Source organism: Tauraco erythrolophus, chromosome 3 (genome assembly GCF_009769465.1).
Source record: "Tauraco erythrolophus isolate bTauEry1 chromosome 3, bTauEry1.pri, whole genome shotgun sequence".
Taxonomy (NCBI): Eukaryota; Metazoa; Chordata; class Aves; order Musophagiformes; family Musophagidae; genus Tauraco; species Tauraco erythrolophus.
Genome location: NC_141467.1, coordinates 72154154 through 72298332, shown reverse-complemented (window position 1 = coordinate 72298332; position 144179 = coordinate 72154154). Strand labels below are relative to the sequence as shown.

General features: G+C 39.8%; 2 protein-coding genes across 4 annotated transcripts; one reads left to right on the top strand and one right to left on the bottom strand.

Annotated features, from left to right (window-relative positions):
- The first annotated feature begins 77909 nt into the window (after window positions 1-77909).
- Window positions 77910-89035, top strand: IL7 (interleukin 7). Its single transcript, XM_086609414.1, has 5 exons — window positions 77910-77965; window positions 81624-81766; window positions 85550-85636; window positions 86433-86585; window positions 88052-89035. The coding sequence occupies exons 1-5, from the start codon at window positions 77956-77958 to the stop codon at window positions 88202-88204; spliced, it is 546 nt and encodes a 181-aa protein (XP_086465540.1). The 5' UTR covers window positions 77910-77955; the 3' UTR covers window positions 88205-89035.
- A 5130-nt stretch (window positions 89036-94165) lies between these two features.
- ZC2HC1A (zinc finger C2HC-type containing 1A) lies at window positions 94166-130306 on the bottom strand. Of its 3 annotated transcripts, XM_086608705.1 has the most exons (11): window positions 130243-130306; window positions 117742-117815; window positions 116892-117008; window positions 116545-116680; window positions 112487-112635; window positions 111579-111581; window positions 111388-111487; window positions 110394-110502; window positions 103895-104014; window positions 98322-98429; window positions 94166-97600 (listed from the first exon to the last, which is right to left on the bottom strand). In XM_086608705.1, exons 1-11 carry the CDS (start codon window positions 130256-130258, stop codon window positions 97429-97431), a joined length of 1104 nt encoding a protein of 367 aa, XP_086464831.1. In that variant the 5' UTR covers window positions 130259-130306; the 3' UTR covers window positions 94166-97428. The 3 variants fall into 3 exon arrangements, with proteins under 3 accessions (XP_086464831.1, XP_086464830.1, XP_086464832.1); XM_086608704.1 differs by lacking the exon at window positions 111579-111581 and having other exon boundaries at window positions 103895-104017; XM_086608706.1 differs by lacking the exons at window positions 103895-104014; window positions 111579-111581.
- Window positions 130307-144179: the final 13873 nt, after the last annotated feature.

The following is a 144179-nucleotide window of genomic DNA, read 5'->3' as shown; positions in this document are numbered from 1 at the left end:
CTTGTTTATTCCCCATGCTACTTGTGTTTGCATAGAGGCATTTAAGTTGAGTTCCCAGTGAAGCTGACTTACCGGCTGGAGAGGATGGAATTCCTTTCTGCTTCTCTTCAGGTGCTCTCAGCTTGCCTTATCAAGCCTAATATTGTTCCCCTCCCCCTTCAAATCTAGTTTAAAGTCCTGTCAATGAGCCCTGCTAGTTGACAAGCAAAGACCCTCTTTCCCCTTTGAGAAAGGTGAATCCCATCTGGTGCCAGCAAGCCTGAAGCCGTGTAGGCCATCCCATTATTGAAAAATTCAAAATTGTGGTGGTGACACCAGCCACGGAGCCACGTGTTAATAGACTGGGCACATCTGTTCCTTCCAATGTTGCTAACTGCAACTGGAAGAAGAAAGGAAAAAATAACCTGTGCTCCAGACTCCCTTACCAACCATTCCAGAGACCTTAAGTCTCTTTTGACCGCCCGTGGACTTCGTGTTGTGGCTTCATCACCACCTACATGGAAGAGCAGTAATGGGTAATAGTCCAAGGGTGTACCAGGCTAGGAAGTTTCCTAGCAACGTCCTTAACCCGGGCACCAGGAAGGCAGCAGATGTCCCCAAGAGGAGGGTCTGTCCAGCATATAGGACCTTCTGTTCCCCGCGATGGGAGTCGCCTACAACTATTACTTGTCTTTTCTTCTCCAAGGAGGTGGTTGTGAAACAGGCAACACCTCTGGTGTAGATGGACTGTCATCCACATCATCCACCAACAGACCTTCCACATCTAGAGCCTCATAACTGTTGAACAGAGGCACATGGGAATGTGAGGTGGGCAAGGAGGGTCAACTAAATTCACCTCTTGAGCTGGCAGGGTGACCGCGCACCCTTCTGCACAATCTGCCGCTCAAACTGCCGCGCCACGTCCCCACTGCCACCCCACATCCCGACTGCTGCGCCACACCCTGTGTGCTCGCTCTGTTGGCAGCGCTCCTGGATGCTCGCGCTCCCCGGGATGATTTTTGTAGGTGTGGGGGTGGCCGCTGTTGGTCTGGCAACGTCCAGGCCTTGTCAGTGTCTCACGCGAGAGCTGCTGCCTCCTGGGGAGTCTCTTCTCTTTCCTGGCGTTTCCTTGCTTCAGGAAAATGCCCTGTGCACCAAGATCCGCTGCTCCACAGTGGGTTGAGCAAGCTCCAGAGCAGCTTCCTTTGGCGACTCAATCAAAATACACATTTTGATTCATAAACGCATAGCAAATTTCACAGCTTCCCACTTATTCCACATTACACCTGTGCTGGCTTGCATTTCTTTCCTTTCCAGGACAACTGTAATGTGCTCCACCCACCAACTCTCCTTCTTTGTCCATTCACATAGGGAAGAAGAACCAGAAGCCCTTTGGATCTGTATAACTGAAGCCAAACAACTCATATTTCCCCAATAACTGGAAATCAAGATGTTTTCATCTTCACAGCCATGAGGAGATCATCCAGAGACACTCTTTCACAGAGCTGCCAGCTCCTAGAGCCATAGGGCCTCAACCATGAAAAGTTCTCCCAGGACACACCATAGCTTCAGCAAAACTCTGCTCACTACAAGATACTGTCATTGAATGATTCTCTGCTGAATGAATAAGCCTTCTCCAATGAATCATTTTTATCACAACTTGCACAACAACTGTAAGTGCAGAGCCCGGGTCACTGAACTATCAAGAACCACACAATTAAGTCCAGAAGGTTACAGTATTTTAAACTTTTAATGCCAAGCTTTGGAACCTACATTTGAATTTCTCTCTCTTGTGTGATCTCTACAGGGCAGAAGTTATCTAATGATGTACTTCCACACTTCTAAATGTTTTCGTGCTGACAATGACATTTACTCTGATCTGTAGAAACATATCATATCAATTCCATTTTAACCTTTGTGCTGTCTGGGAATTTCTTTCTCTTTCCTATTAAAATTTGGCAATATTAATAATAAAATTTTTTAGTAAACTAAGGACAACATTGCCACATTGTTTTAATTTTGGTTTTGATTTGCACGATTCATAATCACTTAGGAGTAGTTAAATGCAACCAGAGCAGTCTAGCAAGCAATACCAGGATTCTCCAAGCAGCTACGTCATGCATCACTTTTATCTTTTGCAACAAGGATTGCCCTGTATACATTCTCTTTCTTTGCCTTCCTCTTACACACTCACTATTGCCAACAGGTATATTTGTTTAAACATGCATGTAAATTATACCTGCACAACTGGAAAATAAATATCTAAGGGGAACAGTCACTTTTATTGCTGTTTTCAAAGCAGCTACTTGACAGCAAAAGCTCACACCCCTTGAGGTGATGACCTATCTAGTGTGAAGGCACTGGATGGCAGCAGCAACTGTCTTTGATGAGGGAAACTTCTGGCTTCATTTACACCAAAGGCAATGTGAGGTAGAAGCTATTTTTATACAGAGAAAAAGTCCTCACAGAATTTTCTTGGACTTTGTCCAGAGATGATGCTTGGTCTCCTGAAGAATATTTATTAGTGTCCTTCAATTCTTTCAGATCCTTCCAAAGCACCCTGCCCATAAGGTAAGGCAGTCACCCAGGGGCAAATCATGGTTTAATTGCACTGCCTGTGAACAAGCATTTGCATTGACTTCAGATGAGCCAGCTTGTACTAGAAAGAAATGCAATCATCTTGCAGGTCAGTACTCGTAGCTATCAAAGCTAACATTAGCTCTTTTTTTTATTTTTTTATTTTCTCTATGACAACCTCATTGATGGAACATATATCTTCGTTTAAACACAGTCTGTGTTTAGTCACGCAAGTCTTTCCACATGTTATTTCAGCTAATTGAGACTTGACTATATATGTGGTTCTGGAATACCTAAATACATTCTGTCACCTAGGGTTACATTTCTCATATGTTCAATTGTTAATTGAAGCTAGAAGCCAAGATTGCTGCTTGTTCATTTTCTTTAAGCTTTAGAAATAATAAGAAACAAAGCAGGTTTTTTTCAGGAGATGATTCCTGGATAGGGAAAGGTTAGATAAACCAAAATAACAGTTCAAAGTAGCCAGCGTTAACCACAGTTTACCTATTCCTTTTTTCCTATATATCTCATGGAGAAATATTTACAATAATAGTGCCCCATTTTTATTCATATTAACATTGAAGACTGCTTTTAATGTCTTGATATCTCTGGATTTTAACTCTACTAACCAGAGAAGCACTGTAAGTTTTGTTGGGAGTAACAGCAAAAGGATTTTGGTGTTTTCACTCCTACAGATTATGCTTTAATATATCTAGAATGCAATTAGCCAGTCATCTTTTAAATTAACTCTAAAAATTGAGATAGAATAGCAACAGCAAAGTGAATCATGCTGGTATAGCAACAGATTTCCTCCTTAAGATTTCCTCTTGATTCCTTCTTTATGAGTACACCCAATTCAGTTTATCTCTAGCTGTGGTCTAAAAGAGAGGAATTTTTTAACATAGATTTTGCTTTCAGAATGTGCCATGTCTCAAAAGAGTGAGAACAGGGTATTATCACAAACCTAAAAACATCTGACAGTACATTTCTCCTCTTTCACTTTAAATATATAATTTGGAGGCTAATTTTCAAAGGACCTGAATGATGCAGCTCCTGAGAAAATCAAGCCTTTGTGAAAGCAGCTCCTGACACATCGGGAGACACATTTTGTTCTTTGCTAAACAAATAAAACTTTTAGTAGCACTTCTTTTATTATCTGTTCTAAATTGTTTTAGAAACAAATCCAATGTTTTCTCTGTAAACAAATATGACATCTCAACATCTGCTATGCTATTATGTCACTTAGTCCTGCACTGACTTGTTTAAAACAGCACACTCTTGGTTTATACAGTTGTCCTTTGTTGTAATGCTGCCTTTAATAACAGCGCATATACTGAGTCTCTCCTGGCTACATCTTACTCTCAAAGCCATCCTAGGACCTTCATATTAACAATTTACTTTGGGCGATAGTTCTGGTTGTTGTCTGAAATAGAGCTTAGCTGGGAATATATGCCCTGTCTTCTGGATGCTTTCAGAGTCAGAGTGTTTTCCTTGGAAATACAAGTCTTTCTTTGTCAAAAGTGGGTGTTTTTTTTTTCCAAATAACCATTCCCAACTTATATGCTTTAAAAAATAACATCTGATGGCTCTTTCTCAGATTGAAATTATATTCATTTTTACAAATAACAAATGTTATCATTATTCCTTCTCTCACAAGCACTCGAATTCCTCTGACTTGCATGCAGACTCTTGGATGAACATTCTGATACTTGTTTCTGTTGCACCTAGTCCATTGCCAGCAGAAGTTTTGGGGTAGGGGGAAAAGGTCGAGCTCCTTCAGGAAATCTATACTTTTCTGGTACTGCTTTTGTAGAAGCTTACAAATAGAAATTAGGAAAGACACTTGACAATTCCATGCAATTTGTATTTCAGCCTGGACCCACAATGGCCATTTTTCTATACAAATCTGTACGGCAAAACTCCAGTTAGAATCAATCTGTCCTACAGAGTAAGTAGCCTAAGCTTCCTCCAGACAAACTAGACATAGGGATAATATTCAGTGTTTGCAATTTCTCATATAAAAAAAGAAAAAAAAAATTCAAAAATGTGATGAACACTCGTAATGGAGCAATATCAAGGGCAGAAACATCAGCTACCTGACCATCTCTCTTACAAGGAATAATGAGTGACTGCAAACAACAGAAGGCAAAGATTATAATCATAAATGAAGAATAATTTTCTCAATATCAAACTGAGAGTGAAGAAAAGATTCTCACTGGGGAGCTTGTTGGCAGCTGCTACTGCATCTTATTATTTCTTCAGAATTTTGGAGGGCTTTTTTCAGAAGAGAAAACCCCAGGGAAGAAAATAATATCAAATAACGAGGCTGGCAAGAATTAGTTTTTTAATACAGATTTGACCAAATAACCCTCAGCTGCCCTTCTGTTCTTCCTTTGGCTTTATTTCCGGGTTATGGTTTGCCTAGGTAAAATTTGAAAAAGTAAATCTTCAAGAAGAGAGAGGCATGGGTTTGATGGATGGACCACTCGGTGGATAAGGAATTGGCTCAATGGCCGTACTCAGAGAGTAGTGGTCAACGGCTCGATGTCCATGTGGAGACCGGTCACGAGTGGCGTCCCTCAGGGGTCCGTGTTGGGCCCGGCCCTCTTCAACATCTTTGTCGGTGACGTGGACAGTGGCATGGAGTGCACCCTCAGCAAGTTCGCCGATGACACCAAGCTGTGTGGTGCCATCGACACGCTGGAAGGGAGGGATGCCATCCAGAGGGACCTCGACAGGCTGGAGAGGTGGGCCCGTACCAACCTCATGAAGTTTAACCAGGCCAAGTGCAAGGTCCTACATCTGGGTCATGGCAATCCCAGGCACAAATACAGACTGGGCGGAGAATGGATCGTGAGCAGCCCTGAGGAGAAGGACTTGGGAGTACTGGTGGACGAGAAGCTCAATATGAGCCGGCAATGTGCTCTTGCGGCCCAGAAGGCCAACCGCGTCCTGGGCTGCATCAAGAGGAGCGTGGCCAGAAGGTCAAGGGAGGTGATTCTCCCCCTCTACTCTGCCCTTGTGAGACCTCACTTGGAGTATTGCGTCCAGTTCTGGAGTCCCCAACATAAGAAGGACATGGACCAGTTGGAGAGGGTCCAGAGGAGGGCCACGAAGATGATAAGAGGGCTGGAGCACCTTTCCTATGAGGACAGGCTGAAAGAGTTGGGGCTGTTCAGCCTGGAGAAGAGGAGGCTCCGGGGTGACCTTATAGCGGTCTTCCAGTACCTCAAGGGGGCCTACAAGAAAGATGGGGAGAGGCTGTTCAAGAGGGCCAGTTGTGATAGGACAAGGGGTAATGGTTTTAAAATAGAGGGAGGTAGATTCAGGTTGGATATTAGGAAAAAATTTTTTACCATGAGAGTTGTAGAACACTGGAACAGGTTGCCCAGAGAGGTGGTGGATGCTCCATCCCTGGAGACGTTCAAGGCCCGGTTGGATGAGGCCCTGAGCAGCCTGATCTAGTTGGAGATATCCCTGTTCCTTGCAGGGGGGTTGGACTAGATGACCTTTGAAGGTCCCTTCCAGCCCTAACGATTCTATGATTCTATGATTCTAAGAATGCATTCCCTTTATATGCACATTTATGCCTGTTTCTCAGAGGCAAGACAGAATTTTCTAGCCTAGTCCAACTTTGTGTATACTTCCACACTTCCTGAATGATGGCAGAATTTCTCTCTGGAGATTTTTGAATGTCTCATTAAAAAACCCCAAACGTATCAGAACAATGGTCATTGAACATATGGCTATATAGTTGCACAAACATCTGCTCTCAGCATAACTAGTTGGACTGGTGCTGACTGCTTATTAGAAGGTTTCCCACACCCCTTTTTGGAAGTGGAAGTGGATATTGTCAGGACATAGCCCATCCTAGATCTTACAGAGGGCAAAATTTCTGGACACAGGGTTATCTTTTTTTCCGCATGGGTGGTCAGTCCTCTTCACAACAGTCTGCTGCCTAGATACTGTGAAGCATGGTTACAGCTTAGGCTGCAGAATCACATGTTCCTGCTATGTACAAATGGATTCAACCTGGATCCCATGCTAGAAGCCCGCCATGAATTTCACTTGGCAGAGCCTTCTGGCAAGCCATCCTGGTCCTTGGCATCTTTGCAAAGTAAGCCATCAAGACCAGACACGACAATAGTAGTATGGAAGGTTGTTTTTGTAATAATTTTCTGTCTTCATTTTAGAAATCAAGAAAAAAAAGCCTGAAGGTTTTTCAATCGGAAACTTTGTTTTTCACCTCACTGTTTAATCAGTTTAGTGTTTAACCAATTCCCACAATGATATATTACTCTCCTGTAACCGTGCTCCCACATTTTTAATAACAAGGGCAAACAACTGTTGTCTATCACTCCCTCCTCCTCCTTTTTTGCTAGTAATATGACTGGAGACGAAATATAGAGAAAACAAATATAAAACACAGCATAAATAAAGGATAAAGATGTCATTGCTAGTTTTTTGTTAAACTAACATGTTTTTTGCTAGTAATATGACTGGAGAGGAAATATAGAGAAAACAAACATAAAACACAGCATAAATAAAGGATAAAGATGTCATTGCAGAAGGAAAAGATGATTTATTAATTACTCTGTGTCGTGGTTTAGGCCGATCAGGCAACTAAACTCCACACAGCCGCTCACTCACCCTCCCCCACCCTCCCGGGGATGAGGAAGGAAATTAAAGGAGAAAAGGAAAAGCGACTCGTGAGTTAAGAACAATTAATATTACTACTACTACTAATATATGAATATATACATATATGTACAATGATAAATATACACAAACGAGTGATGTACGGTGCAATTGCTCACCACCCCTTGACCGAGGCCCTTCTCGTCCCGAACTAACGATCCCGAAACAGATAAGTCCCGACACCGCAATCCCGGATGAGTGAGATGCCCCAAAATAGAGCAAGAGAGACAGAGAGAGCACTCTGAGAGTCCGAAAGTGAGAGTTACAGAACAGCAAAGGCCCTTCTTTCCGGCTGTCTCTCATTTTTGTACTGGCATGACGCTGCATGATATGGAATACTAATTGGCCAATTTGGCCCTCAATCCTAAGTCTAAGCACAAATCATAAGGAGGGTCATGGACCCTCTGTCCCAGTTATGCTCCCCCCTATCCTGTCACGCTCCTGCACACTGGCAAGAACATGGGAAGCTGAAAAGTCCTTGAGGTCTCAGTGCCAACTACAAACAACAGTGCGCTGTCAGCATTCTTCTCATAACGAGTTCCAGAATAAAACCAAAACACGGAGCTCTTCTAGCTGTTAAAAAGAAGAGCTAACTCTGTCCCAGCTGAAGCTAGGACACTCTGACAGTAACAGTAAACATGTAGCTTGAGTAGAACTTTGATCTGTTTTGGAAGGCTTAATTCAAGTCCTTACTAGTAGAGAATATTGTTAAACTTACTAATGCTTATATATACGTGTGGAAGCATTATCTCTCTCACAAAGGACGAATGCCTTGGGTACATATTGTAGGTCATTTTCCCATGAAAAGACAATGCAAACACGTGTTCTAGCAGTTTTAAAGAAGAGCACAAACAATAGGAGAGGAGATCAAATGGTTTAGATTAGTGATTGCGAAACAGGATCTGTAAAATCTCTTTTGTGTCTCTAATCCTCAGAATTTATCCATGCAGCACAATCTGACACACATATGAGATATTGCAGATTGGCACTCAGTGTCAGATATTTAATGCAGCACCTTTTCCTTACTGAGAATTAAAAGATGAAACAATAGAGCCATTTATCATATAGGAATACCACTCTACATATTTTTTACTACAGTCAGGTTCCAGTATAATTATATCATCCATGTCAGCATTTAGAACTTGAAATGTAAAATGGTGAAATAACTTAAACTTTTAAAAGTTTAGTCACACACGACCTGTAAAGAAAATAAAATTGAAACCAAAATAAAACAACTTTATTTGTTTCCTCCAATTAGAAAGAATTGAAAAGACTGGGGGACAGAAGTGAGATTGCTAAATCCCGATGTTTAGATGTCAAGTTCCAAAATAAGTTAGAAATGATAATTGTTTGAAACATGACTCATGAGATGTGCAACAGCATGCTTCCTTTTGCGCTAGTTAGATTCGTTAAAGTTACATGGATCCTGCATCAACAAGATACTATATAAGAAATGTAACTTCATTTAGGTTATTTATAGTTCTATACAGATTAAAAAGGAAATATTTTTATTTGGCTTGAATAACATCATTGGTTTCTCTAGATTACCTAACATAATGCTATAGTACAAAACCTTAGATGGTAATCTATGTGTTCAGACCAGAAGTCACATGAGAGTCCTGCTTACATGATCCACATCACCTGAAGCTAATGGGATGCAGTAGAGGTTTTGATTTGCATGGAACTGAATACAGAAGCAAGCTCTTCATGTTGAATATTTTCACTTCTTGTACAAAACCAGAAGATATTCCAGACTTCTTTGCATTTTCACAACAAAATGTGCTGAGCTAGACCATGCCACTGCTGCAAAAGTGAGTACAGTGGTAGAAGTTTGCTCTCCCAGGACAGTTATTTTTACTGATGATTCTTGTTCTTCATGCAGGAATCACAAAGCAGGTGTAGGCTCAGCTTCACGATGCCAGCCCTGCCTTCTCACATCATTCATGGCTTTCTCTGCGACAGAGGAAGAACAAGGTGCCTATGGGTCCTGTTCTTCACAGCAATTTCATTAGAGTCAAAATCCATCTAAGCATTTCCCATTCTTTTAACCATTTATTCTTTCATACAGAGAGTGACATACGCATAACTGAAGAGGACTGCAGAATGAATGAGTAAAGTGAAGAAGAATGACTAGCTGGAAGTAAGCAAAGATGACAATTTTTTTTTTTTTAACTGGCATTACCACTTGGAAAATGTTAATGTTAAACTGGAGCATAAGCATGGGATCTACAAAGGTTAGCACACAGTGCATGGACACTCCTTGTAGAAGATGAAGGATTTGGAGAACCTTGCTTTTCTCCGGACTTTGAATGCCAGGCTCTGTACAGCAAGGAGACACCTTCTCCTGCTGAGGATTTGAAGGCATGGACGTCCTCACTGAGATAATCGCTTCCTTCTTTTTGCCCAATGCTCGAAAGAAAGGTGCCAGTCTTTATACCAACAGTTCAGCAGCTCAAATGTTCACTCACAAGTAGAGAAATCCAACTTTTCTCCTGCATTTGCTAAGATAACAGCAAACTAAGCCAAAATCTCCTACTTGTCCAAACAGGGCATTAGGCTCTGGGGTACAGGGATGTCGTGTTCTGGACCACCCTCAGTTGCTCGTGTTAAACCTCATCTATTTACTGCAAATTTTCCACTGGGACAAGGAATGGATCATGAGTCATATATACAACTGGCTAGCTATCAGGCCGCAAAATTCTTGGCCTTCCATATTTTTGGCTCAATATTTTTGACACATGATACTGCTGTAAAACATAAAAACTTAAGGATACAGCTTCCCACAGCTCCATAATGCAGCATCCCATTACTTTCTACAATGCTTACCACTATTATTACAATCTTGGAAAAAAAAAAAAAAAGAAGAACCAAACAAAGAACTATTTTTCCCTACAGTTTCCACCTGACATAATAAAAATGATGCATCAGTCTTAAAAAGCAGAGTCCTAAGAGGACTAAGAGGAATTTTATTTGTACCTGTAGTTCAGAGTTTGACTCACAGTGCACCGTTTTAAAGCCTTCTATGCTGCATCAGATATTTCCTAGAAGATCCAGAGAAGTGCCCGGTGGCTTCTAACATGGTTTCTCTTCTCAAGGTCTACTACACAGGTGCTTGTGACTGTTGGGAACTGAACACAAAGATTCTGATGGCACCTTGCAGTGCTATAGTCCTGGAGGCTCCACGTTTTTTAAAAACATTTTATTGGAATATTTTCACAGCCTGTTGGAAAGTGAGAATCACCTTCACTCAGAAAGGCAGCAAAAAAATATCTGGCAGCACTAACAGATTTTATGCTGCTTGATCAAAATTTCATCTTACTGCTTGTATTTCTGGCTCTGCAAAGGGTTTGTACTAATAGTCTGAATTTCAGTGTCACTAACATGGTAAACAACAAATGAGGCACAGTTGTAAAATTATCACTCAGAATGTAATAATGCTCCCAAAAAAGGCAAAGAGGCACAGGCTTTATCATTGCATTTTCACTGCAGGTACCCTGTTGGTTTTAACTATCTTTATAATCTCTCAGCATTAAATCAAACATCATCATAAGACCCATTTCAAAAGACATAAAAGATCCTTATGGTTAAAAAGTAGATTTGGGGAAGTTAAAAGAAATAGATTTTGGTTTTAATTTACTTCAGTTTCCAGTGCAACAGAAATCTAAGGAACAGCAAATAATAAATGACTGTGGAACTAGGAATTATTGGCATTGATTATGGAATGCAAAGTAAATTACCTTGTCTTGATCTTTTTTAGATGCATTGACTTTAATTTGTATTTAATTTTTCCCTAGAATAGTTATTTTTTGTATTTTCTTTTTTGTTAAATATGTTCTATTTACTGTTACTATCGCAGAAGTCTATGTGTTTGTAGCTGTATATCAGTGACAATATATAACAAAAAATACCAGTGATACTTTTTGGGGGTAGGGAGGGGGATATATGGTGCTTTATCCATGCAAATAAGACACAAGATTTCTCGAAGGAGGTAATTTCTTGCCATTTGGTTTTGGCATCTTTCATATTCTTCCTCTAAGTCGTAACATGGTTTAATATCAGCAAACACCATTTCTGCCTATAAGTACTTAGTGCTATGCCCATGATTCCCCGACATCCTCCAAGAGCAAAGCTCCTTCTGCAACTCTGTTGAAGCCATGGCTCCATGCCAGCATTCCCTAGCGGAGAATTTCTCCTGGTCATTCCCATATCATGTCACAGATGATGTACTCATCAGAGCGTGCCTAGACAATATCCTTCTGCTACTGGAAGGGTTTGCCTCTCTGTCCATCTTTTTTTTTTGCTTTGTTCTGGCTAATGTACTATGTTAACAAGTGCTTTATTTTGCATTCATCCCCAACACCCCTATTTCTAAAGGAAAAAAGATATCTCCATACAAAGATATGAACATACTGTCACCACTGCTAATATACGGTGCACTAGGATGAAAAATTAATCCCCAGTTATGACAACTACTGTGGTTAAACAACTCTTAGAGCCATTTTAGTGTCAATTAACAACATGCCAGTTTTTGATCGACTTAGCATCTGAATAGATTTAAGCTATATCTCTTTTGGATCTTGCAGCAATTTAAATTCAAGGCAAAAGAGATACGAATAACAGAAGCAACCTGAACAAATGGCTGAAGTTCTGATCAGTTAATGTTGAAACGTTACTTCTTGATGACTATCCCCACTTGATTACCAACTAGGTGGTGAACTGAAGCCACTTTTACCTGTTTGCACCTAACATCATGTAATCACAACTGTAAGTTCCACAGTTTTAGATAACAGGAAGGGAGAAAAATCAAAGGCTCTACATCCACAGATAACCATTTTCTAAAGTTCTACATATTGACAACTCTTATTAGCTACTCTGGCATTAAAATATCAAGCATCACAGGCAACAGTCCACATGAGTTATTTTTAAGTTTTGTTCTAACTCTTCCTCTCAAAATAATATGAAAATTCCACTGTGAAGTTCTGAAGGAAAGATGCACGTCCTAAAATTTAGTTTTCATCCACTTGAAAAGATTTTTTACATCTTTTCTATCCATTTGCTCAAGATACACTGTAGGATAATTTTAATCATGAACACTTGCTTTTGATCACTTGGAGGAGAAAAGCTTCACAGGCAAACGAATGAGGAATATAGATTATCAGGGTTAGAAGCAAACCCTATGAGTTCTACAAAGTTCACCTCCTGTTTTGGGGAGGGTTTTTTTCTTTTGTTTTCTTTCCTAAATCTCTCTATAAAAGAAGGAAAAGGAAACAGCAAAGCTGCCAAAGGAAAGCAGAATCTCAGCCAAGTAGGTTTTTTAAATATAATTTAATTTTTAACATAGAACAAGCAATATTGGGGCAGATCAAGAAAAGCGTGATTTTTACAGTAGCTTAGTTTCAAATTTCTAGGGTCTTCACAAGTTTTCTAGAGTTATCACAAGTTTTCTAGTGCTACATATAGGTATTCATTTCTTGATTCTTCAGTATTTCATTATTGTTTTGAGTTAATTATTACTTTTAGAAAAGGATTAGGTTTCACATAGCCCAAAGGAGACAAACGTTTCCACCAAATCTCATGTCACACTGCTGGTATGTGCCTACCTAGAAAGCTAGTTAGAAGTAATGCATAAAGCAGATGCAACATGAGAACTGCTGAATACTGTGTGAAATGAAATACACACTAGGACTTTTTTTTAATAAAAAACATATTTTTTAAAATAAAAAATAACTTTTTAAATATATATATATAAAAAAGCAGCAAATGTTTTCTGAAGGCAAAACAGGTGAATGTGCATACAGGAGAAAAGAGCACACTGTTTAGAAACATGCCAGAATAACAGCCAATGAATGAATTTCTGAAAAACACAGCAATGTACTGCCACAGTTCTTTTTGTATTTATTTGAAATCAGGAAGCAAAAGAGAAAACAAACTGAATACAACTGTAAGAAGCACTCTGCCATGCAAAAAGATGGATCTACCAAGGGGACAAGTAAGGTAGCAGAATAGACCTACAGATATGAATTAAGAAATGGGTTCAAAGCAAACAGAAAACTGGATTAGGGGGTAGTTCTTCAGGGTTCTAGAAATCCTTACCTTGTTATCAGGTGTATAAATGATATTCAAGAGGCTGTATTTTCTAGACAAGTAAAATGTGCTGATGGAAACTCACTGTAGCCAAGTATGAAGTAACACATTTATGAATCAAACATGATAAAAATTGCAGAAACTTACGTTTAAAAAGTGGCCATACACCAGCTCATAAAAGATTGAGCGAGTCTGAACTATATTTCCCTGTAAACCCAGTTAGAAAGCTTTTTGTCTTATTAAAGGATATTGCTTCTGAAAATGTTAGAAGGCTTTCATCAAAAGAAAAATGCATGAAGTAAATTCCTATGGGTACATGGTGGTCACACATTGAAATAGACCATCTTTATGCCAACAGAGCAGAAAAATCCGAATCAATAGCAATGAAAATAACGGAATAAAGTTAACATATTATAATTTTTACTGCCGCAACCATTCAGGTGTCAAATTTTAATAGTATCATAAATCATCACAGGCTAGAGAGCAAGATCTGACACAAAGGGAATTTTTAACAGAGGTAACTCCAGATGAAACCGTGACCAGGAGCTAATGGCAGTAAAGGAAAATTTCTTAAAGTCTTATTCTTGATCTTTCCTACTTCTTTTTAGACAATGATTTGCAATTACAGAGCACAGAGTCTTACCTTAAGCATTTTTTTCCTTATATTTTTAATCAAGGTATCATTACAATCATTTAAGCATTTGTAGGCAATACTGAAAGTTTTAAAACTACAAGGCACTGTAACCTCTTGTTCTTAAGGGCTACTTTCAGTTTATCAGGAAGTTAACAATGACAAACTGATGTGGAGTAGGTATGTGGAAAGGTCATGACATTTCATCAGGAGGAAGATGTTCTTCTATGGCAATGGAGCCTGTAAATACACACCATTGTGGGAATTTCTGCTACTCCAGTAGCTGCTAGTTTGTGAAATGTTCTTAAATGTTGTTAATCCCTATTCTAGTAAACCTGTATCTATAAAAACAAGATTCTTACCAAAATATAATTTCATATAAATTGATCAACTTAGATTAGGAACACTAGCCCAGAAATCTTGCGTTACTGTCAAAACTGTATTTATTTTTTTTATTCAGTTCCATGTTATTTCTGGAATGCGAGTTTACCTGACTACAATTCATGTGTATTTTAGTCCAGATAGAGCCTGAGAACAAATAAACACTTATGATAAAACACTCATAGGGTTGAAAAGCCATATACCTTGTAATATAAGGAATGCGCTAAGATGGCATATTTTAACGTATTTTATGCTGATCCTTAGAAGCTTTCATTTCTTCCTTTCTCACTCTTCAGAAACATGGGAATGTGTAAAGAGTTAAGAAGGGAAAATTTAGTAGAGATCAAGTGGGCTGCAGACAGGTTAGCCAATGACATGAAATTTTGCAAGGCAGTGAAGATCACTTGTCATGAACATTGAGAAGCGTTGCACTGTGGGATGATCTGCCCAAGAACTCATTAAAACCCCTCTAGATGTTTCTTTCCATACAGAGAAAAAAAACAAAACAAAACAAAACAAAACAAGAAAAAAGAGAAAGCTCAGGTTAAAAAATAATTCTTTATCCCTGTTGATGAATAGGATTCCACATCGCTGCCCCTCTGGTTTTAATTTCTGTGGTTCCATGGATCAGTAAACATAGCTCTTCGGGCAAGACCTGTGGTTAGCTCTTCAAAGTAAAATTTATGTTTCATTAGGGCTCAGGGAGAAATGCGGTCACCTTTAACAGAGGAAAAAGTGAACATACATACAAAAGAAAGACACATGTGCCCTGTTAATTGTGGTCTTAGGGCATCAGGAGTCCTCCATTGCATTGGGGATTGGTAATGGGGAAGGAGAAGGAGGTAGTGTGCAGTGCTAAACTCAGCCAAGCCTTGGGAGCCACTGCCTTGCACCACAGGACATCTCTGATGGTCTTATCTGGACAAAGTAGCGGCTCTGGGCTCCAGGTGAGTTCCTGGCGGCATCATGGCACAACCCTTCTCATCCTGTTGAAGGTGACCACCAAGCAGGCATGGAGCAATGCCCTGGTCCTGCCCCTGCCTGAGGTGTCAGGTCATGCCAGTCTCCTCCACAACACTCGCAGTAACTCAGCAGAGGCTGGAGCCCCGTTTTCTCTAGAGAGACCATCTCTGGCTCCATGAGCAGCAGCCATTCCCACTGATTTCCTACAGGCAATCAGAAAACAAACTATTGCCCCCTCCCCCCAAAGTGGCAGTGTGGTGATATTCAAAATATATCACAAATTAGCTCTAGTATTATGAATCAGCATGTGATATGAAGGAGTTTATGGGGATAAAAACGTACATATAGATCTGTCATACGAATTCACTCATAGGTTAACCAGGCAGGAGAAAATCGTGGATATAAATGACACTTTTTAGAGAAAAATATATCATGTCACATCCAACAGTTCAAGAGAGGCAAAGTCACTGCAGCTCCATGTTCCCAGGTCCAACCAGCAGTGAGGCTGAAAATCCGCTCCTGGCAGGTGCCTGCACACAGAGTGCACCTACACACCACGTATATACACGATTGGCCCCACAGATCACAGACTGACACTCAGAACACCCACACAAACACAGACAGCACCAACAGTCTCATCCTGCTCCCCTCTCTGGCTCACCAGGATGGAGGTCTCTAGGATGGATGGAGAATATATATGCACATATGTAAAAGGTGGATCCCTGCAGCAACTGGCCTCACTCAGTCTACCCAGTAGCTGGAAGAAGCTACTCATACACATGCTGTCACCCTCAGAGCTGGCCTTACAGACGCACTCACACCCTTGGCTCTCAAGGCCACTTCACTCACTCACTGGCTTCATCTTCGCTGGTGATCGCTCGCTCACTTGTGCACCTGTGCTCACCACAGTTGCTGCCCACGAACATGCAGGTCTTCCAACTAATGGTCTGGTTCCAGTTGCTGCACTCAGGCCCTCATACACATACATGCGCACAGAATAGAAATGTCCAGGAAAGAGTTAGAAAGGAATTTAACAAGAAGATGTGTCATGGTTTAGCCTAGCCAGCATCTAAACCCAACACGGCCACTCGCACACCCTCTCCCATCCCCAGGAAATGAGGAAGAGAATTAAAGGAGAAAAAGGGAAGGAGACTCGTGGGTTGAAATAAGAACAATTTATTATTATTATTAATAATAATAACAACAACAACAATAACAACAATAACAACAACAATAATAATAGAAGAATATATATATATGTATAATGATAGTAATATATACAAACAAGTGATGCACGGTGTAATTGCTCACCACTCAGTAACCAACACTTGTCCCATCCTGGCAAACAATTCTGAAACAGTAAGTCCTGACACTGCAATTCTGGATGAGCGAGAGGCCAAAAAAGAGGAATGAGAGAGAGAGAGCACTCTGAGAGTCCGAGAGTGAGAACCCCCAGAAGAGCAAAGGCCATACTTTCTGGTCAACTCTCATCTATATACGTGGCATGACGTTGCATGATATGGAATACTTCCCTGGCCAATTTGGCCCTCAATCTTAAGTCTAAGTTCAACTCATAAGGAGAGTTGTGGACCCTTTGTCCCAGTCATGCTCCCCCCCCAGCCTGTTGTTCTCCTGCACACTGGCAAAAACATGGGAAGCTGAAAAGTCCTTGATGTCTCAGCACCAGCTATAAACATCAGTGCGCTATCATCATTCTTCTCATAGCAAATCCCAGACAATATCAAAACACAGAGCTCTTCTAGCTGCTAAAAAGAAAAACTAACTCTGTCTCAGCCAAAAGCAGGACAAAATGGAACAGACTGCATTGATCAGGCATGGGGCGCAGGCAGACAAGAAACAATATTAACTTTTTTAATTGTCAGGACGTGTAATAGCAAGAATTCCACTGACACACTACTGCAGTTATTAGCAGTCCCAGTGATGGGCACAGTAACCCATACATTTAATGTATCTTTCCTTAAGTAATTGGCCTTGCATGACTGATTTACTGAGTGAGGCCAATGCTATTGATTAACATGGCTGCCTACTGACCTAGAATGGTAATCTCTGCCATATAGCACATCACTTTTGCAAAAAAAATGCCTACTGTTATCAGCTGAACTGAAGCACAGCTCTACCAGTTCAAAGTAGCTTTCCTGAAGGGAGAAAAACTAGTTTAGTAGAGGCAGGTGGAAATTTCGGAGAAAAGAATCAGGTTCTGCCAGCTTCCTATCAACAGCACTGTGCTCTGTAATTACTTTTATTGATCAATGGGACTATTCATGGAGTAATGTTCTTTGTGTAATGGAACAAAACTGGTTCCATGTAAATTCAAACTCAACATGGTTAAGGTGTACAATCTGGCTCATTTGTTTTGTAGCTACAACCCACTGGCTTTCTAAATGATTATGGAAGTATCAACAGCTGTTCTCTCTACCTGGCTTTTCCACCTCAAGCTGGAATGCACACTAATCCATCAGTGATGAGAATCAACTCCTTCATAGAATATGAATACGTAAAGAAAATCTTATTGGAAAAAATGGATATGTAAAAAGATACTTATAGATCAAAGTATCCTATCAGCGTCCTAGAGAAAATAATATATAGATGATTCACATAAACAATCACCCTTGTGAAGAGGGAAAAAGAAAGTATGTTCTGTTTCTCTGCTTGGTGTTTGAAAACCTTTGCCAAATCTGTGAAGACAGATTCATCCAGTCCCCTTAGGTAGAAAGGTATTAGCATTTACACACACAAAAAAGACAGCTACTAATATCTGAAACTCATTATTTCCTTCTGATCCTTAGTTGTCAGGGGACTGTACAGATAGTCCAAGACAGAAGGACATTACAAGTGCGATGAAGAATCTTGCGCTGCACATTTCACAGCAAAGACCGAGCTCTCACAGAAATATCTTTACAGTATTTAAAGGTGTGAAATAAAAGAAAAACTGGAACCTCTGATGTTCAGCAGAAGGACTGTTCAAGTCCAGGTTCAGAAAAGTATTCAAGAATAATTTCTTTTTGAAAGGAAAAGGTTCTCTCAATTTCAGTTTTCAATAGGTGTGCTATTCAGGTTGGAAAAGAGGGCAAAGAGCACTTAAAAACTGCCAGCAACCATTATCATGCGCATTGTTTGTTCTTGTCAAGACTTCTCTCGAGTCCATTTTTCTTTATGAAATTATATCATAGAATCATAGAATCATAGAATGGCATAGGCTGGAAGGGACCTTAGAGATCATCTAATCCAACCTCCCTGTCATGGGCAGGGACGTCGCTCAACTAGATCAGGCTACTCAAGGCTCTGTCCAACTTGACCTTGAACACCTCCAGGGAGAGGGCATCCACAACTTCTCTGGGCAATTTATTCCAAAGTCTTACCACCCTCATACTGAAGAATTTCTTCCTAAAATCTAATCTATATCTGTTCTCCTTCAACTTAAACCCATTTCCCCTTGTCCTATCAGTAGATACTCTTGTAAAAAGTCCCTTCCCAGCCTTCCTGTAGGTTCCCTTCAGGTATTGGAAGGCAGCTATTAGGTCCCCCCAAAGTCTTCTCTTTTCAAGGCTGAACATTCCCAGCTCCCGCAACCTGTCCTTGTAGCAGAGGTGCTCCAGCCCCTGGATCATCTTTGTTGCCCTCCTCTGAACACGCTTGAAATTACAGGATTTAGAACTGAGCTGGGGGCTCATCTGACAATAATTGTAAGTATTGGTGGATTTTGTGGCAGAATGCATAAATGAGCCTCAGTGACTTAGGACTGTGACAAATAGGCTTGAAGAGCCTTTGTTACAGCAACTCGAGATGTTACCACCCTCAGCTGTCTACTCCATGTGTCTCCCAATGTTATCACCTCCATAGGACAAGGATCAGCATGCACACAACCTATTTCCCCTAATCCATCCTCTGGACTTAACCCATTTCAGTTATTCACACTCCAAGCTGTGACAGTTGGGATGCAGGCACATAGTTGGAGAGGGGAAAAAAGCAAGAAAGGAAGGTCCTGTAACAGATTAAATTACTGTAGCTTTTCAGCTTGGAGTTCATGAGAGATGATTCTTAGACACCAAACCCAGAGACTTTGACAGGCTAAAAAGGCCCTTGTCTCTTGACAGAAACATCAGCCCCATGCTGAGTGCCCAGGCACCATGGAATTACAGAGAGATTTATGTATCAATGAACAGCTTATACAATAGGAAATACTGCAGAGAACAGGCCAAATACACTGATCTGACTAACTTCCCCACCAACACCATCACATTTGTCTCTTATCAGTCATGGACTTTAGACATATTTAGCTTGGACATGAAGGGCCTTTAAGCACATGAAGGACTGAACAAAAGCTGTATGGTGTTTAAGGATGCTAATAGTGCCTAAAAAATTACCTTGCACAACTGAAGTGGTTATTAGATAAACAAATGAGTTCTATAGATTTCAGCTGTGTGATCATATTTCTAAACATTGCTTAAAGGTGCAGTAAATGCCTGACAGTGTTTAGGAAAAGTGCCTAGGTTAAGTCATGTGTCTGATTTGCTTTGACTTTCTATGGAAATTCCATTGGAAATCAATGGTAAATGCCTGCTTTACTCCAGCCACTTCAGCAGTAAAAACAACAGTAGGATGAGAACAGGAAAATAGCAAACCTAATTAGCGAGGCAGGGGCTTCTAACAAACTATACTCTGTTCCTAGGAAAGGCGAGAGCTTCACAAGTCCTTAGATACCCACTGTCATCACCTGAGCATTACTAATGCTCTCAGAAACTGCCTTTCTGTGGTCAGCAGTGTCAAACTGAGAGAGGTGCTCACAAGCTGCCTCACAGCTCACTGCCTGCTCTGAGTTCTCAGCCTAGAGGAGAATGAGTTAAAACTTCTCCACACAGAGGAAAGCCCAACATTGCAAAACATGGTCTTGTGGTGATGTGGAATGAAAGGAAATATCTTCAGCTTTCCCTCTGAAATGAACATCCGAAAAATTTGGGGGAAGAAGAGATTTATTATACAGCTCCGGACATTCATCTTGACTTTTCATATTATTTTTCCATTATTTGACAGTACGCCTCTCTTACGCTTATTAAGCACCTAATGCTATTGCAGGTTTTTACGAGTTAAAACAGTTAAAATATTCTATGCTTTTGGTTTTATTGTCTAAAAAACCCCTTATTAGAATCCTTAAGACAGTTGCTACCTAACAGTGATTGAAACATCTTCTTTTCTAGATCAAAGTGTCTTGATGTCAATAGTGAAATAATTTGCACAAGCAGGAAACACTACAGTGGTAAAAGAGCAATGACTAAACTCATTTTCAAGGCATAGATACTGCAACAAAAACCAAAGTGATGCACAAATTCTTTGAAGATCTGAGCCCAAATTCTTAGGTAATGAATAGCTCAACCAAGAGTAGTTTCTCTTAGAAGTCCAAGTGTTTCTTTTCATCTTCTGTTTACAAAAGAAAAACAAAGAAAAATATTTGGCTGTCAAAACTTTCCCTTCTATATGTCTAGAAGTCAAATAGCAGTTACATGATTTATAACTGCCATGAGATAGATTAGTAGTCTGGATTAATGTGAAGTCTGTTGTTCCTCCCTTTATTCACTCTGATGTGTTGAATTGTCATGACTTACATTATGAACTAGTGATGGACATTAGGGTTTATTAAGGAGGAACTCTGAAGATATCCTGCATTTCTGTACTTCATGGAAAGAAGAGCTGCTGTAATACCATGGAATTTGATACACTAAGACTGTTAGAAACCAAATGTCAGAGAAAAGGAGAAAACACAGCAGAAAATACTACACGTTCATAAAATATTTGGTCCTTAATCCACTCACAACCTGTTTGTTTACTTCTTTGCGTGGTAGAAAATGTTGCAGCTTTTATGTTTCTCTCTCTCTGCATGCACACAAACACCCAACCACAGCCACACCCATGCATGGCTTATAAAACTCTTCTATCGATCTTCAGTTTAGTGCTCTTTAATTTAATATATTACTGAGTTTCATTAAAATATGCCAAAGAAAAAGAAAAAAAAATTCTGAGCCCTTTATCGCTTGCAGAGTCTCAGTCAAGTGCTCCCTAATTCTTCTGTGCTTCAGGCTGAATAATACGAGCGATCTATTTTCAGTTTCTCATTGTAATGTAATGATATTTTCCCCTAAAGAGACCTATAATTCCTCTGTTGTTCATCTAGGCTATTATCCACAGGAGGCTTCTTTTTAACCTGAGAAGAAGGAACTATTTTTTAGATAACTGATATTTAGTATTTGTGATTAGCTGTAAAACAGATGTGGTGGGTTGACCCTGGCTGGATGCCAGGTGCCCACCAAAGCTGCTCTATCAGCCCCCTCCTCAGCTGAATAGGGGAGAGAAAATACAATGAAAGGCTCATGGGTTGGGATGAGGATAGGGAGATCACTCACCAATTATGGTCATGGGCAAAACAGACTCAGCTTGGGGAAAAATCAATTTAATTAGCTAGCAATCAAATCAGAGAAGGATAATCCAAAACAAGGCCAGATCCTAAAACATGTTCCCCCACCTCTTCCTTCTTTCCAGGATCAGCTGTGCTCTCCCAGTGGCCCCAGGGCACAGGGAATGGGGGTTGTGGCCAGTTCATCACATGTCATTTCTTCCACTCCTTCCTCCTCATGGAGAGGACTCTTCACATGCTTCCCCTGCTCCAGCATGGGTCCCTCCCAACAGGGTGCAGTCCTTCAGGAACAGACTGCTCCAGTGTAGGTCTCCCACAGGGTCACGAGTTCTAGCAGAAAACCTGCTCCAGCATGAGGTCTTCTCTCCATGGTCCACAGGTCCTGCCAGGAGCCTGCTCCAGCACAGCCTCCTTCGGGCATTGACTTGCTCCGGCGTGGGGTCCTCCATAGGCTGCAGGTGGATCTCTGCTCCACTGTGAACCTCCATGCGCTCCAGGGGGACAGCCTGCCTCACCATGGTCTTCACCACAGCGTGCAGGGGAATCTCTGCTCCGGTGCCTGGAGCACCTCCTGCCCCTCCTTCTTCACTGATCTTGGTGTCTGCAGAGCTGTTTCTCTCACATATTCTCACTGCTGCCTCTGGCTGCAGTTTTCTTCTCTTGCACAGTTTTCCCCTAGCTTTCTTAACTATGTTATCCCAGAGGTGCTACCACTGTTGCTGACGGGCTCAGCCTCTGGTGACGGGTCCGTCTTGGAGCCAGCTGGCATTGGCTCTGTCACACGTAAGGGAAACTTCTAGCAGCTTCTCAAAGAAACCACTTCTATAGCCCTCCCCCGCTACCAAAACCTTGCTATGCAAAATGAACACAACAGGTCAATGCAGAGATCATTAATGGTTACAAAGACACATTTTGAATCACAACAAAATTTTACTAGAAAAACATGGAAAAAATTAATAAATTCCTTATTTATTTCTTGGAATTTTTGTTTGTCTTACTTTGATAATATGAAAAAAGTCACAGGAACCTAGAGCCTTGAGGATGAAATAAAGTCCAGACCTGCTTGTGTTTTGATGGTGCTTTCATCACTGCCTGTCTTGCTGATTTCGACCAAGTGACAATTGTATGCACTTGCATATCAATCCTCCAGACTTTCTAATCTAGATTAAACAGTACTACTTCCTTATGACAATCCTTTGACTTTGTTTATTCAATATTTGTAAGCTTTTTGTAGACAATTGCAACATGTAACCATACTTGCCTGGTTTGACTAACAGATATGTCATGATCAACACTGAGTAGCCAAATGAAGCAAGTCATCTGCACAGGATGCGAATGCCTTTTTCCACTGCGCACTTTGAGAAGATGACAGATGCAAGGCTGTCAAATTTTCAAGGCTTATCGAGCTGAGAAGGAATCCCTTCAGAAAATGTCATCTTCTCAAGCAGAAAACTGATATATTCAAGGTGGCCAGAAGAGGGGCTGGAGACTGGTAACTCTATATTTAGAGATTTTTACTGTGCTGAGAACTAGAAAAATTATCTACTTCTGTGACAATGGAACAAATCCTTTCATAGGAAGAGATTGTGGAATAGGTTGAAACACACCACATGAAGGAAATATATGGCTCATAGCTGTGATACAATATTCTATGTGTTTCAAGGAGATGTCCGAGTCATAACTGGAAACTGTGATGAACAACAAAGCAACAGCTAGAAAAGGTCATGAGAAAGCGAAAGAAATACATGCTCGACTCTGGCAAAGTAGGAATTCTCTCTCCCACTACAGACAGCCTCTACCTGCCTGTTCCTGAGGATCTTTCACCCCAGTGCAAACCTGTGTAGTGCAACTCGACACTTACATCCGGGTATATACTGAGAAGGTGGGGTGGACTGCTCGTGACACCCAAACTGCTATTTCTTTCTGCAGTAAGGTCAAGCACCACTACAGATGCTTTCCCTGGATATAAATGCTGATGAAGGGTACCTTGCAGCACGATTTACAAAAACACTCTCATGGACAAGATTCTGGCTTGTTTGCTTGTTCTGTCCCATGAACCAGTATAGCAAAGAGGGATGGAGAGGAAAAAGAACACGAGAGGGAAAAAATGCTCTTATATCATTTAAAAAAAAAAAAAAAAAAAGTGTGAGATTGTTGCTCGGTAAATCAGACAGAAAAAGCAAAGTGGTCACTGCCAAAACACATGAACCATGTTCCTTGCAGAGCAGCAGGGCAATGATAACTTCATTCATTGTGTGCCTGGGGAGATCACCGCCAACAGCATGTTCCAGACTGATGAATTGTCCACATACAAGATAAGTGCTTCTGTTAACACAAGGAAAACTGTTTTATTATGTGTTCATCAAATTATCACAGGATTTTTTGAAAAAAAAAAAAAAATCACAGAGGTGACTGGGAAATCATAATTTACTCTTCTTAAAAGTGTTACATAATTTTTTTTTTTTAAGAAAAAGAAAGGTTATTTTCTTGCTTGGTCTCATAGTAATATCTCTAAACCAGGGCCAGAGCAGAGACTGATTTATTCATGGATCAATAAAAATCAGATGTTCTTATGAATCATTTCTCTTGCTGGAGAAAAATCGTCATAAGATTTTTAACATCTTCTGAGACAATATCGTTTCTTTGCAAAAGCAGAATACAAGTGCAGACATTCACAGTTTAACATCTTACCAACTTCCTGAGGTCTGCTTTCTTCTACCTACTGCTTATTTATAGAGAGGTCCAAGAGTGCAGATAGGGTATTTGTATGAAAACTGCAACAATTTAGTCCCAGATTATGATGCAGCTCAGAGATGATGCCCCCTGAATCAGTTTGTTCACAATATCTGTTTTGCTTCTTTGTGCAAAATCCTTCTGACAAAATCACCAGTGGTGACCTACTACCCCATTTTCTGGCTCAGCAACTCTTGCCAGGAACTTTTTAGGGTTATTTATTAGGGATGCATATGTCCTTCGTCAACTCCAAAATAGGAATGGAGGAATGGCAGGCTGGGGGAGATGGTTTTGCCAACCTAGACAAGCTTATAGGAGACCACAGGGACTTTTAAAGCTGTTCATACTCCCGTTTAAGGTGACTGAAAGTCCAGTCTGATGATTTTCAAGCATAGCCACCTGCAGCCATGAAGAATTTCAGGTGTTTTACAGACTCACTGAACAGACGCTATTCAAATTTCTAGAGCCCATTCACTGCAGATTCTAGATTATGAACTTGATTTTCTTGCCTGTAAGCAAGCAGAGCCTTTTATCTTCCTCTGCCTCTATCACTCATTCCTGCCCTCCTTGCACGCTTCGGTTAAGCATTGTTCTACTGATACTTCCTTGTCAGTTCTCCTCATTGCTCTCTCACCTCCTTCTGTTAACCTTCTGAGTATTTCATCAAATGAAGCACAGTGTCTCAACACATCTGGGAGACCCAGGGCCACCTACTACAATGACAACTAATATTTTGTAGCACCTTTCATGCTTCACAAACAAATTAAGATGCAAACTGTATATGAGTAGATATACATATAAATAGGAATGTGTATATCTATATATGGGTAAATGACACATAACAATAATGCATGATATTTTGGGATGGAACACAGGGAATGTGGTAGATAATTGATGTATCACACAGAAATAAGGCAAAATCATGTTACTGCATGATTTTAGTATTTGACAATCACTAGTGCTCAGTATATCTGCCCCAGTAAAACATACTCTATAGCTGTGATAACTGACCCTAGAACATACTCTGTGCCTGTGATAGTTTTCCCCAAACTCTCTGGTCCTCAGGCAACAAAAACAAGTAAGTAAAGCACTACTTTGCTTTCCTTACAGACCTGGGGAAGAAGATGCATCTGCAGAAAGCAAAATACCAGTTTCAGAAGCTGCAGGTTGGGGCTCTCTGGTTTATGATATTGGCGATGAGCACATGTGGCTCTGTTTTACCTCTCATTTTGCAAAGAATCTCCAGAAGCAACATTCCCCTTAACATTGTGCTGAACTACATATCTACACTAACTTTAATTCTGATACTGAAATGTTGGTGAATGGCTCTGCTTGCCAGTTACTTACAATCATTACAAGTATCTAGGAGTCAGAAAGAACAAGACCATGCAGAGATGACTACTGCTTTCCACTGCAGGAACTACTTAAGTAAGCTTTGAAGATATTCTATTCAATATGCTGGTCCACCCCAAGCTTGCTTCATTTGGAGGATTTGACAAATGCTGTTTCAAATCTCTGTTGATTCTATTTCTTTCAGGAACTCTGATCCTATCAGAGCAAGACCGTGCCCAACATGACAAATCATGAGCCAGCACAGCAGATGTTCTTCATTGGATTCAAACACTACCTTTGATCAAGCAGCGTGAATATTGTCAGAAAGACAGTAAGCCTTCCAAGAGGATGAAGTTCACATGTAACATCAGAGCCACAAGCCAAAAGAACAATTTTGTTCTTGCCACCACTCCTCAGCAAACTGATTTCCCTTAATAGTTATCAATATTGTGCTGGATCTTATCTACAGGGTAAGTAGATTGTGACACCACTAAAGGAACACATATGGCTGATTGATTTCTCCATATTAAAGTAAATAGACTACTCATTGCCCAAATTATTTTAGGGTAGCTGAATATATAAATTCAAACATTTCAGGAACGATGTTGTGGTTTAGCCCATCTGGCAACTAACCCCCCCCAGCTGCTTGCTCGCCCTGCCCCACCCCCTGGCAATGGGGAAGAGAATTAAAGGGAAAAAGGGAAGGAAACTCATCAGTTGAAATAAGAACAACTTAATAGTAGTAATAATATAAAATCAAAAGTAATAATGATAAAATAATACTATATGAATATATATATTGATAATAACATATACAAACAACTGATGCACAGTACAATCGCTCACCACCTGATGAACAACGCCCGTCTCGTCCCGGCAAACAATCCTGAAACAGATAAGTCCTGACACCGCAATCCCAGATGAGTGAGAGACCCAAAAAGAGAGTGAGACACAGATAGCACTCCTAGAGATTGAGAGTCCAAGAAAGCCCTAGGAAGAGCAAGAGAGTTTCTTTCCGGTCCACCCTCATCTATATACTGGGCACGATGTTGCGTGATCTGGAATACTCCATCGGCCAACTTAGCCCTCAATCCTAAATCTAAGTTCAAATCACAAGGAGAGTTGTAGACCTTTTGTCCCAGTCATGCTCCCCCCCAGCCTGTTGTGCTCCTACACACTGGCAAAAACATGGGAAGCTGAAAAGTCCTTGATGTCTCAGTGTCAACTATAAACATCAGTATGCTATGAACATTCTTCTCATAACAAATCCCAGGCTAAATCCAAACCACAGAACTCTTCTAGCTGTTAAAAAGAAAAACTAACTCTGTCCCAGCTGAAACCAGGACAAACAAGGGCCTGGCTACTACCCATGGGATGATTTTGACTTGCAGTCATTGTGACAACAGCTATTTGCGGGACAGTTTGTGAATCCTCAGCAATTTCAGACAGCCTGTATGAATGCTCTTAAGTCTTAACTACAAACAGGTCTCTGTTGTTATGTCCAAACCCCAGGAACTGCTGATAGCAGAGTATTTGCAGCCGTGGGGCTCAGGCGGCTGCCTTCCCTCTTGCCAGCACTGCCACAGCCAGGGGAGCAAAAGAAAACCCAGACTAAAATGCCAAATGGGAGAGCAAGAAAGGGACTGAGATACTCATATGCCTGTGTATCTATCAGTGAACAAACACATTGGATTTATTTGCCTCTAAAAAAAATCTTTGATGGCTTAGTACTTCCAAGTTATATACGCTTCTCCTGGACTTGCATCACTGAGATCGACTACTGTCAGAGGGACAGAATCAGGCCGGCATGAAAGCGTATTCATAGTACTTTTATTCTCATTGACACAAGCAGTGTGTTCTCCACTGTCTACCATTGTTCCCATGGCTCCTTGGGACTTGTTTTGTATTAGAATGCAAGTTGCTATGGGCAAAGTGTGTGTGTACTTGGCCGTACCTACAGCACCCTGATCCTGGCTTGGGGCTTAATTGTTTTTACTGTGAGTAATGCATGACAAAATTAGTCACAAAACCCAAGAGAACAAATATCGCTAGGCAGTTTCTAAACAATCTGCAGGTGGGAATTATTCATGCAAATTATTCAGCAAGCATTCAGTATGAAATATTTCACAAAAGTAAAAACGCCTTATGTGTCACTAACCATAGGCAAAGCTGTCATGGCAAACTCAAATGGAACTCTGTTTTGCTTGAAAAGGCTTTATTTCCAATTGCTTAGAACTTTTCTGAATGTTAACAGTTTTAAATGAAAGTATTCTTTTCTACTTATTAACTGAATTGTACCTTTCCCCCCCTCTAATGTTTCTGTCTGAATATCTCAACCATTTCTGAGAATGAGGTTGGGAGAAAAAAAAAACCCTGCTGTTCGGTCTCATATGGAAATATTTTAATACTATTCGGGATTTTTCAGTTTGAAAGGGAACATCATGCTCTTTATCATGATCAAAAATACAAATTAAAGACAGTTCTGCTAAGAAATATTTTAAAATATTTTGATGAAACCTATGTGCATCATGAATATTCTTTGAATGTGTTTGTTCAATACATATTATCACTGTTAGAGAATTTAACCAAGGAAAATAAGTAATGTATCTTCTGATTATTGATGAAATACATACACCTTGCTAATTGTCAAAAATTAGGAGGATGCATGTTGTTAGAGCTGGTATGTTAGTGATTTGTATGTTAGTGACTACTGTGAATGTTAACAAGATCAAGCTAACCCACAGTCTTGTAAAATAAAATGAAAAAACTTTCTTATTGTCTTTTCCACAGAAGCAATTCCATATTCCCAAACTTACTGGAAAATGTGGGCAAATCAATTTGTCTAAAGAAAAAGGTAGTCAAGCTCTATCCTGGTGGAGCTAGCATAGTTGTTTACCTAAAAGTATAGTACAATTATGAAAAAAGATCAATGTATTTGTCCTCTGGTCTCGTGTTCAAAACTGAAGGCATTTCCATTCCCCAGGAGGGCGTTTTTCCTTATGTGTTTCCTTAGTGCAACTAGCAGTAATTAATGGATTTTACTTGCTTCTGAAAAAAAAAGAAGGCCCTGATTCTGATCTCACTGAACATGCAGGCTCATGCATTGCAATGACATAAAATATCAAGATTATAATTTCTAAAGTTTATGTAAAATAATTTCCAGAAATGTTAAAGAAAATGGTAAGAGAATTGGAAAACTTAAATTATAATCTCAAGAACTGCAGAATATACACAAAGAAATCTGAATTCTATAGTATATTCTTAATGTGAATGATGAATGACAAAGATGAGCAGAGTTCCAGATAATAGGTTTCTAGATACAATTTACTTCATGCAAAATATCATGAATAATCCAATTTATATCCTCTGTCATTCTGGAGAGATGAGACAGTGGAGTTGGTTTGATTTTATCTGTGTTCATTTGCTGTACAATTTACTGTTGAAAGTTTGAGAGAGACATGGCGAGTCTGTGTTCAAGGCACGACAGAGATGGATCAAGATCTAACAGTACCTTAAAGTCAAACTGTATCGTAGAAGGTCATCAAGGGTTGCATAGCCCTAAAAGAGACTTTAGGTGAAATCTCAGTGCCTGGCATCCTCTGTAAATCTAGCCCCATAAACAATTCTATCAATCTTCTAAAATCTGCATTTTTTTTCTGGGCATGAGACATCACTTCTTGGTGTTTGGAGGACTCAGTAGAAGTGATATAGTTGGACTAAAGGCTGGCAAAACAGATACAAAACACAATTGACACAACTGATAGAAAAGCAGTTCTTCAGAACAGACAGACCACAGCAAAAGCAGAATATACTCTTTAGTTCTTAACCTAGCAATTCCTGATCAAGAGGATGTATCACAGAAAACACTTAGAAAGCCAGTGAGGCTCTACAAATTTTATTACATTTACTTTTAGCAAAGACAGATTCCTTCCTTTTCAAGTTACCAAACCACTGTAGACTATGAAGTTCAAATATTATCTGCCAAACATTCAGAATACACAGGCTCAGATACATATCTACATAAAACTAACTTTCTATTTTATGCACTGATATTCACAGGGGAAAAAAAAATCAGGACATTTTCAAAAACTTCTATTTCTGCTATGGGGACCAACCACAGAAAAGCTGAGAAACTCAACAGTGATTCCCTTGGACACTGTTTGCTCTTTGCAAAGGTGAGCACTCAAAAAGATAGCTCGTGAATGCGCCCAAATTTGTTATGTATTCAGCAAGACTTTCTGGGTCTTTCTAGGGCTTTTTTGCCTGGATCTTCTTGTGCTTCTAAGAAGTTATGAAGACAAGAAAAAATAATAACAAGTCTGTACACAACAGATGGGTGTCTGGGTTTAAAAAAATACTAGGGAATTTAAAATATTTTATGCTGTTAATATTAACATTGAAAAATAATATTATGATCTTCCCACACACTATTCAGTGCTATGATAGAAAAGACACTGTGTCATTGGAGAGGTCTAGTAATATAAAAAAAGCACATGCAATGATACGCAGCAGTTCTGAACACCACAATTTATTGGCCTTGATTCAGAATAAGACTGAAGCACATATTCACAAGGACAAAGCTTGAATGCTTTGCTGATTGGCACTTCATTAAATCTGAGGCAAAGTGTAGCCTGCTTTTTTTAAAAAAATATTCAAGAACTGTGCTATGAAAATAATTTTCTTTTCCTTCAGCTGAATGGAGGAAAAAACAGGTAGAAGCTTGGAATTTCCTAGTTCATAAAAACCATACATGAAAACACAAGCTTAATCTACATGACATAATCTATTCTAAATCACAAAAACTAAAACATCTCCAAGTACCTTGTGCTCCCTCGCTTTCCTCTCCTTTTTGCTTCCAAATACATTGTGTCAGTTAGGAGTTCTCTAAAAACTACCAGAAAAAATCCTTTGGGTTTGGTGATGATTTGGCAATGACCTTAGTTCCCCATCTTGTTCAGCCTTTTTTCCTATCTCAGAGCAGAATTACTAAGGTAACTTTCAATGCCAGACTAACGCTCCCTGAGAGCACTCTTGACAGTGTGGATGTGACTAAATGACACGTCTTACACTTTGCAAATTTCAAACTGTTAGAACTAAAGGGATTTAATAGCTTTTATCGCCTATTTAGAGTACTTCTCTTCTGTTTGTTCCCTCTCTTTAACGTTCCTTTCAATCCATAAACCTATGCAGAAGTGATGGATTGCACAATTTTGCTCAGGAGTATATCCATTGTTTGAGGAAAGGAAGAGTTATTTTTCAAAGCACTCATCCAGAAACTTGGCTGAGAGAGGCCTGATCACAATGGTACGCTAGGTCCCTTAGGACACTTGCCTTTTGTTCTAGAAAATAAAAGATGCTAGAGAATATTTAATTAAAAAAAAAGAAACCAAACCATGAAAAAAAAAAAAATCCAAATCCTACATATGGCAAAGATAAGCAAACAGACACTGGAATGTTTTGCTTTTATGAATAATTTTGTTCCTGAATTGGGTATGACAAGCATGCTGAAGAGAGCAATTGGATGCTTGACTAGCTCTAGGTGTCCTGAATTAATGTCTTATTTCAGTTTGGGAGTGTAGTTCTGAGACGAATCTTCTCATCATCCGCCCCTTACCAGTTAGATTCACACAGGGAGCAGGCTCAAAGTGCTCAGCCTCAATTCCTTTCAGATGAAACCAAACCAGAATATGCGCTCCCAAAGCATGTTCCTCCGAACCCTAAAATGTTTAGTCCACAGCCTGTAGTTGTAAAGTAAAGGAAACTTCTCCTAAAATGCATATGGTATGAATGTCAGATCCTTAGCATGCATTCATTTACTCTCCAAGTGCTTCTGTAGTGCTGTACTGATTGCCACTGCGAACCTTGCCACTATGGCCACGTCAAGATACAATTTGTGCACACAGTCATGAAATCTGTTTGTGCGAATAAGAAAGACTTTTGCCTACAACCATTCTGGGAAATCAGGTTCAGTGAGCACTCTTTCTCTAAAACAGCTACTCTCCAAATGCTGCAGATCAGTATTTTAAAGCATACGACAGAGAGACTATAGCTGAAATCAATAAAGACAGAAACTTTGGGATTTTTTAATTTCTTAAAAAGAAAATTTTAAGACTGTTTTTTAATTTATATATGAGGATATGTCTACTGGAAATTACTGTGCTGAGATTTTCAAAAGATGTCATCTTCATCACAGTTTTCATTGTTGTTATAATCGGCATGAGTAGCTTCACACATAACAATCTACAATTGCTAATGGATGAACCAACAGTCTATTTGATTAAAAAGATTTGCAGAGCCATGTTCATAGTGCTTCCATATGCCTATAAAGAGAAAATCACAGCAAATTACTGCAAAACCTGATTGAAATCTCCAGAAGTAGTAAAATTCTTGTTGCCAACACGTGTGAACCCAGAGGTGAGATGACTCAAGAACAGCATTTGGGAAAAGTATATGTTTGTGAACACATGAGAATGATCAGAGAAAGCTGGATGAATTAGTCTATGAAAGCAGCAGTGTCTTGTTATGTAAAGAAAGCAGAGTTTGGCATAAAAAAGCATTTCTGCGTACAAAAGAAATGGAAGATGTATGCTTGAGTTGTTTCAAAAGTTGAGGTCCTGATAGTTGTATGTTATATTCCCGACATTTTTGTGAATACGGAAGTATTGTTATGCTGGTCTTAAAAAAAGAAAAAGTAAGTAGGTAAAAAAATCGAGTCCACATTTCCACTATCTTTGGGAAGCACACTGGTAAGAGCTAAAAATAGTTACTAATGAGAAAAGTTTTGTAAGAAGACTATTCTTCGTTAAGAAGAACAGAGATGGAAGACAGAACAGTATGACAGCGTATCAATGGGCACAGCTAATTAGGAAGAATTTTTAAGTCAGGAAAATGTCTAAAGAGTGGGAGGAAAAAGTGTTGCTCTTGCTGCAGAGTTTTCTCAGGGATGTAAAGCCCTAGATTTTTATGCAACAAATTATTGAGCGAGCAATTAGTATACTGTAGAAACGAACTTGGATTTGTAGGAGGTTGAACAACGAAGAATGTCATAGGTCTTTTTCAATCCAAACATGGTGCACTTTTCCTTGCAGAAATTAATTTTGTAAAATAGATCTATAAATAGGTCTCTACCATGCTAGTATAGTGAAGTGTTGATCTCACTGCTCCAGAAACAGAGCTGCAAAACTCAGCAAAGGGTGTGGTGTCAAGTATAACCAGGGAGCTAGTTTACAATAGAAGAAATATGGTTTAATGTGGCTGGCTCCTCAGCTCTTTTTCAGAAGGGTATGCTGAAATTATTTCAGACAAACTATAAAATATGAAGAAAGATGAGAACACTGAAGTACACTTTTAAGGATTCTTGTTTCAGATATTTCAAAATTCTGACAAAGACTACTCTGAGAACAGAAAATTCCCACATTAATGTATTTTTCTGACAAGTATTGTAGGCTGAAGTGAGAGATTAAATTAAACTAACCTATGTTAGCATCTTTGGAATATTATTGTCTTTTTCCTTAGTGATGCTGTTGTGTAGAAGCTGATCAGAATAAAGAATAAACAGAGTGATTACTCTAAACTCTTCTGGTTTCAGTGTTAGATTGGAATACAGATTCAGTGGCAAATACTATACAAGAAACACTGTTGCATACAAAAAGTGATTTTATCAAGATGGAGAAGATGACTCCAAAGCAGTCCCCAAAGGTCTTCAAAGAAGAAAAAATCTTCATATTTGAAGTGACTTATATTTGAATATCATATATTCATATATGATAGAGAGAGTGTAACTTTATTGAAGTTATATTTAATAGATTAAAATTATTAAATGGTGTTTTGGTGAAGACGGCTTGGACAGGAATTCACATATGGTGACTGATTAGGATCAAGGTTTGGGAATAGAACTGGTGAAACAGCATGATTAAAAAATGCTCCAAGGTGACTGGAATTATTAATCAAGGACTCACATTAAATTCAGCTTTCCCTGATACTGAAAGGCACCAGTCTTTATGGAGCATTTTTGTTTGGTGAGCTTGCAGCTTTTTTCTTGCAACACTTTGTTGCTTTTAGGTTAAATACTTGCACTACATTATCTTGAGTTTATAGTGGCATACTAGAAGGAGAGCTGTCAGAAAAGCTAGGGCCACTTACTAGTTCAATGACAATATGTTTCATTGAAAAGCTCTTTAGAAGTCTGTGGAAAACAACATCACTTGTGTCTGTTCTGCTAAGACCATCATTGCCTGTGTCCCACAACATAGTACTTGTCCTTCAGGGATCCAGCATGGTAAATCCTGGTGATGCATTTCCTCTTAAAACATGACAATAGTCCACCAGAGGAGAAAAAACCCCACCACTTTATCAAAGACATACTTAGAAATAAATATGACTTTTCAGAAATACCGCAGAAGACTTAAGAGTAAAAATCAATTTAGTGATAATCATAAAAAACATATTTTTATACTACACATTAATGATTAGCCAGACAAAAAAAAAAATTACCCTTGTTTGATCCAAATAAAAAGTATAGATTACGTAATATTTTGGCAATGCTTTTTTAGTACCATTTTTCACTGTGCGAAAATACTTTCACATCAACAAAACATTTATCATAGATTCACCAGTGCTCATTCCATATTAATGATTTATACTTTTACATGAGACTAATTGTCGTAATCTCACTTTTCATATGTATATGTAGAGTTAACACTTCATGAGATAATTTTTCAGACGATGTTTCAATTGGTCATGCAATGATATGATTAACCCTGGAGGTATTTAAAAGACGTGCAGACATGGTGCTTAAGGATATGGTTTAGTGGTTCACTGGGCAGCATTAGGTTAATGGTTGGACTCGATCTTAAGGGTCTTTTCCAACCTAAATGATTCTACGCATCCATTGCCATAATGGCTTTGCAAATGCAATCGTTCTAAATGCTCCTTTCTGGAATTTCACTCTGATCAGAGTCCACAGTTGGTATTATTTGCAGCCCAGAAAGCCAATCATATCCTGGGCTGCATCCAAAGAAGCATGGCCAGCAGGTCGAGGGAGGTGATTCTGCCCCTCTACTCTGCTCTTGTGAAACTCCACTTGGAGTACTGCATCCAGCTCTGGGGTCTCCATCATAAGAAGGACATGGAGCTGTTGGAGCAAGTCCAGAGGAGGGCCACGAACATGATCCGAGGGCTGGAGCACCTCTGCTATGAAGACAGGCTGAGAGAGTTGGGGTTGTTCAGCCTGGAGAAGAGAAGGCTCCGGGTTGATCTTATTGCAGCTTTCCAGTACCTAAAGGGGGCCTACAGGAAAGCTGGAGAGGGACTTTTTACAAGGGTGTGTAGTGACAGGACAAGGGGCAATGGCTTGAAACTGAAAGACAGTAGATTTCAATTAGATTTAAGGAAGAAATTCTTCACTCTGAGGGTGGTGAGGCACTGAACAGGTTGCCAGAGAAGTTGTGCATGCCCCATCCCTGGAAGTGTTCAAGGCCAGGCTGGATGAGGCTTTGAGAAACCTGATCTAGTGGCAGGTATCCCTGCCCATGGCAAGGGGGTTGGAATTAGATGGTCTTCAAGGTCCCTTCAAACCAAATCATTCTATGATTATTTCTTTGAGGTGAAAAAAACTCTCAAACTTTCTCTTTGTATTTGTTACATGTAGAACAATTTTTGCTCACGAGTTCAAAGCAGAAGAACAACTGTGGATCACAGGAGGATCACTCTGTGCACTGTGACACAGCAGCTCTGCTGATGGGATGCATAAGCAGGTTGGAGACCCCTGCTAAAATGGTGCACAGCTGAAGAGGCAGCATCAAAGGCTTTGCAGATGGAGTATTAGAGATCATTACATTGGCCAGAGGAGTAATGCAGGAGCTGATTGTAATGCAGCTCCTCTATAGTGACGTCCAAAAGGCTATTTTACCCTACTTGGAAAAAAAAAATAAATCACTCTTCATTCATATTGAATAAGATGAAGCCTTTTCTTTTCTCATTCTCTAGATTTTCTATGTTCATTGTTTAAATTTGGCCACCCAGCATCAGCATATTTATACAAACTGATTCATCACATCAATCTAGCAGTTGGTTTGTTTATGAGGTTTGTCTGTTATTTATAAGATAGGAAATTAAACTTGGCATAGTGAGTAAAATTTGATTGTTACTATTCCAATCATTAATTGTACGTCAGTTGTAATTTTCATACTGTCAAAAATATATTCCAGTTTGTAATTAGTTTAATAGCTTTTGTTTATTTCATCATATCAAGTTTCCTCTTAATTTTAAAGAATGTTTAGGTTTCCTAATCTGAAGACTATAATTCCATGATAGAATTACGATTACAATGCTGATAATCCTATCCAAGGAAGTGTTTAATTATTTGGGTTGTATTGAACCAAGTGTTCTGGAAGAGAAACTGAGGACAGAGAATACAGTATCACTTACTTGATATTTTGGCATCGATATAGACTTCAGTTATTTATTCTGATCTGGATTGTCAAACTATCCTACAGATGCAAAACATGTCTGCTCACATACAGCCTGGATATTCCATATGCAGGTAGAGAAATATAAATGTATAACCAGTTCCATAGAGAAGTACACTTCCTATGTACATCTGCACTTATCTCTAATCATGTCGGTCTAAATCTACTTAGAAAATTACTTAACTTCTTGAATTGCCTATGCAAGCACAGGAAAATGCAGCTATAAATGTCCTTTAAGCCAGCAGTTTTGATACATGATATGCACTTCCCATCTATTTTCCCACATTTCTTTCCCACCTCAATATGAAGTACAACTCTGTTACTTTAAGAGATAATATATTTTTCACACAAATATGATGCAAAAGCAAAATATTAAGGATATTTTATGAAGCCTCATCTTTAAAACATAAGTGAAATTGGACAGATTACAAAAACATAAGTGAAAATATTGACAAATATTTCAGTCTGTATGATATTAAAATTAATCGAGTGGAATAGAATAAATTAGGATAGGAGCTTGATTATTATTGTCTGATAATTGTTTCTGAATGTTACATAATCTATTATGTATAGGTGCCCTTAATACTTTTTAAGTATTCATCCACCACCTCTAGCAGCTGGTATGTTTTATAAGGAAGGGAAATCCCAAAGATTAATCATAGAATCATAGAATACCAGGTTGGAAGAGACCTCAAGGATCATCTGGTCCAAACTTGCTCGGCAAAAGCACAATCTGCACAACATGACCCAGCACCCTGTCCAGCTGAATCTTAAAAGAGTCCAATGTTGGGGAATCCACCACTTCTCTGGGGAGATTATTCCAATGCCTGATTGTTCTTATGCCGAAAAATTTTCGTCTTGTGTCCAATCGGAATCTCCCTAGGAGTAACTTGTACCCATTGCCCCTCATCTTTGCCATGTGACTCCTTGTAAAAAAGGAGTCTTCATTTTCTTTGTAGCCACCCTTTAAATACTGGAACATGGTGATAAGGTCTCCTCTAAGCCTGCTTTTCTCAAGGCTCTTGAGAAAACCCAGCTCTTTCAGCCCTTCCTTATAGGCCAGGCTTCCCAGTCCTTTGATCATCTTTGTGGCCCTTCCCTGGACCCTCTCCAGCCTGTATACATATTTTTTGCATAGTGGGAACCAAAACTGAACACAGTTTTCCAGATGTGGCCTGACAAGCGCTGAGTAGAGTGGGATAATGACTTCTTTATCTCTGCTGGTGATGCCCTTGTTGATGCAACCCAGTGTCCTGTTGGCTTTCTTTGCCGCAGCAGCACACTGTTCACTCATACTGAACGTGTTGTCCACCAGGATCCCCAGGTCTCTTTCCATGTTGCTGCTTCCCAGCCAGGTAGATATCAATCTGTGCTGTGCTCCTGGATTATGTTGGGACAGTAAGAGGAGGTGGGATCTGTGCAGATATCCCTGAAACAAGTGTTCATTATCAAAGAGGCTGACAAGTAATTGGAATGGGAAGGAAAATCAAAGCTAACTACTTCCATATGATGAGACATAGAACTGACTTTTTAAGGAATGACTTTAATTGCTTAAATCTGCCCTACTGGGCCTCTCAGCTTGAGTCTGTTTAGCTACAGGTTAAATATTGCTTTCTTCCGTTGTGAGTGTTGTTGAAAACTGTCTTGGTCTTTCTGCATATCCTAGAAGTTTTACACTGTTTCGCTATGCCCTGCACGGACTCATTCAACTCATGAACAAAATGTGAGTGTTTCCGGCAGCACAAACCAATGAGAAGGACTAGTTATGGGTTTTTACACAGTGTTTGGGATATTGAGAAGCTGGGAAAACCTATTCAGGTAGTTGCTATTGCTCATTGTATGTAACTACCTAGAAACTTAACACAAAGTATTAAATATAACTTTTGAAGTTACCATCCAGAACTATTAGCAAACACTTGATTTTACAGGAAAGAAACATTGCAAAGAGAGCAAATAAGACATTTTAGCAGCTATTCCTTGTTTTGATGTGACTGCACAAAGTTGCTAATAGCAGCCATCAAAGCAAAATTGCTGAAAGCATTATACTTTGTAAATGTTTTCCTATAGGCTTGTTCAAAGTCTCAATAAAAGCTGAGCATTGTAACTGTATTGAGATAGGGCATCACAGAATGAACTTGTACAAGTAATTTAAAACAACTGGGTGTCTATAACTACCCATCCGAGGCTGTAGCAGTAGCCACTGGAGAAACACTGGCCAGACTCTCCAAAGTCTTTCAGTCTTGCTTCTGTTACTGACTTCCCACACAACATTGGTCAAGTTACTTCGTTCTTCTCTGCTTTGAGTCCTCCCGCTGCAAAGCAGAGCTAATCATACCTGTAACATGGTGTAAAGCATGCGAGTAAGTGACGGAACTGCTCACATTCATCATGCCAGATGTGGACAAACTGGCTTTCCTGGGAGAGAAATGCTACAGAGATGCAACCTGGAATTCCTGCAGTAAGCACATGGTAAGTCACTTCCACGCTCACAGCTTGCAACAGAACACTTTGTTAAGCCCAAATGGCTTAATTTCCTTAAAGTTTCATGTAAGTATGTGGATGTCGTGGGTTAGGCCGATCTGGCAACTAAACTCCATGCAGCTCTCCCACCCCAGTAAAATGGAGAGGAGAAAAATGTAATAAAAGAGCTGAGGATCGAGACAGGAACAGAGGAGCACCCACCAACCATGGTCCCGGGCAAAAGAGGCTGTTTTCTTAAAGCAAAACTATTTATTAACAGCTACCTAGAAAGAGAAAAGCAAACAAAAACGGTTACTTGAGAGGATAACAAGAAAACAAGGCCAGGTCTTAAAAACAACACCACTCCCCCCCTTTGCCTCTTCTTCCCGGCTCTACCTCCTCCCCCCAGTGGCGCAGGGGGCAGGGAATGGGGAGTGCAGGTCAGTTCATTCCAAGTTGTTACTGCCGCTTCTCTTAAAGGAAAAGGAGTCCTTACACCATTGTCCCTTGCTCCAGTGGATCCCCTACTCACGGCGAAAGCGTGAATACTACCTGCTGGGGGGCAAATCCTTACCCCATCGGATTTGCCCAAGTGCGGGCTTTACCAGTCCTGGACTTTTAAGGAGCTGTAGCCACTCGCTCTGGCGTGGGTCATCAACAAACTTTAAATGCGTTCCAGCGTGGGTCGTCATACCGACCTTCAATGCGCCTCTGTACAGACTTAGATGCGTAAATGCAAAATGCGTAAATGCGCCTCAACCTGTGCCCATGATTCACAACAGTCTCAGGCTCAGGCATCTCCTTTAACGAAACACCTCCCCATCGGCGGGGGTCATCCCACGGACTCTAGATGCGTACCGTACTCAGGCTCTGGCATCTCTTCTCGACGTGGGTCCTCCACGGGCTGCGAGTGGGTCTCTGTTTGCTCCACCGAGGACTTGTTACAAGGGGCCGCTTGCAAGGGGGACTCAGCCGCGGCACACGTTGTTCCGTCCCATCTTCATTGATCTCTTATCTGTGTGGCCGTTTCTCTTAGATCTCAGTCCTTTCTGGGTGAACTCGGCCCGGTGGGCACCCCGGGAGCGGGGCTGTCCCTGAGTTCCCCAAGCGGCTCCGCCGCTGCCATCCTCGACGGGGCGGGCACCGGCCCGGCCGGGATCGGGGCCGTGCTCCCCTCCCGTCTCCTTGCTCCTGGGCAAAGGCACACACCTTTCCGGTTCCTTTGTCCGATGTAAATAGGGCAATTCGCAGAGGCGCGGATTGGCTCAAGCCCCGAGGGGGATGGGAGTCCGGTCTGATGGGCAGCTTCTGCCACCCGGACCTCCCCCCCCCACTTCAAACCATGACAGTGGATTTATTACTTTTGTGCAATTTTTCAGTCAAAACCCAGCATATTAAAGATGTCCTTCAGTTCTATGCTAGCCTTGGAGAAGTTGTATTCTTGAACTATTGAAGTTCTGGTCTCATTTTGCAAAGAGGGCTTAAATCACATCAGTGTTCTTGGTGGTTGTAGAGGTGGTTTGTGTATCTTTCTAGTTTTGGCTGGTACATAGTTATTGGCTCCTGAAGCAGAATGAATACAAGTATCTGAAGAAGTGGTTTCTTCTAGTCCTGTCAGGACATGAGTAAAAATATCTAATTCCTGTATGAAAGGTAGAGCTGTCTTCCTAAAACTGACATATGAAATTAAATGGAGATGTTTCTATAGATCTTAAGCCTGACTTGGAGGAGAAACTTTAAGACATTTCAAAAGCTAATTAGAACATCAGAAAATGCTAAAATATTCCTAACATCCACAGAATTAATGTTATCATCAATTAACCTTTGCTGTATACACTGATAAATTATTCAGTCACTTAATGGCATTTAAATTTAAGTGCAATTGTATAGGTCCCTAGATTGTAATTAGAGTTGGTTTAAAATGCAGGGTCTGAAATGCACTTAAGTGGAGCACTGAACAGCAATGAAATCTGAAAGGCTAAAACCATGGAAGGGGGCCTGCAGGTAGGCTGGGAGCAAGCGAGCAAAAGGGATGCTCTGCTTTCATACTCCTAGGGATGACGTAAGCTGTTTACAGAACAGCTTCCCAGCTCCTTTCAACTTTAGGAAGAGTAATGAACTCTTCTACAAGTAGATACAGAGCTATAGAGGGACTATGCTATTTTGGCTACCTCCAAAAGACATGAGTGCCTCAACAGTACAAAGAAAAGAAGCGGTGTGACCCAAAGATACAAAACATACAATATATGTATATTGTAAAAATGAGTTGAAATAATTTAATCCATCTGAATGAACACACTGCCTTGGAATTTAGTGTCCTGATCATGCTTTCCCTCCCACCTGGGAAGTGCAGGGGCACAACATAACAGAGTAGAGCTCAATCAACCTTTTGCCTGTATTTTTTCCTCTCTGATACAAACACTCTGCAAATTGAAGTCCTTATTTGCATTGCAGTTTAATGCTAGAATAACAGATTCTGACTGCGACTCCTATGTTTGTATACTATAATTATATTTTATTCAGCCACTTTTGTCTGTTTTACAAATAATTTGCAAAATCTAGTGTTAGTCACGCAACTGAAAATTGAATAGTTCAGATACATAATTCGGAAAACTAAGCTATGAGACTTCTGAATGGAAATGGAGAGCTAGTCACTTAAGAATGTGTTTGTTTGTCATTTGGCTAAATCAGACCCAGGCAACGCAAGTACTACCAGCTGGAAAGTATTACTATAATAAAAATAAATTAAAAAAAAAAGAACTCCAGAGAAGTATATTTGAGTATGCACTGACCTATATCACTACTTAAATACTCAGACGAAACCTGTGGAGCCAAATATCCATATAAGCTCATCCTGAAATTTGCAAGAGCATGGAGAAGCCTTCACTGAAGGAATTAAATTTCTTTTGAAAGACAGTGTGGAAAACTCTAGCCAAGTTTTGTAATGGCTGGGTGAAACAGTCACAGCAATTGAATCTCTCTCCAGCATAAAAACTAGATGGCTTGTAATCCAGTATTACTGCATCGGTCCATATGTGCTGGATCATTAAAGCCAGTTAAATTACACAGATAAGCGGGAAATCCAGACTGGCTTTACAAATCTAAAGTGCAATCAGCTACTTCCACACAGCTAGTATAAGTGGCCCAGAGCTCAGTAATCTGAACTATCAAAAATGGTTTTGGATTTTACTCATAAATTGTCCTTCGCAGAATGCTTGGGACATGCAATAATATGTTTTGCTTGTAGGTTTATGACTTTGGAAAAAACAAGTATTCTTACTCCATAATAAATGTGTATTAAAAAGCTAAATACATTAAGAAGGAAATAAGGGCCATTACTGAAACAAATAGAGCAGTATGGACATGCAATGCTAGAAACAATGGCAAAAGTACTGACCAAGTGAGGTGAAAACTGAATTCTCACTCATCTGGATCTAAAATTCTTGTAAGGGGAACATGTAAAACCTGAGCGTGTCAATTCTGAAAATCCAGTCATGCCTCCACTACAAGAGAGGAAGGAGGTCTTCCCCTCATCCAGGTCCTCAGACAGTCAGAAGCCCTCTAAGGCTTCAAATGCTGGTCCTGCATGCGAAGGTTTCTTAGGAGAGCTGATGTACACAACAGCCTTTACAGGCTGACCCTGGGAATCAGCCACAGAGATCAACCTGAAAAGTTGAAGTTAGAGCTCAGTGAAAAAAATGAAAAGTTTACCGAAAAAAAAAAAAAAAATTGCATCAACTTAAAATTTTGAAGCTGCTTCTTGGTGGAAAAAACTTCCCTCAACTTCATTTTGGGCCCCATTCTCTTTCTCATCCAACTCTGGAAGGAATGTCTTGGTTTTTTTTCTCTGCAGCCATCAAAAAAGTCCTCAGAACCTGGAATAGTTATTCTTATTTCAGGTCACATCTGCAGTGACAGCCCATAAAGATTTTTTCCCAAATGGCTAAGTAGAGGCTTATATTCTCTTACAGCATAGGATATTCATGGAAATCAAGAAATATCAGTACTCTATATTTCAGTGAGCTTTTTTAAAGGAAATTAATGGAAGAAAAACATTAATTAGAAGAAGTACTATTTTTACTTAATTTAAGGTACATTCAGCCAGCTAGCATATCTAGGTGATAGTTATCCAAAACGCACGGTCTTGCTCAAATGGTCTGCTGAAAGCAAAACAAAACCTCTGAATCTGAGCCAAAAAATACACATTCTGAGGAAGAAACAGAAACCGAACTGATTATTTAAAAGGCAGATGTTCTATATTGGTATTTTTAACTGATTGTTATTTATTTTGCCTGGAAGCAAGCCTGCCATTTTCATACGGTTTGTCGGGGGTTTTTTAACAGTTTTATGCCACTGGGTAGTTATCTGCTGATGAAATGCAGTCGGAAGAGCTGCTTGTGTAATTGCACTTTCAGTGAAGCAGTTAAATCCTCTCCTTCAGCACTTGCTTGCTCTCACACCCACATACTCTTATTCGTATGCAGTGTCTTATCTCTCGCTGTCTGGCCTGTGAATTATGTGTCTGCTTTTACGTTTTCTGCCAGTGTTTGCTCATCACTGGTTGGTCATTTTTCACCTCCTGAGATACACAGTCGTCACAGTTACCGGTTGTACTTCCACGATAGAAAATGAAAAGTATGTCCCTTCACTTCAATATTTAACCCTGTTTGTGCTAAAAGAGGCTGAGCACGGCTCTAGTCATAACGTGCTTTTTTTCCCTAATTGAGATCAACCCGAAGCTGAAAAATTAGGTGATGTTTGCTTAGGATTTTGTTACTAGAGTCAGCAGCGGTCTCGGCCTCTGTCCACAAAATACTGGGTCATAATGGATCACTGTGGGGCTAAGTCTGCTCTTCCATGCTACGGTACGTAGCAGGCTGAGTGCGGGGAGAGACAAATTAAATGGAGATGCACACAAGTGTGTGTGAATCAGAGGACACTGCAGGGCAGTAAATGGTTTCTTAAAAAGGAGCAAGAGGCACTTAATCAGAGGGAGCATGTGAGTGGCAGGAATTACTTGCTCTCTAAGCCGGGAGACACGAGAATCTGGCTCCAACACTCTCATTAAGCTACCATAACTCCCCCCGCAAGCAGTGCAAAGAATCAGATATCGGTGGAACGACTGTCTTCCTGGTATTGTTGCCAAAAAGACTTCAAGGGCATGTGTGAATGGAGGAGAAAAACCCAACAGGTCGCTTTTCAGACTGAATTCCTCGTACAAAGACACATGCGTTTTAAAGAAAATTCTGTTCACAGAACAGTGTTCCTATACCTACCGGATTTCTGATAGCATATCTTAAGGGAATTCCTCTATTTCTTGTGGCTTTTATTAAGAAATTATTTGCTAACAAATTTATCACACATTGTGCGCACAGATCTTCAATCATCTTTGACTGTGTGTTTCTTTACAGAGCTTTGTTCCTGATAATATCAGAAAAGTCTCCAGGGGTGCCAATAATAGTAATGCTCATGCAAATTCCTTGGCCTCAACTGGATATCAACAGAAAAAAGACAAGTTAACACTTTGCTAGTAAAATACCAGCATTGCTTATGAAGTTAAAACCAGACTTAAATAATTATCCATTTATGAAATGCTGAATCATGGACCCAGATATGACAGAAACCTTGCCAGGATATGATTCCCATCTTTTTTTTTTTTTCTTTTTCAGTAGAGTTTAAGGGATCGATAGACATGAATACCTGCTCCAAACCACTGACTTTTTGGCAGCAGTTATTAGAAAAAGATTTATTACATGATAACAAACCCGTCTCCACTTAGGAAATGACAGTTTGCCAGCCCTCTCTCCACAGCAACATCCTCGTATCTCTGCGGTCTGACACAGGTAGGACTCCAGCTTCAGAACTTGGACTTTAGGACTCCAGCTTGTCCAACCTGAACCATCTCCAGCCCAAACTAAGAGCGTTGGGTATGTGAGCGGAAGGGAGGTGCTCTCTGACACCAATAGTACTGGTCATGGCTTCACCGCAACACCAGCAATGCTGCAGCCCAGCAAGACCCCAGGGGCACCAACCCTGCCAGGGAAAAACCCCTTTGGGGAAAAACTCCTCCCTGCCCAGCCAGGGCACTAGCTGCCAGCTAACACAGGTGAAGCTGAGCTGATCAGAGGCACAATTACGTGGCCAAGTACCACAATGAAGCTGTCCACTCCTCAGAGGGAGCTACTGGGGTTTAGCAGGGAATGTGCTGGAAATCTTTGCGCCTCATTTCTTGGCAGGCACTCAAGGAAGAACAATACCTGCAGCAAGGTTGGGGGAATGCTAGAGAGGACAACACTACTGAAACGCCTCTGGTTAACATTTACTTTTATGGCACAAAAGAAAAGAAGTAAAAAGTTGCTTTTCTGTAGACTTGAGCTAAATCACAAGTCATTTGGCAGATCATTTCCCAGGAAGGCTCCGGAAACAATCAGTACATTTGCTGCTGGAAAGTATAAAAGGCAATGTATTCCCAGAATATGGTTACAATTTCTGAAATGGCTGTGCTGCCAGCAGTGCTCTATAACCTCTGTATATTCACTTTTCTTTCACAAGAATTAAAATTAATGTGAGAATTTTAAGGCAAAGGCTGTCTGGTATGAATTAAGGATATGAGCAAACAATGTTGTAGAAATGAATATGCAAAAATTCATGTCCTTGTCTTCTTCTGCAGTGTGAAGCAGTGTATGTATAAATCTCTGACCTTGTGAGCCTGAAAACATACTGGAAGCCTACTTGAATAAAACAACTGTTGTAGAGCACGGGACAGTATCCTGTACTGCTTCAAAATATAGTTGTGTAGCTAAATAGTGCTGCTGGTGGAAGCCTGTTTTATAGAATCAAAACAAAAGGCTGGGATCAACCTGTGGACAAGACAGGTTTTGCCCAACTGACCTCTACTGCCAACACTCTCCTGATCAGAGACTCACTTTGACCTGCACAGAGAGGAGAGTGTGCTGAACGAGGCATGCCCCTGGCAAGCAGACCTACCTTAAAACTTAGGAATCTCAGTGTTTATAAATCAGAAGTTTAGACAAAGCTGGGAATTTTAATGTGGTTCGAAAGGTTCAGAGGGGACATATATGCTTTCTCTCCCATTCAGGACCTAAGAGCATTTCTGATAGTGACAGTCAAAGGCCTTATTTTTCCACCTTCTATACTTTCTGTAGTACAGATAGGGCACTTTTTAAAACAATTTGTACTTTTATTTTGTGACACACTGATAAAACAGGATGTTCCACTCTGGTCATCTTTGTCAAATACTTGAGAACAACATCCTAAAATTTGCAAAGTTCTCCTCATATGACATGAATTTTCCTGAGGGCTGAAAGATTTTTAGGATGTGTCTTTTAAACAAGTACTCCATTGCCTACTGTTATCTTCTGCCATCTGCAATTTTGGAGAATGTGATTGAGTTCCAGTGCCCTTGAAGAGAAGAAAAACCGCTGTTTTTCTCTAGCTCCGGAGACTGAAACCCATGAAACTACATGGTTCTCTAATGCAAGAGCCAATTTCTATAATGAACATCTGGAAAAAAAAAAACAAACAAAAACAACAAAAAAACCAACAAACCTTTCATCACTTTGAATATATTCTAGGATAAGCAAACCTATTTTATTTCACATCTTGTTATTTTGACTTCACAAACATCATGGGTTCAAATAGTGGAGCAGCTGGGAAAATGAAAAAATAAAAGAAAAATGAAAAAAGAAACCACAGAATATCAGGGTGATGGAATGTTCAATTGCGCAAAAATCTGGCGAAAAGTGAAAACAACCTCTTCCCTACTCCAAAGGCTGATTCCTGCTGCCTAGGTTTCTGTATCAATGGTGACTGTTCCAGCCTTGAAAGGGATGGTAACGCAGTGAGCCCTTGCCTTGCCCTCTGCTCCGCAGCAGGGATGACAGTCATGGTTGGAGCTTGGGAGGCAGTAGGACAGCTTTAGTCATGGGAAAGCCCTCGTCTCTCCCCCAGGGATGCCTCTCCCAGCTGGGACTCCTCTGAAGGGTCCCACCGGGCCTCCACATCAGTTCCCCCCAGTGATGGAAGACTCTCAAATACTCTGCTGGGGGCATCTAGCAGGGTACCACCTCCTGGAGGTGAGCAAGGGGCAAAAGCTATTCCACGTGAACAAGGTAGAATTTCAGGTAAAGCTCCCTGTGTGCTGCTGAGTAAACAGCCCGGCTCACGCTGTGCGATTGCTTCCTGTCTCCCTGCGTGGTGAGGGCTGTGACAGTCCGCTGGGACGCTGACCCAAGGTCTTTTCCAATGCACAACAGATAAGGCAAACAAGAAACTGAAAGAGATTACATTTCGTTTCCTAGCTACTGACAGAAAGTGTGATCCAAGGTAAAAGACTATGTATGTGTACAGAGATACACACATACCGTGTGTATATATGTCTCTATACACACACACACACTCCATGCTATAGGGAGCAGTCAGTACGTACTGTCGCCAGCAATCACCATTTCTGTTGCCTCTCAAGACAAAAGCACCAGAAAGGAGAAGGCACTGAAGCATAATTTTGGTCTGAGGGCTGTAATTACATACTTCCACACTTTTTTTTCAAGTCAGTAGCTTTCTAGCAAGTTTTAGAGGTGCTGCAAGTTATGCCAAATCAACAGCATGCAGTTGTGGACGCGCTCCTCTGACAAATGAAAGAAGCCCTTATTCCTGATCCACTGAATGTGACCAACATGCAAAAAGTAATTGTGAAAAAAGAATGGTGCAAACTCTGCTAAACCAGACTTGTTGCCATAGAGAACCTTTGAATGGTCTATTACTTTTCATTACTCAAAATTATAAGGTTAAAATCACCTGTTGTTTTTTAGTAATTAGGCAAATGCTTTCTAATCCTTTCTGACAACCACAGAAGGTTTTGAAGAAATTATTACTCCAAATGTTATGTGTATATTACTTTGCATTTCTATTTCAATCTTTTTTTATATAAATTGACTTTCATAGTTTCCTTTTTTAAGAAATACATCAGGAGTCATGAATACTCTGAAATAACATGAAACTGTGTTTCATGTTTCAACTTTCATCTTTCAACTACTCTTAAAAAGAGTAGAAAAAATCTATTGCACAACATTTAATTAAAATGTGACATTAATATTTAAAAATGCAAACATGAATATACCCGTATCAGATGAAAATCACATGGGCTATTATAAGTTTCTGTGATTCAACAGATATGAAATAATGTAGTATAAAATTAATTTCATACTGCCAGATAAATCAGCATGTGTCATACTCATGTTACTACATATTCTATTACTACAGTTAAGCAAATGTTTGCTTGAAATAAAATATATGACACATTAAATAATCTGTATGTACAAATGCCTGTATATAAATTATGGTGGCATTAGTCATAGCACTATAATTAAAACTGATCTGAATTTTGCATGAAAAGCAGGAATTCACTCAACTTTCAATATTCTGCAACAGTAATTTCAGCCTGCAAACGTCAGCCTCACAATCAAGAACTCAGGAAAATTTTGGTACTCAGTTGGCCTGTCATTTATTTTCACTTTATTAGAATATTTTTCTTAATTTGCAGTAAACATCAAACAAAGAGATACCTATTTCCAGACAAACAGATGAAATAATTTTATACATCTTTACCAGCTATCTTCTTTTGTTGTAAACTTTCTAATTTAAGATTGTTTTCACTAATCATTAACAAAAGTTATCCTACCTAAGATGTTATTCACTAAATATGTACTTCAGAGTTTTCTAAGGAATGTTTATTGGGAAATTTATTTAAAACAATGCTCTTCAATAACACTTATTAATAGGTACACCAATGAATTCAAGACTAACAAAGAATATTCAGCTTCAGTTTTTATTATCTTTTTAAACTTTTGCTTATTAGTCATCTTCTATTCGTGAATATATTAAAGCAATCATTGTTTATACGTTCCAGAACAGCTTGTATTCCTTACCTTTTTAATATTCAGTGGAGATGTTTTTTAATTTTAAGTTTACCTTAATTGTTCATTTTAAATTTTCAGATGACTTTTATTCAGTGTTATTACCTGTGTCCAGATTTTATATACTTTTATGCCACACAGTCAAACTCTAATAAACTTGGAAAGTTTGCGATCATATCAACACCATTGGCAGGTATTGAAGTCCCCTTTGTAATCACAATGATTACTATTAGTTTGTACTATTCCTGTGAGAATTCCTGGAAGGAGCCTAGATTATTTTCTTTTCTTCCTATTCACAGAGGAAAGAGAGGGGCTTTTCTGGTGTAGATCAAAGGTAGTTTTTGAAGAGTTCACCAGCTTCAGCGTACAGACAAGATATTCTCTTCAACTCCCTTTCAGCCTTACTTTCTGGCGTTCTGTGAGTTGGCTGATTTTATGTAGGTATGTATATACATGTTCATAAATAATATATACAGACATTTCTTGATATTTGGTTATTACTGTCATATGAAGAAGATAGATTACTTTACTTAAAATCCTTAATTTCTCTTATTTCATATAACCAGTCTCTGTACTGCAACACAACTGTTTGTTAGCAGGTTTGTCTCCCTGGAAGGTAAACTAAGACAAATACTTTGCCATAATTCATCTATTTTTATACAGTAATGATGTTTTCCCTGTCAAACAATTTTCTTGTGATAAGCTAACCATACGGACTCTGAACAGTCAGTTCCTAAATTCTAATTGCTAAAGGCATTGAATTTACACCATTCCTGGGCACTACCATGAAATCTATTTGCAACAGTACATATTCATTTTCTTTAGGAAACATAAAGTTTCAGCTACGTATGCTCTTTGCAAATCCATGTCACCACAGGATTATGTACAGAAACACATCTTATTCCAGCAATGGGATACAGTGGTGGTTATGATGTAAGGCTTCATACACTAATACCAAGAAGAGTTTGTTCAAAATTTACATTGCAGTTACACTGACCTTCCACTAGATGCCAATACGTTACAGCAGATATTATAATGGAGGTCAAATGAAGATTAAGGAGAATAATATTTTTTTTTTTCATACATGCTCTTGGCCGGATCTAGATTAAAACTTTTACAGTTAACACTCCATCAGATTTGTATTAGCTGCAAGTTCTTGCCACAGTCTTAACTGGAGTCCATTATGACCAAGTGTAATTTAAAGATTCTCTCAATTAAGTCTAGTTCTGTAAATTCAGCAGACAACTAACCAGACGATGCTCTGGAGCCTTCTGAACGACCATCAACCTGCTCAGCGAGTCTGGGCAGAGCTGGCACAGGCAATCATGTTTCCATTCAGCCCAAACTTTAGGTACCATTTGATCTGGTGTGATCGCCGGTGTGCTGTGCAAATCACGATGAACATTATTATACAGATAACCAGCGAATTGATGTTTGTCCAACACTAGTTACATGCAGCACCACTGAGGGAACCTAAGACATTTTATACTCAGCATGAAATATATTGCGGCAGTGATTACAGGCCTTGGTTCCACAATATTTCCTTGTATCGGAAACTCCTGATCTAAGTATAACTCATAACGTATCCTGAGGAGCCTACACACCTGAAAGAAAGACTTATGATACCCCTTAGCAACTTGAAGCCTCCTATTTGTCTTAAAAAAACATGGAGCAGTCCCATTCTACAAACTGGATTTCAGTTCTGTGACACGACTGGCTATAAAAAAGTTGGGAATTACGCTTTCGTTACGTATCAGCCTCTGAAAGCTACGATGCAACCTTTACATTGACTATGTCTGAAGACTTTAAAGAGCATAGTGCATGGCAAAGGCTCTGAAGGACTTGCCTGCTGATTGCCATTGCTTGAGGAAGTTATGTTGATACCATCTGACCACCAGGACATTAGCACTTCACAGCATTCTGCAATATTCAGCTGCCACATTCTCAACCTCTGACTCCGCTTTGATTTCTGCCTAATTTGTTTTCTCTGGCTGTGACACTGGCTGTGACACCGGCTCCAGCAGCAGCTCCCCAGTTGCTGGTGACCAGGAGCAGCACAGGGTGGATAAGGAGAATCGCACACTGCAGGGCCTCGTTGCAGGGGAAGGGACAGTGCGTCCCACCTACCCCATCCCCAACCAGATGGCAATGGATCTGTCATTGAACTAGAGGGGGGTCCCAGTTACCAGACGTGTGACACATGGGATGCTCTACAGAATGATCTGTACCAACACACTTTTAACTTAAATGGCTTAACTGGAGTGATTTTTAACTCTACACTTTAGTTGCACAGAAGAATGCACTGTTTATTTAGATGTCAAAGTCAGCGTGGGAGAGCTAGGCTACCTTGCCTCTTTGTATTCTGCTCACTATCCACCGTGCTGGGTATTTAGGCACTGCAATTTCATTTTTATATTGATTCAGCTGTTTTATCGGGAGTTTGTATCTTCTTACGTAGCAATGTTCTTCTTCCTCCTTCAGTTTTACATGAATTTCATGTGAATTCCTTTGAATGAGAGCAGTGCATAGGTCAAACAAAGCCATAGTCTCACCAGTACTTTTTTAAATAACTTTTTGCAGCTATGGTGTTTGGGTTGGCTTTATAAGAGAAGTTTTAACAAACAAAAGAGAAAATCTGTTAGTCATGCAATCTATTATAAGGAAAAGCAAGGAAGAGAGACAAGCTGCTAATAGATACTTCTACTCTGGAAGTTTTGTCTCTCATTGTATGAAGTCAGGATGCCTTTTTTATACAATACGTATTTTCTTTTTCTTTATATAAAATATACGCCATGCTGAGTTTGGGGTTCCTAAATTTCATAGGTTAATCACCTATGATACATCACAAATCACTTGCATTAGTGAGTTGCTATAGTACTATTATCTGTGTTGTGATTACATCTATATCTATCAGAGATTCCTAATTTTCACTCTTTGGTTTAGCAAATAATGATTATCTGTAACTATTTTTGATATCCAGACATGCGCTGGGAACCAGAAGAACTTTTTACATAAGCAGACAAAAAGCTTACTTAAGATTTTTGAGATGTAATACAATGATTAACAGAGAGCCCTGCAATATAAAGCAGTCATGGAGATTTAAGTAGTACAATGATGAGAATACGACATTTGGGATTATGTGCACAGTGAGAAAAATAAATATTGAAAGAAAAACAATAAATATTTTAAACTAAAAGACTACTTTGAAACACTAACAGATAGCCAGCTCATTGGATTAAACTAATCACAGTAGAGTATTTTATAGTTTCTGTAAATGAGATGTTCTGTGTAAGTACGCATTTAGCCTCAGAGAAACAACAATCTTGAGGCTGCATTTCACTCTCTGGGATAAGAGATGTATTAAACATCCTCCTTCACTACCCTTAACCGTTGAGCAGGATACCTTCCTGTCTGGCATGAAAAAACCTTCTTTCCCCATGGATCTGTTCTTTCATAAAGGTCAGCACAGCCTCCACTTTGCCTCTACCACTTAAAACACAAGTCAGTAAGCCTACCAGTATATTTCCTAACCCTTGAGTTCCTAGGGGTTTTTTTTCCCCTTCTTATTTTGAAGACCTATGCTGAATATATTTCATTTTTTAAAAAAGAACAAATGAAAATTAAAAATGTTTGCTTTATGATTTTGTAATATTTATATAAAAGGAATATTAAAAAACCTCCATATTGGTATTTGGCAAGTATTTCTTCCCTTGCCAGACAGAAAGTTATTTTTACTTAACAGTTAATGCCCTTGCTAAGATGCTTCCTCAAAGATATTTCTTCCCACACAACTGTTCTGTCATATGACTGTTAACATCAAAAAGAAGATAATTGTACTGCATTGATTCTTTAAGGGATGTTTCCAATAAAACAAGCTGGCTGAAGAAAAATCTGAGTGGAGTTACAATGGTTGAGCACTAGAAATTTTAAATGCATTTTGGTGCTATATGACGTTTCTGTTGTTCGCAATAGCTGTTAACATCAGCCTTGATTTTAAGTTCTAGCTACACATTACTTTGTGTCTGATCTCTCCAGTGATGCACTTTTAAGAATCAGTCACTTTATACAGCATGCAGAGCTCCCAACGAAGCCTGAATTACAACCTTGCTCAGTGTCATTGGAAGTGGCACTGTGAGCCACACGGAAATGTCAATATTATTCTCTATATGCAAATATTCCCTTTGTTTGCATAATCTCAAAGGGGTGGAGTGACCAGAAGTAACCTATATTATGAGAAGCTTTTGAACACAAAAAGCTTTTTGGCCTTGGCAAAACCAAAGTTACCAAATTAAGTCTGTAGTTACGAGCAGTTTTATGTATGTCAAGTGAAGTTTTCAGGAGTCAAACAAATGAGATACTACCTAGTGCTTCACTCTCCTCCCGCAGCTCCCGTTGCTCTCAACAAAGTAAGAGGAAGACACACTAAAAATGACATCCTAGGGCATGATACAGCAAGTGTTTGTACATCCACGCACATACACATACCCCCAAATGAATAAAAATAATACTTTACAATATAGAACACATCCCCTGCCTTAAGCAAAAATCTTTCTTTCATTCTTTTCACCAGCCTTTATTCCCCCTCAACGCTGGCCATCGAGTACATCAGGCACCAAGCTCAGGCCAAAAAGACTAACTTGGAGTGAGTTCAGAGGAGGGCCACAAACATGATCCGAGGGCTGGAGCACCTCTGCTATGAAGACAGGCTGAGAGAGTTGAGGTTGTTCAGCCTGGAGAAGAGAAGGCTCCCGTGAGATCTTCTAGCAGCTTTCCAGTCCCTAAAGGGAGTCTACAAGAAAGCTGGAGAGGGGCTTTTTACAAAGGTATGTAGTGATAGGACAAGGGGTGATGGCTTTAAACTGAAAGAGGGTAGATTTAGATTAAATCTAAGGAAGAAATTTTTTACAATGAGAGTGGTGAAACACTGGAACAGGTTGCCCAGAGGAGTTATGGCTGCCTCACCCCTGAAAACGTTCAAGGCCAGGTTGGATGAGGCTTTGAGCAACCTGATCTAGTGGCAGGTGTCCCTGCCCATGGCAGGGAGGTTGGAACTACATGATCTTTAAGGTCCCTTCCAACCTCAACCATTCTATGATTCTGTGGTAACTTCACACACAGGCAAACCCACCCTGAATCCTAGTGCCGAGATAGCTTTCTTCACACCCTAGTCTAAATGGCCACCAACCAGTTACAGTGTGCAGTAATGGAAGCATTTTGCCTCTGCAATGAACTGTAAGTGTTGCACTTTCTCTCTCTCTCTTTCACAGATGCACACATGCCAAATCCTGAAATCTTTCCACCTCATGCCCGAAGACAAGTGGTTTTTTGTTTGTAACAGCCAACGTGACAATAACCAATAGTGTTGACTGCAAAAATGAGACTGTTGTTGCTAAATGTTGTTGACTTGAAAACAATAATATTTCTATACTTTGCCTATTTCAAAGTTTTCCATAATTTCTCATTTTCTTTATGTACCTATAGGGCTTCATGCTCACAGCCCTCTGCCTTTGATGTTGGACACTTCTCCGACCCAGGAATCTCCCTGGGAAGGCTTATTCACAGGCCTCCCTCAGCATCCACCCTTGCTCAGTTAGCTCCGTGTTTCCAGAGCAGGATTCAGCTTGAGCTTCATCTCTTCAACCAGCAGTTCCAGCTGACCTTCTTAAGAGACACTTAACTTGCCAGACAAACTTTTTTTAGTGGTAGTACGTTTTAGGATCCCTGGCTCTTCCTTCAAACCAGTTATTTTTTATTGCAGTCAATTTCAAAACTTCGAGTCATTCTGAAATCCATTATCATCCACTAACTGGTTTTATAAGTCTGAGTTTTTTTCCCTGTAGTGCACATATTCCTAGAAGAAGTTTCCAATTAGTGGCTTTGTTGTTTTGTTTAAGTCAGTAGGAAGTACGGCTTTACAGATCCAGCTCAATGATCCAAAATCTATTCTTACTTTTTATTGCACGAGCGAGGCGCTGCGTATTTTATTTCCCGTTTCACCCCTCAGTTTACCTCCTGCATCTATGCCCCAGATAAGCAGCACAATAAAATACATGTGCAGACAAGGAACTGCGGTTTTTTGCTAATTAGCCAAACAGGGCTAATAGCAGTGAGACACTCAAGTCTTTGCACTGCCACAGCAGGATTTCTTCGCGCTGCTAACAATTCCTTGGCACAGTACGTATCAGGTATACGGGGGAAAAAGGCGGTGGTGGTTGGAGAGGATGAGAGCCGTTCCCTTGCCCGGGGAGTCTCGGCTGCTCTGACGCGAGGGTGGGCAAAGCCCGTACAGGAGCAGCTGGCTGCGTGCGACGTTCGAGCTAAAAGACTGGCTTTCTCGGAAGACAAGGAAAGCGCTTCAGGCCGAGTTTAGGCTGCATTCTTTGACAGGCTTTGTTGCTGACGTTTTAAAGACAGTTCGAGCTCCCTCTCGTGGAGGATTAGCCACCGGCAACGTTTTCCCCATGAACAGGACATTCTGGTTACACGTGTATATATATTCCTGGCCCGAAATTTATATGCTAATAAGATAAACTTTTCGTTAAACTGATTAAAAGGACTTCATGCTCTAATTCCTAAAAAAATAGTTACTTTATCTGCATTAGCGTCCTACGCTAAACCATCCTATTTGTCAGCACGATACTCCGTTTCTTCGTCAGACTTCAGCAAAGCTTCAACAAGGCTCCTTTCTCTCCTCAGCATGTCTCCGGCTCTGTTTGCGTGATATCCACCTCACCGGCTGATCTCTAGCTCCTGCTGGCGCCGTACCTGAAGATGGAAGATGCTTTTCTTGCCAGAGCTCTCCCTCGGCATTCAGCATCACACCAAATGATGACTGCCTCTAGGATAAACTGAACCAACTGAGCTCTTTTTGAAGATAATATTTATACTTTGTTCTTGTGGTTGTTTCCTGAGCTGCTTCAATTTTTTTTTTACAGTATCTCTTTTCTAGCAGTGATATAAAAAGTGACACTGAAATCCAGTAAGAGAACAGCTGATGCCACATACAGAAGTAATACCTGTTTCCCTGTTCTTCCTTCATATTTCCATTCAGCTCTCCATGGACGCATAAAATACGAAGATGACATCATCTTACTAAGTGCTCATGTTTATTTGATGGTCCTTCATGATCTGAAGTCCTTTCTTTCCTTCATTAAACAGAAGAAAAAGCAAAGTGAAAGAAGAATGAGGGGGAAAAAAAAGCATCATCTAGACTTAAATCCTTACAAGATGCTCCCACGTTGTGTCTGACTGGTGAGAAAGGATCTTGCTGTTTCATTTTTATGTGAAGTTTTCTATGTGCTATTTATCTAAAGTATTAATTGATATGGCATATCAAAGTAAGCAATATTTTGTTAAGGTCAGAATTCTACCATGCGTCGTGTTCATCACTGCACTTAAATTACAGACCACATGCAAGAAGTAAATTTTTTGCATGAAAACTATTTTTTAAAAAGGAAGTTGTACAGCCTTATAGATACAAAAAGGAAAGTGATTGCATAACAGTAGTGTTCTGTAGCACTTAAAATGCCATTCACTACTCCTGCTGTTAATTAATAAACTAAACCAAGTAATTTTTATATGATGTGCTTTGTTTTTCTCTATATAGTGGCAATAGATATTGCAACTGATAATTAAAAAAAAAAAAACACGCACAAGACTGTGATGAGAGAGGTGGGCGATTTTACACAGAAGCATCCCTTAGAAAAGGGTTCCTTGTGTTTTCCTCAGCCTCCGCTGAAGCAGTGAAATGGCTCCAGCACAACAAAATGTTGAATTTCACCTCCATAGCTGCAAAGAGAACAAATACAACAGCTACTTCCTAGGAAAATGCAGCCAAAATAAGTAATATGAGTGCTCCTGGAGAAACAGTGGACACCTTCTACACCTCCCACATGTTCTCTAGGCTTGAAAACATCTATATAGTCCCAATCCAATCCACAACAGGATACTTGATTATCCCAGGTTCAGTTGTTTGGATAACATAATCTTTGTTACTGTGTGAATACTTGAGCCAGCAATAAAGTAGATAATAATAATGCTGAGTACAGTCTCCCTTGAGAGAATTTAATAATTTTGATTCGCAACTTCTGTATTAGTGAAATCTGACAGAATCAATAAACATCTTTTGAAAATTTGTGCTCCTCATAAATCGAGGATGATACGGTGGTAATATATCTTCTCTTACATTTGTTATGAGTCTTATTTTCACTTTAATTTTCACAAAAACAATTACCCCTTGTAAAGAATATAATTTGCAATAACATGAATCTGTGGAATCACAAATGAAGCTCAGTAAATGAGAACATACTTTCATTACAGTTCTTGTGACTGGTCTTTGCAATGTCTTATTTCAGTATTTTGAGGCAACTCACAATCGGTGAATTCACATCCACCGGGAATTTACCCTCCTACTCAGACAAACTGGAAGAAATAAGTGGTAAACACTGATTCTGCTGGTGTCAGTGGTGCTCAGTCAGCCAGAGCTCCCAGCAAAGAACATTTGCACAGAATATGTTTTTTTTTCTGGCAAAAAAAAAAAATAATATGATATTACAGGATAAAAAAAACCAAACAAACAACAACAACACAACAAGAAAAACCCAAGTGTGCCTCCTTATTCTACCCTTGAACAAAACCACAAAGTACATCATGCAAATTGTTTCACACGTTAACTGAAATTTGCAAGAAGCTCACAGAATGCCAAAAGCGATGTACATGTCTTGTTAAAACCTCCATAAACTCTGATAAAAGCGTAACTTTAGGCTTGTTACCATCATTACAGGCCGAGACTATTTTATTTGTACACAAGTAATCAAATTATATCTTAATTGCTTGTCACTAGGCAACCATTGATTTTAAGATGAGTGATCAATTCTTGGGGACAAAGCACAAGCTAAATATAATCAGGAGTTACCAGTTAGCCCTTTAAATAATCATTAAAACCAAAGAATCACTTTTCCCTCTCCCCAGAAACCTACTCTTTTTAACTCACAGTGTCAAATAATCACAGCAAGTACATTTGTGCAGTTTTGCTAAATCAATCCCTGCTTTTAACCATGTAGGGGATACAAAAATGTTTGTATCAAGAAAGAAAATGAAAGTGAGAGAGACAGACTTTAGTGTATCGTAAATCTTTTCTAAAGCTCAGGACTGAAAGGTACTATTGGGCCATTTTACCGTGTTTCCTACAATCTCCTAGCAAAAGCATCTTTATATTGTTACGACACTTTTCTTTTTTTGGTGTCTCTCTTTTTATCTCTGCCACAACATAACCTACACACTTCTTCTAGAGGAAACTGCTCCAGAAATGCATTTTCTCCTTTGGTTAGCAGTCATCTTCCAGTGTCTAGCCTGAAGTTATTTGTAACCTAATTACATGCATTTGTTCTGGCATCAATCACCCACTAGTTTCTCTAGCTCCTTCCCATTGTGCTCAGTCTCTGGATTTACCTGTGAGTCACAATTCCATTCTCTGTCTTTGGTAGGTAAAAGAGATCAGCCTGATATAGCTTCCTTTTGCACTAGAGGAGCTCTGCTCCCTTAATATCAAGAGTCTGCATCAGTTCTTATCAACTTTTATTTTTCTTGAACATGCTCCCGTCCTCTTCTTCCAGGTCTCTAATTCAACAGCACCTTACCACTAATATTTACTCTCTTCACGGGAAATGTCTTTCCTAACAACCTGCCAATTATATCTGCCTAGAAGTGGGAAAGAGATCTGGCATGATTATTCCTTAAAGTAAGTCTTACAAGGTGGCAAGGAAACAAAAACAAACAGTCCTTCTACAGAACACCTCAGACATCTGTACCAGTGAAAGAAATGTAGGAAACCCAACAGAAGAGCCCGAACATGTTAAATATTGTCATTACCAAAGCCAATTAGCATAACTGAGAATGGATGGGGTGATTCGTGCAGGCTGTGCGCAGCAGAGTGAGCCTGTTCATGAAGACCGCTGGGGTGGAGGAAGAGACCTGCTGTTACTTTGCACCAGCGGAGCACCCTCTTGCCTCTAAGGCGGCGGAAGATGTTAAGCTGGAGGTGACCAGATAAAGGTGAGGAGACTTAGCACTCTGACTCATGTAGTTGTCCAAAAATCTGTCTCGTAGTGCTGGGAAAGGAAAGTAAATTCTATTAATAATTTTGAGGGGGGCAATTTGACAGAGAAGGTGAAGAAAGGAGTGAGAGAAGATGACTTCAAATGGTCAGCAGCGCTTCTACAAGAATCAGCTGTGCATACATAGGCAGGTCAAGTAGCAGAATCATTACATGCTAGTTTAGCATTTTTAGGAAAAAAAAGAGGAAGAACAACAACAGTGGACACCGAGATAGCAGACATCAGTTTCAAGGAACTGGTTACATTTCACTGGCAGAAAAGTAGCACACATCTTCAGAGAAAAATTAAAGCAATTGCATCATCTAAAAAAAAGAACGAGGAAACTTAAAAAGAGATCAGCTTGATGAAGTCGTGGGTCCTCAAGAATCTGAACTCAAGAAGAAAGCATACAACAGGTAATGAATGAGGAGCAAACAGTTTTTTGAAGCATGAGGGCGAGAATGAGGCTGTCCAAGGCACAAAGGCAGATCCAACAGGCAAAGGTCATAAAGGACAGAAGAAAACAATCTGTCCGCACATATCCACACATATTGTGAGGGGAAAAGCACAGAAAGAGATGGTACAGAAAAAGGTGATATTTATTCATTGTCTGCTTTAGAGTCATATTCACAAGTTTCTGTTTTGCTTTTGTACGGGCTTACTTCTACCAGCTGCAGACCTTTCACATCTTCTTATTGAATTGCTCAGTTCTCTTCTCCTGCCCCTAAAACTACCCTAGCTCATCAAGTTTAATTTCAATATTTATCCTGTCCTCCTGCGTGCATTATACACCTCACAGTTCCATGGTATCTGAGAACTCGATAGCACACTCTCCATCACCTAAGCAAAACATGGGTTAGTACGGACACAAACCAGAGCCTTGCAAGATCCCACCCAAGACGTATTCAACTTCTTTGATGGTATTCTCAGCGGCAAGCTTGTTTGAAATCTGAATTCTAAGTCTTGCACCCAGCTAGTTATACATTGCCTTGACTGTTTTTCTCTGGCTTATTTACTGCATGAGCACATCATAAATAACAGTATCAAAAGCCCTAATAATGCCAAGATAGATTAAATTTACTGCTTCCTCTCTGTCCAAAAGACATGTTATCCTATCAAAGAAAGAAATAATATTGGCTCCACACAACTTATCAATTATAATTAATCTCATTTTGATCTTTCAAGTACTCAGATGTATCTGGAATTCTTATTCCAGAACTTATCTGGAAATTGGAGTTGGTTGGCTGGTCTACAGCTGCACATCCACTCCTTCTCTTCCTCCTTCCCTTCCCCCTCTTCCCTACTGAAAATAAGTACCACATCTGTTTTCTCAATACTTTCCTTGTCTTCCAAGTTTGCAGACAGCGCAAGCAGCTCTGATTTTCAATCAATTTCAAACAATTTTAATTTGGGGGTACATAAAATGTTGGCTGATGCAACATCCTGCCTCTTCATTGCTGCTATGAATTGTATTAATGGAGAAGGACAATAGCTCTTAATAATATAAATTACAGACATGCCTCCCTACAAAGATTATTTCCAAATAGCTCAGAATCAGAGGGAAACAATCAAGGCCCTGTTGAAATTAAGACTGTTGATATAAAGTCTAGAAGTTTGTACTTCACCTACAGTAAAAAATTAACAGGAATATTTTAATCAGTAAAAATTCTATTTACCTTTTATGTAAGGGTGTATCAGATACTCTAGTTTAAAAAAATGGAAAGAAAGAAGACTAGGAACAGAAAGTGAAAAAGATTAATACATTACAATATCATTTTTATGCTAATGAAAGTCATAAAAAAAGACATGGATACGATATAATTTATTTTGTGGTATATTTTTATTTTCTCTCATTTCTGAATGAAAGTACTTGAATAGGCAGATACTTCTAAGCACTACATTCCCAAAAGTAGACCTCAGAGTAGCCTGAGAAAGGACAGTCTTGGCTGAAATAGAAGACAAGAAAGAAACCCATATCTCATAACAGTTGTCTAGTCTTTGACATTTTAAATATTCTTTCTTCATGTTTGCGGATTCATTTCTTGACTCTCTCTTTCCTGGAAGTCTTAGCTACTCTGTGTCACACCCTTCACTCGTATATCCTTTGAACAAGAACATAACTTCTATCCAGTGCTGACAGCTTGTCATCTTTCTCCCAAGTATTCATACCAAGAGATGCTGATCTTGTGGTATATCCAAGACTGAAAGAATCTGCTTTTCATTTTTGCTTAATAAGCCAAAATCTAGAAACAACTCTGGTACACGAGGTTGCACTGAAGTACTGAAATCCATTTTTGTTTACGCCTCTTCCTTCTCAGTGTAATTCTCTATTTTTTAATCCTTTATTTAAAGGAAGCTTGTCAGAGAAATCCTTTCCTGTTTGAGCAGAACATACAGAATTAGAGGTCAAGGTCAGAAGGACGAGGACCCTTCCTCCCCCAGCCCAAGCATCCCCACCTGGAACCCCATTTTGCAAAACTGGTGCAATACACAGAACTTGAACAGGGTAGTACTTCTTTTAGTAACAGCAGTGTTTCAACTCCTCTTGGGAGAAAGTCCCCTGGAGTCATTTTGCTGTTCCCCCTTCCTCATTCTTTCTCCAATGACGTATTCAGAAGTAAAGTGCTAGCACACAGAAACTCTGGGTTTATATTGTCACCAGTTTTCAAGCCTGAAATGTTGCTAAAAAATTTCATATTGTTTGGACATGGCTATACCCAAAATCATGACAATAGAGGCAAAGACTCAGCATCTTCAAGTTTTACTCACGTAAGATAATCCTCACTAATTAGGCTGGGAAAAAATGTAATTAAAATATATCCCATATATTAGACCACCATGATGCCATGTCATACCTCTGAAGAAGATGAAATCTGACAAATTAAAAAACAACAACAGAGAATAAAATGGATATGCAAAAGAGCAAATAAAATCATATAAAATTAATGGTTTGTTCAAGTTTGTTTAGTTGCTTTTTTTATTGAGAAGGAAGCCTTGGGTGGCTGTAAATTTATTGTAGGGGCCATTACCCTTATTTAATATAAGAATGGAAGTTCTCAAACGCTTTTATCACTGGGCTGCATCTCAACAGATATACAGAGCTCTCTACTTCCATTTGCAGGCACACAAGATCCATATCTACCCTGCAGAGCCATATGATACATCATCCTGTAAACACTTAGTGTCTGGAGCGGTGCCTGCTCAACACAATCAGCCAGCTGTCTTATGGCCATCAACAAGTGTTCTGCAAATCAGCAATTCCAAAACTCTTCAATGAACAAATATTTACAGCATCCATGTCTGCAAAAATGTTTTCTTACTACATTTTTCAAACCCACAGTATAACCTTCAGAGAGACATAAAGGCGGCAAAAGGGCTCCAGAAAACACTGTTTCAACAGCAGTACTCCTTTTAAGCTCTGCAAAACTCATATATGCACTCTCATATAAACTTATACATGCTCATAAATGTAGACCATCATAATTTGTCAGGGCAACACAAATCTGCAGACAAAACTATAAGCACACTACAGTACCATTCACTTTTGACCTTTCCTGTTTAGAAACTTCTGGTTCTGCTCCATTAAGAAAAATCATCACAAAGAATCATTCAGCTCTGTTAGGACAGAGAGAGAGGAGAAGAGGAGGCTCAGGGGGGACCTTATCGCTCTCTACAATTACCTGAAAGGAAGTTGTAGGGAAATGGGGGTCGGTCTCTTCTCCCACATTATGAATGACAGGACGAGAGGGAATGGCCTCAAGTTGCACCAGGGGAAATTTAGGTTAGATATCAGGAAGAATTTCTTTACAGAGAGGGTTGTGAAGTATTGGAACAGGCTGCCCAGGGAGGTGGTGGAGTCCCCATCCCTGGAGGTGTTTAAAAACCGTGTAGATGTGGTGTTGAGCAACATGGTTTAGGGACCCTGACAGTGCAGGGTGAATGGTTGGACTCGATGATCTTGAAGGTCTCTTCCAACCAGACGATTCTATGACACTTCAGACATACCCCCGAGCCCCGCTCCTGCACAGAGCGGTGGTCAGACAGCATCATGTACAAAAAAAACCCACTGCAAATGCACAGGGACCAAACCATGCTTGGTCTTCACTAGCTCTGCCTATCAGGTTGGCTGCAAACTGCAGAGTTTCATAATTCTCTCACTCATGTTGATTGATGTACAACAAAGTGTAACTTTATATTAAAGCCACTCCTTCAGCCAAGGCGTTGGGTTTCTTCCACCCAGCTATCAATTTTCACAGAACTTGGAGGAATTGCATGTCTTTGTGATTGCCACTTTGCTGCTCAAATCAACCAATGGAACCAGTGTTTTGGGATAAGAAGGTGTGCTGGGTTTACATGGTGAGGTTTTGGTAGCAGGGGAGGGACTGCAGAGATAGCCCCTGTAAGTAGATGTGAAAAGCTTCCCTGGCTCCAAAACCAGTCAGACCAGCCTCTGGCCAGGTCGGACCCCACATCCCCTCTGGCCAGGGCTAAGCCCATCAGCACCTCTGCAAATGTCCTATTTAAGAAGGGGGCAAAGGAGCCTGAACTGGGCTGGACCTACACTGAAGAGAGCGGGGAGGTGGGGGGCTGGCTGCTCGACTGCAGATGACTGCAGTGGTATCATTTGGAGAGCTCTGAATTTCCCCGCTCCCAGGGCACCTGCTGGGTGGAGTTTGTCCTGCTGGGAATGCCAAGATTCATCAGGCCAGTTGGGCCCAGTGCAGCTGCAGTAGAGAGAGGACTGAGACCTGAGAGAAATGGCTACACAGACTCCAAGGTCAGTGAAGATGGAGCGGGAGGAGGTGTGCCAGAGCTGAGATTCCCCTGCAGCCTGTGGAGATTAATGGTGGAGCACAGACCGACTCGCAGCCCATGGAGAACCCCACACTGAAGCAGAGATGCCTGTGCCTGAAGGAAGTCGTGCATTGTCTTAGTGGGAAGGACCCCACACTGCTGGAGATCGATGACTAGGCGGAGATGCATCTGAAGTCCATGGAGGCCCCCATGCCGGAGCGGGTGCCAGCTCCCTAAGAAGCCATGACTCTGTGGGAAAAGCCCCCACTGGAACAATCTGACGGGTAAAGATTGCATCCTGCAGGAAGGACTCACGTTGGAGAAGTCTGTGGACTGTTCCATGACGAGGGAATCCATTGGAGACGGGGAAAAGAGTGGAAGGAGTCCTCATCCTTTAAGAAAGGAGCAGCAGAAACAATGTGTGATGAACTGACCTGCAACCCCCTATTCCCTGTCCCCCTGCACTGCTGGGGGAGGAGGTAGAGCCGGGAAGATCTGGTTTTGTTTCTTGTTATCCTCTCAAGTAACTGCTGATGAATTAAATTGATTTGTCTCCAGGCTGAGTCTGTTTTGTCTGGGGCCATGGTTGGTGGGTGATCCCTTCCTGTTCTTATCTTCACCTTCAAGCCTTTTGTTACATTTTTCTCCCCTCCACCTTGCCAAGGAGGAGGAGTGAGTGAGCAACCTTGTGCTGGCTTAGTTGCCAGCTGGGCTAAACCACAACAGAAGGCACAAATCCAGAGAGAGCACTGCTGAAAAGGTAGTGTTAGGCTCAGAAGAGGAGGCTGCAGTGACAATATAGTGGGTAGGGAAGGACTCCTTGCACAAGTATTTGCTTACAAGCCAAGTACTAACTGGCTATAAATAAAGTCATGGCTCTTTAGTAAAGTCATGACAAAAATTAAACACTTCCAAAATTGATTTAAGTCAATTATAGTTCAAAGGTTTGGAAATCTTGGTTCTAACAATCTTATTTATTCTATTGAGCCTTTGAATTTTTTTCTCCTGACCACAAAAACTAGTATCTCATTTATTTTTTGGCAGAGAAAATGGTTGATAATGGGTGTTGTCTAATTCTTATATAATCCTCTTGCTAAAAAAAGAAGAAGCTCTAAGGGAAAAGATAAATATTATAGATGTTTTATAGTCTGAGACTACACACCACATATTACTAGTATTCTGATAGTTTTGGTTTTATATTGGCAATTGGTTTAAAACCAACTGTACAATAACTTAAAAATACATTACATATACAAAATGCATAACAGGATCTTATCAAATAAGAAAGTAAAACCTGTGCTTTTTAAAAGACACTGAAGTACGCCTTTGAGATACATAGACAGTAGGTATTGTTGATGGTCTAATTCCGAAAGTTTACCAGACCTATGTCCAACAACTACTGCATTATAGCATGTTGCAACTGTTGCATTATAGCACTTCCTAGTGCTACAAGGAAGTCAATTATTTAATAAAAGTTTGAATCACTAAAGTTTATAAAAGCAGATTTTACATCCCTTGCTGTCCTTTCACACTCTCATATATCAAAACATTTTTTTAAAAAAATCATTAGAGCACTACTTCTCACAGTAGTAGCCCAAATAGATTTGTAGACTTTTAAGATTAATTGAGAAGACAATAGGTATTCCAAAAACTGACCTACTTCTGCACAGGTTATTTTGTTTGATTTTTCTAATTGCATTCTTTCCAAGAATGCAGAATCTAGATCCAGAAGGAGACATCTGTAAAATATGGCATATTAGGAATGTTTGGTGTATTTGCAAGGGACTAGTAGAAGTTAAACTACTATGAAAAGTCATCTAATCGATTTATGAAGCACATAGAATTTCAGATAGCTATATACAACAGGAGGTCAGAGTGTTATAATCCCAAGTAAGCCAGCAGCTCTAGGAATACTTATTAAAACTTCTGGAAGTACATCGCCTATCTTGCCTTATTAAACTGTTTAAGGATATGGCCTAAGTCAGCGATGAGCTACGGGGAAAGTTTCATACCCACGGTAGTGTATGAATTCAATGTGTAAAACGTCAGCCACTTAAATTTCTGAACTGGTGAGACTACAGCTCCTGTTATCAGAGTACAGTATTTGATGCAATTCCCCCAAACATGTTTTGTAGCTAACAAAAAGGTAAACACGTTTATGCAGAATTTAACTGCACAGCCTACCTAGACTGCCAAGTTTCAGCAGGCATGTGTTGGCCAAAATCTGTTAGACTAAACAAGCATTGCACAACATGTCTCTCCCAACCCCTGAGCTGGGGCTCCACTCACCTAAATTAGGAGACAGAAGACAAGGACTCAGAACAACTGTTGGGTATTTGTGGCTTAGGAAGTGAGACTGAGGATACATTCTCATTTTTGCAAGCTGCTGAATTTAGGCAACTTTCTTTTTTAAAGACCTACTCGGAATTCTCAAAGGTGATTTCAGATAAGACCAAAACTGCATTCACCTCTATCATACAAAGTGTGTGGTCAAAAGCAAAAAGCATGTTTGTTGAATGAATCTTTTTTATTCTGAGCTCAAACACTTGTTGTTTTACAAAAGCATCTGAAATAACATGGTATCTTAAGATGTACAATTACCTACTTCAATTAAAAAATATCAGGTTCTTTATGATCATCAGTATTATTCAATATCTAAGTGGCGGATCTCAGAAATTTTTGGCTTACTGACCAGTTTGACTTGAAGCTCCACCAGAGATAATATATGAGGATCATAACTGTTTCTTCTGGTTTCTAACAGGTCTTCATATCCCATAATTATCTTCTACTTCGTGAAACTGTAGAACATTACTTCTACCTAATGGGTCATTTTCTTCAGGGTAGGAGGCAAATGATCTATTAGATAAAAAATAATTGTATCTGCATACTTCCTTTTCCATGTCAAAGGAACGATCAGGAGGACGTTTAGTAGTGGTAGATCTGAGTGCATAGCCAGGGCGTTAATTGTTAATGACAGTACTGAGTGACAGTGGCACTTAGCTGAAGCAGTCAACTGCATAATAATCACTGCGGGGCGGTGCGTGCCGTTGGATTCAGTTAGCATTACACTTAACAGTTTATCAGTTTATCACTCTGCAAATCAAATAAACTCTCTTTCAGCCTTGGCACTTCTACCGATACTACTTTTTCTGCATATCTTACTCAGAAGTACGTATCTCTGAAATCAATCTGCAGTCATGCCCCTACAAGGGGGAAAAGAAAAAAAAACGGTTGCCTCGCAGATGGCATAGAAAGGGGAAAGCAAACGAAATCTTCATTGGTTATTGAAAAGGAGGAAGGGAAATCAGACTGGTTTTTGACAAAGGACAAAACAAGTAATAAATTACAGGGGAAACAACATGCAAACGCTTGCATCATATGCAACACCTTTTATTTTGGCCCTACCTATGTGGAGCAATGAAGTGATTTCCACGAGCCTTTGCCATGCGCCCTCCACACAGCTTGGGAGCCAAGGTCCTTCCTTTCCATCCTAATGTAAGCAGTCTCAGACAGCAAGGGAAGGGCACTCTTTGCCATTTGCAGATGCAGGCAGAGCCAGCAAACACTGACTGATACCTGCAAAAGCCAACACAAACGTTTGCTACAGCTGACAGATTGTATCAAGTTTTAACTGGAACATTAAAAATGCTTTGTGTGAGCCATGCCAAATATTCTTCCACTTGTGGGCAGCTAGAGTGAACAAGTTACATGTGTCTTAACAAGTATTTTTCTTCAGCACTTCTCTTCCTTTTAGAAGTCAACCAGCCTATTTTTACTTAACTTTTCCTAAAGCAATCTATGAATAATATTATCAGCCTGGGAACAGGCATGCCCTTTCTTCAGTTTAAAAGTAAAGGAACACAAGAATAAAACAGCAGCCAAGAAGCTGTTGGATCATCAATTTTACATATAATTAAAACTAAACATTACAGTCATCCTGAGGACATTTTCCAGCTTAAAAACCCCACTCTAGCTCACTTCTTCATCTTCACCTCCAAATAGCCTTCGAAGGGAAACAAAGACTTTCAACTTTTCTTTGATGAAGATATTTTTAGTAAAGAATGATTTGCGAGATATCCTGATAATAACAGAAGCTAGGGATGTCTTAGTGAAGCATGCTTTATCCACTTTTTGTATACCTGTATTGTGTAAATTTGTTTAATCTCCAAACTCTTCAGCACTTATTACGGAGATATTAAAAAATAAGAGCTATACGTGGATCCCAGTCCTCACTTCCAGGATTACTTCCAAATTGTAAGAAACAGACAATTTAATTTTAAAAAGCATGAACACTGCAGGAAGCACCTGCAGTCAGGTTTCCCCTAGAGAGCAAGGCATCCTATAAGTAATTTCCTTCTCTTGGGGCCAAAGTATCCTGCGTTCCCCACTGCATCTTCAGCTTTTCCAGACTGTCTGGCTCATAGCTTTGTGCCAGAAACCTCCACGTGGTCCATAAGACAGCGCAGCACAAGCGGCACCACCTCATGTCATACCCTGCCCCTTCTCCAGGTACATCTCACGCCCGACTTACCATCTCGTTTAGCTGCTGTCTCTGTTGGAGAGAACGTGACACAGCATGCGGCTGTCGTTTGACGTGTAGCACAACTAAAGCCTGTCTCAGCTGCAGAGCAGCACGCAGAGAGCTGCCTGGGTGAATGGTGAAGGTGATTTCCAGCCTACCCACCTCTTCCCCTCCTTCTCCTCTCATTTGTCTGCTGTCCCTATTCAAACAGGACCCGTCAAACATGGTGATGTAATTTAACAAGCAAAAGCCGCCGTGGGAGTTGGCTGCGGCTGACACCCGTGGTGCCAGCTAGTGCTGCACACATACGCGTGGTTTTGTCATTTTTTTTCTTAAGCAACTGCTTCCCTTGTTTGCTCTGAGCACGGCGATGCCAACGCACTGTCAGAGGTCAAGGTGCTGAGCAGCGGCTCAGTCCCTGACGGACACACACAGCCCAGGACATCAGCAGAGCTTCATCCCAGCTGTTACCCCCGGGGCTGTCAGCACAGCCAAATGATGAACTGATCCTCCCTCTGCCCACCCAGCTGCCAGCCTGTCCCCTGCCAGGACAGCCAGGCTCACACCTGTGTCGCAGGCTACCTCTGCAGAAGGAGTTCATCATCGGGCTGATTCCGTTCTGGCAGGCTCCCTAGGGACGGCTAGGAGAGATGACTAGGGAAAAAGAAAAAAACTAGCCCTTCAGTTCATTCAAAGAGGATCCCCAAAATTTTCATCAATAGCACTGCATGGAGAAAGTCATGCCTGCTTCACCTTCTTGCTATCTGGGTTTTTTTTTTAAACACTATTTTTAAAAAAATATCAATCTGCCACATTTATGACCTTCAATTCCTGTCTGCGGTGGGGCAAGATAACCACAAAGTATTCTTACAGCGATTTTGGAGGGAAAAACAAAATGCTGTAGCCTGCTACTTCCCTGTGCCCATAGATTGTTCAGACAATTGGGGAAGGGAAGGGAAGGGAAGGGAAGGGAAGGGAAGGGAAGGGAAGGGAAGGGAAGGGAAGGGAAGGGAAGGGAAGGGAAGGGAAGGGAAGGGAAGGGAAGGGAAGGGAAGGGAAGGGAAGGGAAGGGAAGGGAAGGGAAGGGAAGGGAAGGGAAGGGAAGGGAAGGGAAGGGAAGGGAAGGGAAGGGAAGGGAAGGGAAGGGAAGGGAAGGGAAGGGAAGGGAAGGGAAGGGAAGGGAAGGGAAGGGAAGGGAAGGGAAGGGAAGGGAAGGGAAGGGAAGGGAAGGGAAGGGAAGGGAAGGGAAGGGAAGGGAAGGGAAGGGAAGGGAAGGGAAGGGAAGGGAAGGGAAGGGAAGGGAAGGGGATTGTCACATCCCAGCTCCCTGCGAACACTGGCCGCCTCATCATTCCTCTGGAGCCGGTTCATTCACACTCACAGGCTGGCACACCAAGGCAGGCATTCCCAGTGCACACCCTGGGTGTTGGGCTGAGAAGGGAGGGAAGGAATCCCTGAGTAATTAATGTTTGTTTACCAGCTGGTCTGGCCGCGTCTTGCCTTCACATACTGCCCCTGGTTCTTCCCAAGGCACTCATCCAAGCTGCGCTCCAGGGCTTAGGAGCAGTGACTCCAACCTTGACAGTCTGGGTACATTCTCTGTTTACCATCTCCAAGTGCTAAGAGCCAAGGTGTCTTGATTTATACAACAGTGAAGGTTTTTTTTTTTCTTTTACCAGAATTAGAACATTTGGTACTTTCTTTGTATCTTGCCTCCTAGAGACTCACTTCCTTAGAACCTCTTTTCCCAAAAACACAAAAAGCCCAGGAAGTTTCCGTGTCTTCTGCTTGACAAACTAAGAGTAAGAGCAAGCTCTCATTACAGCCCAGAGGCTGCTCCCAGTGAGGAGGAGAGGTTTACATGCCAGGGAAATGGAAGGTACAGCAGTTTTAGCTTGGGCCCCAGGATGTGCAGCTAGAGGAAGCTGTCTGTACAGCTCCTGAGTGCCTCACTCCAAACCCATGGAAGCAAATGCTTGAGGTTTTGACCTGCTAGTATATACCCCAATAAGCACTGGGGAGGACTTTTTGCCCAGGTTCACAAGCTGTGTTATGAGCACCTCCGGGTAATGTTTGCATTCAAACGAGACTCTGATAAGCAGAGCAGGGGACAAGGAATATTGAGTTGGGGCGGGATAAGTGCAAGAAGGATGCCCCATGGACTTGAGACTGGTATTTTGCCCAGGAGTACCCCAAGTATGGGTGCACCAGCAGGACCAAAAGTGCCTTAAGGGATCGTAACAGAAATGTGAGAACACTATGGCACAGGGATCTCTTTCTAGTGTGTTCCTCAGAAGCATATATGATGTCATGACGTCTGCAAGACTCTGCCCCCATGGAAGAAGATGTGGCAGTTCAACTACCTTATAACACTACTCCTAATGTATGGGCCCAGGTCACCAGTAATGGAGTAGCACTCCCAAAGAGGCTCATGTCCCCCTGCTGCAACCCTCGTTCAGCTCCTTAAATGTCCCAGTCACACAGTCTTACCTAGACACACATCTTTAGCTGCCTTGCTCACAGCTGTGCCCTAATCTTCACCATACACAGGAAAAAGGCACTAAATTCTATCATCTGGGTCAGACAAGATAACAGACGACTCTGGGTGTGACACACACTGGAAATGCCACAGCTTCGCAGTACCCATATAAAAACATATCAAATAAAACAAGTAGCAAAATGGAACTCTGCTTGTGAAATGGCCTGTGAATTACTAGCAAGTTATTTTTCCTTCCAAAACTTTACGGTCCAGAAATCACACAAACAAGCTAGGGATAAGACATGAGAGATGTACAGTGTGTTTCTTCAATACTTCTAGAGAGAAGGGGCTAAAAACTGCTGAGTTACGAAACCTTTACTATTGATTTACTCACCTTCATTAGCTGCATCTGCTATTGTTGCTGTTCCTTCAAAATTAAAAGCCTTTTTGACAGGAATCTACCTTGAAACAGACTCAAATGTTCAATGCAAAGTGGGGCATTCTAGAGCATGTTTCTGAAATCACAACGGCTTACTAGAGAGTGATTAATTAGACAACAGTAATTGTACTGCGAGGCAAAGAGAGTCTGGACAACCACATTTTGCTTTAGTCCTTTAGTATCTTTTTGAAAAATGCAACTGCTGAATATTTTGAGAACAATTTCTGAATGTCATTTAAAACAGTTTTAAAAGTTAGTATTGACCTCTCACTCATTTCTTCCTTTTAGTTTTGCAGTTTACATCATTATTTGATCTATTTTTGTAGGTTAGAACAATTTATAGTCTTTACACATTTTCATTTCAGATCAGTTGCCATCTTTGAGAGCCAGTGTTTTTACCTCTGCTGAGGGAGAGAACATAAATCAAAGACTGAAAGGCTCAAACACCGCAGAACAAGCACACACGTATCCATTCACTGCTCCAAAGTCAGCCCTTTAAATTGGTTACGATAAATCAAAAAACACAGTACCTGCACACTGTTCTCATGAAATACATTTGCTAGGTCTTCATGTAATGTTTAAGTATACTTTCTCTGTGAAAAAAGAAATTCAAGTCTCAGCATGCACCAACCATTTTGATTTGCCAAGTGATGTTTATGAGGTAAATTGCATTAGCACATCATATTTTAATTGTAATTTTCCTTCCTTCTTAACAGCCTTGTCCTGCTCTAACCAGGCATGGATCTCACACTCACTGCAAACAAGGGAGGAAGGCACATTGGTAACAGGGATCTTCAAAGATAGAGATGTGTTTGGAAGTATTTTAGGGTAACTCCAGATAGCAGCAAGATGAATGTCAGAAATAATCCAAAGCTTCAAAGTAGAGATGCTCTATTTTCAGCTGCACTTCAAATCTGCAAACTAATTTTTTGCTTAAAAATAAGCATGTAAGTTAGGCATGCTGAAATCAGGGCTAAGCAGCATTAGGCCCACAAAGTCCATGTTTACAATAAGAGATCTCTGGTTTAAACAATTTCTTTGTATCAATTGATTTTTTATTTAAATCAATTTTAAGAACAGATTTCCTCTTCAAGATAGTTTACTATCATGCAATAAAAGCAGCTCCTTGGTAGCAAAGTGGGCATTTCATAAGTGCATGGATTGAAACACATTGCTGGATCAAACAAATCAGGCAAAAGTTGTCAAGACTGGGAAGGCATGGCTAGTACAAGAAAAAAAACCCTGAAGTTCACAGAAGTCATCACATTTAAGTTTTCTTTCACACTTGGAGAAATTAGTCACCTTTTTGTTATGTAAGAAAGACACAGAATACCTTTTCCTAAAAAACCACATTTATTCAGAGAAGGGATTTTACTTACAAAACAATATTTCAGATTGAAAAAAAAATGTCTTTCGATGAATTTAGTAACACACCTAAACCAAGAATGGTTGTAATGGAACACATACATTTATTAATATACATCCAAAGCGAAGAGAAAATAATCATTAGCACCTTGCAATATATTTCCATCATTAGCACCTTGCAATATATTTCCAACATTTAAGACCTGAAACTTACTCCTCAGGCAGACTCTGGTTCTACGAAATTGCAGATATTTAATTTTATTCCCTGGCACAGTGGCTCCACCAAAGTTGCTGTCACTTTCCAGGCTGATCTCTGCCTGCTTTTAAAAGCAGGAGGAAGACTCCCAGTTTTCTTAGAAAATAAGGAAAAAAAAAATAAAAGGAATAAGGAAAAAAGAAAAAGGAAAAGAAAGAAATAGAGTAATATTTCAGGGACAATTTGTCATTTTCTCCACATTTGCTCAAGAGAGGAGAGAATTAAAAAGAAAAGTTCAATAAATGCCTTTTTGTACTTGTATATGTAACATTGTAAAAAAGAGCCACTACTAAGAGGCACATAAGTTAACACAAATCCCCAAGTATAACTGGTTATAATTTTGGAAAAACACTATTAAAAAGCATAACACCAAAACCAAATGAACCTCCAAGACCCTGAAAGGCAATGAAATTTTCATAATTTCAATGTAGGTGAATATCTGCAAAGACCATCTCTGCTACCAAACCTCCCCCCTCTCCCTGAAACTGCACTTTTTAAAGTAGGACAAGCAAGAGAAAATGCATTGACAGAAACCACCCCCCCTCCCCTTCTGTGGCTCACTAAAGCCGAAGCAGGATTTTCATAATTTGTCCTGGCACGGGCAAAGCCTGACTTATGCACTGGCTCTGGATGGATTCGTGTCTGGGAGTGTGGGTAGTGCCCCTGGCAGTCAGGAGTGAGGAGCCTGATTCCCACTACTAATGCCTTACACCACACCATCTCCTCAGCATTGGTAGTGCTGCTCTTAGGAGACTCTCCCCTTGCCAGTGGTGGTTTATCAAAATCCCTTTATTTGGCATGTTGTTCTTGATAAAATCTTTATTGGCATCTTCCTGTACTGCAATACAGGAACATAAAAAAATTACTCCTTTCTATTGAAGGAATAAGCTTTTCCACAGTTTAATAACAAAAATTTCCTGTGAGCTTCCCATGCTTCCACAATTCTTATCTTCATAGTTTTCCAGAAATTTTTTTTTTTTTTTTCCTAATCTCCATTGGGAAAATTATCTTGAATTCTAACGAAAAAAAAGAGATATATACATTACATTTGAGTGAATATAAGATATAATTCTGCATTTAAAAACAGTGTATCAGTCCATTCATGTTTTTTTCAGCACACACTCCCATGACAAGACAAATAATTTGTGCAGAAAAAGTAGATGGTAATTCAACAAAATGAGTGTTCTGTTTCAATGACAAAATTAGGTCCCTTGGTCTTGCTTGAATACGATAGATTAGAACTTCCCAGACCTGAGTATCAATGGAAATTTTGGCTGCACAATAAATTTAACTCCGAATCACAGTTAAGTAGAGATCATCTTGTGGTTTGTGGGTTTTTTGGAGGGTGGAGTTGGAGAGAATATGTCTCTTCTTCTCCTCGTCCCTCATAGTTAGATGAGAATAATTTTAAGTACCAGACACATTTATTCTTAAAAATGAGAACATCAATAACAGTGGTCATGCTTAACTGAGTTCCCCTGGTTTGTGACAACTGCAGCATGTATGTTTTACTCCAAAATAAAATTAAAAATTTGTAACCGTTCAACAAATTTTACCCAATAATACAATCATTCACTAAACGGTAGTTTTTCAAGCAGCCTAAAGTCAAGTCTAAAGTCATGAGCAAAAGATCTTTTCAAGCTGACAAACAACAGCTGCAGAAAGACAGCAAGGTTCCCAGAAGTGCTTAGTCTTTCGAGAATTGAATCTTAACAAGAAATCATGTGCTTTGCAATCATGGAGCTACCCAGGAATATTGGTATTCCAGTGGAGGTTAATACGTAGTGCCGAAATAGCTGCTTTTCTACGAATAGATTTGATTAGGTCAGGAGATAATTGGATCTTTAAGTTTAAACTCATTTGGAGAAAATATCTGCAGAAAATGCACTGAACAGAATCATGGTATATGTTCATCCACGGACAGATAAAATTACTCGTGCCTTTCAGTTGTTAGCTGCGCAATTTGCAACACTTTCTTTTACAGTATTTTTTAAAGCTGGTGAAAGAGAAAACTGCACACATTTGCACTAATGCCCTACATTAGACTACATCTTTCCAGAAGTTGTGGAAATGTGTAATTTTACTTAGTCAAATTATTCACATAGTAAAGCTAATATAACTCTTATTAAAACAGGCAGCCCTATAAATTGTCAAGGTATCAAAAAGAAGTGAGACATCTAAAGCATGAGAAATCCTACAGAAATATTTCAGTTTTATTCTCTTTCCAAAGGTTTTACCCACAGCCACAGTCAAGCCGTAGCTTAATTCAGCTCCAGAGGGAGAGTTCTTGATTTACGGCTCGGCACCAACTGCATTTCGCAAAAATGGGTAAATCGGTATCAGCCATTAAGACTAGGTAAGGCTCAGATGGGATAAACTTTTATACCTTCGAGACTCCTTTCATGAGTTCTTGATTAACATGAGCTGTTAAGACGATATTCATATAATCAGTCTTAATTTCTTTCTTTTAATATTTCAACTGGTTGGTGTCTGTTCTTTCTTTAAAAAATAGGCAATTACACCTGCTGAACAGAGTCTTCTGAAGACTTGCATTTGATATGTCTGCAGGTAATCTTTTCAGAAAAAAATCATTGCTAAACCACTAAAAGAAGTACTTTGAAAGCAAAGTGCATATAACAATTCAAGATATTTTTAAAGACACATGAAAGTTACAGTTAAAGCTTGAATATTTAAGCACTGTCCACACACAAATACATCAAATAACATCTATATCGTAAGTGTATGCCACAGTCCAGGGTCAGGTCACATAACAGGGATTGATTGGGATTTAAATACATGAGTAGGGCCAAAGTACAGACCACACTATCTGTCACTTTGACTAAAGACAAAGTTCCACATACATTCAACGGACAGGCTTCATCTTCTTAAAAACCAGCAGACAAGACCCTGCCGCTACTGAAAAAAAAGAGCAAAACTCCTATTAACACTCCGGCAATACCTTTCAGGGTCATGTTCCTATTACAGCATAAAGCTACTACGCTGACTTCTTCCATCAATCATGTTATCAAAACAACAACAACAAAAAAATCAGCGATTATCAATCTTCCTGAGGTTTCAGCCAGAAATCTAGCATAACTAAAGCAGCTAAAGTTTTCCTTTATTTTTATACCCTGACAACTTACTAGCTTCTGCATAAAATACCTCATTTTGTGAGCACGCATGTACTATCATAAGAAATTGGAAGAACTGCTTGTCTAGAAGGAAAGTTGATCTTGTGGATATGGTTTTGCATGACTGGAGCTTTACAGTGCAGCTTTTTCAAAACCCTTGAGTTTTGAAAGTGCCAGTCTTGGCACTTTCTGCTTGCATTACACCAGGTACTCTTCCTCTCAGAACGAAGAGTCCCATAGCATTCCCTGACCTGCACACACCAGGAAATTTGAATGTGCACGGAGAGATGTTTTCAGACAATATTTGGCAGAAGAGGGAAAAGAAGACAATAAATGAAAAAAGTGACAACATGAGACACATCTAAGAACTAGATCATGTAGCTATTAGTAAGGAAAAATCCCTGTCCGAATACAATAGCCGAGCCATCCTATACATCCAGCCTGGCACAAATTAAGGGAACATGCAAGGAGAGGTCCTTGGTCTTTGTATGAAGCTGTGTTGATATCGATCACTGTCCCTTGCCCAAACAGTAGGATAGTGATGTGAAATTACTACTACTACTGAAAATCAATCTGTTCAAAGCTGAAGGGGTGGAAAACACTCTCAGTCTTGAATGTGGTCAGAATACTTCTGAAGAAGGATTGATAAATTTTTTCCAAAGAAAAACTCATGAGAAATGTGTACCAAATACAAAGCAGAGTGCAGTCCAGAGACAAATGAAGAGGGCTAAGTACCCCCTTGTACGTGAATGAAGCAACACAATTTCAGTACGAGGGAACAGGAGGAAATCATCCTGAGCAGTCTACACCTTAGCCGACTCCATATATTTGTTCCTTGGTATTCTTGGCCCAGTATCTATCCCTCCCTTAGATAAGCACCCTTAAGGGAAGGGAGAGGGGTTCTGGAATCAGCTCTCTGTGCTCATGTGGTGCAGGAAAAGTGATGTAGAACTCAAAACTCAAAAACTATGTTGGGTGGGAGATGTGAAGGGGATGGTACAAAGACGTTTCATACCCTATTTTCTTCCAAGCCTTTTCACTTGCACCAAAGCATCAATTTTTCACATTTTGAATTTACCTACAAAATCACATCTGGCTACAGCTCCGTCTTTTCAAGCTTGAGCTTCTTCTGCACTAAAACACCTTCACAGAATCACAGAATCACAGAATGTTAGGGATTGGTAGGGACCTCAAAGGATCATCTAGTCCAATCCCCCTGCCTGAGCAGGACCACCTTCCTGAGCCATTCACCGTCTTTTCTTAATCCTCTCAGATTTCTCAAGATGAGCTAGTGGGGAGGAAGAGAGGGTGCAAAGTCTGCAGAAAATCATCCACCTTGCACTTCTGACCTCATGCCAGCAGCCTGGGGTAACCCTCGACCTGTGACAGAGCTCTCTCGGAGCCTGCCTCCCACGACCTACCCAGGGACAGCAGACCGACAGACAGGGCAGCTCAGCAACCAAGTCTATCTCCTCCAAAACAGCGACTCCAAAGCACGGTTGTGGTTTTTTTCACCCTCTTTTTTTTTTTTTTTTTTTTTTTTTTTTTTAAGGATTTCCTCCCCGCGGATGAGCGGCTCTTTCCACGCGCACTGCCAAGGTCCATCCTTCCCTCCCTGGCCGCGCACACGGCACTGGGCGTGTAGCCGGGGCCCTATGTAACCCCCGCCGGCACGGCACGGCCCCGCCACAGCCGCTCCGGGCCGCCCGCGGGGATCCCGACGGCGCCCGCCCCTGTCGCCCTCCTCCGGGGGCGTCCCGGTCCCGCTCCCGACTCCCGCCCGCCGCCGGTCCTCTCCTCCCGTCCCGGGACGCTCGCCGACCTCCTCCGTGGCGGAGGGGGGATGCCTCCTCCCTCGGCGGCCGGCCAGCCGCCCGCGCCCGCCTCGCCGCGCTGAGGCCGCGGAGCCCGACGCCTCGGCGGGGAACACCGCGGCCGCCGGCGGAGCAGAAAGTGAAAGTACCTGCCGCCGGCGGAAGCCCCATGGGAAAAGCAAAGCCCGGCCGTCCCGCAGCCGCGTCTGACAGCGCCGCGCCCCCCGAGGGCAGGCGGGCGGCGGGGGGCTGCTGAGCCCCGCGGACGGCCGCGGCTCCTCCCGCCCCCCCTGCGAGGCGCTCCGCGGGCTGCAGCCACCATGGGCGAGACGGCGCCGCCACCATGACCGCGGAGCCGCCGCCGCAGCTCCCTGCCACAGCCCCCGCGGACCATGTTCCATGGTAAGGAGCGCGCACCGCGCCGCGCCGCTACACCTGCGCCCGGCCCGCGCTGCGCCGCGCCGCGCTGCGCCGCCACGCTCCGCATCCCCGGCCGCGCTGGCTCCTCACCGGCTCCGTGTCTCCGCGCTCCCGGCCTCGCCGCCTCGCCTGCTGTGCCGGCGCGGTGCCGGCCCGGTGCCCTTTTAAACCCCGCGGTGACGGCTGGGGAAATTCCCAATTTTGCTTTCTTTTTTCTCTTTTCCCCTTAGAATGAAAGTAAAAGCGCCCGGTTCCCGTCCCGCCCGCTGCCGGGAAGCGGGGTCCGGGAGTGGCAGATCGGGGCGGGGGAGCTGCTGGGAAGGCATTGCGGGGTGCGCCCGGAGCAGGTGCGCCGCAGCGCCGGGAATGTCTCGTCCTCGGGCCGGCGGAGCCCCGTCCCCCCGCCCGGCGGGCGGCAGGAGCGACCCCCGGAACCGCGGCGCGCCCGTCCGCGCCTTCGCAGGGGTTCGGCGAGGCGGAGGGAGAAAAACCGGCTGTTAAGCGCTCCCTCCCCTCGGGGATTGCGGGCTGCGGAGCGGGGCTGGGCGGCCCGGGCAGGGGGGCAGAGGGTGCCGGCCGCGGAGGTGCGGGTGGTCTTGGGGGGGAACCGCAGGCAGGCTGCTGCGGGAAGCACGCTGGATCCGGCCGGGAACCCGCCTGGGAGGCGGGCGCGCCTGGAGTGCGACTTCCAGGCTACATGCACAAGAGGGAGTTTTTAATTAAAAAAAAAACCAAAACCAAAAAAACACCCAAGAGGGGCTTTTGTATATGTGGAAATACTGGAATAGTAACTCTTCATGGCTTTTCTGGGATAAGTTTTGGGGCTTTCCAGAGATGATTTAGGAGTTTCTCGGAGTTTACTGAAAAGATGGGGTATTACCAGTAATATATGCTCCCTTTCTTTTGAAGCACGCGTCATATGGACCACTATCAATTCGGCTTCGATTGAGTTACCTAGCTTTAAGAAAAATACTTTCAATTCTTAGTCCAAAGCTCCTGAAACTCATTCGTCTAATGGGTTCCAGAGAACTCATTAAGGAATGGCTGAACAGGTTTTAACTCGATCCTGCAATGGGTCAAGGGACTTCATGAGTGTGCAACATCTCTTTCAGAACTACCTGCTTTGATTCTGTAATTTCCTCTTTTAAAAAAGATTCACAATCTCTACAAGACAGAGATAATAAAGAAATAGAAGTGACTTTGTAGTTTTCACCTATTATTTCTATTTGTTGCTAGACAAACCAACTTTTAAATGATGGAATCTGTTGGATTGATTTTAATCTAGAAGGTTGTTAAATTTATCGTTCAAAGCATATTTTTGATATAGAATATCCAAGTTACTTGTATCACTGTTATTTGGAAAAAAGAATTGTGGTTCTTTTTTTTCTACTGGAATCAAGAGGTGAAATGGTGTATTGGAAAAATGTCCTGTAATTTGAGTTCTTGCCTTTTTTTTGTCAACTTCTTTTAGACTATTAAATCTCAGTCCTACACATTGATAATTCACTTGTTATAGATATAGTTAGTGTAGAGACTTACAAAGGTAAAGCTCTGTGGAGATCAGGTGTCTGCTTGGAGCTTGAAGATCGTAGTAGATTTGCCTTACCTAGTTTTTGTATTTATTACATGTGAGATCCATTTAGGATTCATTTAGCTCTTCAGGCTATACTTTTAAGATGTTAATAGACCTCTTTTGATCAGTATATGAAAACGTTAGAAAATTTGGTTTTCAAGCTGTCAAATTTCCCATTAAAATTTGGCAGGCAGCTTGCCACAAGAATAGTTTTGGAATTCAACTTGTACAGGTAGAGATTTTCCAGTCCTCTTTCTAGGACAGACATGTACATAACAGCATGTTCACAAGTAATCTACCAGATAAAAAGGCTTTAGTGGTCCAGAGAAGTGGTATGTGTTCTGCTTTGAAGCAGCAGTGTGTCGTGGGAGTCAGCTGGGATGGGCTGTGATGGACTGTGTGACTGTGAATGGCAGATGAGTGCGTGGTGTGACTGCAGTTCTCGGATCACAGAGGTTAGGTGGCTCAGTGAAGGATATGGTCAAGTTTCATTGCTTTCTCCTTATTCAAGATTTCTCTCTGAGGCTGGGATTTACTAATGATGCCCAAGTCCAGAGACACTCATCTCAGTGTGGACTGGCTGTACCCAACGCTCATGTCCTCACTGAAGAGGAAGGAGGGTCAGGGCATCCCTTCTGCTCTTCCTGGCTGCAACTCCACAGTTACTCTGTGTGTGGTTGTTGTTCTTACTGAGTAGCAGAGATGGGTAGAAACAGCTCATACTAGTCCAGGAACCTGCTGTGATCTTTGCTAATGCTCCAACCTAAATTTCTAGCTCTGTGTTTTTAAGTATCATTCTAGCCAGTCTCGGATCACAGAGGTTAGGTGGCTCAGTGAAGGATATGGTCAAGTTTCATTGCTTTCTTCTTAGTTATTCAAGATTTCTCTCTGAGGGTGGGATTTACTAATGATGCCCAAGTCCAGAGACACTCATCTCAGTGTGGACTGGCTGTACCCAACGCTCATGTCCTCACTGAAGAGGAAGGAAAGTAGCAGCTAGGGTCAGGGCATCCCTTCTGCTCTTCCTGGCTGCAACTCCACAGTTACTCTGTGTGTGGTTGTTGTTCTTACTGAGTAGCAGAGATGGGTAGAAACAGCTCATACTAGTCCAGGAACCTGCTGTGATCTTTGCTAATCTTCCAACCTAAATTTCTAGCTCTGTGTTTTTAAGTATCATCCTAGCCAATCTAGCTGTAGGTCAGAGTCCAATTATGAGCTTCCTAATCCTGATATTGTCCTGTACCCAGTCCCCCTCATTCCCAGCATCAGCCCAGTCACCTGCAGCCTCCAGTTACTCTGTCAGTCCCTGTTACTCCCTTCAGGGTATTTCATATTTTGGTCTTTTCTCTCTGCCTGTCCTCAACAGAACTGGTATTTTCCTGGATGTCACGCCAGGACAGAAGACCAGGGATCTGAGCAAAGTAAGATGTCCCACTGAAGGGAGAAACAAAGCAAAGGGCAGTGAGATTTGCTCAAAAAGTTTTCAAAAATCTTGCAGAGAAGAGTGTGTTGCTGCCTTATCTCATGTTGTGGGCACTAGTATGGATTTGTACGTTTGGTCAGCCCAAAAATGATTTTAAACACGCTTCTGACCTAAAGATGTGTTCATGGGCATTTGTAGAATCTATCGTATGCCGAATGGACAATTAGGATGAGATTCAGCTGCAGATTAAGACACTTGAATGTCTACACCTATTTGACTAAGACACTTACTTGTCTACATATGTACTAGGTGGTTATGGTCCAATTATGGTCAATGGAGAGACCTCGTCAACGCTTGCAGTGAAGGCTGGAGATGAATTTAGCCCAAGCGGACACCAAGTAGCTGCTCAGCTCAATAGCTGTAGGCTCTTAAGCATGCTGGCTAGATCATCCTTGAGTATGAGGGAGTTTAGACACCTGAATAATATCTTAATCTGTAGATGAATCCTTCCCTCAAGGTGCAAGTCATTGGGTTTTACAAAGATCCCTTTTAAAGTATTTTCACAGATTACAGAATATATTTGTTAATACAGCGTAGAGTTTGTGGCGTTTAATATGTACTTAACGACTTTTGTTGTAATCCAGCCTTTTTTAGATCTATCTTTTGGGTTCTGCCACTGCTCCTTATTCTGTCTCCAGTGAATTCATCTAGTTGTGCAATGGAAAATAAAACAACTGAAATCCGTGTGAAGTATGAGAATATACTATGCCACGACATCGATGAGCTGGTAAGTCATAGCTCTTAGGCTTTCAGAAAATGTTACTTATTTTAGATGATAACAAATAATAATAAAAAAAGCTCTAATGTTAACATACGATAAAAGACTAATTTAAAATGACACATTATCCTGGAATCGTGGCTTTATTTGAGGAGGTGCAACGATTTAGTCTCTTTAAAATCTCTGAAATTTGTGGATGCTGCCTATTTGCATGTACAAATACTGTGATACAGGTATTTGTGCCTGTGCACCATGTAGTTAGACACATACAATTTGGCCCTAAATAGATTAATATTTTACATTAAAAAGTATTCTCTTCTGAAATAATTTCATGACTACTTCTGTTTATGTCTTCTTATAAGGAGAAGAAAGTATTACATAACCTGTAATTTGTCCTGTTACTTGTAGACTTCTTGATTGACGTTTTATGTTGTTCATTGACTACAAATGCACAGAGGCACAAAATTTATACAACAAGAAAAGTTTCTTTGTATTTTACCTATTAACATATCCTGTTTAGCGTACAAAGAATTAACTTTTCTTGATATCAGCAGAGAAGCACTTGATTTTCTCAGTTGTAAATCTCCATTATGGCTTTATCAGCCAGATTTATTACAGCTTTGCAAAACAGTATCATAACAGTTTACTAATCCATGCCCAAAACCTACCTTCCAACTCTTCTTCATGAATTATTAACAATTAAATTCATCTGTCAAGGATGCTTTCATGGGAGAAAGCACTTTCAACATTTGGATTAGCAGAGACATTTCTATGAAAATGGGATCTTTCTGGCAGTTTGTCACTAAATGAGAACTCACCATTCTGTTGCTGTCTTAAATCAAAATCTATTTGCATGAAATACGAGCGATGTACAGTGCTTTTCCAAAGGCGAAATTGGAAGCCATTGTATTTCTGCACACTTCATATCCACCACCATCCTTCAGAGCATTACGCCAGTGGTTTCCAACCTTTCTCTACCAAGACATATCAGCCCTCATCTGGAAACAAAATACCTTTAGGGTTGGGAAACGATCATTTAATCTTCAAAAGCATTCTGATCATGTTATGTTTGTTGAGATTATGAAGAGAGAAAGGTACTTCTCCATAGATAAATCACTGTAGGCACCAAAGTTGCAGAAAATATTCATGGTTATGTTAGAGCAGATAAGTAGCCCCTTTAGTTTGTCATCTTATTTCTGAACTAAACCCTCTTGGTGAGCAGTTATAAGATAGCTGACCTATAAGAGAAAACAATATGACAGGAATAGCAGCCTCTGGGAGGCAAATCCTGCTGTCTTGGTGCGGTGGAGAGCCATGAGGTGCATCCCAGCTCTGCCGGAGCTGCAGAGTCAGGGCAGCTGGGGGTGGGTGTCCTGGGCTAGAGATGGTCATGCCTTGCCACTACCCAATTGCAGGATGAAGCTTGTTGCACTCAGTGCCCCAGGGTGCCACAGAATCATAGAATGGTTTGTGTTGGAAGGGACCTTCAAGATCACCTTGTTCCAGCTCCCCTGCCACGGGCAGGGACACCTTCCAGTAGACCAAGTTGCTCAAAGCCTCATCCAATCTGGCCTTAAGCACTTCTAGAGATGGGAGCTTTTCTCATATTTTTATAGGAGATGACAGAATTTTTTAGGAGACTATAAGAACTAAAACTGATATCTAAATAAACAAACAAACAAACAAACAAACAAACAAACAGAACCTTAATGTATTAAGGTTTGTGAAAGGTAATGGGAATGCAGTGAACTCTGAAGCTCTTACTTCCTAGAATAGGCATGCTGAATTAATTACTGTGTGCGTTTCTTCGTTTTCCTGTCTTTATTTTTCCCAGTTTAAGGGAGATTCATTTGACTTGTATGTAAAATCAGTGTATAGTCTTGTCACTATAACTTAACAGCAGATATTATTGACAATGCTGTTCGGGTGATGGCAATTGCAGAGCAAAAGTCAGTAACTTTGAGTCCTTCAGCCTGATGTTTGGAGGCAGTTATGGAACTGACTAGTGAGTTATATACTAGACCTCCATAACTTAATTTGTTCTACACTAATGCCTTTTTAGAGGCCAGGATTTCCTTTAGGTTGCTTTAGTCATAGAATCATAGAATCATAGAATGATTAGGGTTGGAAGGGACCTTCAAAGGTCATCTAGTCCAACCCCTCTGCAAGGAACAGGGATATCTCCAACTAGATCAGGTTGCTCAGGGCCTCGTCCAACCTGGCCTTGAACGTCTCCAGGGATGGAGCCAAGGAACTGCCTTCAGAAATGGTTACTGTACATTATACAAGGATGATGTGAAGAAGTCAGAATAGGTAAATCCCTTAGCAGTTAAGCAAATGAAGCCACAGATATATAGATTTTAAGGTGACTTTTTTTAAAATTTATTTTAAAATCTTGGTGCTATGACTGCAGCCAGACTTCATTCTGTTGTGGTACAAGCAGAGATGTGCATTATCTGTCAAATATGGTGGGTTGTTTGTTTGTTTGTTTGTTTGTTTTTGTCAGTGAATATTTGACTCCTCAAACTCTTGGTTTTGAAAACATTTCCTGGATGAAGTTCTGTTCATCTTGGGTGAACTTCTGAAATACAGGCAACGTTAAACAAAAATCCACAGAAAAACTTTTAAGAATTAAGTTGTCTAATGTGTTCATATGCATGCCTAAGTGAGGAGATCTAGCACAATATTGTCATGACCTGCCTTTTTTAAAGCCCTTCTAGTTGTATTACATTATCTGCATACAGGCTGAAGAAGAAAAACATTATTTTGTTGAGTTGGGTTCAGTTGTCATCTTGATGACAAGAGTGAAGGTAGAAAAAAAAAAAAAAACACAGAATAAACCATTGGTAAAAGATTATGCTCATGCAAAAGGAGCAAGTGATATTGCTTAGGACATCTTTTGTTAGTGCATATGCAAAGTGAGGGCTACAGTCTGGTTAGAAGCCCGAGGTGTGTATTTATTGAAACAAACATTGACAAACATTGTATTTGATGCCTGTGTAAGATTTAAATATTCCTGTATGTTTTAAAATGTCAAAGAACCAACTAATTTGATAGAATGTGAAGGTTTAAAATTAATAGATTTGTGTCCAGTTCTGGGCTTCCCAGTATGAGAGAAATACAGAGCTACTGGAGAGAGTCTAGCAAAGGGCCACGAAGATGATGAATGGACTGGAGCATCTGTCCAATAAAGGAATGCTAAGAGAGCTGGGACTGTTTAGCCTGGAGAAGAGAAGGCTCAGGGAGACCTTAAAAATGCATATAAATACCTGAAGGGGGGGTGCAAAGAGGATGGAGCCAGGCCCTTTTCAGCGGTACCCAGTGGCAGGATGAGGGGCAATGGGCACACACTGAACACAGGAGGTTCCCTCTGAACATCCATAAACGGTTTTTCACTATAAGGGTAACCAAGCACTGGCACAGGTTTTCCAGGGAGGTTGTGGAGTCTCCATCCCTGCAGATGTTCAAAAGCCATCTGGACATGGTCCTGGGCAACTGGCTGTAGGTGGCCCTGCTTGAGCAAGGGGGTTGGGACCAGATGAGCTCCAGAGGTCCCTTCCCACTTCAAACATTCTGTGATTCTATGTGATTCTGTGAATCCCTTTAGAGATTGTAGTTGGATTGGGAATTTCTTTGGCTGCTTGCCAAGGAAAAGCTCAGAATTGTACACTGACCCTGCTATATCTGAGGAGATGCTACAGAACATTTTAGTGTTGATGTTGCCAGCTGTTAGTGAGAAACTTGGCTCTCTTGATTAAAAGTACTTCCATGTTAAGCATATATATTTTACAGGTAAATATGTCTGCAGAGTATCGTGACAGGTGCTGCAAGAATAAAAAACATGAAAATAGCAAAGTGTTTTTCTGCAATGATACTCAGGTAAAATTTAACTTCTCCAAATTTACTTTAGAGAATACAAACTTAAATGGGTTATTTGTACAGTGCAGTCCCTAAATAACATATTATGATAGAAAGTAATGTTACCTTTTAATAGTCAAATCATGATACCTTTTAATAGTCAAATCATGATATTCATGGTTGTTCCTTTTTTGAATTTGGAATCACACAATTTGTCAAGTAAATTGATATTTTTAAAATGAAAATATTAAGCAATTCCATATCCAAGAAATGTTTTTTTCCCCTAGAAATGCTTTTTTAATCCAAAATAGTACAGAAAATTTATTTTATTTTGCCAGTGGAAGTAAACATTAAAATTTCCCAACATTTGTTTTCATTTTTCTACAGAAAATTGTATTAGATAAGCTTTTCGCTTCAGATCTGAAAGCTTTAAAAGTAACAGTTTAGGCAGATCTCAAATGACAGAAAGCACAATTGTCAGCTGTGGCTGCAAATTTTATCATAACTTGATAAAAGGACTGACTCCAAAAATCATTCACTGTTTTTCTGACTCCATCAGCTGATTTCATTACGGCTATGATTTCTCCCTAACATCCTTATGCAATTATTATTACTACTAATAATTGATACTTTAAATATTTGGAAGAGATGGCAGGCAGGTCAGATTAGTCATGTCTTTTATTGGAAAAGATTGGCACTATGAAAGCAAAAGAAACTAATGGTAACTGATGGAGCTTTTTTTAAAGACAAACTAACATTATAAAGAATTAATGGTGCACAGACTTTTCAGGATCTATTTTTCTTGCTCTCTTTACAGGAAATAGAATCACTACAGAGTATGGCGTGCAACATGCTCAGATTCTTTCATAAGCAAAAAATCAGCAAAGGCTTTAGATGGAAAGCAGCATTAGTCTCATGTGGGACATTACAGGTTCTACAGTGCAAATGTGAAAGAAATAAAAAAGAAAAGGTGAGTGGTGGTGATGGTCTACAGTTTATTGGAAGTATGTGACGTATTTCTTAGAGCTCTTCAACACAGACTGTCATATCTACCTCTCAAGGGTACAACTGTTCTGCATATGTTATACGCATGACAAATTTTGCTTTGTGTAGCATATGTCTTGTGAGAGACATTAAGCCCAGTGCGAAGACTAAGTAAGAGGCTGGTCTGGAAGTCTATAGTGAAGGTACATAACTCTGGTTCAGTACTGAATTACCTGAGTTAATTCTCCAGTAAAAGGCAAAGACCACACTTGTGCAAAGAAGGCCTTTAACTTCGCCAGTGTATAAAATCATAGTTGTTACTTCTCGCTGGCGTTCTACCCTAAAATGAATGTTTAAATTGGTTGGTTTCGACAAATAATTAGTAGGAATTCCTCTTCTTTCCATTAGCCAATTGATCCTTGATGTTTATTTTAACCACAATATCTCAAACTAAACAAGAACAGTTAGATATGAAAATATTTGGATTTGTAGTCATTGGCAGAATCTGCTGTTTGGTATGTCGCTCAAATCTAGTGCAATGATCTACGGACTACCATGGCAAAGGAAGAGCATTCTTTTAAGTGTGGCTCACAGTTACGTATTGAACATAAAAATATTGACTAACATCAAAAAACCTCCCTATAGGCACCAAAGGATATAATTCTTTATGATTGGCTTAAATAGTAGGATTGAAGGCTGCATTTAACTCATTCTTTTTCTCCTTGAGATGGAGAAACTCTTAAATTAGGACTACATCTTCAAAGTAATGTTGCTTACTCACCTGTGGTGAATCCAAGACCATAAAAAGTATCCCAGTTAAGTCATAGAAGTTAGAGTGTCACCCTTGAAACTCCTGCTAACCTCGTGGATGCCTGGTTTTATGTAAAGACCAATTAAAGTCATTTGGTAAAAAATTATGAACAGTCATTGAATATGGATGAGAACCACAGTCATCTTGTCTCTGGGTGACATCCTGAACACTAGGCCACAGCACCAACTCCTGGGAACAGAACTGTTGTGTTCTACCAGTCTCAAGGTACCACACATCTAGTTCTACCTTTTGAAGTTTGGCTCACAATTTAATTGGCTTTATTTTTTCCAGTCTTTCAAATAATGGAGGATAAATTTTAAACCACGGACAGAGGACGTACATGTTCTCAGTTGCACACACTGGTTTCAGCTGTCCCTATTTACCATTGTGTTAAAGCCACATTCTCCCAGCCCAGCGGGCAGAGGCAGCATCAGGGCTGGGCTCAGAGTGGGAACATCCGTGTGGCACAGGTTGTGTACCGCCATGGCATGTTCTGCGAGTGGCCCGGCTTTCTGGCTTAATGACCATGTAAGGTACCTCCATTATTTATTAAGATGCAATGCAATCCGTTTGTTTTAAAAGACGCCTATATGAAAAAAACAAGCACTTCTCAATTCAAAGTACAAACCGTTCTTTTCCAGGTTTGCACGCAGGTCAATACACGTAGTACAGAAGATACAGAAACAGGTGAACAGTCCAAAAAGAAGTGTAACCAAGAATTTTGTGAACTGAAAGAAAATATATCTAGCCTTCGATCCTGCTGGAATAAATTTGAAAAAATTATTTCCAGGTGAATCCTGCTCTGTTCTTTCAAAGTAGCATTACTTGGTATCTTTGCATTTTATATGCATTCTTCGAGTAACTCTGCTCGCTTATATGAAGACTTTATGCCAGAATTCTGATGGAAAGCTACTGTACCTTGTTCCTGGAGACGGAATAAACAGAAACGGCTAAACCAAGCTGCTCAAGTCCAAGAAGGGGAAATAACAGATGAGCGTTTGAAACAAAGAACTCCGCAGAAGGCTGTGTCCCACCTTCGTGCTCTGGAAACTACTTTGAATTTTCTGATCTTCCGAGTAACTTTATAATACCGTCATATGAAAGCAATCTACTTACATGTCTACTGCAATTTATAAAAACATCTTAGAAGCTGCAGGTGAGGAAAACAGTATGGAGAAGTAGCTGGTTTCTTTATAAACCACATGAAGAACCTAAAAGAGTATCTAATGGGTCTGCAAACTGATTTAGGTTTGGAAAAATGGGGAAAAGGTTAACTTCTTGATAAACTTGGGAAGGGTACTGATATTTGAGACTTGTGGCACACACTTACTGGCCGAAGTAGAGACAAGACAGCGAGACCTATGGGAGGCGAAGAAGGAGACGCCTGAATGTAAGTTTGTTCAGCTGACTGGAAACAGCACTAACCTTCTGTATGTGGTTATCGTAGAGTTAGCTGCAGGAGGAGCTACAATTTCTTACCTTCAGATAGAGATTTCTTATATGCAAGTATTTTATATAACGTGTTCAACATGTTAGACAAACATGACTTAAGATGTGTGAATATTTTCAGAGAATAATATATTGGCATTTAACTGATAAAATGTTCATATTTAATTTTGGATAAATGGAAGTATTTTTATAGTTGTTTATAACTCTTTTGCAGTTTCTTACTTTGATATTATAACTTCTTTGGTAATAAAATATTTGACTTCCGTGGAATTGGGCTGTTGACTTCTTGGGTGTCATTACGAATTTTTTAGCTTTTTTGCACAGCTAGTCATTAAAAGCACAGCTGGTAATATAACCTCCAGCTGCTTGGGACTTCCCATTGTAAAATATCTATTTCTTAACTGCTTATAACCTGGCCAGTTTAGGCAGACATTTCCATACCAAGTATCTGCCTTGGACTAAACATTTTGAGAAATCTTTAGTTAAGCCAGCCTGTTGGTTTCTGGTTCAGAGTAAGGCAACATGTATTGTTTTATCTGGGCTAAACAAAATTTTCTGTGGAACTATAGAACAGATTAGAATCATAGAAATCCAAAAATAGAATCATAGAATCTGCAAATTTTTTAGTATTCAGAACAAAGACATGAAAAAATGGTGAGACGTGCTTCAAAGAACTGCATGGATCTCCTTTGACTGGAATAAGAAATGCTGTACTGAATCCATGAAACCCAGTGTGCCCTACTGCTAATAAGGAAGGAAGAAGTCAAGAGCAAAGCAAACATGCTGTTACAGTTTCCTGGAATACAGCCCCTCCAACTCCCCATGTATTTATGGCGAAGAGACTTCTTGAGGTATCTTTGTAAAACTGTGATTTGAGATTTCCATGTATTCTCTGTAGCTCTTGATGTAAGATTGAAACTTCAAACAGCAAAAAAAAAATCCTCAAACCCAACCCATAACTCTTTTTTTTGTAATAGGAAAGGGAAACAGATTCCCCAGTATCATACTGCAGATAAGACAATGTAACCACTATGGTAAGGACTTCTCTGGAAATCTCTTCTACTGAAAGAGGTCTCAGGAGTTTGAGGCTTAAATTTGTCTCTGAGACTGAAGAGCACTTGAAAACCAAGATTTATTTAATAAACCCAAGGCGGGGAAAGGTCCGTGGGAATTAAAAGAAAAACACATGGATGCAATATTAGCTACTATAAAACAGGAAGTTCAGTCAGGTTAATGACTTCAGCAGCTGCCCACACCTTAAATCTTTAAGCAAGTCAAGCAGTTTCAGGCCTATCCTGTGGAAAGACCAAGGTTAGATCCAGAAATTTAAATTGAGTGATTATGAAATAGTAGGGTTTTTTTTTTTTCTGATTGCTTCTCTAATAAATATCCTGCTTGCCTGATTCTTGTTGCTGAATTTTCTGAGTCACCGCTTCCATGCAAAGACTTAACTGCTGAACGCAGTGACTTGGTGCTCTTTGATTTGTTCCTTCCATTTGAGAGCCTTCTCCAATCTCTCCTGAAATTACAAATGTGACAGCAATAAACTGCTCTGCAGGAATGGGTGAAGGGAAGAAAACCTTGCAGGGTATCAGCACCACGCCTACCTCCCTGCCACTTCCATTTATTTATGTTATTATTTGGCCATTGCAAAGAAGGAATGAGTAGGTCAAAACCACAATTTAGAAATACATGGCATTTATGAGAAGGTGGCAAAGAAAGACAACTTGAGTTGCTTAAATTAGTAATAAGAATTTTAGCACTATTGTTGCAAGGGATTATGAGAAAGGTGACTAGCCCCTGTGAGCAAGATAACATTGCATGTTTCTGATAGCAAGAATAAGTTAGGTGCTCTTTGGTTTTAAGGAGAATTTCTGGTGTTTAGGAAGCCAGATCAAGGAAGGCCACTGGAAGAGAATGTTCAAACCTCACTTTACACCATCAAACAGGCGTTTACAACTGTAGTTCTTCAGCTAAAGATGCAGGAGTAAACCTCTCTTGGCTGGTTGCATTTCCATCTCTTCAGCTTTGTGCTGAGCAAGAGATGCTGGATTTATGACAGGTTTCATTCAGTAGCTACTCAGGTTTTTGTTGGGTGGGTTTTTTGGGGGGTGGGTTGTTTCTTTTTCTACCTCTTGCTATCTGATTAGAATGGTTCATGGTGAACTAGAAAAAAGAGGAAGCCAGCATGAAGGCTACCGTGGAATCTGCAGACTCTTGGCGCATAAATGAATCTCATCCAGAATGAATGGAAAACATATTTGCCTTCCTCTGAAAAGGGTGTGGTGAAGTAAACAGAAGAGCCCAGTAGGATGAACTTCCTTTAAAAAGAGGAAAGGGAAAAAAAAAAAAGAAAAAAATCAGGAACCCAAGCCCTTATTACGATTCCTGCTCACATAAGTTAACTTCACAGGAAAAATATAACTTCTGCTTTTTTTTTTCCTGTTTAGTCATTTAATCAGTAAAATAGTGCTCTAACCTCATGAAGGAGGACAAACCCAGATCAAGCTTAGGTTATATATTACATCTTATAGTCTTTTTTAAAAAAAGAAAAAAAATAATTATTTACTACAGGTATCACAGTGATAGACTCTATATAAACTAAACTCTCCATATAGTTGGGCAAAAGAAGAGACACAGAGTTAACTGTATATAAGATGATCACACTGATTTAAATATCTAGTATGGAGTATTTCAAGGTGACCGAGGCATTCAAATCTCCTCTTGCAAGTCAATTAAAAGAACCTGTCCATTGAAAGAGTAACTAAGTGGTTCTCTGCCAACCACCAGAAGACATTGGATGGTCCTCACATCAGGTCTGGTGTACTTGAGACCAAGATATCACAATATTCATAAGGTTGAAATGATGTTACCTATCCCTATGCTATTTAGTTTAAGACAATTTCACATTTGGTTACAAAAATGCACGCATCACAAAAAGTTTTATTGGCATATTTGCTTTATTGTTAACAAGTGGAAAATTAGCATTAAGTGGTGATTTACATTTATTAATTAAAACAGAACTGACACTTTAAAATAAACATAATATACCAAATAAGATGCAAACAAACCCAGGAATTCTGCAAAAAACACGGGATGGTCACAAACACAAATATTCAATGTACTGAGGGGCAAGGAAAACATAATAAATGCAATGCTGAAAAAATTAATCACCTCAAACACATGAATGAACACTTCATTTAAAATCATGGAACATCAATAAATAAACTTATGAAGATACATATTAAGTATCATATGAAGAATGAATACCAAGATTTAGAGCAATTATATAAAGTAGGTATTGTAACAGTCGTAGAATACTCAGCACTTGACTGATCAGACCCAAATCCATTCACGCTTTGGCCAGAAATCCAAATACAAATATAGAACTATGGTAAACAGTGCACTGTTATTTAGAACTTAAGCTCAATATTCAGCTATATTAAACGGACTGAAAAGCCAATGTTCACATTGAAGAAATACAATTTCCCTATTATTTTTGAAAAGAAGAGACACTAATTTAAAAGAAAATCTGAATAGGCTGTTTCTGGCAACATGAAATGGAATGGGGTTAAGTGGGATCCTCCAAAAATACGTATTCTGGAATGACGTAACCAAAAAAAACCCCACCCAACAAACTAGTATGCAACAGTAATCTCTTATATTGTGAATACTGGAAAGAAAACATCAACCAAGTAACTGCTGAAAACAGCTAGAGAATCTTTTACCTAATGTTTCTTCCAAAAACGCATTGAGTTGAAACAAAACAAAACAAACCAGCAACAAAACCATCACAAGTTGGAATGAGCTGTACTTGAAAGGCAATAAAACTATTTTCACCAGAGTCACCAAAACCAGTTTCACCAAAGACAAAAATTCTACCCTGTCATACAACCCACATAATTATCCATAGCTTAGTCAAACTGAAAAGAATCAAAGTTGCAAAAAGTGCTCTTACAAAACACAAATTTGTCAGTCAAGATCAAAAAAACTTTTCACAAGTTTGTTCTTTGCACGTACACAAAGCTTATGCAATGGAAACGAGTACTTCTTGAGAACTTTGCCATACATAGACAATACCATCTCATTTGTACTCAGACTAATTACAAAGCCTACATCAGTGTGCACTGCTACAGGCCTTGTTCGTTAGCGTTTACACTACCGGAACCATATCTCCTTCACTGATTAGATAAGCGTGCATCATGGAACTGTTCTCTTTGCACACTGCATTTCAGGCACTAACTCTCAGCTGCAGTGGTGAATTAGGAGCTGGTATCTCCGAGACCACAGAGAACTTCCACGACGCTCAAAGACTGGGCCAGGTTTTAACACGCATTTTGGAGATACCAGCCTGTGAACCTCGCTACCTGCAGCGCGTGGGGAAGAGCCTGAGCGGCCGCTGCCTGGGGCACTGCGAGAGCAGGTTGAGCGCCCAGAGCACCATCTCCTTCCCCACCAGGAACCCCTTGGGTTGAGCGTCAACGTTCCACTCAGGGACGTTTAATGGCTCTTCGCGTCTCTTTGGCAAATTTGAAAAATTATGCCTAAATGTTCATTTCATAGGTACAAGCTGGAGCGGTGGTAAAGCACCTCGCCGTGCCCACCTCCCAGGAGTTTTGCGTAAGACTGAGGGTTTAATTATCCACATAACCATATACCTAACTCGCTGTATATTTAGATATTCCAGTTCTGAAACTACCTAGGGTGTATCATGCATAAATATAAACCTGTGTAAGATACATCATATAAAGATTAAGCCTTATGCTATATTATTTTTACTAGTGAAGCTGGTATTTTTCATAACTCCATTGCACTTTTATCAGCATAGTTCCAATGATCCTGCACTCCTTTCTGGCACAGAAATGTCCCATGTGTAACAGACATTCACAAAAGGAGAACGGGAATGCAAATGCCCTCAGGCCAGACCTCAAGAACAGTTTTCTCCTTGTTTCTTTAGATGGAATTTTACCTTTGCCTTTTTTTTTTTTAAATTATTTTCTCTTTTTTAATTGAATGGAAGAACCTTAGTAAGCACATTAGGAAGATACATTGGCAGATAGTAAAAGAATGCCTGTCACAGGGTTAGACATTGATACAGAAATCATTAAAATAATCACATCAATAAATTTCACTTTAAATTCATAGCAACTACACTAGTCTACTGTCTGAAGCTTCACAATCCTCCAGTAGCATTCAGTTCTGTTTTGTATCGACTCGGCTTTAACAAAACAACTTTTTACATTTGTATAACTTAATGAGTTCTCACAAAATATGTGTGTGCTCATGCGCACACCCTATATACACACACACACATATATATACACACGCACACACAGAGAACTGCAAAGACAGATGCTAAATGGAGTAATTATACCATCCTAATTTTACACATGAACTCTAAAGAATTTAGGCTTTTAAGTTAAATATTTGTCAACAAAGCATCCAGGGGATGACACTAGCTAAGTTGAGACTCATCAGTGCAGTGCATCAGCGGTGCATAGTTCCTCTAGGGGTTTTATCTTCACAACTATCAATATTTTGATTATTGAGACATTTTGGAACATTCTCCTTTCAGTATTTGTATCCTCCCATGAAAACCAAGGCATAAAGGCAGGGGGGAAGACGGGCAAGAGGGTTTGGACCTAGATTGTTAACAAATTAAATTTGGGAACTTCCTGACGCATGTAATGTACCTAAAGATTCAAAATTCAGAGTCCATCTACGTTAACAGTTGTTTATTTGGTTTTTTTTTTTTAATATAACAAATTTATTTCCCATATTCAGTTCAGCAGGGCATTATGAAAACAAATCTTTCTATTTCCTAAGAAACATTACATTGAGATGGCATTACAGCAATGTGTGCTGATAGCTTCTGTAATACAATCTACCGTTGGTAACACCAAAGACTTTAGAAATCTATGTCATTCAATAACAAAAACAGCTGATAAAGTGGAAACATACTTGGCTTCTGATAGTCTCACTATCCAGTAATAAACTGCCCAGTCAATTATATTTTCATTGTCTGCTTATCTTTAATTTAGATTCAAACATTATCCAATGTTATTATCAACAGTCATTTATGTTTCAATAAACCTTCCTAGACAGCCAAATTAAAAGTTAAGGACATATTTTTTTCAATTCTTCTTTCTGTTGGGTTAATCCCCTGTCTAGTTCTTGCTGTAAATCATATAAGTGTAAATAAAGTGAATGATGTGTCACTCGAGAAATTTACTAAATGCTGCATTGGAAAGAGTTACACAAACAGCTCAAAAAGCAGAAATTACAGTAACTGTATGTGCATTGATTTACAACCAGGAAACCTGTCACCTACAGTTCAAAGGAGAAACAGTTAATATGTTTGTCCTGCAATTACAGCAATCCTGGAAAATCTGGAATATATTTATTTTCTTACTAAACTTTCCTTTTGTAGAAAGCACTTTCAATAAATGGTAAAATGCATTTTTCCAGCAGAAACAAGAACTGAAATGTATCAAGTCAGACAAAGGAAGTGATTCCTCAGTAGATTCACTAACTGATCAAACCTGTTCTGGACTTGCATCTTTGCTGATGGGCACTCAGCTTGCAGTAATTCAGTCTGCGCACCTCCATGGCCCAAGTCCAGGGCAAATTTTCCAAACCAGGCTTATCTATGCAAAAGACTCAGGATTCCAATTTTTCCATGTATAGATATGAATGTGCCAAAATAGAGATCCTAGAACCTAAACTACCTAGAACATAATTTGGCTAAGATTTGCCTGTTCTAACTATTGTTACCAGTCATCCATCCTACCGAGCTCAGTAGCCACCTTACGCAAATTATAATAAAACATTGAATAAAAGGACAACCTCAAAAAATAATTTTGCATAAAAAGTGTAGGACAATTCTATATCATTGAACTAATTCTAAAACATCAACAGTTTGTGGCCTGCAACATGACTACATCAAGTCTGTTACATCTCATCCTCCGGGACTGGTACCTGCTTTGGAAATGCTTTTCTTCAGTCATGCGTTCTTTATAATTGGCCCCACTGATAATAATCACAAGTTTTGAAAACTCAAACAATGACCATAATACTATGATGGAGCACTACATTATATTTTGCATAAGCTACAATGAAATGATATAAATTGATACTAATGGTGTTTATGAGCTGAAAGTAACCATTTCTGACAAAGAGAGTGTATTTATTGTGGGAAAGGCACAATTAAGTTCTTTCAGATTGTTCTTCCACGCATAATTAAGATGGTGCCAGTGCTTCAAAACAAAACTTCACAAAACAGTTACATTCAGATACAAGTTAAGTGATTCATCTTGTGAATGGTTTTAATAGCCTGTATAATTTATAACAACGTCTTCGAGGGCCTGACTCTTCTTCCCAATGAATTAATGCAAAGTCTGTTACTAAATTCAAGAGGCTGGTGTTCAGAGACCAAGAATATGCAGAACTGCAAAAAAACACCATGTAAGGTATTAACATATAAACCTACTGAGCACAGTTACTCCCTTATGCATTTATATGTAAGCTGTGCTATTTGCACAAGAATACGAATAAAAACCAGTCACTACTTACATCAAGTTCTACTGCTCTAATAACACACATTTTTATGGAACTCTTTTTGTATTGGATACATCAAGAAGGCTGTTTCCAAAATAGGAGTTCAACATTTATGTAGGGTAAGTAGAGACTTTGTCTCTCCTTCAGGAAACGAGGGAAGAGAAAAAAAAAAAAAAAAAAAGAGTGGGATCTTTGGACCTTTAAAGACAAAAAGCACAGAACTTTCATATATGTTAGTCATGGTGGAGCATAGGAGAAAGACAAAAAGTATTTCTGAACTTAAAATAAGAATATCATACATAAAAATATTAACATATTCTTATTGGAAAACAGAACATGGAAAGCCAAAGATAAATCTTGTTTTTCTTCTTATATGTGAGCAGAATTCTCAGATAGTTTTTCCACTTTGATTCTTTAAAGAAATCCCAGAAAGTAACTGGAAACTCCAATTAGGAGTATTACTGTTAAAAGTGTTTAAAGGGATCCAGTCTTTGCATACTTTTAACCAGGAATTTATAGGAGTAGTTCCTGCTGTTTTCACTTAGAACACAGCACCTAAGTTACTGTCACATATGAAGGAAATGCGTCCACAGAGAAACTTTTGAAGCTCAACTTTTTCATGGCTAGCTCCCTATGGGTAAGTATTATCCTACATAAGTGATTTAAATAATCCTTTATCTAGTAGGATTTATGAGAAAAATAATATTGAACCACTTCTGCTATCTAAGTTACTTAACACATTTTAACCTTAATTTTAAATATTTCCAACAGAGATTAAAGAGTATTTCCTTGAATGGCACAGTTTTAAGTACCTGCTATTTTTATATACAGTATATATATTTGTTTATAAATAACTGTGTAACCAGAAGATTGCACTCAGAAAATTACAATATGATGTTTCAATATGTTTGCAGCATGAAGTCTAACTGGAAGGAGTGCTGTAGCTTTCCATGCAGCAGTATGTAGCAGATGCTTCCAATTTCTTATTTTCTTTTTGCTTTTAAGAATGTGTTCACACGACCATTCTTCGAATTCCACACTCACAGCAAAACTTTGCCCATTCCACCGGATACTTCGTTCCACATTCATGGCAGAACTTTGATAACTGTACAGGTGAATTTCCTTCGCTGCTTTTTGAACTTCCTCCATTGACTGAGGATGGGTAGTCTCCACTGTCATACGACCTGAAAATCCCCAGATAAAGAACATTCTCTGTAACTCAGTTCAGTATAACTCGATGCAAAATTATTTTAATCCTTGCAGTGAATTACTGTAGTTGTTACTGTCATTTTCATGCTTACACTTTGTATTTATTTACAGTAGTATACCTTGTATTTCTACCCATACTCCCCTGCTTATCTCAAGATACCCTCCTTGCCTGCAAGAAAACAAAAAAATGCTGAAATTTCAGATGCAGGATCAAATATTCGATTCACTAGTTAGATTAACTGCAGTGTTTGAAAACTTAAAACTTGGCTTGTTAAAACAAGAAAGCCTAAAACAGCAATACATTTTTTTTCTCCTACCCTTTAAAGGGCAGACACCAGACAATTTCTTTGCAACTTTCAAGTTCAACTGAACCACTCAACTTCCCATTTGAAACTTATTTTTTCACTTATTTTTTCAGCAGCTCCTAAGAGGTTTTTGACATTTCTAACATTGTCTTCTGTGCACATCTGAGAGCTGATGACAAATGTTCTGTTTGATGATAAATATGCAAAATACATTGAGTATCTTAAACATGTCAAATAATACTGAATATCTACTAAATACACAGAACATGTCAAATAATACTGAATATCTACTAAATACACAGAACAATATTTTCCCTGACTTCTTTTGTAATAAGTACTCCCCTTTAATGAAGATTCTATTGCTGACAAAATCCACAAAGTTAAAAGCTACCTTGAGTAGCTGTCTGAATTGCTAGTTTTTCTTTTGTTCGTTAGAGCACCCGTGCTCATGGTTCTTGCCACACTAGGCGGGGTTGATGTCCGCGTTTTTGTTGTGCCTCTAAAACAGAATAAACATCTGATGAATTATAAACACACAGAAATATATACAAGAATATGCATTTACAAATGATATAAAAATACTTCAACAACCTACACATCAATTAATTGTATGAAAAATATCACTTTCCTACTAAGAGCAGACAGAAGAGCTTTGGCACGAACTTGCTTGCTTTGGACTGAATATGACTTGAATCTTACAGCGACAAGCTGAACAGAACCATGATTTCCTTTCCTGTTCATGTGTATCACTTGCTGTCACACCACCATACGGGTACATCCTGCACTACTGGTTGTTTGGTATGTTCTAATGTCTACCTTGACAGACAGGTCACTTTTTAGGACTAGAAAAGCTTTCAGATAAATAGAGAGCAGCTGACCATTATAATAGTTTTAAAACAAACGTAGAAAGGATACCATATTCTCAATACTTTGTGACCAATATGAAGTGAGTCACAAGACTTTTTTCTTCATAGTCACAGATTTTGTTTAGGATGCATACTTCTCAGATGGTGCTATAGATCCTTTCTTCAAAGCATAAATACTGTATTTATAAATCTAAATAGAAGAAGGAGTGGAAGGCAAGTCTATCCAGCCAGGCATTAAGGCCTAATTTTTTTGTAGCCTGTCACAGCATTCTTAAAGTTGGCTTCAGTAGTATGATCACATAGCAGTGTGAAAGCTGCTTTCCTCAAGACTCACAAGTTTTACAAGAAGCCAGTATGCAATGAATAGCACATCCTAAACATGCAGAACATCTCACTGCTTGCTTTGATAAGCAGAGAAACATCAGAATCCCCTGACAAATTTGAGTAGCACTAAGAAGAAGAGATAGGAAGGGGCATCCTCATATCATCAGTGACTAAGGACAGAATTTTTTGGCACTGCTCAAAAGAATTACCATTTACCGAGATTTCTTCTTTGGCAAGGCTTCAGTAATTATGACATCTTAAACATGACCCAGCAAGTTTTTCTGTTCTCATTCTTGAACATCGATGCCTAAATGAAATTTAAGTTGGGACTGGCTCATGGACATAAAAAAAAAGTAAAACAAGACTCCATTTAAAAAATTACTGAGCAACTGACATCATCTACCTGGACTCGTCCAAGGCATTTGATACTGTCCCACACAACATCCTTGTCTCTAAACTGGAAAGACATGGTTTTGATGGATGGACCACACAGTGGATAACAAATTGACTGGATGGTCGGACTCAAAGAGTTGTGGTCAACGGTTCAACGTCCAAGTGGAGGCCTGTGACGAGTGGTGTTCCTCAGGGGTCAGTATTGGGGCCAGTGCTATTTAACATCTTTGTTGGAGACATGGACAGTGGGATCGAGTGCACCCTCAGCAAGTTTGCAGATGACACCAAGTTGTGTGGTGTTGTGGACACGCTGGAGGGAAGGGATGCCATCCAGAGAGACCTTGACAGGCTGGAGAGGTGGGCCTGTGAGAACCTGATGAAGTTCAACAAGGCCAAGTGCAAGGTCCTGCACATGGGTCGGGGCAATGTCAAGTGTAAGTACAGGCTGGGTGGAGAATGGATTGAGAGCAGCCCTGAGGAAAAGGACTTGGGAGTGCTGGTGGATGAGAAGCTCAACATGAGCCGGCAATGTGCGCTGGCAGCCCAGAAAGCCAACCGTATCCTGGGCTGCATCCAAAGAAGCGTGGCCAGCAGATTGAGGGAGGTGATTTTGCTCCTCTACTCTGCTCTCATGAGACCCCACCTGGAATACTGCGTTCAGCTCTGGAGTCCACAACACAAGAAGGACATGGAGCTGCTGAAGTGGGTCCAGAGGAGGGCCACGAAGATGATCGAAGGGCTGGAGCACCTCTGCTATGAAGACAGGCTGAGAGAGTTGCGGCTGTTCAGCCTGGAGAAGAGAGTGCTCCAGGGAGACCTTCTAGCAGGCTTCCAGTATCTAAAGGGGGTCCACATGGAAGCTGGAGAGGGACTTTTTACAAGAGCATATAGTGATAGGACAAGGGGCAATGGCTTTAAACTGAAAGAGGATAGATTTTGATTAGATCTAAGGAAAAAAAAAATTTTTACAATGAGGGTGGTGAAACACTGGAATGGGTTGCCCAGAGAAATTGTGGATGCCCCATCCCTGGAGGTGCTCAAGGCCAGGTTGGATGAGGCTCTGAACAACATGGTCTAGTGGAAGGTGTCCCTGCCCATGGCAGGGGGGTTGGAACTACAGGATCTTTAAGGCCCTTTCCAACCCAAACCATTCTATGATTCTATGATCAAAGATTCTGGCTCACTGGGCAGAACACCAACCTTCTCCGCTAGTTTTCCTGTCTGCCCTCTTATTTAGCAAGGAGATTCTAATGATGGTTTTATTTAAAAACATACTGTGCAGACTGAAAAGCACTATGTAAGTTATACCAAAATTAAAACCTATTAAAAGTTATGGCAGTCTTTCAAAAGTTAGAACATTAGTCCTGGAATTATCCAAGCGTAACCTAGATTACACTGTTACGAGTATGCACAACAGTCCAGATGCTAAATACTCTATCTTGTGTTATTGCCTCCATCTTGTTTGACACTGAAGAGAGATCTTTCCTTATGATCGAGTAAAATTCATTAGAGCTCAGCAGATGAAAAAACATACTGGACTGTTACTTCACTTGTTAAGGAAGCTAGAAAAGCATATAAAGAAAAATTCAGCTGTAGACACAGAAACAGTATATATCATCATGGATCAGAGATGATCAGACAATGATGCAAGGAACAGAACTGTGTCTCAATTCACATTTAGACAACTCCAAGTAACGTAAAACAAATTTTTCAAAAGTCTCACTGACTTGGTTTTCTCTGGACTTTCAACTTGAGACCAACACACTACTTTTTCAAAACTAATTGCATTAATTTCTTAAACTAGTCTCTTCAGGGTGTACTTTGAATCAATCATTTTTAAAAATAAAATATTAGGAATCCTAGATATTTGAAAGAAATTAACATGAAAAATTGTCCACTATTCTTTCCTGTATTTCAACTGTTCACTTCTCTAAAATATGTATAATATACCCTCATCCCAATAGGTACTCTGAAAATTCACCTGACGCTTTAACACTAGGTGTACACTAGAGAAGTTTCCCAGAAATCAGTGTCTTAAAACCATGATTTGTATGGTGTCTAGTACAGCACACAGGCCACTGACTGAACCAGGAAAAAAAAAGAAAAATCAAAATACTGAAAAGCCACATTGAAAGCACACTGCACACCCCGTCTATTGAGAGTCCCATGAACAGATAAAACTTCAATAAGGCTTTAACAGGACGTCTTAATTCTGAAGCCTTTAAACATAACTTTCTGCATAATTTCTGTAGATTTTTTTCCCAATTAGTTTTCTAAAAATACAGAAAAATGGAAACCTATTTTCAGACTTGAAACTTATGAGTCTTATAATTAATTGCAATGGTTTCTGCCGTTTTAATGAGTAAATAAACAAAAGTAGCAGGCTGCCACTGTTTACAACTTTATTCATCCTATATCTAGCATCAGGTTTTATGTATATTTGATGACAAATTTTGAAATTGCATTCTTAAGTTGCAATCTGACCGCCACAGACAGATGTCTTCCAACTAATATTCTTGATTATCTCAATTTTTGTCATCACAGCTTGGTCTCTTCTGATCTGTCCAACCTCTGCCACTTCTATCTACTTGTCCAGTTCTGTTGGTTTTTTTCCATTTGGTTGGATTTTTTTGTTCTGTTTTTGTATATAAATCCCTGTTCTAAGTTGTATCACGTGAAGTATTAACGGAGCCTGACAGCAGATGAGGCTGTGTACCAATGTCACCTTGAACTCTTAAAATCTGGAATACCTTTAGAGACATTTACTATCCATTCTCAATTTCAAAAGAAGTAAAATTGAAGAGGAACTCCTTTCCTAAAGCAGCTTATGTTGTATATCTATTTGAACTACCACTGCTTGCAAAATGAAAAAACTGAAAGAAATCTGTAAAAGCAGCTTGACTTTTTCTATTTACACATTCACAATTTGGTTGGATTTTGCTATAAAATACTGAAGTATCAAGCTTGCTTCCTAGACAGGGCGTTTTCCGATATTCTGGACAGCTATCACTGTCACCCACAACAGCTCATAGTTCTGTGCAAAATCATAAACAAGTTCCTTATGACTAATGGCGTGCATACCAAAGTCCAGAAACCTTTGCCATAAACTGTACCCATCCACATCACTGTGCTGAACTTAACAATGCCTAGTAGCTATTAAAATTTGTCCAGTGCTCTTGACACATAACATATTGAATAACCTTCTGCAAGGAAAGCAGATTTAATTCACAAACTCAGCGGATGTTTGAATAAGAACAAGAGTGATGTTATGAAGAGCAGAGTAAGTGTCTATACTCTTAAAGAAGGTCTCTCAAGAAGAAAAAAATCACATCATTGCTCTATGGATAAGGGCTATTGTAAACACATTTAGTAACTCACTAAGGCAAATTTTCAACATCTTACTAATATATTATAAAATGAAAAACTGACCTAATTTTTCATGGTTCACAGGATTTATAGCTCTAACCAAACATGCAAAGGAACTACAACAAAAAGTAATTCTGTTTGTCTGAAAAGACCTTCCTCCTCCCCTTCACTCCTTTTGCTTCTTCAAATAGAAACCCAAGTTCAAATATTCTGGCCCTCTCTCGAAGATACTTCAGCTTTGGTTACAATACTAAAACAGCATTAAGAGATTTAGACGCATTTCTACTATTTAAAGCATTACATTCCATGTATGTGCCATATAATTCATTACTAATTTCTTTTCTGCAATATGCTTTAAGGTATTATTTATGAAGATTCAGTCCACTTGAATTTGGCATCTTCCAAATTATATCAAAGGGTTAACTACAATATAGTACCTATTCCCTTTTTAAAAGATTGGAATACCCTTTCTTCCAAATTTAGATCTTAAACTTGCTGAATATTCAGAAGTCTTTAAATGAGATAAGTTGGACTTAAAAAAAGACTTTATCTCTCATTACAAAATCTGCCTTGCTTACATTGTTGGACCTCGAAAGCCATCTTACAGAGATAGGTAAATACTTGACTTTAAGAGAAAAAAAAAATCGTCATAGAACATTTGCCAGTAAGGGAGATATTTGTACAGTTATCAGGCTTAAATCCTTACTTCAGCTTTACATCATGCAAATTCAGTTTTACAAAGATAAAAGATCATTACTTTTAGTTCATAACCAGTCAGTGACAGAAGACATAAAATCTGAGAAAAATCTTCACTTTTCTTGTCCTACTATGAAGCTGTTTACCTAGCACGAAACAGATACTTATACTAATTATATTATATACTCTTCTCCCATAGCATTTATATTGAAGACATACTGGGCAACAGATATCTGTCAAGGTCATACTTTTACCATTTCAATGCTTTGGAGGAACATTTCTGCAAAACAGATAAACCACGCTGATTTGTAATACTTACTTCTTTACAGGCAACAACTCATTTGGTCTTTTGATGGTACTGTCTGTTTTTGTATCAGTGTCATAAAACCTTTGCACATCTCTTCCAGTTCGCAGTGGTGGGCCTAACTTGTCCATCTTACTACTAAAATATATAAAGGGGTACTCATAAGGAGATTGCTAGATTGCTATTTAAGTTATCGCAAAAAAAAAAAAATTGAAGTACTCACAATTAAATACTTATATTCCCAAAGAATTCCCATCAACTAAAGAAATAAATGTACCAATCAGACTTTAATAATCCAGAAAACAAAAGGATTCTTACTTTAAAGAGGAGAGGATTTCATAGACTTATAGTCGCATTAGGTTTCCGGTGCATTATTTTTAAAATTCTTTTTTAAATAAACCAAAAAACCTAATGCCAGTTATTCTCAAAATCTGCACAATGCTCTCACGTTTGGTCTTTCTTTTTCTAAGAATAGTTTTCATAATGTCAAACTTATCACATCTAGAAAAGGGGGCTCATAATTACGAGTCATAGCAACTCTATTAAAATGCTAGAAAATAACAGAGATGTAAGTACAAGCCACCTTAACTTTAGAATTAGCAAGAAGGACAATTTTTCCTTTTTCACTTTTTTTTTTTTTAATAAGGGCTGAACATTGTGCCCAGAGAGAATAACACGCCTTCCATCCTCTTTTCTTTTATGGAGATGAGAAAAGAACAGAGAAAGGCCTGAAAGAAAACCAACTTTGTTTTAGTATCAAAAACCCCACTCACAACAGACAGTACTAAACACACAGGTAATTTAATACTTTTTTACTATTACGGATAACATCTCCAAACTAAAAAGAATAAACAAAGAAAATAAATAGAACATTAATTAAATAAAATAACTCATCAAAATAAAACACACCACCATCTCTCCCTCCCACACGTCATCATAGGGAGAATTATAGCTTTTGAGAAATCACAACTTCTATTAGAAAAATTAGGTCTTCAAGTGAAGTCCTGCATTTTTATCATCTTAAACCATTCAGTAAATCCTGCAAAAAGCCCACTATATCTCCACACCTACCTCAATAATGTAACAGAAGTCTCTTCTTATTCTCAAAAAAAAGCCTAGTAACTTAAGCCTTAACTGGAAAATGATGACAGAGTATTTTTACTGATCTTTCTGAAATGAAAGAACTAGAAACAAACCAAGCAAGATTGATGGAAATGTCTGAGTAGCTGAAGCTTAGTTCTTCTTTAGCCTTCCCATCCCTAAAGGAATGTCACAAGCTAAAACCAAACAAGTAAAACCAACAAAACACACCCTCACACAGACAAATAATTTCTTACTGTGCAGTTTTCTGATTCTTATCATACAACTTTAATAAACTACACTGCCAGGAAGATAACTGAACAGCTAATTGCTGTCAAGAAAGTATATTATTTTCAATATAGCTTTTAATGTATTAAAAAAAAAGGCTTTTCTGTATCTCTAACACCCATATCATACTACTTTTCATACTCCTTCTACAATAACTTCATATTAACAGGCACAGAACCTATGAAGCTGGCAACACAATTTGTTTTTTGGGAAGCTTCCGATGCGAACCTTCAAAGCAAATCTCCCCATACAGAACAAAAAATGAACAATGCTAAATGATATTCATTCATTAAAAAGTCAGCAGGGAGCACTGAGATTTTAGTCTTGACAATTTAGCCACAAATAATACAGGCTGTAAGATAAGTTCTCCTAGAGTTCCTTTTCCCATTCCTCCTCCCAAACAGATGTTCTCGTTCAAACTAATCATCGCAGGAAATGCTTAATCAATTCCTGTTTGACCAAATACATACTCTTTACATATTTCCCAAGGACTGAGAAGCAAGACTGAGGTCTTTGACACTGCAAGACACGTACTCCAACCTATCATGATTTTCTTAGCTGTTTTCTGACCCTTTAACTATTTATCAACATAATCTGTGAACTCCAGGCACATACAGAGTACAATACCAAAGACAATGGCCTAGGAGAAGTCACGATACTGTCAAAATAAAGAACTACAGTATTCTTCCACACTTAAAAAAAAAAACAAAACTAAAAAACCCAAAGCTGACAGTCATTTTGTGTACTAATGAAAAAAAGCACAATCATAAGAATCTTCTGAAATGCAAAGACCACCAAGACAACTTCTTGTTTACCTTGATTTTATTGAACAAAACTGTGTAAGTTATAGTCTTAATGAAAGAACCAAGCTATCGTAAAAATATAATGTTTTCAAAGGCTATACATGCTGCATGGCAAATATATAAGTGAAATTTAAAATTTATGGATACTGGTGAGGTGTGCCATTTGTATTGCATTTTGGCTATATGACAGCAGTGGATGTGTTGCTAACAGACATTATTCCCAGGAGACATAACTTTGATCAGCTTAACATTACATAGTATTTTTTATCTCCAAAATAAAATAAAAATGGTAAGTAATTTCTAAGGGTTCATTTGTCATACTGAAAAACATCACATAATTTTCCAAGTCCCATTAAATAAAGTTCATAAATGACACATGCATAGATAGTTAATCTGTACATGCAAAAGACCTCTGGCTGGCCACAAAAAGTGGTGTCAAGTTCTGCTAGGCAAAACAATTTGCATGTGGGGCTGGAGTCTGCCAGTTTCCTTAGGCTTAGGATAGGAAGAACCTATTCATTTTTTTCTCCTCAGGATCTGATTATGTCTGACAGCTTACTAGAACTGCCCTACCCCTCAAGAAATGTAAGGTAGTGCTAAACTCTGTACTCTTACAAAATACGTATCAAACTTAGGATCTTGACACGATTCACTATCAAAATATAAGCCTAACTACAATTTCTGTAGAATTAATTTTCCTTTTCCTTGTTCTTCAACACCAAAAAAAATGAAATCCTGTTTTCATGCTAGTGAACAAAGCTTTTCCTACTGACTACTACACAGAGTCACACTCTACTCTTGCACTCTCACTTGCTTTAGAGCTCAGAAATTATGCCATTTCGCTGCACTTCCACTAACACTTTTAACTGGCTGTGCTCTTACTCCATGCAGGTAGAAAAAGAAAACTCTCACAGCAGAGATCAGCTGACATATCTTGATCTACGTGTACAAAGTAAGTGTCACTAACAGTAACCTAGCTTACGCTGATGATGCTTTGGTGTGCTCTCTCAGAAGTCCTTCACTTGGGGAGCAGAAGAGGAGAATTCAAACTAAAAAAAAGAAATAGTATAGCAAAAATGGCTTAAAAAAAGGGAGTTCATAAAATCTGGTTGCATTTCTACTCATACAAGATAAAAATTTATGTTGTGATATTGAAGTTGAATTTCACATGAAATGAAGTTCAAGAATCTTTCCTTTACAGAACTAAAGACTTTAGAGATGCAGTTCGTTCTAACCCTCACCTTCGACGCAAACGCAGCAACCAGCTTCATGTGCCTGTCGCAATAGTTTTAGGTAGCAGTTCAAGAGTGCCACCTAAAGAGCAAGAGGGAAACGGCACGCCTGTATCTGTTAAATCACTTCTGGCTGTTAGACTAGCCAGCAGATAGTAGTTTCTTCCCTCTTCGTATATCCATCATAGAGAACAGGTACCATGATTCTACAGAAAGAAGCAATGTCTGATTAAATTTCCCCCCTCCAATATTCATATAATTCATCCTTGATATTGCACAATATAATTGCAATTCTACCATTAAGTCTCACTACCTCTCTGCCAAATCTAGAATTACAACAATCTCAGCAAAAATGGAAGGTTTCACTCAATATGTAAAAAACCCTAAAAATTACAGTTTGCCTTAAGGGAAACTGCAGGAGATTGTTTCTTACAGTAAAAATTGGAATTTGGCGTGGTCAAAAAGTGTGTAGATTCTTAAAAATTTGCCAGGGGAAAAAAATAAAAAAAATCACATAATCTCTTAACATTCCATTTGAAAGATTGCCCTTAAAACAATGCATGTGCAACACTGTTCAGTAAGTCTGTTCCCTAACAACTCAGAAGGAAGACCATGACCTCTGCCTGACTTGGGTACAACAGAATCCCAGACCTCATGCTATGGCTTGTCATTTTACTAGTTAAATCGTAAATGTAGCAAAAGAAATACATCTTGTTTCATCCTAATAAAAGTTATTTTAATAGCATTTTAAAAGTGTTTTTATTTTATAAAATAATTCTAGCTGTAATTAGCTATAGCCTAAATTATAAGATGTTTTAATGTTTAAAATCTGTGTCACTGCAGTATTAGCTATTCTTACTCTCTGACTTAGGATGCTGTGTGTCAGTTGCTCAGAAAAGAACACACTGCTAGTGTGTCAGCCCCTGCTCTGATATAATTTTGTAGGTATTTCAACAGAACCCTACATATTTCCCTCTCACACCCCAATACTAACACTGAGATTATTAAGGCCAAAATTGTCACTAGCGACTAACATGAGGTACCTAACTCTTCCATGTTGTAACTGCTCCTACACCTCTTCGCTTAAATGTAACTCCTGACAAACTTGTTCTCAGAAGCGAATGTGAAAGTAGCCAAAAGGAAAAGAAAGCACTGCTAGGTCTCAGGTAGAATGCTTCAGAAAGAGATGTTTAACAGCCATCTGTGAGGAGACTGGTTATTATGACCAGAGAGAAATCATAAGGACTGGCTGGCAAAGACAAGAAGAAAACACAGAAGGGAGAAGGACTGCAGACAGAAATACATTCATCACATGCATACTCTTAAAAACTCGAAACGGTATAGGCAATTAAGTGAGGTTACAAGCCAAGCCAACATAAACTGCCTCTCAGCAGAGATCATGATCTGGGAGCTGTGCCAACCAGAAGTCATCTATTTGTAGTTAATAGCATGTGTGAACAGAGAGAACCTGCGCAAACTTCTCTCCATATATTAACTGCTATTTGGCTCGGTCACGTCACGATTCTTCCTCCAAGGTTCAGAAGAAGAAACGGAAGACGACAGAATACAAAGTAGTAAGTTCAGTGAGCAACTGACAGGCAAAATTAAATAGAACTTCCTTGTTAAGAAGCGAAGACCAAAACCTGCACCCCTCACAAACCAATACAGACTGTGATTACAAAACCTATCATCAGGAAAAAGCCTTTCCCAGACAGCCAGGATTCACCACCGAGGTCAGAAACAGGCCTTCAAATTATCTCAGCTGACTTTTCCCTGTAGTTTGCAGACCTACTTGCTTGCAACTCATCAGTAGGTGTTAATTCAACTTCTGAAAATGGAGAAATGTGATATAAAACTCAGTCAGTGAATAGCAGAGGCTGGGATTTTTCTGACAAAGCGTAGACACCTACAAGCAGTAGTGAGGCTGGCCTACCGAAGGTACCTGCCTAGACCAAAGACTACTAGGACACCTTGGGGTGGGTGGGGAGGGCAGGACAGGGAAACAATTGAAAAAAAAAATGTTTCTGACAACCTCACAGACTCTACCTCTAGTCTGTGTCTGAGAGACTTAGTATGAGTGAGTAGAGCAAGGAGGGGGAGAACTGCATCCTCAAGCTACATGCTGTAAGGAGGGAGGTGTCATGGAGCTGTAATTCATGCTTCTCTATAACTTGTAAGACTTAAGAGCGATAAATTAAAAACCACTAGTTTTGTGTAATTAATAAAGCTGTCCATCCCCATGAGTACTTTCAGAATGTCCTTTTTCTTCCTCACAAGCTTAAGCTGTTGTTTTTCTCCACCTTACATAGCCTTCACCAATCTGATACTCATTTTCATTGGAATAAGTCTTCTTCAATCACCAGTGTTGTAACTGTAATCACTTTGTTGTATTTTTTATATTTTCTCTCAGTGCTCCTTGGTGCTCCTCAAACTTCTGTAAAATTGCACTACTTCTCTTCAATCCCTTCCATACATTTCTTCTTTGAGACAGTGTGTGTTGACTACCCCCCCCAGCAAAATATCAGTACCAGCCTTGATCACAGCAGCACTTTCACTGAACTCTGGTAATCTACATCTACCACTTCTTGTTACTGTTGTGGAGCACTGGTTTCCATTGCCTTATTTGTGCTCATTCATTTGTTGTCTCTTCAGTATTTTAAGACAGGAAAGGGAGGAGGGAAAGCATCCATCTTTTTGTGCTACAAGGAAAGATCCTGTCACAATTGGTTTGTGGTCTGTGGCAGAGTTTTCTTTCTTTAATTTCCGTGAACTGCTGGAAATCATGCCTAATGCTTTCTTCTTTAAGTCTCTTCACTTTTACAAAGAGAAAAAATTATAGCTCCAACCACTTCTGCAAATTCTGTAAGTTTTTAATCTACTTTATCACTTGACCTCCTTCGCTGTTATTTTAACATTGGAGTAGGCAAAGATGCATTTTCCAATGTTCCTTAAACACCGTGTTTATAAACAAAGGATAAATTCAAAACACTGCACTTCTGAAGCTTACAGGGGAAAAAAAAATTCAAGTGAAACAGACTACAGAGACTTCTAGAACTAGTACAACATAAATATGAAATAAAGCATAAATGACAACATTAAACAGAAACTCACCCTGCTTGTGGGTTCACCATTCCCAACGAGTTTTTATGAGCTGGTGATAATGTCTGAATTTTGCTCCCACTGGATCCAGACGAAGGTAATGCTTTACTTGAAGAGGCACCTTGAAGTTGAAAGCAAGCATGGAAATATAAGAAAATGTAAGATTTTGCTGCTGGAATGACACAATTCATTATACATTTTTTAATTGTAAAATTCAAAACAAGAGTTTTAGAAATATCAAGATATGAACAAGTGTTAAGATATTAGGAAAAAGCAAGTATGTTTCCAGAAATTTACAGAAAATATGCTATTGAGACATAATTTTCTTTTCTAATAAAAAAATTGGATTTCAATTACTTTCTTCAGAAAGAAAAAGGAAAGAAGTCTAGAAGGTCGAAGTAAGTACAAACATGTTTGATGTCTGAAATCAGATTAAGACCAGTGTTTGCATTATTATAATATATATGGCTTGACTATGTATTTTCACCAATTTGTGATCATATTTGGCATACAAATTCCAGAGTTCAGCAATGGAAAAATCTGAGGTGAGAGATCAGTATCAGATACAATGAGGCATTACTACACAGAATGATTTTGCAGGTTCAGAAAAAAACTGTTTTAACCCAATACATAAACCAGAGAATCCTATGTGCTCTAGAGTCTTGCTGGATAGATGCCCATCAGTGCCTCTTCCAAATTAACCTCAAATGAGTTTTTACAAACCACTATATCAATTTCAACAATAAACTATAGCCAGCATATGTGTATGTCAAAAAAGCAGGTCACGAAAATATTGATAAAAAAAATTTATTATGAAACAGACACCATCTTATCCACTCATGTACTCCTGAAATCCTCCTATGATTTTTTTTCACTTTGTCAGTTTAAATCACTGCATAATGCTGTAGAAATCCTTCAATCCATTAAAATGATACTACTTTTACTGTATAGTTTGAGAACTAATATTTAGAATGGAAATGGCAAATTCGTAACATTCAGTTCATACCTACAACAGTTTTGCTAACACCACTTGGCTGTGGTAAGCGTGATGATGACGATGGTGTTGATCCTACAGAAGGCATCTTCTTAACTGCAGCAGGTTTATACTGTAACAAAATACAACCTAGAAATTTAAGCAATTAAATCGAACTATAACACAATAGTTACCTCAGGTACTGTGAGAAAACAGACTATGACTACCTACTAGGCAAACTGTTTCTGGTTTGGGATCCAGCAAACGGTTTCCGCTAGTCTGCTTTCTTATACACACAGATGATACTAGTAGGAAAGATATCTAACTTTACTCAGCGGTTTTGTTTTTTTGTTTAACTTCACATCTCCCTGTATTTTTCGCCTTTCTGCAGCTTTTCTCATCTTTTTCCATAGCTGTCTCATGCAATTAACATTATCACCTCACTACCAGTGAATTTTAAAAAGAATACTCAAGGACAGGATCATTTTTGTCCTTCAAATCTTATTTTCACCTGTGTGCTCTGGATCAGCCCCAGAACTGATTCAGAATACAGTGCAAGAATCCCTAAGTAACTACTTCTGTCTGGAAACTGTGAAGAGTTAAACAGAAGAGCATTACCATTAAAAGAAAACACACATACACTTTAATCCTTCATTTGTTTTGTGGTAAGTTAACTACTGCAGCTCTTACATTAATACATCTGAATTTCTCTAAGCCTCTAATTAGCCAAAACATTGCTGTCATTGTCCTGCAGTCATCTACTTTTGTTTGTTCACTTAAAGAACAGTCTTGAATTGGATTCAGAAGACTTGCACAATAGAAATTCAACTTTCTTAACAAATACTGCATAGTTACTTCCTGCTGCTATCCTCACCTGTCATTTTCACAAATCTCTGAATTACATTTATGACTAGTTTTGGCTTTGCAACTGCTGCCATCTGATTTATGGATCTCTGCGACTCTCGTAAGAAAGCAAAAACCTTTTCCATGCTCAGTGTCTAGTGTCAGTCTAGCAAAAATAATAACATCACAGAATAAAACAGTTAATTCTGTTTAAGAGCAAAACACTATTTAACAAGCTTGATTTGATGTCAAATGCAAATTACAAGTTAAGAAAACCGCTGTAGTTCACCTGTGTTCGAGTAGGAAGCTTCCCTTTGGTATCAGCTGCCAATTTCCCCTTATTAGTAATACGTGCTGCTTGTTCCTTACAGAAATTGATGTGTCTGTCAGCTGCGTTTTCATTAAATCTCCTCTGACAATATGGACACTGAATGTAATCTTAAAAACATAAAAAGCTAACATTAATAACATATTTTAAAAAATTGAGTGTTTTAAAGTCTTTTAAAGATCAGCCCCAATCCCACCCCCCAAAGAAAATTAAGGCCTCTTGAATCTGAAAATAAAATACAGATCGCTAGGTAAAAGAATATTGTCCACATGTAACACCAAAAATGTTTCTTTTTTGATAGATAAGAACAAGAAGAGTGGTTGATGATCAGAAATAAGCTAAGCGAAACCAGAAATACTCCGAGAGATGCTATTCAGCAGAGAAGGTGGTCAAAGAGGAATATGGACATGGCAGGGGTATAAGCTGGAAGGAAGTGGAGAAGAGGCTAAACAACAAAAAAAAGTAAGGTAATAAAAATCACAAACATAGTTCATTTTAAGACATAAAACCTTTCCCATACAAATAGCAAAAGAAAACAAAATCTGTTTCCTCTGGCAATTTTGAAAGGACTGAGAAATACTAACTGCAATACTGGAAATTATTATTAAAAAAAAAACAAAACAGAAATTTAATAATCACCACTCCCCCCCAGTCAGAGGAAATCCAGCCAAAATTAGGAGATATACATAGAGACATGCAAAACAGGGTAATAGGTGGCTGTATGATGTTTGAAGATTAGTCATGTTACAAACTGTACTACTTGCAGGAAACAGGAAATATTACTACTAATATTGAGGAAAAAAAACAGAAAGGCTATGTAAATGTTTAAAACACTAAAAGATCCCTCATCTTATGCTGTATACTTAAAATACACTGGCCTTGGAAAGTAAAACGTTTGGACTGCAGTTTCAGATATACATTTAGTGTCTAGAGATAGCTCTGGAGTCCCCAACATAAGAAGGACATGGAGCTACTGGAACGAGTCCAGATGAGGGCCACAAAGATGATCAGAGGGTTGGAGCACCTCTGCTATGAAGACAGGCTGAGAGAGTTGGGACTGTTCAGCCTGGAGAAGAGAAGGCTCCAGGGTGATCTTATAGCAGCTTTCCAGTACCTAAAGGGGACCTACAGGAAAGCTGGAGAGGGACTTTTTACAAAGGTGTGTAGTGATAGGACAAGGGGCAATGGATTTAAACCGAAAGAGGGCAGATTTAGATTAGATATAAGAAAGAAATTCTTTACATTGAGGGTGGTGAGGTACTGGAACAGGTTGCCCAGAGAAGTTGTGGATGCCCCATCCCTGGAGGTGTTCAAGGCCAGGTTGGGTGAGGCTTTGGGCAATCTTGTGTAGTGGAGGGTTTTCCTGCCCATGGCAGGGGGGTTGGAACTAGACGATCTTTGAGGTTCCTTCCAACCCTAACCATTCTATGATTCTATGATTCTATATAGATGCTGAATTCCACGGATTACAGCATTCAAAATCATGGAAACACCAGCTTCAGAAGATCTGGACACCAGCAAAGCAGGTTAAATTAGTATGTTCCTAGGAGATTTTAGAAATGTATTGAGGAACATGAGGAGAGATTCAACAGTCACTGCCTCCAAGATTACAGTTAGATATTATCCAATCCAAATAAGGATTTGGATTAGATATTACAGTTCAAATGCAGCAGATTTGCAGTAGTTATCCCTTTAAATTAACAAACAATTTTGAGTAAGTCAAATGATGTAGTGGGCACCAAACCACGAACTGTGACCGAAGAAGTGTGAGCAAAGGACACAGGAAGAACACAATAAACCTTCAGAGAAGTGACAGGATGGGAATCTCACACAATTACAACAATGAATGTTTATTTATTTATTTTACCTAAACTCCACTACTGTCAGAATACTCAAACATAAACTATACCTTAAGAGACAGAAACTCCGAAGAAAAAGAACTATAACATCTATACAGTCAAACCAAGATAGGCCCAAGGAACGTTTTTTTTTTAAAAAAAAAGATTAAACAAAGCTAAATAGATTAATAAAGCAGCTACGGAAGCCCCTAGATAATAAGAAAAGACATTTCTAGCTGGGGCACAGCTTAGTTCCCACAGAAAACTTTCAAAGCCCACTCAAGTAAATGGATCAGGACTGTAGAGGATTTATGAACACTCTTTTTAAGAATCAGTGATTGTATCTTCATCCTTTTGTAAAATGCTTAGCAGCAGTCAGCCACCGGACTATTCGGAAGTACTGTTTGTACTGTCTAGAAGAACTGTTGGGATTCAATGTGAGCTTTATAAAACACAAACTAATGAAAATAAGTGGGCAGTACACATATGCAGTTAAGTTCAATGCAAATGTGCTGACTTAAGGTCCTCCTTAATATCATGAGGCTATTCCGCACTTCTTCTTAGGAAAAGGTGGAACAAGAGATTGAAGAACCAGCAACACTGTTTGTTTGCAAACTCAAAGCATGCAATTAAGTACAAAATATTAATACAGAACTGTTTTCTTTTAAAGGAAAAAGACTAGCAGCTCGTTAGAAATAGGCATGCCAAAGACAGAGCTGAGTATGAGAGGATGGATATACTCCATGATACCATGCATAACTCTCCTGCTTTCCTACACATGAAGTAGAAAACAAGCAACAGTATTGCCCTTGTTCTACTTTTCTTCTGTTCTATTTGTAAGAAGAGAATCTACTGATCAATTAATGCATCTTCTCTTCATTCCTGGTTCCCTCTTCCTAATTCTTACACACTGCAGAAGGATGAAGCCAGGAGACTACAGACAGTAAAACTCAGTTTGGAAAAAGTAAAAAATAGAAGAAAGAGAAACAGAGGTGTAACAGCTTTCTCTTCCCTTTACATCCTATTTGCTTTCACGCAGGCTGAATAGTTACTTCCTTCAGTTGAAACTCACTTGCAGTCTCTGGAACCAAGGGAGCACCATTTTTATAGCTTTTCCAAGACAGACATAGTTCTGGGCTGTTCTGCTCATAGTTCAGAACCTGTACAACTAGATCACTGACGATCTTTTCCATGATCAAGCCTTATGTTTCTTATCCACAGCGTTAGCTATTGGTTTTACTTCAAAACGCACATGGTGTTTCAAGATGGAGGGTACTCAATGGTGAATAATACGACTTCACTTCCCACTATGAATGCACAACTACAATCCTAATACTGGACTAGCATGTTTCCTGTAGAGAAACAATGCAAGGTACACTCACATCCTCGCTTGACCACAGACAGGCAGAAGTAAAGAGATTATTTTTTTCATTTTTCTGAAAATAGCCACTGAGTTGGTCAGACAGTTTAGCTCTTAGGACAAGAGGTGGAAATATATTCTCCAACCTATTATCACATCACAGAATTTAACTGAAAAGTCTATTTCCTTCTCACTCACATCAGACTACTTCAATGCTTTACCCAGCCTCATTTCTGAAGGCACCCAAAGACTGTCACTCCCTTGTTAATACAAATCCCACACACATTCCATACTCAAAACGCAAGTACCTCCACCACATGGGGAAGGATCGATCACACGCACACTAGAGCATACACTGCATACGTTAAACTAAATGTGAATTCAGCAAGAAATGGGAGAGACTACCTTTGAAGAACATCATTGATGTGCATTCCTACAATGTAAACAAGGCTGTGGGTGTCCAGCATCAGCAGCTCATTAAAAAAGTAGTCCGCCCTTTCTGAGCAGTTCCACTGCGGTGGACGGAAACAAGGTGTTGAAACAATTTGCCCAGCCTACAGTTTATGACATGGTAGCAAGCTGCAAGTTGGCCACAACTACTTTCAATACATTAAAAAATAAGTAACCGACAATGAAAGCTACACAGGATGTTAGCCAGTCAGACCCGCAGTCACAAACCATCAGCTGCATAGCAATAATCAGATAGTCATCTTCAAGAACTTGTGAATATTGTATTCCAATAAATTCATTTCCAATTCAAATTTTTACAAGTTAAGGTAAAAAAAAAAATAATCTCTAAATAATTTGATTGTTTTACATACCAGGGTCATATGATGGCGGAGGTGGTGGAGGGAGTTTTCCACCGTCTTTAAGATTAAGTCCTTTGGCTGCTCGTATAGTTGCTATAAATTCCTCGTGCTTTCGTCTCCAATTGGAAGGTTTTTTGGGTGGTTCTGGCTAAGAAGCCAAAAAAAGAAGGAGCTTTATATGTTTGAAGCTCTTACTTCAAGCTAAGTACGTGCCTTATTTTAGTACACAATACTATAGTTAGATTTCTTCCAGATCCTAGTTGATCTAATTATCATGAATTGCCAGCAGAAATAAACCTTATTATAATGCATACACAGTTTGCCTAAAATGTTCATATGCAGAATAAATTATAACATACCCGTGGCTTAAGAGGTTTTACTGTGGGAATGTCAGTTCCTTCTGCTCTCTGTCGGCTGGAATCGAATGTCTTCCGTTTCTTGGCAGAAGTTTTTTGGCAAATGGGTCCATGCTTTTTCTACAAGCAGAAGAAAAACAAAAAGAGAATATAGAACTTGGTTTCAAAAACATAAGTTATTAACATGTTACTTCCCTCTTTCTCAACATGCCAAGCAGCAAACAAGGCCCAACTCTTGCTGAATGAGATCAGATTGCTTTCACTCAAACATTTATGCTAGCTGTTACTTTTAGAACAGAACTACAGGAATTCACCAATGCATATATATGGTCACAAAAACTTGGGAGATGGCAAAGAAAAATAGGAGGCATCTGTATTTGCTCCTTTCAAATAAAAAATTGATGGTAGGCAGGCAGCATTTGCATTGAATAGCAAAATAAATCAGAAGTGTCTGAAATCCATATTCATATTTAAGGACAGACCAATTCCTATTATAAAGGCTGGAGAACACGGTATTTTGAGGATGGCTAACAAAACACTTCATTTACCAGCTGAGAATGCACAATGCTGGGGCTAACATCTGCAGAGGCAAGGAATGATTCTGTGACCCTAGAGAAGACACTTTTAGAAGCATGTATTTTCAGAAACTGATGAGATGCTAAAATAAAATTAACCTCCTTCTAAGGAGCTTCAAAACTGAGACAAATGAAATTGATAATTATTTGGGAAAAAATTCCACAAAAAAAGGTCAAAACCAAGCATCTAGATCTACTTTATTTAGCTATAGTGACCGTTGCTTAACTCTCGTATCAACTTACCAGACTTAAAAGCCAACAGTGCTCATACCACTTACCAGTGCTGCTGGAAAGAAAGTCCTTCCACAAATCCTACATGGCAACAGATCTCCAGTTTGCACTGCAACCTCACCTTGAAAAAAACATACTTCTATAAGAATATGTGTTTAAATTTGTGATAAAAATTTCTTCCTAGATTGCTCATATACTTAGAAATAATACCAGTTGTTACTGTAAAAGTGTACGTTCTTTGAACTGTGCAGACACTAGGCAGATCAGAAAGGAAAAGATGATACACAAGTCCTTGCATACTTTTGGAACCTGTCAGGCCCAGTAACAAGGCAGCATCGATTCTGAGAATTTACAATACAAAACTCTCCACCTTTAAAGGAATGCCTGTATGTCAATGCACAAATGACAGATTCCCTGTAAGTCACACTGACAGCCCAAACACACACCAAGAATAATGATACTTAGTGGGTTATTTCTGTGTCTTTAGAAGAGAATCACCAGTTACAGTATCCAATATAAGTCATATCCCATCATTTACCTTCCTCTACTAAGTTAAACTTTTCCACTTTCTCTTGTAATGAAAAAAAAATCTTCAATGCTATTTTTACTACATATTTTATTCAGATTACTACTGACAGTTTACAAAAGCATTTCTGATGTTATTATTCAAGCACTGGTAACAAAAATGTAAATGGTGTACTTGACATACAATGGATTCACAAAACCAGATAAAAGACCAACAAATGGAAGTACTTAAGCCTATGTATGCAAATATATTCATACAGTACGCACTATGCAATGGAGTCACAGCAGAGATGAAAAATTCCACAGTGTTTCCCAGTAACAGGCATCTACTATATTTAGTACCGTACCAGAGATACAGGGATATTTTGTATCACATCTTCATCAATAAGGAGGCAGTAAACTTGGATTAAGTTTGAGACTTACAAGTTGCTTTCTCCATGCTCAGTCTGATTACTGCAGACAATACAGCTCCCTCTAATTATGCAAAGTTAAAACAAAATCACTTTGAATTTATTTGTATTTTAGCCACTAGTGACTTAAACTAACGAAGTTATGAACATAGCAACGTTCAATGATTTGATCAGCTCTTGTTCCCAATTCCCCAGTGAAAAACAATGTTCTATCTAAACATACATACTTATTAATTAACTGTAGGACCAGTTCTAAAGAAAATGGGTAATTTAACAAAATGTTTCATGGCAAACAAACGTAGATTAAGGCAGCCATGGTTCCACCAAAAACCTTTTTTTTGAAATGAAAAGATTAAAATTGAGTGAGCATTCTAGTACCAATATGTAACTATTAGGTCTATTGCTGCCTTTTTCAATTACTTGAATGAAATTCATCATCAGTATTAACTATGTATAATGTACTAATTGTACTACTATACTATACAACACAACCCATTTTAAGAATCACAAATCATTTGAAAAATGTTCTGTAGTTTAAAACATTTATGTTCATATCTTTAATTAATTTATATACCTGTTCCATGTAGACATGAATAGGCCCTTGTCACAGCATAGCAGGACTGTACTGACAGTAAGCGAGTTTTACAACTGAAGTGATAATTGAGCTTCCTTTTGTGTCATCTAAATGAATGTGTTTAGATGTACACAAGTAGGGGGAAGTAGGAAAGATAGGAAACATGCAGACAAATCTTGGTTTTCTTCTATTCCTGCATCTGAATTATACTTGCATCTTATTAACGTTACTAGAAACGTAATTTTTATTGTATTTTTTTCAATTTCTATTTTAAACAATCATGTCTGAAAATTTTTGCATGGGACTGTCTTCTTAAATCCACAAGCCTGAGCACATCATCAATCACAAGTAATAATGTGCACACTGGTCATACATAGCGTAGATGGCTGGAACCTGCCCTCACCATTTTCCTCAAGAGTAAGCAGCAACCATTGCAGGCTTTTATCAATTCTCCCACTCAAAAATACAAGGTATGCACAGATTTATTTTGTTTGTTACTTCATTCTTCAGTGTTCTCAGCATTCCTAATAATGCTAACAGATATCACTGCAAACTGACTTCTGCTAAAGAGTTCAACTTCCCTTTATCACATTATTCTAATACAATCCTCAGCTTTCCAGAAACAAGAGAAGCATTTCATGGAAATACAAGTGACATTGTTTGTGCCTTTAAGAAATTATGTGAAATAACTCAGAATTAGTGATCTTGAAATCAGGTCTATAGTACAAGATTAAAGATTTTACTGAGAGAAGAATTCTTTCAAGTATCTGCCTTTGTAAAAGAAAAGCTACATTTCCCACCATTTTCTTCTGTCCACTGAACTCTGGAATTTGAGCTTGTGTTTAAATTCATGACTGAAAGAAGTTGACTTCACAGATGCTCACCTGATCACGCAGTATTTACATACGACATACCAACACATAATGAATGCTAATTAGCACTCACTGCAGCTACAGTTACAGAGCTGGATTTCCTTACAGCATTTCTACCCTCCTTTGCTGCTGGCAGGTACCCAAACACATTTGCCAAGAGCTATTTGTGCTGCCAACACCATCTCCCCCATAATACAAATCACTGATCCAAAACACAAAACAAAGTTATTTTAAAAAATTCCTTGAGTTTTGTTGAAAACGGGAAGCCTACAGTCCTTTAGATTTTCACACTTACATCTTCAATTTCTTAATCACTCCTCTATGATTTCCTCACCTTTAAAGGAAAAAAAACCAAACCCCAAACTAAACAATTCCCACCAATCCAAAAAACCCCACCATAAACAAAACAAAACCTTAACATTTTTCTCTAGGAGCCCATAAGCCTTCCCTTACAGAAGGGCTAGCAATGCCATCAACATGAAATCTGATAATTTAAAAATAAACCACGGGTATAAAACTGTGAAAGTTGGAAAAGAGTTGGGTTTGAGTTTGGTTGGGTTTTTCGGTGTTTTGTTTTTTTTTTTTCACTTGCTTTTAAAGGCATTCATGCATTATATCTAATGCAGTCAGTCATGGACTGACTGAATTTTTTTCCTGAACGAAAGTTAATAGAAGTGGTTATTAAATTGGGATGTACTGGGGGGAGTAGGTTAAAAAAAAGGAAGACCCAAATCAGTAAACAAGAAGGATTTGCTTGGCAAATGAGTCTAAGAATAGAGATTGGTAGGAAGATGGTTTCATAGCAAGTTTCTTCAGTCTTCTTTAAGTCTAGCAAAAACACAGGGATTACCCTCATTTTGGTTACACAACCACAGAAGACGCAAGATTCAGCAACTACACTTCCTTTTCCTTTTACCATCTTTAATACCACTAATCACCAGTAACTTACATGCTTGTATTAAACATGAATTAATATAGTTAAAATGGAAAAGGACAGACACATAATTATTACTATTTATCTAATCTAAACACTGTCCTGGATTCGGTTGGGAGAGAGTTAATTTTCTTCTTAGTAGCTAGAATAGCATTGCGTTTTGGACTTAGCATGGGATTTGGTAAGAGAATAATGTTGACAATATGCTGATGTTTTTAGTTGCTGCTAAGAAATCAAGGACTTTGCAACTTCCTATGTTTTGCCAGTGTGCAGGTACACAAGAAGCTGTGAGGGAGCACAGCTGGAGCAACAGATGCACAATTCCTGGCTCAGGCCCAAATTGGCCAATGGGATATTCCATATCATGCAACGTCATCCTCTCCCTCTCTTCTCTCCCAGGATTGCGATTTCAGGATTTCTCTCCTTCAGGATTGCTAGCCAGGGACAGGCTGCATGTTGGTCAGCAGGTGGTGAGCAATTGCAGTGTGCATTACTTGTTTGTGTATTCTATTATTATTTTATTCTTATTATTATTTTTCACTTTATTTCAATTATTAAATTGTTCTTATCCCAACTCATGAGCCTCCCTCCCTTTTCTCCTTTGATTCTCTCCCCCATTCCCCAGGGACACAGGAAAGGTTAGCGAGTGGCTGCATGGTGTTTGGTTGCCATCTGGGGTTAAACCACCACAAATACGCTTAGGGAAAAGAGAAATATGTTTAAAATGGTTATGTGAATACCAAAGGAAGAAGCGGTATTTCAGCTGAAGTGATGTCAAAACTATGATATACAGCTTTATAACCTATTCTACTGTCTGCCTGAGACCAGGTCTCAAAAACATAGAGTTCAATCTAGTAAGACGCTGGATATCTGAATTAAAACATTACATCGGAATTTTTATTAGTAGCACTGCTATAATCTCATCGCTTGCATTTGTAAACTCTCCCTGTCAGAGCTCCTTGTCCAGCTACTTCCAGAGTACAAGCACCTTTCAAATTATTTTTTTCTACCTACACATAAGTTATTGAACACATTCCTTTTGAATATGGTCATAGTCCAGTTATCTGTACTTTCTGTTCTTTAAGTTGGAGTTTAGCTGTAAAGTCTGGGCAGACCTCAAAGTCCGAGAGCATAGCTATACAGTCAGTCTCCCAGATGTAGCACAGTCCTTTCAATACTTTTACAGACAAGTTTAGACTTCCTTGAAACCTAGATTTCCAGGGAACAACTTTTTTTTTTCCTTTCTCCCCTCTCATGTTCAAATACAGCAAGTCATTTACAGTGGTAAGTGCAATCCAGTTCTCGGATTTATCTTCGTCGGTACAACGTGTGGATCCATCAATACATACCAGTTCGATCTGACATGGTCATAGGTGTAACACTTGCTCTTGCTGTCATGTTTACAAATTAAGTAGTTGTGTAAATAGACTCCCCACCTAGAGGGAGCAGAAGTCTCCAGTGTTGCTGAACAGCTATTAATTTAAGTCTTATTGCAGTTTTCCCTTTTAGAGAGCTTTGTGTACCCAAGCATGTGTCTCCACTTAAAGTACGCAATGCTTCAAAGAAACAATATTGCACTCAGTCTGGGCAACAGTACTTTGTCATGTTGTAAAATCTGACTGACTGCCCTTCAGAAGCTTTTATCCGTCTGCAGCGGTGACAGGACTAAATGACTTGGGTCAGACAACCGCGATAATCAGAACCATTGAGCCTCACTGAATTCAAACTTGCAGAAACACTCTGGTATGATTTCCAGCCTTGAAACTAGGTACCCATTTGAAATCAGCAAGTCATCTACAACTGTGGAAAGTTATTACTTGAAGAGTGCTTGCCAAATTCTTCTGCAAAATTGTATTTATTGCTTTTAGCATAAGTCCCCTCTCATCACCAAAGGCAAGGTCCTTTCCACTTAAGAGTTCCACATACTTCACGTATGAAAAAATACAGTGCATTCCCCACATTAACTGGAACCTATATCGTCAAGCCACAACATCTAGTTCTTTGGGGACTGTCGGTCTCCAACATATGTCCACTAATCAGTACTGATCAGGCTATATTTTTTTAATCGACACATTAACTAACAACAGTCTGAAATGACTAATGACAAATACCATAAACAAGAGTCACCTAAAAATGATACCGATACAATGACATAGGTAGGGAACACTTCTTTGAACAGACAAATACAATTCAGAGCACTAATTTGTAAAGAACAATTTTGAAGAGCATTAAATAATGAAAAGATGAATGTATCAAAGTAAAAAAAAAGTATACCAATATGACTGAAAAAACAGGGTGCAAGTTTCGCAAGTTTTTTTTATTTTGTCAAAATCAATTCTGAAAAGCAAATGAAAGTCAGACAAAGAGACCACACTCTTAACAACAGGCAGTACTTGCCATACTTTCCTAAAGTTTGCTTGGTAACTCACGACGTGCATGATTAGAGAAAGTAAGAGGAAATCACCGTAAGCTCTTTCTCTTAGTATTCATATACTTTGAATTTTTTATTCAATTAGGTTATTTGCAATTGTATAAGAAATAGCAAAAAAATCTACTTTTATCTATCTACCCCTAACTTTAGAGGAAAGTCTCAGGAATTCTTTTCTACTTCTGTAATGACAATGCAGTCTAATCTTGTACAAACCTGTCACTTGTGCTTCCAAAAGATAACAAAAAGCAGCATAACTTCCATTCCTTCAAGCTGAAAAGCTTGAATAAGACTTTCATAGTACCTCTGCATGTTTTTATATCAGCTCTTCAGCCCGACAATGCAAGTGCACTATATTTGTCAAAATTACTGTTATTGCATTGAACATGAGTCTGGTGATGGTAAGTTTGGTATTACCTACTTGAAAATAACATATCAAGGAGAGTCACACTGCCTCAAAGTGACAAACTGGAGGAGGATTCTGTGAAGAAGTTTTTTTTGTGACTGAGAAATTAATTGCATGCAGTCAAGAATGGTTGTAATAGCTGCACACGCACAACTCGCATTGTTGCATACTCCCCTTTTCTATAACTGTCCTTCTTTCCTCCCTTCCTCATATGAAGTCTAACTTTTAATGTGAAAACATGCCGAAGTCATGCTACACATCGTTAAAAATAACCAGCTCTCCTAGACTTCTCTCTAGGGCGACATCTGATGGGATTCTTCCAAGCAGATCCCTAAAGAAGCCAAAGTCCGCTCTCCTGAAGATCAGGCTTGAGATCCTACTATCTGCCCAGCTCCCTCCTCTCAGAATCCCGATTCCTATCATCTCATGGTCACTGCAGGTGAAGCTGCCCCTGACCTTCACATCTCACATGTTTGTAGGCATGAAGTCCAGCAGAATTGCCTCCCCTTGTCAGCTCCTTGATCACCTGGCTAAGCACTTTGTCATTAATGCATGCTAGAAGCCTCCTAGATTTCTTGTGCCTTGCTGATTTGTTCCTCCAGCAGGTATCAGGGTGGTTAAAATCCCTCATGAGGACCAGAGCCTGTGAATACAAGGCTCCTTCCAATTATCTGAAGGAGGTCTAACCTTCTTCCTGATCAGGTGGTTTGTAGCAGACACCCACAGCAACATTTCCCACATTGGTCTGTCTGCTAACCCTGAACCATAAGCTTCCAGGTGGCTCCATCGCAAAGCTCCATGCATTCCCACTGCTCTCCCACATAAAGGGCAACTTCCCCCTTTGCCGTCCAGCTGGTTCTTCCTGAAGAGCCTGTGTTAATCCACCACAACACTGTAGTCCTGAGCTGTCCTACCACCTACGCATGATCCCAACAAGCTCCTAGCCCTGCAATTCCATGCAGACCTCCAATCCTCCCATTTGTTCCCATACTGTGAGTGTTAACGCGCAGGCACTTCAGAGAGGCATTCAGTTGTGATGATTATCCAGAAAAATCTACGAGAGCTTCCCCTGCAATACATATAGAAACAACAAAACCAAAGGCAAGTAAGCAGCACCATTTGATCGATTTGACTTCCCGATATGTTATCTGGTCTTCTATTAACAAGCTTTAAGATCAACTAAAGCCACTAGAAAGCATGTGACCTGCAAAATCTATGTACACGTTACACAATTCCGTTCTGGCATCGTAAACTCATTATTCTCCTGTATTAGGCTACAAGCACCACAGTGACAGTAAGCAGGCAGTCAAGCACAGACTAGCCTTCTCACGCTAGCTTTAAACCAAGACTGCTTTGCACTAGTAACCCCCAAGCAATTTGTGGACTTACATACTCAACTGCCCAAATGTAATCCGATAGAGAAATGTCAATTTAAGCTTGCCTGCTTAGCAAGATATTACTTGGCTAACAATAAAATAATGTGTTAAAAACAATTTTGATAATAAACTTCATTTGTAATACATTGATTCCTGCTTTGCTCGGAGTTTATTTGAAAAGTAAGCCCACTCCTCATCCCTAGTCAACTGTTTAACATACTACTGGAACCAGATTTTACTGAATGCAACAACTGCTTCTGATAATAACCACATCAAGTGTGTGTGCAGGTAAAACACATTCATCTTCCTACTGTATTCAACCAATTGAACTCAATTACTACATCAGTCCAGTTTCTGCAATTCAAGTTAAAAACGCAAGAATTCTACAAAAGCTACAGAAAAGGGGGCAAAGTCTGTTAGTCTTAAAATGCTGAAGAAACTGACACACTCAAATTCCCATCTACACATATTACTTCCTTTCCTTTAAAGGTGAAACATACTCTGATAGTGCACTTCCCGTATTGTATCAGCTTAAGCTTAGTTTTCATAATTTTTCCTTAGGTAAAACATTTAATTTCAATTTCTTCCCTAAAACACAAACATTAATCAAAAATAAAAACATAATTGCCTTGGAAAAAGTAAATATGTTGACTACAATTATCCAGTGTATTAAATGTCAAAATTAGACCACCTAACAGAGGTGCAAGTGTGCCTAGGGAAACACAGCAGTTCAATGCAAAGTCCTATTTATCATTGTGTTTCAATGGCTACCAGAGAAACAACTTCTTAAAAAGAATATATATTAATATTAGTTTTATATTTCAATATTTGTTTCCAACTGGTTGATTTAAGAACAGTACCATAAAATTAATTCTTCCTTCTGTTGGACAGATAAAGATACTGGGGGTGGGGGTGGAAACAGAAAGCTGAAGCATTCCAAAAAGGCAGGAGCTCCCTCAAATGGAGCTTAAGAAAATGGCTGCCAAAGTAAGGAAGCTACTACGTGCATCCAGTGAGGCAAGACAAAGATGAACACAAAAGGGAAAGAAAGACTCACATTAATATTATTTTTTGTTTTCTAAACAGAATTAATTCCCTACACTATTATGGAAAAAAAAAAAAAAAAACAAACAAAACAGACTGGGCATTAGCTTACTTAGAAATTCTATCTATGCAAGCATAAGCACTCGCTTTCAACAGTCACATTACTAATACAGAAACCCCAAACTAGAATGCTCCCACCGTTTGGGGTGGAGCAGGGTGTCTCAGACATTATCAGTGCCAGTGAAGAGTCCAGGGACAAACGCTACCACAGCACAGATCTCCGCTCTCAGCGGAAGATGCCAGACAGTGAGCCGAATTCTTAGGAGACCTCGAGGGCACACCCAGACTGCTCAGAGCCTAAATGCTTAATCACAGTACTCCCTACTTGGCATCTGCAAGGGAAAACTCCGCGTTTGAGACTGCAGGCTATTTTCTGAGCAAGCAGCCACCCATCCCTTTCCAACCACAACCAGCCTTCCCAGCTGCTAGAGCACAGGCTGAAGGAGAAGGCTGGGGCTGGCTAACTGCTGCCATTACCTATCACAGAGCCGGACTTTCACCCTCGGACACCGCTGCCCCTCTGCCCTTTACTCCTTAGGCAGCAGCAGTCCCGACCCCCTGGGATGGGCTGTGAACAAGTGTGGGGAAGTGGCATTTAGACAGCTCGAGCAGCTGCTGCCGACATCCTCCCAGAAAAAACAACAGACTGCAGAGAAGCTGATCAAATGCCACCATTGGACTGCTCCGGCTTAAACGCTGTCAGGAATTCAGTGCTTGGATCCCCTCCTCCATCTCCTTCTAGCAAAACAGAGAGCAACAAACGTGCCAATGTGACAGCTTTTTTTCTTGCCATCCAGCACCAAAAGCAACAGCACATGTTAACTCGTTGAAAATGGTCCCGAGATTCAGCACATGGTTGACTGTTCAGGAAAGGATTTTTAAACTCACCTTAGAGATCACTACATTTTAAGGACACAGTCTACTGCTCTTAAGTATTTTCACCAGTAAGTTAAATGAAAATTGAGTAACAGCCAAACAGCACATAGGCTGCAAAGTAACAAATGCTGAGCTGGTGACTTTAGATTTAACTTTCAAAGTATACATCAAATTTGTCACTTGTAATGATGCGTGTGTGCCGATTCCTTTCACAAAACTTAAAAGTGATAAATTTGACTTACAGTAACAATCTAGTAATATAACAACACTGATACACAAACAAAATAATAAAGCAACAGACTTAAAGAAAGCAACAAAAGTAAGCTTTAAAAAGAAACAGTTAAGTCACACAGAAACCAACTTTGCCATTTCACCGAACATTTAAACTTGCACATAGCGAGAAAACACAACTGCAACACTGCAAATATTATGTAGCTTTTTAAATGTCATTAATTCAGCTCCACAAGACAACTAATACACATTCAACTCTCCACGTTATGGAAAGAATCACTGTGAACCGGGTAGAGTTATTCCTTATTAATAGCATGCTTAAATAAACAGGGATAAAACAGATCTTGCATCTATAAAGCTGAGCTTCAGAAAAGCAAAGCACCAGGGCGGAAAGTCCAGCCCAAGCGTCCTGAGCCTCAGGGGGTCTTCCACAGCCATAAAAACACACCAGTGGACTGCTGCCAAAAGTCAAAAGTCCTGCCCCCCACCATAACCACGTCCCTCACACAAACAACGGCCAGGACCTGCTGTACCAATCAGCTCTGGAAATTGATTTTGCTAAGCACTAACAGACAGAGGGAGCAGGCTGATCGAGGTTTCAAAAGCAGCCCATACTTCCATGTCAGATGGATATGACTGTGCAACTGTGCTTCTAAACACAAGTTTAATCTAAAATGGCAACCAGCAATGTTCTTTTGAGTTGCCAGTGGAGCAATGACTGGAAAAAACCATGATACTCAATGAAATAACATATTGTTGTTACTGATTTTGCCTACTTTTTCCTGTCTTAGGGACACCTTTCGACAGAAACTTCATCTGAGCCTAACCTAACATGCATCATGAGAATCAGCTTAAACTGAAAAACTGTAAATGAAAGCAAACCCACTTGCTTCAAATGTTTTGAAGCAAAAAAGGAAGTATTTTATGTTGGAGCAATTTGTTTAGAGAAAAACATAGCACAAAGTGACCCACAAAAATGCAAAATACAATGTTCTTCAGTTTCAAGAACTTTAGCATTCAAGGACACTGGATAACAGCGTAAGATATGAATGTTCAGAATGCAAGGACACACAAAGTTTCAGAAACAGCTTATTACATGTACTACTCTCAAATTAATCTTGAGTGTTCAGAAGGAATGTTCCACATCATGGAAAAACGGTTTGATAAGCTCTAGCTTTTGAAAGTACTTTCAAGAAAAGGTTTACAGATTAAACATGAGATTTCACCTATGATTTAGCATTTTTCCTCCCATCACTCCCAGTACCTACTGAAATACAAACAAAATGTAAACCATTTCCAGACGACTTGCAAATCAGCAAAGTCAGAGCAGTCATATGAATTCTACTGCAAAAATGACACGATTTTTCAGGCTTCTGCTATCTGCTTTTTTCCCACCCTCTGTTATGAAGGTGCTAGAGCTTATACAACATAGTTGGCATAGCAGGCCTTGCTAAGTTAGCTCACTGCCAAATCAATTGATGGACAGGCTGCAGATGATACGCAGCCCCAACCGCAGTCAAACACACAGCTGGCTCAAAATTAAAGCAAGTTTTCCCCTTCTGGACAGGCAACATACGATTGTCACAGCACTGTCATGAGAGTCAGAGTGCTTGATAAAGGATTATTTGATAAACAGTGGACACCACCTTTCAAATCTAAAAGGCATTAACACTCACCAAAGCATAATGGGTAAATTGAATAAAAAGAGAACCTCTTGGCATTTTAATGCCAAATCTTGTTGTTCAAATTTACAGTCTTGATGAAGCCACTAGGCACAAGGATAGAGTCTGATGATTGTAAAATCTACTGAAGACAGGTATTCAGTGAGAATTACTTCTGCTCTCCAACTGTGCTAGAAGGGATAAAGAACAAAGGCTAGTTTGTGCTCACTCCTATTGAAGCACTCAGTTACTTCCAGAAAAGCAGAGCACGGACGGCTTAATGACCGTTTAGAGATAGTTACTCAAAACAGGTCTGGTTTTTGTTTTTTTTTTTTTTTTTTTTTTTTTTAAGTAGTATGGTTAAAGCAGCTTGCAAAACACAGTAATGACAGGCCTATCGAAATGCTCAGACAGCAAGCTGTAACTTCATAAATTCCAAGCTGATATCTATGCCATGACAAATACTCTGGAGGGTGATGGTATCTTCATTAACGCAACTGGCACAGGATAAAGTTGCAAATACTCTGTCAGCAAATACATGCCTAGCCTTCATTGCACTGAACTCTTCCCTAGCATTATAAGCATATCCTAACACCTACCGTAGCCCTCTGTTTGAAAAAAAAAAAAAAAAAAAAGAGGCCTGGCAAAGACACCCGTACGACTCGATACCGTACCCGCCCCAGGGCACCCGCCGCCTGCGGCGGAACACGGAGGAGGCTCAGCGCCGCAAGAAGGGGCCGGCGGGGAAGGGCCATAACCCGGCAGGTCGGCTGCCAGCGCCGAGCAGCGCCCGAGACAAAGCGCGGCGAGGCCGGCCCTGCCCGCCGCGCCCGACTCCGCCCGCCCCAGCCCGCCGGGCTCTGTGCGGGGACCAGCTTTTTGGGGACTTTCTGCTCGCCGCCCCAAAAAGCACGCTGACCCCTTTGCGCGGCACTCTCCCATCTCAGCCCCGCCGCCGCCCAGCACTCCTGGCCGCGAAGAGAGGCGAGGCCGCCGCTCCGCCTCAGGGCGCCCCGAGAACAGGGAAGGCGGCACCCGGGCCGCAGCTCCCGCCGCCGCCCAAACGCGCCCCGTCACAGCACAAAGGCCCGGCCCGGCCCACCCGGGCTGCCCCCACCGAAGGGAGAGGACCCCCCGCCGCTACCCCTCACCTTCCAGCCCCTCCATGGCACTCCTCGATCGTCAGCTCCGGCCCCGCCGCTGCTGCTGTGGCAACGCCGCCACCTCCCGGCCCGTTAACAACGGCCGCTCCCATTGGCCGAGCAGCGCGGGCGGGCGGGCCCGGGCGGCCGCTCAGGGCCACAGCCCCGCGGCGGGCGGGCCGGGTACCCCCGCAGGCAGCCCTCGCCGCTGGCGCCCTGCCGCTCTTCGAGCCTTCCTCCCTTCCCACTCTGCCTCCGCGCTCCGGTCCGCAGCCCCCCCCGCCCCGCCGGCCTGGCCCGCTGCTGGCCCCCGGCCGCCGCCCGTCGCGGGGAGCCCCAAGCTGCACTCCGCCCCGCCAAGCCCGGTTGGTGCCCCCCGCCCTTCGCCTGCGCCCCGCCTGGGCGGTCTTCCCCCGGGAGCAGGGCACCAGGTCCCACCACCTTCCCGCAAAACCCAGTCTTAGCCCAGCTCTGTTATAATCCCACGTGTATAGTCCGTACGTTGAGGTTGCGCTCTGCTCAGGGTCTTTTTCTTCCGAGAACAACGCTGTATACGAAGACCGAACGTAAAGCGAGTAGGGAGAAATAATCGTGCCTTTGAAAAAGCAGCAGAGTCGCCGGTCTCTGCGTGGACATGGGCAGCAGCTCAGGTGGTGCCAGGAGCTGCCGCCGAACGGGGAGTGCAGGGCAGCGTGGGGCTGTAATGGGTGTGCCCCTGCTTGCGGGAAAACTATGGACAACTAAGGGAAAAACATTAAAAAAAAAATGGTTTACAAGTTCATATCCTAAGAATAATTGCAGGCAATGGATTCCTTCCCCTTTTTTCCTCCTGTCGTTTTCTTAACCGAAAGAGATGCTAATATGAAATTAGCGTCTGAGGGTATCTCCTGCTACAGGGTAGCATTTGAGAAAGGGATGGGTTTGGAAAATAGCACTACTAAATTGCTGTTGACTAATGAATACGAATAATGCTTGATACATATTGAAAATCTTCTTTTACAAGAGCTCTACTCATTTTTAGCAACAAAAGCATTTCAAGATCTTTTTCTTCAAGACATTATTTTAGAATTAATTCTTAAGATCTTTTATTTGCTTGCTTGTGGCAATATGCCATGAGCAACTAATAAAGATTTTCTATACAAACTACAAAAAATCTGATTCAAATGACTACTATCTTTACGGGCACGTGCAAATAATTTCTTTTCTTATTCTAGACAAGTTGGTTAATACAGATTTACCTGTCCATAGAATCACAGTTACTGTCTCAATCACAGTATATCTGGGAATACAACTCAAAGAAGGCAAAACAAAGCCATAAAACCGAAATTAAATCAGAGATTATGATCATGTTGTCTCCCCTGCATCCCCTTAGCATGGGACAAATAGATCCAGATGTTGCATGCCGAACAGTCAGCATGTATACCATGATTAATATATGATTAAAATAATCCTTTGAGACCAAAAGCTTGAATATGTATGGTAATTCTAGCTGCAATTTTTCTAGGTAGTTTAGAACCATACTAAAAATACATTTCAGATTTGCCTTTGATCTATACAGCTTATGCTTATACAATTGCAGGCCATGCCAGAAGGAACTAGTTTGCCACCATGTTGCACAGTCCTAAACTCTGCAAATTACCCATTAAATCTTTAACATAAAACTTAAATGAGCCTGTAGCTGGCAAGCATTTACCATTTACCTAACCATTAGGGTAACGCATCAGATGTGCACTTTCTTGCATGGTATTTCTGTACTTGGACTGCAAATTCAAAACCAGAGGCCCAGGATAATTTAATCTCTCTGCAGGCAAATCCTTTATGACAAAAACCTAAACATGATTTTTATCTTATGTTCTCAATTTCAGTGGAGAAGATCTGGTTCGAGACCATCTAAAGAACCTGAAGGTGAACAAGTCCATGGGACCTGATGAGGTGCATCCACGGTTCCTGAGGGAACTGGCAGATGAGGTTGCTAAGCCACAGGCAATCTGGTGAAGTTCCCACTGAGTGGAAAAGGGGAAACATAGCCCCCACATTTAAAAAGGGAAAAAAAGAAAACCCAGGGAATTATAGGCCAGTCAGTCTCCCCTCTGTGCCCGGCAAGATCATGGAGCAGATCCTCCTGGCGACTATGCTAAGGCACATAGAAAACAAGGAGGTGATTGGTGACAGCCAACATGGCTACACTAAGGGCAAATCTTGCCTGACTAATTTGGTGGCCTTCTATGATGAGGTTACAGTATTGATGGTTAGGGGAAGAGCAACTGACATTGTCTACCTGGACTTATCCAAAGCATTTGATACTGTCCCACACGACATCCTTGTCTCTAAACTGGAAAGACATGGTTTTGATGGATGCACCACTCAGTGGATAAGGAATTGGCTGGATGGTCGCACTCAAAGAGTTGTGGTCAACTGTTCAATGTCCAAGTGGAGACCAGTGACGAGTGGTGTTCCTCAGGGGTCAGTACTGGGGCTGGTGCTATTTAATACCTTTGTTGGTGACATGGACAGTGGGATCAAGTGCACTCTCAGCAAGTTTGCAGATGACACCAAGCTGTGTGGTGTTGTGGACATGCTGGAGGGAAGGGATGCCATCCAGAGCGACCTCAACAGGCTTGAGAGGTGTGTCTGTGAGAACCTGATGAAGTTTAGCAAGGCCAAGTGCAAGGTCCTGCACGTGGGTTGGGGCAATCCCATGCACAAGGACAGGCTGGGTGGAGAATGGATTGAGAGCAGCCCTGAGGAAAAGGACTTGGGAGTGCTGGTGGATGAGAAGCTCAACATGAGCCAGAAATGTGTGCTGGCAGCCCAGAAAGCCAACCGTATCCTGGGTTGCATCCAAAGAAACGTGGCCAGCAGGTCGAAGGAGGTGATTCTGCCCCTCTACTCTGCTCTCGCGAGACCCCACCTGGAATACTGCATTCAGCTCTGGAGCCTCCAATACAAGAAGGACATGGAGCTACTGGAGCAGGTCCAGAGGAGGGCCACGAAGATGATCCGCGGGCTGGAACACCTCTGCTATGAAGACAGGCTGAGAGAGTTGGGGCTGTTCAGCCAGGAGAAGAGAAGGCTCCAGGGTGATCTTATAGCAGCCTTCCAGTACTTAAAGGGGGCCTACAGGAAAGCTGGAGAGGGACTTTTTACAAGGGCATGTAGTGATAGTACAAGGGGCAATGGCTTTAAACTGAAAGAGGGGAGATTTAGAGTAGATATAAGGAAGAAATTTTTCACTCAGAGAGTGATGAGGCACTGGAACAGGTTGCCCAGAGAAGTTGTAGATGCTCCATCCCTGGCAGTGTTCAAGGCCAGGTTGGATGAGGCTTTGGGTAAATTGGTGTAGTGGAGGGTTTCCCTGCCCATGGCAGTGAGGTTGGAACTAGATGATCTTTGAGATCCCTTCCAACCCTAACCATTCTATGATTCTATAATTCTATAACTTAGTGAAGAGTTTCATATTAGAGGAGCATTTTGTTGGTTTGGTTTGTTGTTTGTCTTTGAAATCTGTGGTTATTTTTGTTAAAAACTAGGGCAGGATGTAAGTTGGACTTGGCAGTGTTAGTCTTATTGTTGGACTCTATGATCTTAAAGGTCTTTTCCAACCTAAGTGAGTCTATGAACTTGAGCTCACTGGTCTTTAAGTGTCTACAATGTGGTGCTCACATGTGAGCTACCTGTCAGGCTCCCCAGTATAGTCTATAGACATTTGTCTCTGTAGTTAATATAGTCTACGGGATTGAGGGTGCAATCCACCTGGCCAAAGGTAACACTTGTTTCAAGATGACGGACAAGTAAATTGTCAACACCTGTATTAGAGTAGTCAGATCCTACCCTAGATTTCCTAAGGCTGAATGTTGTACTGAAAACAGACATATTGCTGGGTATTTATTGACTCAATACATACTGCTATGCCATTGATTGACTTTCTCACCCCATTACTTGTCTGAGAAGTGAAAGAAATAAGAGCTGGTTTAAAAAATGAATGGACAAGTGGCCGTTCTGCTGCAAAGCTGAAAGGTTCTCCTGGCTCTTGTGGCTGGAGCATGAATATTTGTTGCATAACTATGCATATGGATAGCATACTTTATAAAAGACTCCTGATGCTGAAAAGTCGCTTTCAGTTGTGTTATCCATGTGGGGAACAGTCCTCAATTATCATAGCCACTGTGCTATATGAAATGCCTTCATAAATTTACCTTAGCTTCATACTGAAAAAAACCCAAGCCTGTGTTATTCTGCTGTAGACATACTACTCCATACTACTCCAAATGCAAGTCTTTTCTGCAACAGCAGTCCTATAACATTTAGGATTTTTTTTCCAAATTCTGTGCTAAATTTATTAATTGCTAGTTTGCACCATGTATGCTTGTGCCAACATTGATTTCTGGCTTAAATATATTCCTTATTGTTTATCCCTTTGATGTATTTATAGGCATTCTGTTTCAGGATTTGGCTTGTTAGCCTGAACAAAATAGATCTTTTCTGTACAGTCCTCAGAAACTATGCTTTGCATTTCCATAGTCATTACGAGTCCCGTTTATTAGCACCCATTCCATGTTAGTTCATATTTCGTACATGAAATATTTCATACATTTTATACATGATCAGAATCTTAAGCTGTCCCCAAGAGGTGATCTTACTGCATCGTTTAGAGTTCTTTGCCTCTGCTGGGCAATGCATTATATTTCTACTAATGCATCTTAGGTTACATTCGCTATGTAGGCACTGGTGTATATTTAGCTCCTTTTCCATATAAGTTGTTTTGCAGAGAAAGCAATGATGATAGGAATTTTTGCCTCTAAAGAGTAATATGCTCTAAACACCTTCTGTTCAGAATCTTCAGTATCTCTTAGACAGACCAAGAAAATCTGACCCTAAATGCAAAAGTCACATCTCCCTTGCTGACACTTGTTTTAAAGAATTGAAATACAAACACTAACATAGACAGGACTACTCGTGACCAAATTCCAGTAGGAATTCCAAAGAGAGGTAAAAGGTAATTTGCAGTAAGCTCAAACATTAAGCAGGAGTATAGATGCCACCAAAGACTCAGGTGTTTTTGCTGGCCAGAAAAGAGATGGTTTTTCAGTTTTAGTTGGTAAAAACAGGTTTAAGTTGTGAGTGATAAGTTATGAGTTTGTGATAAATTACGATGACCCATTTTCCCTATGGTTTGTGGACATAGATAAAAGTTATAGCTTAGTCTGGATCTTTGGTTGCATAAGTCAGCATTTTCAAAAGTACTTAGAGACATGGAATCGTGATCTAAGATTTGAAAGGGTCTTGAATTTCAAAATGCAGGGAAGTAGTGATACCAAATCTTTCTGCCAGAATCTGTCAAGGCCTGTTGCAGAAGAACTGGAGGACTGTACTCACAGGTCCCAGGTGTATTACTGATACGTAAGGTTGTCCCTTTTCCTGGGCATGATGCTCGTGACTGGCAGAGCCTGACTGGTGACACAATAATAAGTCCTGTTTGCCACACAGCTCCTCATGTGATAGAGATACCTGGATTTTGTTCATCTGCAAGGCATGTATTATCCCAGGCTATATTTAGTAAAATGCAATGGGGAGAGGATTCTGGCATTTGGAAGTATTCATGGCCAACTGTCACCCCAGGTAAGGAGAGCTGCTGCGGGAAATGGACTATGAGTCTTATAAACAGTTCAGACAGGTCAATAAGAGCTGTGGAATAAATATGGCTTACTGAATATATAAGTATAGAAAAATCCCTATACTGAAGTGCTCCAAATCTTTAGTCACTTCAGAAAGTGACTCTGGGATCCAGAGTTCGACAATACATTGCCCTGGATCTTTGCTATGCAAATCTTTCATTTGGGACGGAAGTGTCAAAAAAGAACTAAGTCCTGTAAAACGATCAGAATTTCATTAACATTTCAAATGCTTTTCTTCACCATTTGAATCTCTGACACAATGACTAAAATCTTTATAGAAAATCAAAACCTGTTCACTATCTTTCATGTTAATAATGAACATTGGATAAAGAAGGATTTCCCAAAGTGGCATTTTAATGAATACATTTTGCACTATAACTAGCTTCTGGGAATTCAGATATGCTTGCACAAGGGGACTTTAAAATTTAAATATTCCTAATAAGCTTTTTCTTACAATTAACACTAATTGAGGACTACAGACAAGAATGATTACTCTCCTACTAAAATAATTCCTCAATTGTATTACTACAAGAGTGCCTTTTGTTCTTTAGCGGGTTATAGTCCCAATTTATATTCAGAATTGGAGTATTGTGATTTTGCTATCAATCTTTGTGACTACCCAGGGTTTCTTCAGTACGCTTTTGTGGTTTTGTTTGCTGTGGGACTCCCAAATTGGATGGAACAAGACCAGAGGCCGCAATGAAAATTGGTGAGCAGTGCTGGAGTGAACAGTGTTTGCTTTCTCCAAACATGAATTGCTCAATTGATAAAGCTGAGCCTAAACTGGAAGCATTAGAGCAAATGAGATGTAATAATGCCCACAGCACAAATAAAAGGATAGTTTAAATTCTGGGATACCATGCTGTTAGGTATTTTTTCTCAAGCCAAGTAGCCAGTAATAGGAGGAGGCCAGGGACTGTGACTTTATCTGAGACTGTGATTCTTCAGTTGTATAGCAAACAACAAAAGAAAGATAATTTTTTTCCATCTGACACTCTACAGCTGGAGTAATACCATACCTTCATGATCAGTAAACCATCATTGCCATCGAAACCAGTTGTCCTTCTCCAATGACCATGGTTTCTCAGCTCTACACTCTGACCTCCTTCTACTCCGCCTTGTACTGGCCCAGATGTTCATGTGCTCAGGTGTTTTGGGGACTTACTCATCTCCAACACCCGCCCATCCAGTCTATGCATCTTGCTGGCTATGTGAACAGCTGTGCCAGAACAGGGAAGGGTCCCTGCGTCAAAATCAGAATGGGTAGCCAATCTTTGGACAAGACAGAACTTACACTTCCATTGGTAGATTGTATTGGGTTAAAGAGCAGAGAAAATCAAGTCATTTCAGCTCCCCCTGTTGGACGCAATGACAAGATGTGGAGGTTTTTCTCCAACAATAAGCCTGAGGATTTGCAAAAAGACTGCAAGTTTCTAATCTCTGACCTCCGATGTTAAATATCCTTCCTGATCTCTAATTTTGTTTTTGAAAATAAATTCTCTTGCCCATTAAAATCCTAAGGCTTTTTCTGATCCAGAAGCACAACCCCCCCCAGCACTTAAAATACATTCCTGTATGTAGGATTGGGTTGTGCTGTCTCTAAAGTGTTATATGAAATCCTAATAGGTCCATTATACAAGTCTCACAGGAGCTGTTTTTTTAGTTATTATTTAAATGAGTTCAAATCCTTTCATGGTTCTGTAGCAGCTATTTTACAAATAGAAGGACAAAATGAAGAAATCAGGTATTCCTGTTGGTTGCTTTTCAGTCTGGCTGAAATATGAACTGTTGGATATCACCCTTTCTTCTTCCTTGTATTCTCAAGAAATCCTGACATTTTGCTCCACTAGATAGATGAATATTTAGATAATGCACCAAAATAGCAGCTGTGGAAATGCAAAACTGTGAGAACAGTAGCAACTTCTGGAGGAGTTGGTTTCTCGAATTGTTTGTGCTTCTGCCAGACATGTTCTCCCATCAGCCTTTTTCCACTCCTCGAAGCTCTCCATACTACCCAGAGCAGAGGAGAGAAACCAGAGCTCCAGAAGAAAGTGAGACCAAATCCTTCTTGTTCAGGGTATGGTGTCAGACTCCTCTAATTAGGGTAACAGCTTTCTTCTGCAAACGAAGGTATGCTTGTAGTACCTGTAAAGCTGGTACTGAGAAGCTGAAGTTCCAGGATTGAAGAAACAGGAGAATTATTAAGTTCTTTGTTTACGTTTTCCTTACATTTTACATATTTTCTTACATTTTCTCTTTTAAAATAGGATTGCTTTTGTAACACCACTGCTCCAGCTACAGTTTTCTATCTGAAGATTTACTTGCTTTGCAAGATCCAAGGCTCAAAAATTCAGTCATTTCAAATTTATGCATTAAGAATAAAATTCTGATCTTTTATGATTCTGCATTTTTATGCTGAATTTTCAAATTACACAGTACACACAGTTTTTCTATATAATCTGCTTCCAAGTCCTGATTAGAGACATATTCAAAGTTTCGCTGCATGTAGTACCTCTGCTGTTTTCTTATTTCCGTATATCGGCATAGGCTATATAGCAGTCTTCAAATGTTGAGATGTTAGTTCTTAAAAAAGGAGTGGGAGAATCAGAGTACAGAATGTGTAAACCAAACTGATTGACTTTTATTAAATCCTCTGCACTGTTTGTGTTGCATTTCCAGCACACTTCCACTCTTCAGCTTGTTGGTTTAGGACATAATCTTGTTTTCTAAGGCACAGTGCAAGCCAGAGTGGAGAGATTACTGAGAAATAAAGCAATGCTACAAAGCTGATTTTGCAAAGCCATTTTATATGAGAGTTCCACAAAGCACTTTATGTGTTTCTCTTCCCTAAGTGCTTGCTTAGCAGACGGTCTTTGCTGGGTAGGCATGCAAAAATTGGTCGCATCTATCTATTGTACAAACAAATTGACCACACAGCTGGTGAAGTACTCTACTCTTCTGCAATTCTCCAAATGCCTTGTATGGTAATTAAAATTAAAATTATACATATGTATCATGGTCCTGTGGATGGGATGAGGTTATTTCACTCTCTTAGGAGATTTTTTTAAAATTGAGAAACTAAAAAGGCATTACAATTTAATCTATATTGATATTGCAATTTTATAGTGTTTTTCTTCACTATGCAGATGAAAAGGTCGTATTAAATCACAGTAAGAGTAGAATTTATTGACTGAACTTAGATTTTGTTTCAGAATAAAATATTCTGATATATTTGTTTTCTCTTTTTTATTTGCCACTTAAGATACTCAGCTTCTGTCCTAGATGTGGTCTTGTGATCCTTCTATTCTTAGACAAAAACCTAGACAAATTATGCAGTGCATGTTACCCCTTATCACCTTGTGAGATGTGGCTAAATTTGCACGTTTGCAGTTCTTCTCTTTGGGAATATGTAGCCATGGATATGGTGGTAAAAATCCTTCTTAAAACAGAGCATTTCTACATAGTAGTTTGGCAAAGAAGGAAAACATTGAAGTTGAATTGAGTTTTAGATGAACATTTAGTCTCATCTAAGCCATGTCATTAAACTGAATGTACTTTTCTTAGCTTAAACAAAAAGAGCTCAATCAATGATTTCTTTAGTCCTATTCTAGTTGTAGCTGATCTCCTAGTGATCGTCTCTTAGTATTTTTCCTTCCAAAGTCACAGCCTCAATCCATATGTGTCTTTGCCCTTTCTCCCTCTATCTCCTCTTACTGGTAGCATTTGATGCACAGCTATGGTGAGAATTCCCTCTGTCTCATAATGATTTGTGATTTTTTTTTCTTCCAAATGCTGGATATCTGCCTGCCTCATGTTATTTTCCTGTATTAAGAAATATCAGTGATTACATCTGCTTATGGCGCGAGGTGAAAATTGGCTCTTCAGCCTCTCTAGCACCCAACTCAACAGAATATTGCAATAAATGTCATTTTAGTTATAGATCAGTAATCTAGAAGTTATCATCAAACTGAAAGTTATTGTGGTAAATGTGATGGCTCTCAGTCTGAGCTACTCAGAGATGGCTTTCTCTGTACCAGTTGACTTTGCTATGTAATTAGGTGTGTGGACACAAAATTAATTTCACTGTATGACATAACTCCACTGATACTTCCAGATTCATGTGAATACTTACAAAAGAGTCTTGACACATTTGGCACAGACTAGATTATAAAACATTATTCATGGTGATGAATAGTTGCTTATGACTGACTTTAATAATTACTGTAAATTCTAATATGAAGAACTACTAAAATGTTACATTTTATTTTTTAATTTGGATTTACAATCTGGCGTGAAGTTTTCTTTTCTACATCTTTATAAAAAGTCAGCAAACATACATGGGTTTCAACAAGAAACACGGAAATATTAGTCATTGCGTGCATTTTGAAGAACGGACCGATCATACTGATGGCATTATCCTGAAGTAATTCAACAACTGGGCTGTTGTTCCATTTTAATCATAGAAATCATAAATCGAGGGAACACTTGCTAGCTCAGAATAGTTTTCACAATATATTCCTAAAAACTTTGTGTTATTTGATCAAACTGTAGAATTTAGAAGTGCAAAAATATTTTATTATTTGATTCAGTGGAGAATATTTGGTTAGACATAGCTTAATGTTTCATACTCTTCTTTGGTTAACTGCGAAATTTCCTATTGATTTAAAAGATTTATATACATTGATCTCAAAACTGAAATTGAGTGAAGGTTTCTGTTTTTATCCAATAGTGTGAGACACACTTTGAACTCAGAGCCTGAATTAAGCTGATCTTTGCTCTAAGATACTCAGTCTAAAAATACGTATTTGGATATAGAAGCTATTACTTATGAAAATAATGGCCAGCAACTATGGAAATCTTTTGATCTCAAACTGTTACTGATACTGACAGTGTAAGACTTGGAAAGAGGAAGTGAAATCACACAAAAAATCACAAACAGAAAGAGCTGAAATTGTGTCCCCTGACTCTTAGTCACAATCATATTCCTTTTGCATGAAGAAAGCTATATACTTGCAAAATAAAAAATTAAATATGTGAGTTTGGCTTTCATTTAATACTGGATACCAAAAGAAATTTTGAGAAGGCAGTATTCCACACCGATTACAACACTCTTTATGATTGCAAAATGGTGTTTTTTTGTTGTTTTCCTTGTACCACTTTCATGTTATTCTTCTGGAGTCTGTTGATTTTAAACAGGATTCAATTTTATTTTCTCAACAGATAATATATAAAATAAGGTAAAGATAAAATGGGCAGGGCAAAATTCCTTAAATAAATATTTTTTATTTCGTACGTGTGTCCATCAACATCTCTTAGGTGCCTCTTCTTAGTTTTTAACTCATTAACATGTTTTAAGTACTCTGTTCTGTAGATTTTTATGTCCATTTGGGAAGGCCATTTAGATCCTAAATGTATCAGACGGTGCCAAGTATTGTCAAATAAAATGCAAAAGAGTTATTCTGAGGTCAACTGTAGGCAGTAATGAGAGAAAAAAAAAAAAAAAGGTGTTTTGCTGGCAGGCACTGCTGGTTTTCCCCCTCCTTATTGATTCCTTCCTTTGAATTTTCTTTAAATACTTTGGAGAACTGATTCTTTGAAAGGTCTATTTAAAACTGAAAAGGAGAAACGAGAACATCAAACTGAGCTTCAAGCCCAAGTTTGCACTTTTGAATATGATTTTTGTGTGCATCTAACTGCTGCTTAGCCAGCAGAAATCTTTTACAGCTCTCAGATGCTAACTTGTTACAGCTCCTGGAAAATTCACAATACAGTAGCCTTTTTCCTGCAGCTCTAGCTGCCTCCCTCTGGTTCTGGGGACCACTTCATTCATTTTCCACCAGCGTGAAATTCTTATTTTTTGTGGACCTAAATTCATTAGCAATAGAAGAGAAAGACATTGCTTAGCAATGTCTTGCAACTGGTAGTTCAGGTAGAAACCCTACTGAATTCTATTGCTCCTTTGAATACCTTAAAACCAGTCTCGTATTTCTTCTTGGCTTGACTTTCTCTGCATCTTTCAGGTTGTGCCATTTCCTATGATCTCTGTCCAAATTTTCAAGCTTTTCTTTCCAAAGTGTTGCTCACAAGAATTCTTCCTCCCACCTCAGTTTCTCTTCCTGGTTATCGCTTCCCTCTGGTTATTGTTCCCCTCACTGATATCTGTATTGTAAGCAGAACCAAATGAGGCTAGCTCCTCATTTGCATCTCTGGTCTGGCTTGGATGATTATGTCTGTATTATGCCTTGAATACAGTTTATACACCATAAACAAAATTTGGGAGAGCAGAGTCGGTGAAGACTTGACTACTTGTACCTACTTTTTCCCACAAACTAACTTGAGCTAAAGTTGCGTACAGATGGGATTTGACTTTGCAAAAGGAGATTCTTGGGCACCTCAGAGTACCCAAGTTCTCATGTTCGTCCAGTGTCAGACATAAAATCACCATATGCGGTTGGGATAGATGAAGGCTATTCAGCCAGGCTTTGGGACCTAGGGCTATTTGCACTTCAGATAAGCATGTGACTAAACAGGCTCTAAAGTGCATGCAGTACATGCAGGCAGGAGTTTTGCTTAGGGCATCGTGCTGAATCACTGTAAAGCAAGCCTCATTTGTGTCTTTCAAGTCAACGGTCTGCATACCTGCTGAATTCAGCCTTTAGCCCATATTCAAACATAGACATACTCTCCCTGCTGACCAGTCCTACAACATCAAGTTACCTCAAGGCTTGGTGCATTTGCCCTTACTGTAGAGAAGGTGAACGGTGTCCTGGGCTGCATTAAGCAAGGCATTGCCAGCATGTCAAGGGAGGTGATCCTGCTTAGCACTGGTGAGGCCACACCTGGAGTGATGGGTCCAGTTCTGGAATCCCCAGTACAAGACAGACCTTGATATGTGGCCCTTCCAGCGAAGGGCCATAAAGATCATGAAGGGACTGGAGCATCTGTCCAATAAAGAAAGGCTGAGAGAGCTGGGACTGTTCATCCTGGAGCAGAGAACGCTCAGGGGGATCTCATCAGTGTGTATAAATACCTGAAGGGAGGGTGCAAAGAGGATGGAGCCAGGTCCTTCTCATAGGTGCCCAGTTGACAGGACAAGAGGCAATGGGCACACACTGAAACACAGGAGGTTCCCTCTGAACATCCAGAAACTTTTCACTGTAAGGGTGACCAAGCACTGACACAGGTTGTCCAGAGAGGTTGTGGGGTCTCCCTCCTTGGAGACATTCAAAAGCCATCTGGACATGGTCCCAGATAACCAGCTGTAGGTGGCCCTGCTTGAGCAAGGGGGTTGGACTAGATGAGCTCCAGAGGTCCCTTCCCACGTTAACCGTTCTGTGATTCCGTAATTCATTCCAGACATACAAGCTCAGCATAGTTCCTAGCAGTCTGAACATCTCCTTGCACTAGTATTTCCATGTTAGAACTACAATGTATTATGGATTAGTAGGTTTCTCTTAGGTCATTCAGTTTCCCCACATTCAGACCCCAAACTTTTTGGACCTTGGACTTCGGATTTGAACTATCACTTTAGCTCTTCCCAGTTTTGTCCTTCCCTGTAAGTCCTTAGAAATCTCAAATGTCATTTCCATCAGCTGATGTGTTTAATCATCCAGTATTTTAATCAGTCAGCTTTTGTGTATTTTTTCCTATAGTTTTGTGTATGCCAGTTCAGTTAATATGCTTGGTGTATAAACATCTGGTAATTGCTAACGAAATGATTGTTATTTTTGTCATAAACAGAAGCAATAATTAGAAGCAAATGCTGCCACTGACATTCTTTGAGGTAATTGGTTTTCTCTTGCCAATGATATACAATTACTGCATAGCTATTTTTGTCTATGACAGATTTCTCAGTTCTATAGAAGGGCTGAGGTCCCTGTTTCATATCTATGGAGATATGGATCAGCATGCAATATTCTACTTGATGCAGTATATTACAGGAGCTCTGCGTTGTTCCTATTTGCACTGTAAGGTCAGACAGCTGTACTTGCTATCAAAATAGCATATGCACACCCTGCAAGTTAAATTCTCCCCTTTTTTGTTTGCTTAAGAGAAAGTACTTCTCTCCAGGTCCCATCACAAGGCTTGTGTTTACAGCTCTAAAACTCCAGCTATCCCCAGTTTGAGGAAATACCATTTTAATAGAAAACATTGTTTAGTTATGAAACATCCCCATTACTCCTATGGATTGTTAAAACACTATGAAAACAGCAGAGAGGCTGAATTTGTATGCTGCTGTGGTACAGATGACTGATGTCCTTATCTTGCTAT

Bases quoted from the DNA above. Each gene is read 5' to 3' on its own strand.
- IL7 (XM_086609414.1), top strand. The intron at 85,637-86,432 runs GTAAAATTTAAC...CTCTCTTTACAG, and splicing joins TTTTCTGCAATGATACTCAG to GAAATAGAATCACTACAGAG. The intron at 86,586-88,051 runs GTGAGTGGTGGT...GTTCTTTTCCAG, and splicing joins AAAGAAATAAAAAAGAAAAG to GTTTGCACGCAGGTCAATAC.
- ZC2HC1A (XM_086608705.1), bottom strand. The intron at 116,681-116,891 runs GTATGTTATAAT...TTGGCTTCTTAG, and splicing joins TAAAACCTCTTAAGCCACGG to CCAGAACCACCCAAAAAACC. The intron at 97,601-98,321 runs GTAGCTTTTAAC...GGGGATTTTCAG, and splicing joins AATTCAGACAGCTACTCAAG to GTCGTATGACAGTGGAGACT.